Source organism: Pinus tabuliformis, chromosome 4_2, assembly GCF_031772625.1.
Source record: "Pinus tabuliformis cultivar Carrire ecotype Pingquan chromosome 4_2, CPIR1, whole genome shotgun sequence".
Lineage (NCBI taxonomy): Eukaryota > Viridiplantae > Streptophyta > Pinopsida > Pinales > Pinaceae > Pinus > Pinus tabuliformis.
In genome coordinates this window covers 253,783,907-253,928,085 of record NC_142304.1, presented here as the reverse complement: position 1 = coordinate 253,928,085, position 144,179 = coordinate 253,783,907, and positions in this window count along the sequence as shown.

Here is a 144,179-nt window from a genome sequence, read left to right as displayed (position 1 = left end):
AGCCTGAGCTGTTCAGAGAGTTTAAGGTCCTCCCAAGCCTATGCTATCCATATTGTTTTGACTTTACTAGAGCGAAGAAATGGGGAGTTTGGGAAAAGGGCCAAGAAATCAACTTTCCTAGACAGAGGAGCGAAAGTAATGGCAGAGAAATTTCAATTTCTTTTATAAAAATAAAATCTCAGCATTCACAGACTCGAACGCCATCCTTATCCTTATTGACTGGACTAAATGGGCTGAAGAAGTTGGAATTTTGTGGAAACATAATGTTTGAATAAAGTTAATTTAATGTCCTCGAGTTCCACACAAGAGTTATTTGTATATGCGCAGTTGTACATAGCCAATAGCACACAACCCCTGGCCATTGGAGGATTTTGCAGTGGGAGAGGTGAAAATGGATCTTCCTGTGGTATTATTGCTTCTGTGCATGGCTGCCTCTAGGCCTGCAGCAACGTATTCCCATTCTCATCATCGCCAAGATCATCATTCCTATCTGTATTCCCATACTCGTCATCATCATGAGGGATCATATGGCTTTACTTCGCTTCCTGAACGCATGGTGGAGGAAGGTGAATTGGTAGTGTCATCAATGGACACCCACAATAAAAAGGACCTGAATGCACTCTTGTGATTCAAAAATTCCATAACCGCAGATCTGTATGGCATCCTCTCCAACTGGATGATGGAGATCTTGGAGAACATATGCTCCTCATGGTATGGTATCAGCTGCAGACTTCATACCAAAAGAGTAGTGGCTATACACTTGGTTGAAAAAGATTTGAAAGGTACTTTTTCCACGTCCATTGGCAACCTTTCATTGCTGCACTCTTTGAATGTTTTTGCGAACCTTTCATTGTTGCACTCTTTGAATGTTTTTGCTAATTCTTTTGCAGGAAGAATTCCACCCAACTTTGGCGAGATGAAAGTGTTGCGAAAACTTAATCTGAGCAAAAATTCGCTCTCGGGTCCTATTCCAGCAGAGTTGGGCCTGCTTAAGGCGTTGCGAATGCTTGATCTAGGTGAAAATATTCTCTCCAATTCTATTCCAGCAGAACTGTGCCAGCTGCAGAATCTACAGTCCCTTGTTCTTGACCATAATGATTTCTCTGGAAAGATACCACGAGAGTTGGGTAATTTGACACAACTTACTCACCTATCCATATCTCGTGATAATATGTTGGGTTATATTCCTTGTGAGATATTCTCTCTTCCCCTCCGAATTCTTTCTCTTTCATGGTTTTATGGAAATAACCTTTCTATCAACATACTTAAAGTCATTGCCAATTTGACCACATTGACTTACTTAGACCTTTCTCGAAATTGTCTTAGGGATGACATATTAGAACCATTTCCAAGTTGACCACATTGACTTACTTAGAACTTTCCTTTAACATGCTCACTAATAATATATATGTAGCTATTTCCAATTTGACTCAATTGACCACTCTTGATCTTTATGGAATTTCAATTTCATGGTAGTATCCCTGTAACCCTTTCCAATTTGACTCCATTGACCTTCTTAAGTCTTTGATTCAACAATATCACTGGTAGCATCCCTGTAGCCCTGGCAATTTGACTCACTTGACCTCCCTAGACCTTTCTGATAACAAGCTCATTAGTAACATCCCTATATCCCTTGCGAAATTGACTCACTTGACCTCCCTATATCTTTCTGGAAACAAGCTCACTGGTAACATCCCTGTAGCCCTTGGCAATTTGACTCAGTTGACCTCTCTATATCTTTTTGGAAACAAACTCACTGGTAACATCCCTATAGCCCTTCGAAATTTGACTCAATTGACCAACCTAGATCTTTCTGAAAACAAGCTGAGTGGTACCATTCCTATATCCCTTGCCAAATTGACTCAATTGACCCACCTATATCTTTCTGAAAACAAGCTCACTGGTAGCATCCCTGAAGCTATTACCAATTTAAGGAACCTTTATGACCTTGATATTTCAAACAACAATCTTACAGGGGCAATTCCGAGAGCCATAGGAAAGCTTCATTCATTACAATACTTATATTTGGATTCAAACAAGTTAAATGGGTTCATCCCATATACCATAGGTCACTTAAATGCTCTCAAGTACCTTTCTTTATATAACAACAGTTTTTCAGGGAGTATTCCAAATAGTATTAATGATTTGAATTCACTTGCATTATTAGATCTATCAGAGAAAACAACTTGAGGGGTCAATTCCTAACGGCTTTGGAAATTGCACTAATATGCAAGTCTTCTCTGCTCATTCTAACAACTTATTTGGGGTACTTCCTGTTATCACTGTAAAACTTCCTTAAAAAATTTGGACAACTTACATGGTTTCTCAATTCTTGTATCAGTCAAGGTCAAGTCATGGTGAAGTCATTTTTATGTTTTAGAGTCTAAGTCATAGGGTTAGAGTCTCATGTCCATCTTCAAATAAAGTTTGATAGCCTCATTCCATGTCCTAGAAGCCTCACCATGTGTTTAGAAGACATATCTCACATAATTTCGGAGAAAATTTTGAAACTAGCTATGAATCCACGTTTTCGTAGCGCAGACAGTGTAAAAATCATGTTTTGCGCTACGAAATCAGTGTTTTCATAGCGCTACAAAACCCCTGTAGCAGCCTGTTTCAGTAGAAAAAATTGTTTTACTAGTTAACTTCCAGAAGCTTTTCTGAGCAGTTGAAAACTCATCTCTAAAAATTGAAAGAGGTTTTTATTTCTAGGATACTAAAGTACAAAAACCTCTTCCACTTTCTTCAAATCCATTATGATATGGGAGAAATGAAGGACCAAAGTTGCGCTACGAAACTGCTGTAGGTGCCGTTTTTCATCTCCTGTTTTACACCTATTTTTCAAAGACTCATTCTGGGCGGTAGAAACAATGTTTCAAAAAAACGAGAGGTTTTTGTTAAGTACAGATTTATTCACAAAAACCTCCTTCCGTTTTTCCAAATAAATTTTTTACGAGAAGTTATGACCTCTGTCCCAAGACCTATTTTTCAGCCAGAACAGAGCAAGGGACAGTTTCCTGTTTGACACGTGTTTTCAAGGACAGTTTCTGGACAGCTGGAGAAATGTTTTAAAAACCCGGGAGAGGTTTTTTCTTTGGAAAACATGGGCTACAAAAACCTCCTTCAGTTTCATAAAATGTGTGTCATGTATGAAGAGATAAAGACTCTGCAAATTTCAAGGATCTAAACCTAAAAACAGGGAAACATGTTCCCTAATTTCTAGGGTTTGTCATCAGCAGTTGGGTGACCACGTGGGAGGCTTCATCAAATTCGACTCCTTGAGGTTGCAAGTTGTCAAATAATGCTTTAAATGCTTAGATAAGGTTGTTGAATCATGATAAGGAGTTACACTCCTAGTTGTATTAGGTCTCTAGGACTACTAGTTAGGTGTCAAATGCATTTAAAGTCTTGTTTTATGGTTAGAATAGGTGTCACTGATGGTAAATTCGAATTCCCCTCATGATGGAGGAAGGAATCCAAGCATGTAAAGAGCTCTATATATAGAAGAACATCTGATGTACAAAGGGTTGGAAATTTTTATGGAAAAACTTGTATTTGGCATATGTATGACTCATTTTCAATAATACATGCTTGAATTTGCTTCTCAGGATTCATGAAGGGTTTTTCATGTTCAGAATATGTGATGTTGTCCTTTTTCTTAATTCTTACAGTGTTATGGATGTATAATCACTCAGAATTCACTGAATGTGCTCTGACTTCCTGTATACATGCATAAACTGTGTGTCCCATATGAGTTTATGTTCTGAATATTTAAACGTTGAATGCCCTGACTTCCATGTAAGGTTGAGTTCATTGTTATATTGAGGTGTTGTTGAATCCATAAGCCCAATGGATTTTACTGATCATGTTCAACCATTCATATTTTTCATACTTGTTTCATAGAGTTAGCCATCTAATCTTTATCAAAATCATTAATCTTTGAGAGAGCCCTCTCAGGTTGAGGAGGCTAAGCCTCAGCCAAAAGTTGGTTTGAAATAGTTACATTGAGATAGTCTGATCAGCAGCCTATCAGGGTCCTATTTTGGTGATAACACTTCCCACATCTTTGGCCAATTGTACCCAGCTTCAATTGCTGGATTTAAGCAAAAATGGATTGATAGGGGAACTCCCTCTATACTTGACAAATCTTCATGACTTGAGAGTTTTGAGCCTTGGCTATAATAGTCTACATGGTTGTATTCCTCAGCACATCACAAATCTCACATATTTGCAAGTGTTGGATTTGTCCAACAACAAATTCAATGGAAGAATACCAGTTCATCTTGAGAGACTCTCCAAATTTACAAATGTGTCAATTGAGGATGATTTCGATGAAGAAATAGAAATTGATATGAAATGGTTTCAGTATGTTTTCATATCTCTCGCCTACAAATACTATATTTGATTTGTCTTGCAATAATCTTACAGGAGAAATCCCTGCAAGCATTGGTAGTATGAACCACTTGCGGTTGTTGAATTTATCTTGGAATCATTTGGAAGGGAAAATACCTGCAACTCTTAGTCAAATATCTACTTTGGAGCAATTGGATTTGGCACATAATAATTTGGGTGGACCAATCCCTCAAGATCTCTCTGAGTTACATGAGTTGGCTGTTCTAGATGTTTCTTCAAACAAGCTTTGTGGGAAAATCCCAACAGGGACACAATTTTCTACTTTCAATGTAACTTCCTTTCAAAATAATATGTGCTTATGGGGTTGTCCTTTAGATTCATGTAATGAAGATGAAAGACATGAAAGAAAGGGTGATAATGCTATTAACAATAGTAGTGTAACAGTGGGATGGCTAAGTCAACTCAATGAAAATATATCATTGATAGCATTGGTTATAGGAATGGGGATTGGATTTGGGGGAGTGGTTAGTATCTTTGTGTTATGTAAAAGAGCTAATCATTGGGTTATGTCCCCAAACATACCACGCCCCTTTTTTGGGGTATATCGATTCCCTACTTAGAATGGGCTTACTAGCCCAAAGATTTCACTTTATTGTACAAGAAAATAAAGTATATATTGAAGTTCATTATGTATAAATATATATATCATGGTTTAAAATCTATAGTGCAATACGTAGAATATTTTATATCAACATAAATGTAGCATAACTCTCCATTTGCTATTTTTTCATTGTTAAAATGATCAATGTAGTTACTTGTTTTCTTTTAGTTAATGGTATGCATTAATACAATATTATCATTTGAGTCGACAAGAGCATTATACAACCTAGTTAACATGACCCGAACCTATATGTTAACTAATTTATTCTAATATGAACTTCATAATTTTTTTAAAGTGGAGGATGAAGTAATATTGATATATATTTAAATATATATTGAAAAACAAAAAAATATAATGTAGATGATGTGGTTTATAAATAAAATATTGCAATACTCATGTTAATTAGAATATTTCAATGTCAATTATGTATATAATAGTACAACTATATAAATTAAATGACAGGAAAATACCGATAGACATCAATTCATTATGCCAAGAAGGGCCCAATATGAGGGTGATGTGTGATTTTGTCTATATTCAATGAGGAGTTGACACGTATTCTTCTTAAAATAAACAACATAGAATCTAAATAGAAAAGCAATGAATATGCATGTTTAGCAATCATCAAACATCAATAATCTCAACCCTCTATGTCCAATCATGTCGTAAAAATATTTCATGCACTCTTAGTCCTAAATAAAATGTTTGGATGTCCACATGCCATAATATAATTTTGTATCAACTTCAAAAAGAGATAAAGTAATTACAAGTAAAAAACATTGGCGTGTAAGATATTTAAACCTTATATTTTTCAAAAATATTTCAACACATAATTTAAATAAACTATTTGGAAATATATATATATATATATATATATATATATATATATATATATATAAAACAAAAAAACTATTTTAATGTGGAAAATCTAGTCCATAGATAAAATGTTTCAATGAGCATGTTATGCAAAATATTTTAATAACAAATTTATATATACTATATATTGCTTTAAAAATTTGTGTATATATCATATAAATCAATTGCAAAAAATATGTTTTTATGGATAAAACATTCAAAATCATATTAGTATTTTACCTTTTTTCCCATGTATATATATATATATATATATATATATATATATATATATATATATATATATATATATATATATATATATATATATATATATATATATATATATATATATGTGTATATATATTAATTTTCCCTAAAATCCAACACAAAATTTTGCTGCACTCCTTGAATGTTTTTTCGAACCTTTCATTGTTGCACTCTTTGAATGTTTTTGCTAATTCTTTCGCAGGAAGAATTCCACCCAACTTTGGCGAGATGAAAGTGTTGCGAACACTTAATCTGAGCAAAAATTGGCTCTCGGGTCCTATTCCAGCAGAGTTGGGCCTGCTTAAGGCGTTGCGAACGCTTGACCTAAGTGGAAATATGCTCTCCAATTCTATTCCAGCAGAACTGGGCCAGCTGCAGAATCTACAGTCCCTTGTTCTTGACCACAATGATTTCTCTGGAAAGATACCACGAGAGTTGGGTAATTTGACACAACTTACTCACCTATCCATATCTCGTGATAATATGTTGGGTTCTATTCCTTGTGAGATATTCTCTCTTCCCCTCCGAAGTCTTTCTCTTTCATGGTTTTATGGAAATAACCTTTCTATCAACATACTTAAAGTCATTGCCAATTAGACCACATTGACTTACTTAGACCTTTCTCGAAATGGTCTTAGTGATGACATATTTAGAACCATTTCCAAGTTGACCACATTGACTTAGAACTTTCCTTTAACATGCTCACTAATAATATATATGTAGCTATTTCCAATTTGACTCAATTGACCACTCTTGATCTTTATGGAAACAATTTCATTGGTAGTATCCTTGTAACCCTTTCCAATTTGACTCGATTGACCTTCTTAAGTCTTCACTTCAACAATATCATTGGTAGCATCCCTGTAGCCCTTGGCAATTTAACTCACTTGACCTCCCTAGACCTTTCTGATAACAAGCTCATTAGTAACATCCCTATATCCCTTGCTAAATTGACTCACTTGACCCCCCTATATCTTTCTGGAAACAAGCTCACTGGTAACATCCTTGTAGCCCTTGGCAATTTGACTCAGTTGACCTCCCTATATCTTTCTGGAAACAAACTCACTCGTAACATCCCTATAGCCCTTCGCAATTTGACTCAATTGACCAGCTTAGGTCTTTCTGAAAACAAGCTCACTAGTAACATCCCTGTAGCCGTTGGCAATTTGACTCAATTGATCGACCTAGATCTTTCTGAAAACAAGCTCACTGGTAGCATCCCTGAAGCTATTACCAATTTAAGGAACCTTTATGACCTTGATCTTTCAAACAAAAATCTTACAGGGGAAATTCCGAGAGCCATAGGAAAGCTTCATTCATTACAATACTTATATTTGGATTCAAACAAGTTAAATGGGTTCATCCCATATATCATAGGTCACTCAAAGGCTCTGAAGTACCTTTCTTTATATAACAACAAATTTTCGGGGAGTATTACAAATAGTATCAATGATTTGAATTCACTTGCATTATTAGATCTATTAGAAAACAACTTGAAGGGGTCAATTCCTAATGGCTTTGGAAATTGCACTAATATGCAAGTCTTCTCTGCTCATTCTAACAAATTATTTGGGGTACTTCCCACATCTTTGGCTAATTGTACCCATCTTCAACAACTAGATTTAAGGAGAAATGGATTAACAGGGGAACTCCCTCTGTACTTGACATTTTTTCATGACTTGAAAGTTTTAAGCCTTGGTTATAATAATCTGCATGGTTGTATTCCTCAACTCATCACAAATCTCAACAAATTGCATGTGTTGGATTTGTCCAACAACAGATTCAGTGGAAGCATACCAGATCATCTTGACAGACTCTCCAAATTTTCAAATGTGTCAATTGAGGATGGTTCAAATGAAGAAATAGAAATTGATATGAAAGGGATTGAGTATGAGTGGTCATATCTCTTGCCTACAAATACTATATTTGATTTGTCTTGTAATAATCTTACAGGAGAAATCCCTGCAAGCATTGGTAGTATGAACCACTTGCGGTTGTTGAATTTATCTTGGAATCATTTGGAAGGCAGCATGCCCGCAACTCTTAGTAAGATATCTACTTTGGAGCAATTGGATTTGGCACATAATAATTTGGGTGGACCAATCCCTCAAGATCTCTCTGAGTTACATGAGTTGGCTGTTCTAGATGTTTCATCAAACAATCTTTGTGGGAAAATCCCAACAGGGACACAATTTTCTACATTCAGTGTAACATCATTTCAAAATAATAAGTGTTTATGGGGTTGTCCTTTAGATTCATGTAGTGAAGATGGAAGACATGAAAGAAAGTTGATAATGCTATTAACAATAGTAGTGTAACAGTGGGATGGCTAAGTCAACTCAGTGAAAATATATCATTGATAGCATTGGTTATAGGAATAGGGATTGGATTTGGGGAGTGGTTAGTATCTTTGTGTTATGTAAAAAAGCTAATCAGTGGGTTATGTCCCCAAACATACCACACCCGTTTTTTGGGTATATCGATCCCCTACTTAGATGCGCTTACTAGCCCAAAGATTTCACTTTATTGTACAAGAAAATAAAGATTTCACTTTAGGATAGTTGTGTTATGAAGCATTATGTAAACCATTATATTCAAGTTTCAAATCCCCATGTGAGTCAAATTACATGATAATTATATTTATAAATATATTTAACATATCTATAAACATGTTTAACATCTATATATCATGGTTTTAATCTATGATGCAATACATAATTTTATATAAACATAAAAGTAAAACATAAATGTAACACAACTCTACATTATTGGTATGCACTAATATATTATTATCATTTAGGTCTAAAGGCATTCTACCACCCAACATGACTCAATGCATAATATTTTTCTTGCTCAACTTAGAATTGACATGTGTCGTCTTAAAAATGAAAATAAATTAATCACTAAATAAAAATAAAATATTGTGGGATAGAATCAAAACTTATAATAAAACATCAATAATTTTCCACTCACTCTTTACAATAAATAAAATATTTTTATATCCATGTGTAAAGTAACATAATTTTATGTAAATGTTAAATAACTAAAATAATTAAAAATAGTTTAAAAAAATATTATATTTTAGTTTTCAGTGTAAGGAAAATGTATAATTTTTATACTTTAATTAGTTTATTTTATATCAACTTCATAAAATTTTCAATATGGAGGACAAAGTAATATTGACATATATTTTGAGATATATTGTAAAAAAAAACATTTTAATGTGGATGATGTGGTTTATATATAAGATATTTCAGTGTTGATGTTAAGTAAAATATTTCAATCCCAATTACATGGTTTGAAAAATTATATATATTATATAAAGAAATTGAAAAAATAATTATCGTGAAAATATATGAAGTAGTCTCACTCTATTACATTTTGGCTTTTGTTTATGTATATTTTTCGTCAATTCTTTATGGAATACAATAAAGATTTATTGGAATTACAAATTTAAGTTGTGTAATCTAAACAATAAATGAAGATTTTCAATCCATTAAATTCCTTTATGCATTTAAAAATTTAATTTAAACAATGAAAAATTACACATGGAGCATCTATTGGTTCTCTCTCTCTCTCTCTCTCTCTCTCTCTCTCTCTCTCTCTCTCTATATATATATATATATATATATATATATATATATATATATATAAAGATAGAGACATGTATTTATATTTCAATGAATCTAAGAGATTTGATGTCTAAAGCTTATATATAGATGGTTAGATGGATCTATATTGGTTTTAATACTATATTGCAATGTGATTTCTTTTATATACTTTTTTCATTGTGTCAAAAGCTTGCTAATAGACAGTTAAGATGGATCTATATTGGTTTTAATACTATATTGCAATGTGAATTCTTTTTACAATACTTATTTCATTGTGTCAATGAAATCGTACTCACATTCTGATGAAGTAGTAATTATGCCCATAAACATGTTTATTTTGGAATGCGACATCCAGAATTTTAATTTAATTATGTATAATTATTAGGTGGATGGTAGAGATTAAAATCCATAGAATATTCTAGGATATTTTTTATAGTCTTCACAAATCAAAAGATGATAATTATTTAAGTAGTTATGTCATTTTAATTAAAGTCATTAATTAGAAAGAATTTCATATGAACAAGTGCCATATAAAATTAGTTATGGTATTTTGAGTGTGTGGTATTGATAAGTCATGATATTGTAACAAATCCTCACATATTAAGAATATTGTTACATGCTTTTTTAAAATATATATATATTTTCAATTTATATACTGACTATTATTATTATTATTATTATTTTAAATAAACTTATAATTTGGTTATTTCTTAGGAATTATGATTGAATGATAAATAAACAAAGAAAGTGTTATATATATATATATATATATATATATATATAATATATATATATATATATATATCTACATATAATATCTACATACATACATATTTATTTTTATATATATATATATATATTATATATACTACATACATATATATATATATAATATATATATATATATATATATATATATATATATATATATTAGTTTTGCACTATTTGATCCCTCTGAATGCTTGATAGATTCAAGGTTAAGATGGATCTACCTTGCTGTGTGATTCATTTTATGTTAAATTAACATCCAAAATTTAAAATAAAAATATACTAATAAAACATGTTTTAGTGCAGGCCATAGATAAAATATTTCAATGTCCATATTAAATAACATGATATGATATAGAGAAAATAAGGTGATTTAAATTGAAATTTTTCTTAAAAAATGTGTAATTTATCTTAGTTGTAACATAATGTTGATATATAACATTAAAAAATATTAATAACAAAAAAAAATAATGTGAATTATAAATCAAATATTTGAATATGCATGTTTGGAATTGTTTTTTAACATCATATACAAGAGTGAGATATCTTATTCAATTAATAAGTTCTTTTTCATTCAACCTTTGATGGAGAATTGTAATTCCTTCAATGTGCAAAAATTGAAGATATATTTGCACCTTTATACATTTGATCACTCTATAGATCAAGGGTTAACATGGATTTATGCTACTTAGTTACATATATGTCATGTGTGTAACTTCATTCTAGCCATGAAAAAAGATACACATAGCCTTACCTCAATGATCACACTATCAAAATGTTTTAACTACAAATTTTCTTTTCATTTGATTTAAATAATGTAGACATATACTCTCTCTATAAATAAATAGACAATTACATGATTTTTTTGTTATTAATGTTCTTTTTAAATGTTGCATATCAATCTATTTAAAAAGACGTATGAATAAAAGGAATTAAAATTTCATTCATCTTGAACAACACCCTATAACCATCATTTATTTTCTAGGATTTGGAATGCATTCCTTGTTGATGGGTGCTTTTGATATTCTTTCTCCTACTGCTCATATTAATGCCATTTCATCCTCTAGGATCACTCCTCGAAAAGGTTCATTTAGAACTCATTATTTTTCTGATCCTTGGCCCCTGCCCCCCTCTACTACCACACTAGTAGAGGGGAAAGTAGGTGGAATGGCATATCCTATATCTGCAATAGAATTCATGTACCAATCTATTATGAATTCTGCATATTATGACCCTGTTGTACCTGTTTCCTGTAGGCAGTCCTTGGTTGCAAAAACTACGCCAGGAAACCAACTCAACCAACCTTTAGGTTCAAGTTGGCCCTTGAACCAGAGGGGGATCCCTCAATGGTTACGAGGCTTTGTTTAACATTGTTCACTTGTCACTAAACAATAGCCTTTGAAGCACAATGGCCATATTTATGGTTTTAATTGGGGGTGGTTGGCAATCAATGACAATCCCTATCCATGATTAAAGGCCTCTCTCACAGGGTCCCTTCAGAATGTGTCAGCTTCTAACCTAACAGAATAACTTAGCCTTTCAAGGATTATGATAGAAGAATATAAGGAGATTCCTAATAATTGAGGAGTCAGATAGACTACTTAACAACTAGGGAAATTTGGATGTGTGTAGAAGATTTCTACAGCCCAACAAAACATATTCAGGGAAGATAGAAGTACAAACAATAAAATTAGTTCAAAGAGGGGCTAACTTAGACAGATAGTCCAATATACTAATCTCTTTAAACGATTATTAATTTGAAGGGGATTTCAGGAAGATTGAAACTCAATCTATCCTTACCCAGATCTTCTATAATGCTTGGAACATGTGCAGAAATAAGATATGAAACACTAGAAAGACATACTAGAAAACACAAAATTCTATCATAAACTGGAGCCGGAAGGCTTTCATTAGAAATCCTATAATAGAAGCTATTACAAAGTGAAGAGCCTTGGCATCAAAAGCCCACACATATTACTTCAATTGATGAAGTATTTATACAATTTCCTCACAAAATATCTTGATAAAAATATCAAGAGCTATTACAAATATTTGAAAACTGTATTACAAAAATAGAACACAAATAAAGGTAACTAAAACTATTTGAAGAGTTCTAGTACTATCCTTGAGGATTTTTGTTGATAAAGAAGAGAAATTCGAATTTTATTGCAACTCATATTTGATGAGGTGGCCTCCAAGTCACTAACTATCTTTGAGCTTTTTCCTCCCGAAATTCTGAAAATAGGGTCCTGTAATACATTGTGTGTCTCCCAAACCGTACTATATGTTAGAAAAATGAGTGGGGTTTTTGTAAATGATTATGTTAGCAACAAAAACCTCTTTCATTTTTTGAAAATTTGTTTCCCCTTGCTCGAAAACCGCATTTGAAAACAATGGCTAAAAACAAGAAAATTTGGGAAAACATCCCTGAAAAGATTCATATAAATATCCAATACCATAACCTCTGTTACAAAACTAAGAGAGGTTTTCGTAGATTAGGATCTGAGGAACAAAGAAATCCTCTAGTTTCCTAATATTTATCGTTTTCTGGCCACAATATTCTCTGCAAAAAGGTGACTAAAACATGAAATTTCTAGAAAACATGCCTTCAAAGATGTAATTGCATCTCCAAAACCATAACAACTATTAGAAAAATGAGAGTGGTTTTTGTACATGAGGATGTTGGAAACAAAAACATCTTTTTGTTTTTGAAAATTCGTTCTGATATGTTTGTAAACCACGTTCAAATTTAAAATATTACTTCATTTAATCATGTTTAAATGCATGATTAATTAAATCAATGAGCTAATGAAACTTAAATTTACATTTTGAGGGCGCATTTACTCTTGCAGACCTATTTATTATTTCTAAACTACTTAAACATATTATATCAGAAAATTTAAATTATCAAAACTAATCATGTTACAACAGACCCCATTCCTCCCCCATTAGAGGATTTGGATGGTGATGTGGCTCTGGTTTGGAATGTTGACTCTACTTCGGCTATGGATTGCCTTGACATTGTCTTACCATCTGAGGAGGAAATCTTAGAAGAAATGACTGGTGCAGAAATACCGTGGGATGATTTTCATCATCGTTCATATTTTCTCCCTAATTTTCATGAAGTTGAATCAAATATTTCTGGTCCTTCTTCAACTGGAAGTGTTCATAAAATTCTAAATACGTTGGCCCATCACATACTTTTGCCAAAGGTAATATGTCTAATATTTCAGAAACCATTCTAGTGAAAATTTCGAGGAATCCCAATATCATCGAGAATATCTTCATCAGAGATGCATGTTACCCTAAAGAAATTAAGATTTATACTGACCTCTTTAAGGAATTTCAATATGTGTTTGCTTGGTCTTATGAATGAATGTCTAGAATTGATCCATCGATGGTTGAACATGAGATCAAGACATACGAAAAGGCTAAGCCTGTAAGGAAAAAGCTTCGACTAGTAAATCTTAGTAAAGAAACAACCGTTAAAGCTGAGGTTGAAAATATGCTTAAGGCAGGTTTCATATACCCTGTTCCTCTAACTAAATGGGTCTCGAATCCAGTCCCTATTGATAAAAAGAAAGGAACGATCCAGGTATGCATCAACTTTAGGGATTTGAATAAGGCTTGTCCTAAAGATAATTTCCCCACTCCATTTATTGATTAGATCATTGATGAGTATGCTGGAAATGAGGTGTTTTCCTTCATGGACAATTTTTCAGGATATAATCAAAATAGATCCATCTTAACTCCGGATATATCAAGCGCTGAGAGGGATCAAATATCTCAAGGTGTAAACCTCTTTTTTGAATGGTTGGTGTCAGTAATGTGCGGCCAAAGAAAATCTAACGAACATATGATTGATTTTATCAATAATATGTAAAATCATTTAATATTAAATATAATCATTTTAAATATGCTAAATATGTCTCAGATTAATCTGGTCATTTTAATTTTAAATTTTCTTAGTTACCTCAGTTTGTTGAGATGATAAATATTGTGAATAACTTTAATGATGAAAAATGATGAAATTAAAATTTTGAATGTAAAGTGACAATGTAATAGTGTTGAATGATAGAAAATGTGAATAATAAGAATATAGTAAATTACAAATAGGTGATTAATCTCAAACTATTTTCTTCTACTATTTTTATTGTCACCCTTGTTACTTTTGTCGTCTTTTCATATCGATTATATGAAAAGGATAGGTTAAATCATAAACCATTTAAATATTTAGCTCGAGATATTATAGTAAACATCATAACTTGTCCCTCTTTCTCTCGAATATTAATAGGTTGAATTACTATAACACAAAAATCAATGTACATTGTCAATAATATTTTATTCTTACACTGAAATTAATGCACAATATTAATCCAATCAGTTTAAAGTTAATGTACCATCATACATCCAATTACATCAAATCAGAAATCAACATCTACACTGACATCAATGCATCTAATGCAATAAATCAAATAAGACTAGAAAACAACATTTACATTGAAATCAATGCATCTAACGCAAGCAGTCAAATATGATTAGAAATAAACATTTACACTCAAATCAATGTATCTACTGAAAGTAAGCAAATAGGTTTATAAACCGACATCTAACTAAAATCAATGCATCTAGTTCAAGTAAGCAGATAGGATTATAAACCAACATCTACACTGCAATCAATGCATCTAGTGCAATCAATCAAATAAGATTAGAAATCACCATCTACACTGAAATCAATGCATTTAGTGCAAACAATAAAATAGGATTAGAAATCATCTATATTGAAATCAATGCATCTAGTGTAAGCAACCAAATATTATTAGAAACCAACACCTACATTGAAATCAATGCATCTAGTGCAAGCAGTCAAATAGGATTAGAAACCACCATCTACACTGAAATCAGTGCATCTAGTGCAATAAATATTCTTCCCTCTCTCCCCCTCCATATATATATATATATATATATATATATATATATATATATATATATATATATATATATATATATATATATATATATTATATATATATATCTCCCTCCATCTCTCCATCTTTGTCTCTCTATCTCAACCCCCCAAACATACATGTTCTCTCACTCCATATATATCAATCTCTCTGTCCCTCACTCTCTCTCTCCATCTCTCTCTTCTTCCCTCTCTTCACTTTCCATCTATATATCTATCTCCCTTTGTCTCTCTATATCACCCCCAAAGCATACACTCTCTTTCTCCAATCTATCTATATATCTCTCCCTACTCCTCTCCCTCCCTATCGCTCTCTTCCCCTTCTCTCCCTCTCCCCCGCTTCTATCTCTCTTCTCTCTTGTTATCCTCGCTCCCTCTCTCTCCATATCTCTTATCAATCCCTCTCTCTCTCTCTCAGCCTTTCTCTCTGTATTTATTTATTCTTACCACCCTCGCTCCCCCCTACAACTTCATCTCTCTTTCCCTCCCTCTCTCCACTCTCTCACATCCTCTCTCTCTCTCTCTCTTCACCCTCCAATTATGTTACTATATCCTTCCCTCTCTCCTCTCTCCTTCTCTCCCCCATTCTCTCCATCTCTCCTTCTTTGTCTCTTTATCTCACCCCCAAACATACACACTCTCTCTCCACTTCTCACTCTCTATCATTTCTTCTTCCCTCCCTCTCTTCCTCTCTCTCAAGTCAACTCTCTCGTACTTCCTCTCTCTCTCTCTTTCTCTCCTACCTCCCTCTATCTCCCCCCATCTCTCTCTCTCTCTCTCTCTCTCTCTCTCTCTCTCTCTCTCTCTCTCTCTCTCTCTCTCTCTCTCTCTCTCTCTATATATATATATATATATATATATATATATATATATATATATATATATATATATATCTCCAATTATGTTACTATATCCTTCCCTCTCTCCCTCTCTACCCCGTTCTCTCTATCTCTCTTTCTTTGTCTCTTTCTCTCACCCTTAAACATATTGTCTCTCTCTCCATTTCTCCCTTGTCACCCACTCTCTCTCCACTTCTCACTCTCTATGTCTTTCTTCTTCCCTCCCTCTCTCCCCCTCTCTTGAAATTCCTCTCTCTCATCATTCCTCTCCTACCTTCTCTCTCTTCCACCATCTCTCTCTCTCTCTCTCTCTCTCTTTGCCCTCCAATCCTCTCACCATCTCCCTCCCTCTCTCCTTCTCTCTCTCCCCCTCCATCTTTGTGTCTCCCTCTCACTCTCTTACCCTTCTCACATCTCTCACTCATATCCCTCTCTCTATTTTCGTTCCTCCTCTCCCCTATCATTAAGTTTATCTCGACCTTTCCCTTGTCAGTCCCCCTATCTCTCCACCTCTATCACTCTATGTATTTGTTCTTCCCTCTCATATATATCTAGAGTTAATACATATCATGGTATATTAATATATATTATAATATAACAAATTTAATATTGTATTAATGGAAAGTTATTAAATTTAATAATATTAATATTATAATATATTAATATGAATATTATATTTTTAATAATAATAATAATAACCTTTGAATATTAATTCTAGGGCTAATAATACTTTTTTTGTATAGTATTAATAATAATTTGGCCCATGGTATTGAGAATTATTTGTCCCATGGTATTTGGCCCATAGGCTTCACCTAAATAAAACATATTTTTTGAGTTTCATAAATATAAAGAGGTTTATGGAATAAATATAAAAGGAGGTTTTATTTATTTATCGTACCTCTAGTTTATTTATATTTTTATTTATTTACCATACCTTTGGAGTAAATATAAAAAAAGTTTTATTTATTTACCATACCTCTAGTTTATTTATATTTTTATTTATTTACCATACATTTATTTTGAGTGTTCGTAAACCTCTTTATATTTTAAATTTATATTGTGTTTATACATACTAATAATTAGATTGATTTTTAAATAGGTCGACATTAGATTAAAAATGTTAAATGTTAAACATTACGTTTACATTTACATTTACATTTATGTTTACGTTTACATTTACTTTTACATTTAAATTTACGTTTTTATGTGAGATATACCCCCATACTGGGTTGTAGAGTGCCAGGCGCAATAACTATCTGTCCTGAAGATCAACATAAGACAACATTTATTTTCCTCGGGGTATGTTTGCGTACAAAAAGATGCCTTTTGGCCTAAAAAATGTTGGAGCTACTTTTCAGTGGGCCATGTCTTATGCTTTCCATGACATCAAGCACATAATAGAAGCATATTTGGATGACCTAGCTGCTCATTCTCGAAAGAGAATTGATCATCCAAAACACCTTTGTTTGGTTTTTGAAAGATGTTGTCACTATAAGATCAGGTTGAACCCTAATAAATGTGTTTTCACTGTCACATCCGATCGGTTATTGGGATTCATTATGTCCAATGAAGGGATTCATGTTGATCCCTTTAAGGTTGATGCAATAATTTAGTTGCCTCCCATATCGACGGTTCGTTAACTTCAACGTCTCCAAGGAAAAACCCATTTCTTTAGGTGATTTATTGTAAATTATGTCGAGATTAAGAAAGGATTTATGTGATTACTAAATAAAGGAGTTCCATTTGTTTGGGATGATTTCGCTTAGCTCTCCTTTGATGCTTTGAAAAAGGCATTAACCTTTGCTCCTCTTTTGAGTCCACCCGATTGTAGTAGGGGTTTTCTCTTGCTGTGACAGAATCAACCATTGGTATGGTTCTGGTTCAGAAAGATGATGCTCTTAGGGAGCATGTAATTTATTATCTGAGTTGAGGCTTAGTCGGTCTTGAGCTTAGGTATTCTCATATAAAGAAATTGGCTTTCGTAGTAGTTCATGCTGTCCAACATCTCCGTCAATATATCTTGCTTAGAATTACTTTTTTTTTTTCTGCTCACGTCAACCCATTTCAGTTTGTCCTCACTAGGCAAGTGATTAGAGGAAATTAGATTAAATGGATTTTCATATTACAGGAATTCGATCTCGAATTTATGTCAGCCAAGTTTAAAAAATATTTAGTATTCGCGGAATTGATTTTAGAGTTGCCTTGTGAAGAAGGTATTGTTTATGAAGAGTCATTTCCTGATGAACATATATTCCTAATATCTTCATATGATCCTTGATATGGGGACATCATAGTATATCTCTAGACTTCGAATTTCCCTCAGAAATTTTCGAAAGATGAATGTAGAAAGTTGCATCACCTAGTTAAATATTATTATTATCGGTGACACTTTGTATCGTCGCGGGATTGACTCAATCATTAGGAATTGTTTAACCTAAGAGGAAGTTGAGTCTATTCTTATGACAGCCACAATGGAGCTTGTGGAGGTCATCTATATAGGCTTGCTACAATCCAAAAGATATTTCATCCAGGCTATTGTTGGCCATCGATTTTTAAAGATTGCATGGAAGCAGTCAAGAAGTTCCATCCTTGTCAGATATATACTCGAAAAATACACACTCATCTGGCTCTTATTTTCCTCGTCATCACTATTGGTCCTTTCACAAAGTGGGGTATTTATTTTACGACTTGTAACCCAAATTCAGCTAAGGGTCACAAGTACATTATCGTAGCATTAGACTACTTTACGTAGTGTTTCGAAGCTATGCCTACTTTCAATAATGATGGTGATACAACAACTCTTTTCATATTCAACCTAATCATTTCACGTTTCAATATTCTAAGGGAGATTGTCACTGATCATGGAATCCATTTTCAGAATAAGATGATGTTTGAGTCAGCCTTAAAACTGGGAGTTCGACAGGAGAATTCATCTCTGTACTATCCTAAAGCTAATGGGCAAGTTGAAGCCACGAAAAATTCCTTCAAAACTATCCTACAAAGGAGAATCAATAAATTTAAATCCAACTGGAACATCGTGCTAGATCTTGCACTTTGCCATAGGTTTTACTCCTTTTCAACCAGTTTATGGTTTGGAATCGATATTCCTTGTAGAATGTGAGATCCCATCTCTTAAATTAGTGGTTGAACTTCTTCCATACACATATAATCTTGAAGAACACCTTATTCATTTGGAACATCTCGATGAGAAACATCGAGATGCAGCTACAATGAATGAAGCTCATAAAAAGAGGGTAAAGGCCCAATATGACAAGACTATGCATCCTAGGGTTTTCTTTCAAGATGACCTTGTCCTGGTCTATGACCAAGATAAGCACACCTTGGGGGTAGGCAAATTCAAACACATGTGGTACGGTCCTTTTATCATCAAAAAGTTCTTGAAGTAAGGTGCATATAAGTTGGTTGAATTTGATGGAAACATGTTGTCAGAGCCCAAAAATGGGCTCTATGTTAAGAAGTATTATGCCTAGGCTGTTGCTTATAATTTTCTTTGTTTTGTAAATATTTTACATATTTGTTTTTTTCTACCTATGGGTCTCATGGTGATGTTGGTATTTATTTATTTTATTTTGTAGGTTTTGATGGGTGATCTGGTGTATCTAGGATTCACCGATGGTGCTAGTAGACATACTTGGAACTTAGCTTCCACTGATTGGGTAATATATTATCCAACTGGTCAGTTGTTGGTCTCAAGAGGCATATGTATGGGTCCTGCATCCATCAATATGGCTGAATACAATGTTGTCAGTAATTTACTATCTCAAGCAATACCTATTGGTATTAAATCATCAGTGGTTTATTTGGATTCACAGGTAGTGGTGTCTCAATTAAATAACATATATCATGTGAAATATCCTTTATTACATTGCCAATTTCAGAGAGTGAGATTATTACAGAGATAATTTAATTTTATTACTTTTATTCATATTCCATGATCTGAAAATTCATTTGTTGATTCTATAGCTAATCAAGCATTATATTGTCACATTAATCATTCATATCATTAAAATAAAAAAATATCATAAAAGCATCTATATATATGATCAAATCATCGTGAAAACATCCCTATATAGATAAGAATAATATGTCCAAAATATTACAAAACATGGAAAAATGTCCTACAATATTAGGGCTTAAGCCCGATCTTGTCCATAAAAGGATCACTAATTTAATATAAGTTTGTGAGCGTTGCCCTAGATGAACATCATGGAAGAAGAAGATGGAATTTGCCACCCGTCAGGAGAGCTACACCCACTCTTAGGGTACTCCTTCCAATCGCCTCTGAATGGCCTCAAGTAGATCCTTTATGGCTACCATTGGAACCTGGCTAGTCAAACTCTCCAAGTTCCTCTGAACTGTATGGACTCTCTCGGTCTCTGATGTTGCTCTCTCATGTCTCTGCTGATGTACCTCTCATGTCTCTCTGCAACACCTACACTACATCAACAATCTCATTTCTTTCAACATAATAATAATATAATCATCTTATAATTGTTTCAGAGAAAAAATAATTCTAACTTCTTAAGATCATATTTAAAATCCAAAAAAAATCAAATAACATAAAAATTTTAATTTTTTTTACCCATGTTGGCCCATGTAGCGCCCTCAAGAAGTTCCAGATCTAGGTCTTCTTAATATCTATGCTAGCATAGGGGTAGTCATCTACTACTATGACTTGTTCCTCCTACTAGAGGAACAAATTGTCATTAATGCTGCTCGAGTGACTTTGCCTCTGCCAAGTCGCTTGATCAAGTCTACCCATCTAGCCATCCTCGGATCCTTGGGACTACTAATGGTTGTAGACACTCTGGGTCAAAGTGTTGGTACTCTCTCAAAGAAAAAGGAACAAAGTATGCTTCCATAGCCAAAATTCTTTGTTTTCCCTCGTCTCACTGAAGAAAATTTCTTCTTCATGTAAGCCAAGATCCCTGTTCACCAATCAAAGAATTTCGGATGAAGGAACAATACTTCCAAGAACATGGCAGGTCGAGAGGCCTGATGTAATGATGTCGAACCTGCTACCCTAACAATGGTAAAGAGGATAATTTTATTTGGCAGAGTCATTATATTTTTTATCAGAATCTATGATCGAACCTTGTTTGTCCCTAGTGTGCAGTAGAGATCTATGTAATTTGAGAAATTCAGGCTTCCCCAGGCCCTCTCTTTTAGATCAACTGGTTCCCCTCTTCGGGAAAGTTCTGTGATGAAGCAAATATCTTCCACATTAATTTGTAAGGGAAGTTGATCAGTCATAAAGACCTCTTTCTCTAGATCCCAGTAATTAACAAGCGTTTCTAACAATCGATTTTGGGTTTCATATTTGGCACCATGAAAACTTGAGAAATACACATCCTCTCAATGTATTTAATGCCATTGGATCATTTAAAACCTCATTGTCAACATCATTGTGCTCCCTCTCTTTCTAAACAATTGACATCCTACAAATTTAAGATAATTAATCCATTATAAATTAGAATTTTCAAACTTCTTTGTGCATATGCGACTTTATTAAATGATAGTCGTGTATGCATGCAACTTTTCCTTTGGAAACCCATGTATAGGGCTTTCTATATGCGGTTTCCAAAGAGATGACTTGCGTACACGTAGAGGAAAATTTTAAAAACAAAATGCCTATGGTAAAAATCAGTTGAATTCATTCAAAATGCAATAAAATGGATGACGTTATGGATTTGGAATTACCTGGAAGCCTTTAGTTGACAAATCGGCTGAGGAAATTGTGAGATGAGGTTGTCCAAGTTTTCTCCCAAGCTCTCAAGCTCTTAACACTTGCAAGTTAAAATTAATTTTTGGTGAGTTGAAATGTATTTTTATATTAAAACTTTAAAACTCACTTTTATAAAGTTCGTAATTTTTAACTTTATTATTTCATCAACTTTTAAATTTTTTTCTTGAAGTGTTAGTGGAGGTTGTTTTCCATGGTAAATAAAGACTTTGGGAAATTTTTCAACACTTCGACTCCACGATCACAGACCTATCGTGGCAGGTATAATTTTCATCACTGGAGTATAGGTTAGGACATATCACTTTTTCGGCTACATTATGCATCTTAAACTCATACTGCGATATTTTTCCACAGGGTCGACCCATGATGTTGCAAGTTTCGAACCACTATCACTCGTTGTCTTATAAAATCATGACATAGTGGTAGATCCATTCCTTACATGGGCTTCCTAGTTAGATCGTCGCTTGCATATGATTCCCATGATGCACGAATTGTTTAGGTTTATGAGTCCTGTTTACTCCCGCCATGACTTTGCGATGAAGCCTCATTCCTCTTCTTCTTCGCTATCATTCTTGGTTTATACCCTAGAGGCTCCCATGTGTTAGTTTGTACTTCTAAATTGCATATTGACTACTTGTACCCTTTTGGCATTCAACCGGCTTCATTTGGACTCATGTATAAGCCACTTTTGACCATCACCTTTCTTCAAGTTCAAACCATGCATTCATTAGCCTATGTGACTTGACACCTTTCATCCGTGGAAAAAAAATTATATATTCAAAAAGAGCAGGAATGGTACACTTACTCCAATATTTAATGGCAACAAGAGTCAGTTATGTCTCCCTTGAACAAAGCACTCAAAATAAATCTTTCCTCCATTGGGATGGGACTTAGTTTGAATTTAGGAGAGACATAACCTTGTTCTTGAGTTAGTCCTCCTCTGGTTGGTTATCTCTTCCAATCATATGGAGAGTTTGTTAATACCTCCTTCGTTTTAAACTTATATAAATTTATTTTATGTTGCCATAGAGTCACATATGAGTCACGCTTTTGTTCAAGGGAAGTCAACTTGTGTCGGCTATTCTATGATGTCTCTTCACTCATTTTCAATTGGCCATACCTTGTCTGTCCTGTTATCTTTAGTATCACATCAATTATTTGGTCCTTTGCTCGTGTTGGTTAAGAATGTCACCATTTAGTTCTTGCTGGTGGATCTGCTCTTATCGACTCCCATAAATTTCTCTGAGAGTAGGCCTAGACCTACACCCTTTCCCTATTTACATAATTTATTGGTGACCTTGTGCTCATCATCGATAAATATCATGGGTCTTTAACTAAGTGGTTTCCCTTGTGTTTTAAGTCATATTACATTATCACACATTGGGATTCGTGTGAAATACCTTAGTTTCCATTTGACCCCATTGGTGGATTCCTCACCTCTATGTCAGATCTCATTATTGGTTGGCTTAGAGGGTTTCCGTCGTGCACTAGCTACATCTTGTGTACATCTTAAATGTACTTCAAAATCGTTACTTCATATTTTTCAGTTTGAGTTCTTCCAACTCATTGGTCTACTAGTTACACTCGTGCTCGTTGATGTGGGATGCCTTAATGCCTTCCTTCAAACACATGAGTACTTTTCTTCATTACCTTAGGGTTTGGAGTCATTAGTGGTAAACTCCTTCACTATCAACAGTGAGAATACATCAATGTCTCTTAATTGATATATTATCTCAAGTGTTTGACTCCAACACATTTATTCAAACTTGTTATATTATACTGAGGTACCTTGACTCTCATCATCATTATCGGTGAGTTGTCTTGCATTTGTTAATGATATACATCAATGATCAGTAATAAAATGATTTCTCATATGGTGAACTTAAACTTATTTATTCCCATAATGTAGAAATGTACTATCTTCGGTCAGTGAAGACCTTCGGTTGTGTCATCTTCTTGGTTCACTTGTCAACTCCTTCAGTTTTCTGCCAGTGTTACTAGCCATCCTTATATGTTATAGTTCATCACAACAAAATTTTGTATGTTGATACCCGAGTTTATGCAGTACGACTATTCCACCTAAGTGCCTTGGTACTATTATGAGGATCAGTCAGTGATATTGAGACATAGCTCCATTATGTTCCATTGTGGCTATGATAAGATGATCCACTATGTATTCGTTAGTCTTCTTGGTAACTATGTATACATGATGGATCTGCTTTGTACTTGCTTAATGCACATGCTTTACTATCTCTAAGCATGGGTATGCCCACATCAAACATGAGTCTTCTTTCTGATTCCTTTTACATATATTCAGTGGATTGGATTCTGGTGATCTCCTCTCAGGTCATCAAATGATCTCTCTTTATACTTAATACATTTCAACCATCATGTACCCCTTCTAACCTCATATATTAGGGGGCATTTGTTATAGCATCATTCAACACTCATGTAGTTTTGATGCTCTGATATGGCCTTGGGTAGCCCTTTCCTATTCAAACTTGATCATTTATTAAAATATAATATTTTCAATTCCATACACGACTCCACCCTTTAAAAAGCATGTACACACGTGAGAACCATAATAGAGAACCCGAGTATATGATTTAAAATATGAAAAAATAAAAATATATCACATTTTTTGGATAGAGACCGAAAGCGCACCTATAGAGCCCATGGCTTAACTGAATCATCTAATTTATGGTGGTATTTATACACCTCATGGCAAGGCCTAATCATAGAAGGAGATAGGATATCGACATTATAGTCCTTTTTGTCCCCAAATAAAGTATGATGTTTTGTGTGCCTCCTTCACTCCCTGACATAGGAAACCCTTGTTTCTTTGTATAGATGCCCATCCTTCATTATATGGCATCCCTTTTCACATGCTTGAGAGGTGATATTTGAGGCTTGGGCTGGACGGATCTAGAGGAAGGTTTCATTTGTGTCGTGGTCATATCATGTTGTATATATCCACTACTATCAATAAAGAATCTTTGTCTTGTTCCTAATATGTTATGATCTCATGTTTTTTATGATTTATGTGTAATATATCATGATTTATATGTTTATGCTTGATGATTTAACATGTTTATTATGCACGCACTTTGAACTACTTGATATGTATATGCTTCTCTGAATTGTGTTGCAAGTCTGATCACTTTGGAGGAAGCAGGGGGTTTGGACCCTATGGGATCGACATCAAACGTATAACCGACGGGTGCTCCTATCAATCCCAACTTTGGTATTTTATATAGGTTTCTTTCTTTAATGTATGCTTCTTTTTCATAGTCTTTCTTTGATCTTTTGAGGTTGTCAATCCTTACCTTAGGGAAGTTTTTCTTGCCAAAACTAACTTTGCATAACTTTTGTACAATTGTAGCCATTCAAAGGTTTCATGGCCACAAGAGTTGAGAACAATAGTTAGTGATACAAATGGGGGTCGACTGAGGCAATATGAAATATGATGAGTGTTTCACTTCTTTTATTTAATGTTCAAGTGGAATTAGTGCAGATATGTAGTCCATTTCTAATGCCAATCGTTCTACAACTTCCCTTGTGTCTAGCTAAACTAAAGAGGTCAGTGATCTGTGTGGATGACTGTCTCCTTCTCCAGAATGTAATTTTTCCACTGTTAGCATGTCTGCATGATGGAATACATCCCTTTATCATGGGGGGGTATTTTTGAATTGTATCATAAAGTGTCTCACTATGAAAGTGTCTCAATCCTTAAAATTTTCACTATGGTCCAACACGAACCTTCGATAAAAATTAGTAAGGCCCAAAAAATTAAGAAGATCTATTAGAGATGTCAATGTTGGGCAATCTTGAATGAATTGGATCTTAGCTAAATCCACGTGCACACTTTTCTCATAAATGATGTAGCCTAGATATTGGACCTAACCCATGCCAAATGTGAATTTCTCCAAGTTGGCACATTGTTTGTGTTGTCACAGAGTTTGAAGGACCTGCCAAATGTATTGTAGGTTCTCTTCCACACTCTTGATGAAGATGAGGATGTGATCTAGATATATAACCAAAAATGAGTTGATGAAGGGTCACAAGATGTCATCCAACAAACTCATAAAAGTTGCAGGGGAATTTGTCAACCCGAAAGGCATGACCAACCACTTGAAAAGGATGTCCTTGGATTTGAAGGTGGTTTTCCATAAAAATGTGGATTCTATTGGCACATGGTGATAGTTGGAATTCAATTGATCTTGCTGAAATACTTGGGCCCCTTGAGATGGTAAAGAAACTCATCAATTTATGGGATTGGATACCTATTCCTTGCAATGATTTTGTTTAGTGCCTGATAATCAATGTAGAGTCTCCAGGTTCCATCTTTCTTCTGTACAAGTATAATCGGGCTCCCATAGGGTGAGGAACCTCATCATATGTTCCATTTTTGCATTAAATCCAAGATTTATTGCTTTATTTCTTCATTTTCTAGAATGGGACAATGATATATCGACACATTGGGTAGAGGTGCTCTGTGGGGGAACCCTTCATGGGGGCCATGGATGTGGCCACTATATTCCACTTGCTTTGAGAGAAAATTATAAAAAGACAAATTTCCTGGTCTAGCAGATGATCTTGCTACATTTCTTAGCAGAGATCAAAGATGATGTGTGGTATGTGGGCTAACTATGGTATCTAGTATAAATTATTTCCCAAAGTAATAATAACAGTACGAGGCATGGAATCAGACATAGCATGATGCTTCCAAAAGTATGGTTGGCCTAATAACACATCACAAACTTCAAGAGGAGAAACATCACATAGTACCTCATATGTGAAGGGCTTCATGCTATAAGGAAGGCAACACTGCTGAATGACACAAAGATCTCATCCTTGCAGAAGCCACCCAATGGTGTACGACTACAGGTGTGGTGTGGTTGGTAAGCCTAGCTGCTTCACACCCTCTGCTGAAATGGGATGCTTTTAACTCCAGCTATCGATAATGAACTGTAGCGGAGAACCCTTCACCTACATCTGTGGGTGGAAGAGATGCTCCCCCTCCTCTAGATATTTGGGCTCAATATTCTGGACCTTGGTGGTGGAAACGATGGATCTAGGTTCTACTTCAATAAGATGCTTCCCCTTTTCATACTCCTTGTCTGGTTCTAGTTTAGAATCAAAATATGCATCATACTCTAAATATTTCATCTCGACGACCAATGACTACTTGGTGCGATAGTCATTTTTGTTGTGAAAGGGGATCTTGTGGAACTAAAACCACTTTCTGATGTCCTTATTTGTCTTCATGGCGCCAATATTTTCTTGCGTATTTGAAGGGTTTTCCTGGGTAACTCCACCTTGGCTCTATCCTTTGTTCTATGGTTTGGGGGCGCTCTTGCGCTAGTTCTGGTCCACAGATCCAAAGTCACACTTCTTTTGTTTAAAATTTTGTTTAATCTTGGCAGCATATCTGTATTCTGCACCAATTGCAGAGATGTATAGGAATTCCATTTCTTCCTAAATGTATTTATGCAGAGAACCACTGTACCTTAGCACTAGATGTCACTCAAAGTATTTGATACCCAACTTTGTGCCTAGAGTATGAAAAATATTTGTGAACTCATGCACATCTTGGTCTCTTTGTTTCTGTAATGTGGTCCATTGTATGTACTTGACCTCACAACTCCCCATAGTGTAATAATGTTTCTTGACAACGTCTTAGAAAGAGTTCCAAGAGGGAGTAGTTGTAAATAGAGAGGGTTCCTCAACCCTTTTCTCGCAGTAGGTTTCCCACTAGTCTTTGACATGGGGGGCAACGTTAAGTAATGAAAAATTAATATTCCCCCTATTGCAGAAAATATGGACTGAAGAATAACCTTCTAACATATTCAATCGTTTATCTACAACATCTGCATCTATTTGACCTTCGAATATAGGGATATATAGGTTCACTTGTACCTTGAAGGGGGTCGTGCCTCCAAAGTGACTGCTGGATGAAGATACATCGTCGGAAGGAATCCACCAAAGGATATGGGAAATGATGTCCATCATCTTGTTCCTTTATTGCTCAAGGGTTTCTTTGAGCAATGGTCTTGAAAAGGCTCAACCACTTGAAGTCCCAAATCCTTATACCTCTACCTCATTGGGGACATGCGCAAAACAACAAAGAAATGAAATACAAATATAAATAGGAAAATAGAGATACATCAAAAATAGGACATCAAGACATTAATAAAAAAGTACTGAAAATTGTTTACATGCAGAATGGAAATAAGCTAGCATAGGATGATGGTATCTTATATTTGAGAAGAGACATGGTGGCTACATGCCTTGTGAACTATATTACAATGACTATTGAGGGTATATTTATTATTGAGAAATAATGGAAAACCCTAAACATCCAAAAATCTAACCCTAGGAGATGAAGCACCAAAAGTCCATGGGCTTCCTTGGGGTAAATTGGTACATCAACTTCCTAGCGTCATAACTTTGGCATGTGATATTTGTTTGATGTAGACAATACCTCACTAGAAATATCTATATGATGAATATAAAATTAGACTACAAACCCATTCCACTAATATTGAGTTTTCCCGTTTTCCAAAAAACCACCGTTTAGGGCCTCAAAACTGGTCTAGAAGTTCTAGACTCGAAAAATTTCCAAAAATGGTAAATTGTGCTACAATTAGGGAAAATTAGAGAGACAATGGTGGGAGTCCAAGTGGAATAGGATTGTGGCCACCAATATACACCTATATCAATCCTCCCCCTTAAGGAACCAATGGTCCCCATTGCATGAGTGCCCCCAAGAGATGGGGAAACTTCTACTGAACTTGGTTCTTGATGAGCCACATGCCTTGGTGAAGGGGTTCGACAATTTTGACAACCCGATATAATTGGATCTTCTACTAGTGAGTGTTCTTGATCTACATGTCCATGATATAATGAGTCTTGACTTGTTCCATGTAAACAGGGTTTAGCTCTGTTGGTGTTAGCTATTCTGCAATGTTTGATATGTCCACCAAAGGTGGAAAGTATAGTATAAGGTGGTCCACATTGAACACTGGGTGTAGGCCCGAGAATGGGGTAATGTTGAGCTCAAAAGCATTGTCTCCCACAACCTTGGTGATGGTGTAAGGCCCATATAATAATGGTCTAAGTTTTCGATCGGCTCCAGTAAAGCGTTCCTTTTGGAAATGAAACGAAACATTTTCAACCACCCAGAGATTGTGTTGCACTGGATGATGATCATGCCACTGCTTGTTCTTGGCATTGGACTTATCCAAGATGTCATGCACCTGCTGGTGGATGTGTTGGATGCATTCAATAAACCGGGTTGCTTTATCAACCTTAGACTATAAATGTGTGGTTTTTGTCTGTGTAGTTGTATGAGGCATGGAAACATCAATCAAACACAATGGTTGAAAGCCCAAATCCACTTGGAAAGGACTATGGCTAATCGAGTTATGGAGAGATCTATCATAACTGTGTTGCACATAGGGATGGCTCTCATCCTAGGATCATGGACGCCTGTAGTTGTACATGCATATGTATGTGCATTATTATCCTATTGATGACCTCTATCTCTCCATCAGTCTAGAGATGGAATGCAGTTGACTTGGTGAGCTTAGTGTCCAACATTGTCGAGAGGGTCGAACAAAATGTGCTTAGGAACCTGCTATGCTGATATGATATATTAGTCTCCCGGATAACAACATGTACCCATACTCATCCAAATATGAGTTTGGCAGTGTCTTCGTTACACAGTGTTTTGTCATTCTTCATGTACTCCCCATCCACGATCCTGGAGGACATCTACAGTGAACCCTACATGCTTTCCCATCATGAAGCAACTCCCAGTATGTCCCTCTTCATGAGCAGAATAATTCCCCTTCGCATAATTTCCCAAGAATATTCCTTTTACCCTAGTTTACAAGACCGGCACTATTGACCAATTTCCTCCTCGCACTGATTTGTAGAGCTTAAAAATAGCGCTTGCATTCTACGAAGTGACTGAGCATTTTTCCAGTCACGTCGATCCTCTTTTGGAAAGTTTTTTAAATATGGAGTCAAAGCTTCTAGCTCTAGAAGCTTTGTAACGGAAGTATGGTAGATGGTTGGGTTGGATGGAGCCAAAGAAGTCAGTTTGGGCTCCTTTCCCCTATTAGGATGGAACAAAATCAAGAGATAATACCTTCTCCAATGATGAAAGGAACCATCTCCCATCCATCCAAGCTATATAAACTTCTCTTTTCCTAAGCTAAACTAGTTTTGGAGTGATTTTGAATGATCAACAAGTCATCTATAGCTTGTAGCTTTCTAGTGTATGTTTGAGGGAGAATAGTGTGTTTTGGTTTGGTTTGAGACTGGAGGGAAAGAGGCCTTAAAAATTCCATTGTTGGGGCTATCCATGAAGTGCTAGTAGAAGTGTGGGAACCCGAATACATCCGAGGAGACCAACAACGTCAAGGCACCAGTTGTAATGTCTTTCTGATTTATATAAATGCAAGTATTCATTTATTTCCTACATGAAGTGTCATTTTACATCTTTATGGCTTAATGTTCCTTGACCTATTAAGTAGGTTGAATACAATATTGTATGATATCACATTTGTTGTTGTTTTTGTTTTCTTGTTTTAGGTATTCGAATGAAGGAAATGAAAGATAGCTGGAGTGAGGAATCAGGATCCTCACCAAGCAGAATAGCATTACAAGAAGTAGGCCCTCTTAATTGATTCTAGCATAAGGATATTTTCCATAGATTTGTTTATTTGTGGCTAGACCCACTCTCTCGAGCTAGAGGAATTGTTTTTGTCCGCACTAAGAATTTACCTCCACCACAAATTGGCGACTCCTTTGGGGAGTCAATCCTTCTATTTGATTGAATGTCATTTTATGGTTTTTTGTGAACTTTTCTAGTATCATCATTTCCCTTTAGTGTTGTCTTCTTTTCCTGGTTTACTGCTATGAGCCTAAAATTTACAGTGGCAAGTCTAGTTTTAGCCTTTGAAAATTTTTATTTTATTTTTGAAATCCTCGATCAATGCTCTTTTTGGCTAAACAGTCATGTTGATCAGGCCTATCAGCGTTAGTTGTAGTCTGTCTAGTCACGCTGGTCATGGCAATCAGTGCTTGCTGTCAATTAGGTAGTCGCTCTGATTCCTATAAGTGAAGATCAAGGTTTCTCCTGGATCATAACCAGTGTGTCTTTCCCTCTTAATTTCTGCCTCTTAGCTTATTTTTCCTGTGTTCTCCCCGACTGGAAAGCTTCATTAGCATTGTGTGTGTGCTTGTTGGTTGCCTTCTCTTTACTTTATTTTTGAGTCCTTGGATGGTTTGTGGTCCTAGGGCATCTAGGTCATCATCCACTCAACTGTTTGTGTTCTCAGCAAGTCAAGTTTTTGGTTAGCTGCTCCTTGCATTTCGTTTTTTAGTCCTTTTATTGCTTCAATTTCAATTAAACAAGTTTGAAAAGTTTTGTTTGTTCTTCGCTTGATTAAGTGTCTCTTTTCGTGCATAGATTACATTGCTTGTCTTGTTCTTGATTGAATCGTTGCATCATTGGTTTGGAAGGAATTATCTTTTTGTGCTTTCCATTTGATTGATGTTGATTGTTTTGAAAATTTTTCATTGAAGTGTTTGTGAAAGATTCATTTTATCATTCCATTGAAAATACATAATTCTAGTTTGTTGAATCAATATGTTACATTAGCTAGCATCATTGAAGACTAGAGTTGCATCATCATTTTTATTCAAAAATAAATGAATTCTCTTTACTGTTGAAAGGACTAGTTGAAGTGCATTCGATAGGAAGGATTTAGTGCATTTAGGATATTTATTAGTGAAAGATTTCATTCTTCGATTTTTGCATTAATTTTATGTTCTCTATCTCTCAATTAGTGATAACTACCATCAAAGACAAAGACCTCTTTCCTCATACAACTACGTAGGAGTTTTTCCAGATGACAACAGTAGGGCCTTGTAACTGTAACCTAATTCAGGATTAACTGTTAATATCTATTCAATTTACCTAAGGAAGCATTGAAACTTAAAACTTACATTTAGAAGTCTAGGCTAGAGACGTGTTCCGACGTCTTTAAACCTAGCAATTGTTGTTTGCTTCAGCACTAGACAGTGCTAGTACGGACTTGTGCTCCCCATACCATCGCGTATATAAAGGGAGACCCCATTAGATTTGCAATCCTTTATCCATAGGGAGCTGAGTCTGCCGTCTTGTAAATGTGATACACCGAACACCACATTCGAGGAGATTTCCTACCCATACTTCTTGATTCGCCAGGAGGTATTTTGCAGTTCACGGTTACCTAGTAATCCTTTTGCCTAGATTATCCTGAGAAGTCATTTTGGTATTTTTTACTCTTTAAATGGAAAATATCATCGAGCACTTGTCCTTTCGAGCTCGTTAACTCCGAAAGCAACTAGAGTCATCTTTCATCCTTTTCTTGACTCTTAAAACATGAAAATGCAAAGTTTTGTTTCAGTGTCCATTCCAATGGCAACATTTCCAGAGTCCACTAGTCAAAGATCCTCCTCGAATGGCAATCCTGGTCCTTTTCCTTCTTTTGGAAACGTTGGTGCCCCTTATATGGTGACTTTGTCTCTTCTTGGGTTAACCATTGGTTTACATTTCTAGTAGTTTTTGACCTCGGTGGTCCCCAATGTCCTGACTCCTGTCCAAATCTCTCCCTCATTCGAATCACGTCACGATGATTCTAAGGTTGACCCCTCACCTTCTTGCCCGATTTCTTCACCCTCCTCTTCTACTTCGCCTAGTGAAAGTTTCAAATCTAGTAACCAGGAGGCTAAGAAGAAGAAGAAGACAAAGAAGAAGAAGTCAGATAAGCAAGAGGCCAATTGTGTATCTATTGATCTAAATGCACTTCCTATTGACAAACCTTCTGATCCTCCATTAAAGGTAAAATTCCCTTGCAGGCTATGTAACGGTGACCATCTCCTTCAAGATGGTCATAGTATTCCCAGAGTCTTAGAGGTATGGTCTCAAAATATGGATCGACCATCGCCATCGACCTCTGGAGATCATGTGGATGCTATGCCCTCAGCTAGTGATGGTAAGAATAAAGAGAAGGTTAGATTTCCCTGTAAGTTATGTGAAGGAGATCATCTTCTTCACCTTTGTCCTCTTATGGATAAATCTTCCAACAACCTTGCAGCTCCTCACGACAATCTCCCTATTGGTTATAAGTGAATTTATTCCGACCCTCTCCTTGTTGGTAAAGATATTGACTTGGATTCATCTCTTGCACATCCTTCTCTTCCTAAGCATGACTCTCTTGTGTCTGTTCCCGACCAACCATTGGTCGAAAGGAGTGTCAACTTGGCTCCGCCTTCAGTTGTTCACTCTGCTCCCAAATAGAGTAGTGATCATACTGATCATGTTCTTCTCGCCTCCTCAGATTCTCATGAATCGAAGAGTGACCCTCCCATCCCGTTGGTTCAAGAGCATCCATATCATTTTCTTGCAGAGCATGGGGGAAATCATATGATACCCCCACCAAGTAGTTCTGTTGTTTCTTTTGATTAGAGTCAATTGAATTCTTTCTGCCTCCCATCTTATGTGCCTTTCCATATCACAGTACAAGCCTATAATATGGTAGTACTTAGCACTATATTAGATTAAGGCGTGTCTGTTAGCATCATGTCTTCTACTACTTGGCAAGCTTTGGGTTACCCACAGTTTGTGCCTATCACCCAGAATGTGTTAGCCTTCAATGGAGGAACCAGTCAACCCTTAGGGATCCTTCCTAAGTTCCCTATCACTTTGGTAGGAAAGACCTTCTATATAGATGTGATGGTAGTCCAAGGTCCCTTAGATTTCAATATTCTCCTTGGACACGACTATGTCTATGTCATGGGAGCTCTTGTTTCTTCTCTTTTCTGTGTGGTTTGTTTTCCACACAAAAGGAGAATAGTGACCATTGATCAATTGTCATTCATTTCTCACCAGGTGTCTCCTATGCAACCATCGTCCCCTATTGGTTCTTGTTTGCAAGAAGTACCCTCTCCACCACAGGTCAATTATGTGGCTTCTACTAATGGTCACATAGATGGTATAGTACATTATGTAATGGGGGCATTGGAACTATCATTTGTACTAGTTGACATGTATTATTCCCAGAGCGTAGTTCTCTCGTCTAGTGAGGACCTCTTCAGAGCCATGTTCTTGTATGGTCCTGTTGTGGTCAACAACAACCCCCCTCTCTATTTAGTATTAGCAATAATATCAAGCAAAGGGGGACCCTTAACAAAAATCGTAAAAATATTTTTATCCAAATTTTTGTATTTTAACTCCCTAAAAGCTATATCGCATCGCAGAGAGAGAGTGAAGAGTTTTCCTATGTGCATAAATAAGCTGCAAAGAAGCGATGCGAAATTCATCGCATCGCATATTTTGAAAGCACCCTTAAAAGAAAATGAGAAGGAATCGCCGACGGCCGATATGCGACGTCGCATATCGCAAACGTCGCAAAAGCAGCACACAACGAGCAAATGAAAATTGCGATTTGCGATCTGCGATCCTACAAACTGCGATTTTGCGATTTGTGATCTGCGAAGAATGAAACTATTAATTGCTGCAATACGAATCACAGAAACCACTCATCGCAAAGTTTCTTCGGCATGATCTGTAAACCCAAAATCGAGCGCTCACCTTAAGGGAAATTAATGATGGCACGCCTGAGTATCCAAAGATGATCATGTTGCGTTTTTCGAAGAGTCAATTCCTTATGAGTGTCATGATTATGCATTCATTGGAGTTTAAAGCTTTCATGTCAATCTTTTCATATCCCTTTTCCTTTGCGTAAGGTGTAAGGTAGCAACTAATATAAATCTATATGCAGGAAACATCTAAGGAAAAGGGTAAAGCGCCAATACTTGAAGAACAGAGAGGAGATGCTTTCACAAATGAATGCCGCATGCAGCAGAGCTGCGGATTCTAGAGTATCACTCCACAGACACTGATGAAAATAGACTATCCAAGACTCAAAGTCAAAGGCACACAAAAGCAGCATGTTTGCAAAACATCCTGAAGCTGAGATTGGGTAAAGCAAAAAGAAAAACGCTGAAAAGGGATGATGCTTCAGAAAAGCCTGGAACAAAGAATGGAAGCAATTTTCGATACGTAAGATTGTTCAGGCAACGAAATCCCTAACTCATTGAGTCATTCACACAACCGGAAACCGAAATAGCAACAGCACAATCAGTTTGAAAGAAATTTGGGTTATACTAAGTATACACACAGCAAAAAACACCCAGTCAGAGGGAGTGTCACACGGAATCTGTCAAGGGTGCGGACACGACTGACCTTCCTAGAAGTCTAAGACATTCTAATGACAAACAAGACAAAATGGAGTGATCTTTCTCTAAATACACCTTTTACAACATGAAAACTACAAGTGTTTAGGCTTACCTTATTCCAAAACGCTGTTGTTGAAGTCCGTTCTTGACGATCCGGATGAGCTCCTCCTTCAAGTCAATTCCTGCAACCACAAACAATCAAACAATTACCAAGCACTTGCATTTCATATAATAAAACATATATTCAACATGCAGACCAAGGAACACATGAAATAACTCATTAACACAAGCTATTGAGAAAAATAAACCAGTTTGTATTAATAACGAAACAAAGAAACTCTTACAACCTGGCCTTGGTGTTGTGCAAGTTCCTCCCAGGGTCCATCAAGGGTTTTCCTCTACTTTGACAAAGCTCACCCTCTCCCAAGTAGAATCAAGTGAAGACAATCTCTCCTCACAAAGGTTCTAATGGAAGACCTAAATCCTGCAGCATTTACCCAAAGAAAATGTATAGCTCCAACCTCTCCTCCTTCTGGCTCAATGCCTTTATTTATAGTGCTGTAAAGAGGTTATTCAGGTCCACTATCAATGGGATCATCCCCCTCTATGGGTGGGATAGCTCCCTTATTGATGGGATAGGTTCCCCCTTAATAGAGATACATGAACCAACTGGAGGCGCATCCATTTCATCAAACCGACCTCTAGAATGTTCTAGAAGTAACCACAAGTAACTTTTTCAAGATAAAACTCGCGCATTTTGCCTTTTACAGAGGGACGCACCTGTCCCTTAACATACAGAGCGTCCATGGACGCATATTTTGTGAACATGATCAGCGTCCCCGCAGGTAAGGCTAGAGAGAACCTGCGACCCCAGAGATAAACATGATTTTTACAAGACTTTCTCTCTTCTTTGAGTTTGAGATGGATAACAGAGGCATGAGACTTGCCTAAGAGGGTAGCATGACTTGTTGATTGGAGCCATACTAACTGTAAGTAGTCAAGGTGACATTTTTTAGTGTAACAGATTGCCCCCTAAAGTGCGAAGCCTGGAATAGAATAGGGTTTTGTAATTCTAGGAAGGGTGAAGCGCTTTATCATTTCAAGGATTGCCTTGTGGATGGCCTGGTTGGAACCTGCAATTTTCAACACAAAATACATGGATAAGATTATATCATCACTGAGGTAGGCATTCCCATACTCAGATTCAAAACTTTAACTAATGGACTAACTATTCTGATATAGGAATGATCTTGCAGTACATCATTTTTATAGACTTTTGTAGACACAGTATGGACGCAGCCATCTGTTTATGATTAGTCTACATAGATAATGAATACAAAACTCCTCTCAGCCTGGATGGTAGAAACTAGATCCAGGGTCTTCACTTCTACTTCCCGAATTGGTACGATTCTAGCCATGTGATTAAATGATTCGATGTCGAACATGGTAGAAACCACTTGATTACCAGTCAATGATGTAAACTGTTAGCAAGCGTGAGAGAAACCACCAGTAATGTCAATGGTCCTCAAAGTACCAAGCACAACCCGTGAAATGTGAATAGATGTTTTGATGTCGAACACTTCACGGAATCCTTTGATCGAAAGTCAATGATGTAAACTGACGTCAAAGGCGAGAAACCTGCCATTGATGCATGCAGACTTCAAGGTACTGTCGATTCCTAAGTCATCTTTCTAGATAATGTGTCGATGTCGATAGAAAGCGACCCGTTGCAGGCAAGCCTGCAACACGAAATCATTGTTCAAGTTGAAGAAATGTTGCTGTAAGGACTGACTCAGGGATGGTCAATGGATGACAAGTATTTTGCAGATGAAAGTTTTGCTTGCAGACCTCTTGAACACATAACGACACAACAGATGGTTTGGTGACGAATAACTCAAAGTTGATCCCTGAACCCGGTTAAAGATTTTCAAAGTGATTTAGTCAACTGTGAGGTAAAAGATTTCCCAACCCAGGTGAATGAAAAGTGTCGTGTTCAAGAGCGGTAATAAAGTTTCTTCTGAGGCAAAAGGTGACAAATAGGTTCATTCTTCTCTTTTTTCCCCCACCATTTCTGGCAAGTACCTCTTTATTTTTAACAAGCTTGAGGAGGATAACATATGCTTGATTATAAGCTCATCCTTCGGACGAGTCCAACCTAGTTTAAATGCGAACCCTAGGAAGGAGTGGTTCGTTCCTGTTTGTAATTGAACAGGTCCTTTACTGTAAAAGTTTAACGAGCCCAGTATAGGAGAAACTCGGCGTTTTTCATTTTTAGAGAGTCTGAAAAACTTAAGGAAACTCCACGTTGAACTTTTTCGTATATTTGTGTCCCTCAAGCCCGAAAAAGTATAAAATAATACCTGGGGGAACCGCTTGATCTTGCGACCAAGGAGTACTTTCATAATAGAATCGTTGATCTGAAAAGTAAAAAGCGATCAAAGACACGTCGTTTTATTTCCTTATCGAGTTTGAAACGACAAAAACCCGGCAATCTTTTCCTGATTTTACGGTCAGAAAAGAGCTAAAAGGGGACCGTCTTTTAATTCCGTTTTAACGAGTGAAAAAGAAACACTCGGCGATCTTTTCATGTTTTAGGAGTCAGAAAAGGGCTTAAAAGATGACTCTGAAATTTTGTTTGTGAAAAATTACAATTTCCCTTGAAATCCCTTCGTCCTGCACAAAAGCGACACATTACTCATACCTGTTTAAAATAGGCAAAAATACATTTGAAAACATCTTTTCATGGTAAAAAATGAACTAATTCATCCAAAAAACCTATAAAAAGACCTTTTACCATGTCATTTTTACCGTTTCACTGTTGAGGTTGAAAAAGGAGCTTTTGACAAGAAACTTCCCGTGGTTGCTGCGGAAAATCTGACCGTCGGAATCGAACGCCGCTTCACCGAGGTATTTTACACATCCCACTCTTCATTTTTATCCGTTTAGTTTTTTGTTTTTGGTCTCTGTTTCATTTTTTGGGGGGTTTTTGGGTTCAAAATGCGCCCCTCGGCGGACGCAGGTGCCCTTCGGGTGGGCCGCGTCCCCCGACTTTTTCTCACACGGGAAAAAGGTCTGGGGACGCAGTCCGCCTTCAGGCGAGCTGCGTCCGGACGCCCTGTGCTAAAAAGCCGGGGTGCGTCTTCCGCAAAGGGCGCATTTCAAAACCCTAACTCTCTCAAAAAACCACCAAATTTTCTCAAATTAATTTCTAATTGACTCTTTTGATGTGCAGGGGCCAAAACATGTTAGACTGGAGAGAGAGAGAGCACGTAGAAGACGATGAAGCTGCGATTAACCACCAACCCTCTCTGGATGCCTTAAGAACATGTGGATTGTACAAATATTGGACCATACCGGGCATGAGGGGCCAGGTAAGATTTTTGGAATGGCTAGTTGAGCGATGGAACGTTCAAGATCAATGTTTTTACATTGGAGGGCACCAGCTCGAGATAGAGCCCTCGGATGTATACTTTCTCACTGGCTTGCCAAACAGAGGTGAGCAACTCAACCTTGCGGGGACCAGGCCGGGTGGCCAATCCCTTGATGATCTCCGCGAGGAGTGGTGCAGACCAGGGACTCGCCATAAAAAGGGCGTGGAGATAAAGCACATCGCTCTGGCGGAACTTAGAGTTATTGCATTTACGGTCACTAGGATTTGTGGCGCGGCCGCCTTGCACATTGCTTCCGGATCCCAAATGCGGATGGCAGTTGACTGTTACCAAGGCACCATCTTCAACTGGTGCGAAGCTGTGTCGGCTCATATGAAGAGCCAACTAACCAAGGCAAAGAACGGACGACTAAAGACTTTTGGATATGGGCCTCTAGTCGTGAGCTTTGCCTTGGAGAGAGTTCCTATGCTGATCCCTCAGCAACTCACTGTTGATGACTTGGGTCCTCGGGAGCCAAAGCTTGTTCGATGGGTTGCGGTGATGGCCCGGCATCCTGACGAGGGTGCTGCAGTGGTTCGATTCTCTGACAGTTACTTCGACTGGCTAGAGGGCCAGCTTTTTGTGATACAAGACTTTCCATATGCCGGAATGGATTTCAGAGGTGATCCGGACATGGTTCTTCCACAGGGAGAACAATGGGATGACAGAGGTACTTTCATTTTCACAAGTTTTCTAATTATGTATTTTTTTATTTTTCATATATATCGTCTCAAAGTAACAGTAAAATTTTAAAAATGCAGATGTTGGACCACAGCGTCCAGCCAATCTCCGGCCTTACGACAGACGACATCCAGCTGCACCGGCACCGGCCTTACAGGATGCGACAGCAGAAGTACTAGCCGATTTGGAGCATGATCTAGAGCGTCTCACGGCAGATATACCTGAGACTACTATGGATGACATTCCAATGAGGCTTCAGCGCTTCGTGGTTGCAGTCCCTGGACCGTTTAGGAGATTTCTGCGCAAGATAGCCCGCGCAGTGGTGTCGTACAGAGAGCACCACCAGTGATTGACTAGTCACTTTTGTAGTCACATGTGACATTTTTGACTTTTTGCACTATCATTTTGCCGATCATAAGGTGTGTTAAACCTATGATCGAAGACGATGTATATATTTTTGGACACACTTCTATCTATATCTATATATCACTATTATCGGCTTATCTTGTTTAACATGTATGATGAAATGTCTTTAAATTTACTTGCATGATTATTATAAATGTCTGTCCAACATTGAGAAGCAATTGCATCTGCTAATGTATTCAAAGACCTTGGAATATGTTGATATTCAATGTAATCAAATTCACGTTCCAAGAGACGCACTCTCAAAAACAACCTTAATAACACAGGATTTCTAATGGCATAAACTCTATTAAGCTGTAATACAACAAGTTCAGAATCTAACCTCACTATCAAACGTCGAATTCCAAATGAAATAGATTCGGATAATAATTCAACCACTGCACTGTATTCTGCAATGTTATTCGTTGTTTGACCGAGGCTTACCCCATGCATAGAAACTAACTCGTCAGAGGGCGAATAGATAACCCAAGCTGCGGAAGAGATATTCCGTGTACTACGACAAGCACCATCAGCAAATCCAATGTATGTTTGGAGAGGCGTCGACATCTACAATATCAAGAGTAAAACCAAGATGAGCCAAAATAATGACGAAAAACACACTTGCTAAGCTAAGCACACTGACTAAACTAACACACTTGCTAGCTAGAAAGGAAATCTAACCTATCTAAAAATTTCTCCATCCACCATTTTAAGCATAATACCTCTTTAGGTAAAGTCCATTTCTGGGTTTGCCCAAAGAGTCCCCATCAAAATCAACTAACTCATAAGCCCCTTTTGCTAGCTTTCGCTTTACAATGTAGGGCCCATGCCACATGGGAACGAATTTTCCAGCACCTAGCTTATCGTTTGCTTGATCATATAATAGTACTAGGTCTCCTTCCGAAAAACTTCGAGGGGTTACATTTTTATCGTACTGAGCTTTCATTCGTTTCGCGTGAGTCTCGATAGCTAAAGTAGCGTCACGTCGAGTCTCATCTAATTTAGCTAAGTATAACAACCGTTTCTCCTCTTCGGAAGTAGCTGGAAGTAATTCGACAGCCATTTGAAGTGATGGGATTTCGCACTCAATAGGTAACACAGCTTCTAAGCCATAAACTAGCTGAAAAGGGGTGAAACCTGTTGAATTTTTCACTGAAGTTCGATATGCCCATAGTGCCGAAAATAACATGTTATGCCAATTCGTTCGATGGATACCAATGATCCGTCGAATCATGACGACTAGAACTTTGTTGATTGACTCAACCAAACCGTTGGCTTGCGGATAATAAGGTGTAGAGCTATCGTGGCGCAAACCAAGCTGGCTTGTAAGTTCAGTCATCATGACATTTCGAAAATGGCTTCCATGGTCCGTAATGATTGCTTGTGGGACACCAAACCTAGTTATGATATGATTGAATACGAAAAGTGCAGCTGTCTTGCCGCTTGCGTCGAATGTAGGCATCGCCTCGGCCCACTTAGTAAAATAATCAACCGCAAGGATGATATACGCATGCCCCCCGGCCGAGTGAGGGTTACAAGTAATAAAGTCAATGCCCCATTTGGCGAATGGACCAGCGGCAATTATAGGGTGGAGAGGAGCAGGTGGAGCGCGCATCTTGCGATCAAACACTTGACAGTTGTGGCATTTTCTGACGGCAAGGATACAATCTTTAAACATAGACGGCCAGAAATAGCCAGCGCGCAACACCTTCTGAGCTGTGGCATACCCAGACATATGACCGCCACATGCTCCAGAGTGACAATCATTCAAAACTCTCTCAGCCTCATCGTGAGTTAAACAACGTCGAAAAACTAAGTCTGCCCCCAGGCGATAAAGTGTATCTCCAATAATTCTGTATTGCTGGGATTGAAACCGAATTTTTCGACGGTTTTCCTTGGAAGTTTCAGGCCGAAAGGTTTGGGTTTGGAGATAGATGATTATATCCCCATACCACGGATCTACAGTGCTAATAAGAAACAAAGATTCGTCCGCAATGGACTCCTCTGCCACAGTCTCTGTGTCAGCACTCGGGAAATCACACATCAATTCCGCGAAGACTAGAGATTTCTTAGACTTGGACTTCTCGAACTCCAAGTCGAACTCTTGCAGGATGACGATCCATTTAGAGTACTTGCCCCCTAGCAGTTGTTTTGTCAAGATATAAATCATAGGGTTGCAATCCGAAATAACAGTAGTTTTGCGGAGAAGAATGTAGTGACGAAAACGCTGGACAGCTTGAACGGCTGCCAGGGCCAATTTCTCCACATGTGAATATTTTAACTCAGTTGGATTTAAGGTTCTGCTAAGGTAATATATCACATGCTCTGCCTTGAATTCATCTTCTTGAACTAACACCATTCCAATGGTGGAATGCGAAGCTGCGAGGTATAAGAAGTAGTCCTGGTTGTAGTTGGGAGGATGCAATAACGGTGCATGGGTCAACGCGTGTTTCAGTGCATCAAAAGATTGTTGAGCAATCTCGTCCCAAAAGAATTGTACATTCTGTTTCAACAACCGTGTAAAACCTTTAGTGACCTCGGCGTAGTTAGGGATGAATCGGCGTAAAAAGTTTGCTTTCCCTTGCAAGCTTTGGAGTTGGCGCAAACTCGAAGGAGGAGGCAATTGGATGATAGCCTCGACTTTCGAGGGATCGACGCGAATGCCGGTTTTGGAAACAACAAATCCCAGCAATCGACCTGTTTCTATACAGAAAACACACTTGTGGGGATTCAACCGAATTCGATAATGCCTACACCTCATAAAGATTGCTCGTAGGTGGACAAGGTGATCAGCTCGGTGTAAAGAATGAGCAGGCAAATCATCGAGATAGGGTTGCACAATGTGCTTGATGTCATGAAATGCATAAGACATGGCCCGTTGAAAAGTAGCACCGGCATTCTTAAGGCCAAAAGGTAATTTGCAATAAGCAAATGTCCCCCATGGACAAATGAATGCCGTTTTTGGTTGATCGGCAGGTAGAATATTGATTTGATTATAACCCGAGAAACCATCCATGAAGGAAAACATCTCACTTCCGGCACAATCATCAATAATTTGATCGATATAAGGCGTAGGATAGTTGTCTTTTGGACAAGCTCGATTGATATCCCTATAATCGATACAGATTCTTATTGTTCCTTGTTTTTTATTGACGGGAACAATATTCGATACCCAATCCGTTAACGGGATCGGATAAATGAAACCTGCTTTCAACAGCTTTTCGACTTCGGCTTTGATTGCAGCTGCTTTTCGAGGGTGAATCTGACGCAACCGTTGCCGAATGGGTTTAGCATCCGGGTAGGTTTTGATTTCATGAACAACAATGGCAGGATCGATTCCTGGCATTTCTTCGTAGGACCAGGCAAACACGTCGCGGAATTCTTGGAATAGGGCCTTGTAAGTTTCAATTTCTTCGTCAGTACATGCGGCACCTATATGAATGTTCTCCTTGATTCCGGGCTTCACTGAAATGTCAATGGGAATAGTACGAGAAATATTCCCTAAATTCAGCTCTGAATCAGAATGTTTCGTTGGATCCTGAGCGTCTTTGACATATTCAGCGGTAAAGATAGATGAAAAATCATTTTCAAAGACATCATCCTTAGGTAAAAACGAAGATCTGTGATGGAGATCGTCCCATGGTAGATCATCTACACTTAGGATTTCGCGAAGTTGTTCGTCAGATGACACTTCTTCGGGAAACGTTATCCGTTCTAAGGGTGAGGTGAAAAGTGACTCTTCACTGACCACATTCATTTGGTCGGTTGAATGAAAGTCGGTAAAAGACATAAGAGCTTCATAAGCAATCTCATACGGACTCAACGGCATAACATTACCGAGTGAGTCTAGCTCAGAGTCAGAGGGAACATACCAAGGATCATCATAAATAATGTTTTCTGACGTGATCATATGAATTGTTGCGAACGAAGGGTCTGCATTGAGTGGAGGGAGAGGAAAAGTTCCCAGTAAACCGGAATCCTTAACTAAACCTACACCAATGTCCCTATAAGGGATCGTCGTTTTACCAACATGCTGGATAGTTTCTGAAGAGGTTGGGTCGGATGAAAAGTATGTCAGCTGATCAATAGTCACGATCTTACCGTTATGTGGAAACTTAATGACTCTGAAGACCGATGAAACGACCGCTGTCATAGCATATGACCAACTTCGACCCAAAAGAAGGTTGTAGTCTAGAGGGGCATCAACCACTTCCACATCCAGACTAACGGTTTTACCTTCGACCCCTATAGGCAATTCTTGTAGAATACCAAACGGACGGAACCCACGGCCATCAAAGGCCTTAAGGATGGTGGGGGATTGGTTCAACGAAGGAGAACCAAGCGATCTCCAACATTGAATCGACATAATACACGTAGAAGCTCCCTCATCAATCACAGTCCGATGAATAGGCCTGTTTTTGACTATCACTGGAATTTGGAAAGCCATTTGATGGGGGAGACGCGGTGTACTACTTTCTAGATCAAAGATCATTAGGTTCGGGTCCTGAACATCGACAGCTCCAATAGCCGACAAAAGCAATTTTCGTTGCGCTGGACATGATTGCAGCACTTCGAGTGCCGACATTGCTGAAGGTGAAACAGCTAAATCTTCAACAATGTTGTAATTCTGGGCTGCTCTCGCATGTGGATTGAAAGCAGACCTTCGAAGTACACCCTTGGCGGGCGGCTTAATCACTAAGTCTGGGTTAGGTTTTTCGATCTGTAGTGGATCGGAACCGGAGCTGAGGTTGATGGGTTAGAGTTAGAAGATTCTGCTTCTTTACCATCAACAGGAGCCTTACTACCATAATCTTGCGATCGAGTCGCAATCCTGACATGAGACATCATCAAAATGGGTTCTTCACTGGCATTCGAAGAAGAACCTATCATCTTATTTTCCTGCTCGGGGAATGGATTCTTTAACACAGCAGGAGTCGGAGAACCTTTAACTATTTTCACTACCTCGGCCCGATGAGGGCAGTCTCTCGTAAAATGATCTTCTTCACAAATGAGACAAGGATAACGAGGTTTGCGCTTTTCGTCATTAGTTTCCGACTTTTCCGTTTTCTCCTTTGGAGCCTTGTCTGCTTTAGCCTTCTTCTTTCCTTTCTTCTTTCCACCGTTTTTGGATTTGGCCGTAGATGACTCTACAGCGTGAATGTCGGCGGTAAGTTCAGGAGGAGAAGACTCTCCTGTCGGAGAATCAGGCAAAGTGATAATTGGAGTATTGGAGGTCTTGGAAGACTTCTTCTTACTCTTCGTAGTCACGATACCGATCATACCATCAGCGGCATGAGATCCCGAAGGAGCAGCAGCGATTTGGTTTGACTTGGAAGATCCGGAATTTTCTCGTGTAAAGTACCCGACTGAGTGTAAACTAAGTCAAGGTATTGTGCCTGAGCAATGACTTGCTCCTCAGTAACTACGCCGGCCTTAGCTACATCTTCAGTAATTCTTGGTAATAATGATTTTACAAACCATTCAGCTAAAATTTGGTCCGGGATAAAAACTTTCACTAATCTCCTTCGACGTCTCCACTCATGGATGTGATCAGAAATGTACGTGGATGTCGATTGTTTTAGCGAAGTTAATAATTCTGTACCATTATCGTATCTGACTGGTAACTGAAAATGAGTTAAGAATGAAGTAGCTAACTGGCTAAAGTTGTAAAAAGAAGCCCGTGGCAACTCAATGTACCACTTGGCTGCGAGACCAATGAGTGTACGCTGGAAAAGACGTAAGCGGATAGAATCATCTGAGATGGAATTTGATGCACACCAGAGGTGGTAAGTCATCACGTGATTAGACGGATCCTCTCCAGACTTACCTTCGAACTTGGGTATATCGCTGGGCAACTTATTTGGCATTGGCGGCCAGAACGGAAGATATTGAATTGGATCGTTCGTTAGGCGCGTCAAGTCGGGTAAATCTAAAGTCGCAATAAATGGTAACTGCCGGTTAGGATCTCGGAAACTCTGAGTCACAATACCAGCCCCAGGAGGAGGATATCCAGGATAACTAGGAACAGGATTCGCATTGGGGATATTATATCCTCCTGGAAAACCAGGATTAACCGGACCGTACTGGGGTTGTTGAGGTGGTTGATAATTGTACCCAGGATACGGTTGATACTGGTAAACCGGTTGTTGGGCAGCTTGACCAGGTTGATACTGTCCCTGGTACGGAGGTTGAACAAATTGAGGTTGAGTAGTAACAACCGTACTTGTACCAGGTTGACCTGCAGGCATCTGGACTGTGGTTTGAATCGTGGGTCCAGACAACGGTACAGATGTCTGAGGAACGGTTACAGGGACAGTAGAAACCGGAGCTGCCGATACTCCAGAAGTAAACATGGTAGATGAAGCGGTAGTTGCTGCAGCCGTGTGAGGTGGAGTACTCGGTGCAATTGGCGGCTGAGTAACTACAGAAGTTACAGGGGTCTGAACACTTGACTGGACAGGTTGCGGTTGCTGGGGTGGACCAGGAACTGCAGGTTGTCCTGCTTGAGGTACCGACTGTATACTTGGTTGCGACATCTGTTGACCCTGTGACGGATCCCATGTTAACATTCCAGGGTATTGACTCATAACAGGTTGAGGATACTGAGATCCATAGCCGTATTGAGGATAGGGTTGATAACTGTAAGGTGTAGTCCCATATGATTGCCCTTGAGGTGGTTGATAACCTTGACCAGGGTATTGACCCGTAGGTTGATAACCTTGAGGTAAATACGAATACTGGGGTTGACCTTGACCTTGAGGTTGGTATCCTTGAGGTTGATACCCTTGGGGTTGCCATCCTTGAGGTTGCCATCCAGGCATTAACGAAGGTTGCCCCCCAGGCGGTAATTGGCCACCTTGAGGTTGGTTAATGGGAGTTGAACCTGACATCATATAAACTTCACCTATACTCAATGGTACATTACCACTGTTTCCAACTAATAACCCATGATCAACAGGTTGAGGAGATGCTCCCGCAAAGGTACCAGAAAGTGACTGATACCCAGTAGGAACAGAAGGACCGCCATGTAAAAATGATTCAGGACTTTGCGAAAACACAGACGACTGACCAGACATATTTACAGGAGAATGAATTCCTCTGGGTGGAACCGGAGTACGAGGTGTAGAAAAACCTACTGAGTTGTCTAAAAAATTGGTTAATGCAAGGTACCAAGACTCACTTCTAGGAGGACTGTAAAATATGGATTCACGCTCCCTTAGATCAAGGGTAATTAGATCTTCAGAATCAGAAACGCCTATTTCTTCCTCTGGAACAAGTTCTTCTATAGCAATTAACCCAACAGGAAGATTTTCGGTGATAATTCTTTCTATTCTTGGTGAATCAGGAACACTAGGAGTTGGAGTAACAGGTTCTGAAATTTCAGGTTCTTCGCCTGTTTCACTGGCAGATGAAAAACTACCAGCAAGCTCGGAAACTGTAACAGCTTCGGGATTGTAACCTGTTTCTAATCTTTCGTAATCTGGATGGACTACCAAGAAGATTCTCCTTCTTCAGGTGGACCTACTTTACTGCCACTAGGAGTTACAAGGACCTTTAAACCCTCTAAATAACTGGGGTCGTCTCGAGGAGGTGAACCCCTAAGTTCACGGGATCTTCTCAACAATTCGGCCACAGATACAACTTCAGGAGACTGGCCCGCAATACGACGGGACCTTCTCGGTAATTCCGCCACAATTAAAGATTTTAACTACAACACACGAAAACAAAGTAAAAAATTTCAAATCAAACCACCTAAAGTCTTCTAAAGAACCAATCAAATTTGAAGCACACGCCTAAATAATCTAGAGCGTCAAACCACACACAAACAGTAGTCTTCCGGACCAAAAGCGCTAGTTGGTGATTAGGCCCAACCTCGCAGGATTCAGTACAGAAATAGTGGGTGGAACAGTTACCCCGGCAACCTGCTTAATGAATAGACTGGACCAAGTTCCTCCACTTTAACCGTCTCGAAGTGAAGCGAACCCCCCAGAAAATCCAAGTGAGTATAACCGACGTCTGCTCCAGGTACAGTGGGACCTTCCCTCCACCGTCACCTTGGGTAGAATCCTAGATATTATGGCCACTAAGGTTACCAATCACAACAATTACACCTGGGGGAACAGTCTAAACTCCGACAGCACGCAAGGGCAGAGTAGCAAGCTCCAATCCCCTTACCGGCTCCTTGACAACAATCCAAGGTTTACCGATAAGTGACCCCTGGCTCCTCGACAATGGTTAATCCGAGGTTTACCGTTTGTAATACGTACTGCCTGGCGTCGTTCCCAACGAGGGAGGAATGATCCCCTCACTGGTTCGGACACGAGCTCGTGTTTCTCCTTTAAGAGGAGCTTTCCCAGAATGTAACTGAAACAATTGGATTTGTTCTACTCAAGATAGACTATCTGTTTGGTTTTGTAGTCTTGGAGAGTTAAGTACTCACCTACTCCAAGACCCTAGCCTAAGCTATGTTGGTGCTTCAGAGCCCTAGAAAAATAAAGATTACTAGATTGATTTTAATTTAAGCGTTACTTTTAAGGTTGTTTCTTAAGTCAAAAGGTGATGGAAGTGAAACTAGTGGTGTGTTGACTCGACTCGAAACCACTACAAAATGCACCTAAAATGATTTATCCACTACTTTACTTTTTCGATGAATTGCTTAACTAAAAAGTTGAGAGAATGCAATCCTTATAAAAGCAACTTCTTAATTGAAGACAATCAAAGAAACAATTCGTTTTTCTTTTCCAAGCATAAAAACATAACTTCTCTTTACATGCACGAAAAAACTCTTTCCTTCTTTTGAAAACAAAAGCTACTTGAAACAAGACTTTTAAGAAGATGTTTTTGTATTTTTCTTTTAATAAAGCAAATAAATCTAATATAACCAAAAATCAATCTTAACAACTCTTAAAATCTATGAAAATGCACTCATAAGCAAACTAAAGGCAAATTTACTCTAAGCAATCTTAACGAGGCCAAAACTAACAATGATTATTTCTAAGGTGTTTTACTTGATCACAATCAAATCAAGGACTAGCTTATTGCAGAACCAAAAACTAGTCAAAACAAAATTCTAATCTTTTTGTCCTTTTTGAAAATGGAAATCAATACTTTAAAAACAAGCAATTCGAAATTTGACCCAAAACAACTCAAATGACAAGTTGCTCAAACAAGGAGACTTTACGGCAGGCTCAACTTCTAAGAAGGTTGACTAACCAGAGATATCTAAGGCTGGAACAACTTTCTAAGCTCAAAGTTACTACAAAGCCTTTCCAAAAATCAAACCCTAGGTCTAAACTTCGTTGAAAACCACTAAAACACTCAAAGCTCACAAAACCAGTTCAGGTAAGAATTCTTGACAGGGTACTAAAGGATCTGGGCAGAAAACACTAAGAAAAACAAAATCTAAAAGTAATTTAAGGCAAAAATGGAATTTTCTTAACTTTTACAGGAAGACGCAGGCCAGCAGTTGTCACAGGTGCGACCCCGCACTGTGCAGTCGACAACAGCGCGTCCAAGGACGCACTGTGCAGCACACAGAGACTGCGTCTTTCTGGAAAAAGGAAGAAAAACTAAAGCCAACTAAAGCTACAGCTAAGCCACCCAAATACTAATTCTCACAGTCAAAAACCAGAAAATAAAAATGATTTTCTCAAAGCAAAGTTCATATAAAGGAAAAGACTCTCTCATTAATGGATTCCCCAGCGGAGTCGCCAATTTGTCACACGGAATCTGTCAAGGGTGCGGACACGACTGACCTTCCTAGAAGTCTAAGACATTCTAATGACAAACAAGACAAAATGGAGTGATCTTTCTCTAAATACACCTTTTACAACATGAAAACTACAAGTGTTTAGGCTTACCTTATTCCAAAACGCTGTTGTTGAAGTCCGTTCTTGACGATCCGGATGAGCTCCTCCTTCAAGTCAATTCCTGCAACCACAAACAATCAAACAATTACCAAGCACTTGCATTTCATATAATAAAACATATATTCAACATGCAGACCAAGGAACACATGAAATAACTCATTAACACAAGCTATTGAGAAAAATAAACCAGTTTGTATTAATAACGAAACAAAGAAACTCTTACAACCTGGCCTTGGTGTTGTGCAAGTTCCTCCCAGGGTCCATCAAGGGTTTTCCTCTACTTTGACAAAGCTCACCCTCTCCCAAGTAGAATCAAGTGAAGACAATCTCTCCTCACAAAGGTCTAATGGAAGACCTAAATCCTGCAGCATTTACCCAAAGAAAATGTATAGCTCCAACCTCTCCTCCTTCTGGCTCAATGCCTTTATTTATAGTGCTGTAAAGAGGTTATTCAGGTCCACTATCAATGGGATCATCCCCCTCTATGGGTGGGATAGCTCCCTTATTGATGGGATAGGTTCCCCCTTAATAGAGATACATGAACCAACTGGAGGCGCATCCATTTCATCAAACCGACCTCTAGAATGTTCTAGAAGTAACCACAAGTAACTTTTTCAAGATAAAACTCGCGCATTTTGCCTTTTACAGAGGGACGCACCTGTCCCTTAACATACAGAGCGTCCATGGACGCATATTTTGTGAACATGATCAGCGTCCCCGCAGGTAAGGCTAGAGAGAACCTGCGACCCCAGAGATAAACATGATTTTTACAAGACTTTCTCTCTTCTTTGAGTTTGAGATGGATAACAGAGGCATGAGACTTGCCTAAGAGGGTAGCATGACTTGTTGATTGGAGCCATACTAACTGTAAGTAGTCAAGGTGACATTTTTTAGTGTAACAGGGAGATTTTCAAAATATCTTCTGAGTTGTCAGAAAGAGGTGCCAGCTTTTGTTATTTCTACTTTCATCGCCCGAGCAAAAGGAAAAGACAACCAGCCGACTCTTTCGAGGCGAACCTCACATTGCCTACAGCACTAAGGAGCAGATACAGAAACGGTTAGAAATTAGATTCAATTTTTAGAAATAAATTTGCTTTAGTAAAAGGGCGGTCATTTGAAGCCGTTCCCTAAATTTTTGTAATTAAGATTAGTTAGTTAGTAGTATTTAACCCTTCTCATGGCATTTGGAGAAGGGTCCGGAAATTTGTCAAAAAACTTGTCCTCAGAACATGCACTTTTGCACCCTCGGAGGGGGTTTTTGATGAATGGATGGATCGAGATTTATTTATGTTTGCATTTTAATGTCTGCTACTGATGTTGCACTTCTGTACTCTTAGTAGATGTTAGAAGTAAGTAGAGATAAATCGTTATTGCTTGAAGTTTGTGAGTGAAATCAGTCATAAATGGTACTTTTATCTCTTGATTAATTTCTGCTCATATTCTTAGAGTGATATATAGCTGATTTGTTTATATGTTAATGTATGAATTTCTAGATTACCATATGGCACTTTTGTACGGTGGAATCATTTGTTTGTGCTTGACATATGAATAACTGATTATGCGATATGTTGTTCACAACTGTTTTGCCTAACTTCTTATGCAGAATGGTTCATTTTAATTGATTTATATTCTTATGATAGCTGAATGATCTTTATTACCAGTTGTTGTATGAAATCTTTTTAGATCGCATAATGAAAGAATTTTACCCCGGGTTAGTATAGATTAGATGTGCTGTTTCTGTTAGATTACAGTAGCATAGAGTTAGTTTAGAGTCTAGAATTAAATTAGTTAAAAATCACCTTTAGATAAGTGTCTTCAAAATCTACACACATACACACACACATCTTTTAGATTGGGAAGCTGGTCCCATCATCCCCAGTCGGACCCGTTACACCAAACAGGCAAGGAGCCACCAACCAGGTTCCCGACCGGGTGGGTATCCCCCTTTTTGTTGACCCAATTTCGGGGCCCTCAACATATTTGGCGCTAGAAGGAGGGCCCGAACTATGAATGGCAACTAAGTCAAAATCTAAATGCCATTCTGAGAGTAAATCACCCTCATCAACTCCCCCGACTTCTCCACTACGGTTAAACCCGGAGTTACAAGTCGCTCGAGTATCCACTGCTGCTACCTACTCTAATATATCAGACCAACTCATTATTGAAACCCCTGAAATTCAAACTTTGATTCGTAAACTCCAGGGATTCTCTATTTTTTCTCATAGGTCTGATAAATCTAACAGCAGCGTGACTTCGCAGTACAATCCTACTCACCCTCTGACCAGATTGAAGAGTGAAAAATTTTGTATTCAACCAAGTGAACTCCCTCTCCCTACTAGGAAAAGAGCAAGGAAAGCACTACCAGAGTCTGACCGTGAGACTCTTTCATCCACTTTGTCCATTTCAACACCCTCATCGCGAAGTCAACCACCCACATCCTCATCCCAAATCATTCATCGATCTTCCACACTTCCTCTTCAATCATCAACCATCATAATACCTTCACCTTCTCAGCATCAGGGACCATCTTCTGTACTCTCATTAACTAGTGGCTCAACGATGGCCCAGTCTCCATGGAACAATCCTGGGGCGGTTTTAATGCCTCCACCCCTAAGCCCAATACCGGCCCATCCTAAGAAGTGGCTACCTAAATTCAATCCAGAAACATGCATTCTAGCTGAAGAGCATATCAATAATTTCATGCTTTCTGTTAATCTCAACAGAGTTACCAACGAAGATGCTGTCGTCCGACTTTTTCCTTACACAATGCAAGGAACAGCCGGGTCATGGTACTTTTCATTACCTTCCGGGTGCATCACAAGTTGGGACATTTTTCAAAGTCAATTCCTCACCAAGTTTGGCGATGACAGATCAACAGCGACATTGATCAATGACCTATCTAATCTTAAAGCTGAGGCTAGAGAACCCATTAAAGATTTCAACTTACGGTTCAATAAGATCCTCAACAAGATTCCCGCTGCTTCTCAACCTAGCGAGGAAGTAAGATGTGAATGGTACATCACGGCCTTACCATCTAACTTGGCTATCTTCGTAGATAGGGCAAGCAAGACGACCTTAGTTGAAAACTTAACTGAGGTGTTAGCAGTAGAAAAATGCGTAGTTTCCCTAGAAAAGAGATCTGCAATAGAAGAACGCAAATCTAAGAAGATCTCTTTCAAAGAAGACACCAAGAAGAAGCAAATGAAAGATCCTTTCGATATGGAAGGATTACAAAAGGTGTTAAAGGCCATGTCCAACGAGATGATTGACATAAGAAAGCAAGTAGCAGAAACTTCTTCAAAAAATCCCTACAGATCTTTTAAAAGAAACCTTCCCATGGAGGTGAAACCACCCAATGCTGTCTCAAACGTCGAATTTGAAGAAGAAGAAGAAGAAGAGAATACCACTGAAGGGCAGACCGATGATGAAGAAGTTGTGGAACTATAAGGAATGTGGGATTTCATCCTCCCACAAGAAGAGGATCAAGAAGCATTTCCGGTTAGCACACGAAGCAAAAATCAACTTGATCCTCCCCAAACTACCCCTAAACAGAAGGGCGCAAGCCCTGCAACAAAGGATAAGGTCGCAACAAAGAAAACAACTGCTAGAGTGACCCAACTTAGCCCAGTCCAATCAGATCAAGCACCTCCATCAAGAACACTGATAGTGTCGGATGAAATGGAGTATAACATTATCGATGACATGAAAAAGACTAGGGCTAATATCACTCTTTACGAATTGAGAAAATTGAAACATCAACAGAAAATAATGATGAAGGAATTACATGCCGTGCCTACTACATCTTTACCTACAGCTATAGCTTCCCACAACATGGGAAGACCTCCAACCAACATGATCAATAAGATTGATCCGAATGACATTGCCTTGATTGGAGGAAGGTCAAGATCCCATACTCCTCCTTTCCTCCTCACTTATGAAATCTTCAATAAAAATGTGCACAATTGCCTGATTGATTTTGGTGCTTCAACGAATATTCTACCCAGATCAATATGTGCCAAATTGAATGTTCAACCTCAGAAATTTGCAGTGCGCATAGTTCAACTTGATCGATCTCAATTCGAAGTGATTGGTGAACTTAACCAGGTGACCATAAGATTGTCGTCTAACCCGAAAGTATGTCAGGTTATCGACATTCTAGTAGCTGATATCCCTGAATTCTATGGTTTAATTCTTAGCAGGGATTGGTCCGAGAAACTCCATGGATATTTCTCAACCGATTGGTCGCACATGTGGTTACCCTACAATGGCTAACCCAATCAAATAAAGGTTGAACAAGAATTGCATCAAAAGTACATAGTGACAAAATTGGAAGGAGAGAACGAAGCAATAGCATACAACAGCAGTATCATAGGAAATTACTCGGTAGATTCTTTCCTCGGCAATTTCAATTCTCACACTTCACCTTACTTAGAAGATTCAGTTGTGTCCCAAATTGAAAATTTTTCCCAAACTGATGATTCAAGGTGTTTTAATTTTTTAGATAGTTCTGTAAATACATCTTTATTTTGGAAATTATATTTTGATGGCTCTAAATCTAACGAGGGAGCAGGAGCAAGATGAGTTCTGGTTAACCCATATGGGAACAAGACCATGCTTACATGCAGACTTGAGTTCGATTGCACAAACAATACAGTGGAATACGAAGCCTTGGTGCAAGGCCTATACAAAGCAATCGGCTTGAGTGTTAAGTATCTTCAAGTCTTTAGAGATTCCAAAATTGTCGTCAAACAGGTACATAACACCATACATTGCCTGTCAAGTCATTTAAAGCACTATCAATCTTTAGTACAAGATCTGACTTCACATTTCATAGCATTCAATATTTCGTCAATCGCAAGACTCCAAAATGCGAGCGCAGACCTGTTAGCTAACGTAGCCTCTAGACTGATTCCCTCCGAAGATTTTAGTCCCGATAGGTTTTCAATAGAATTAATCTTTAAACCATCCATCCCTGACAACATCACCAGCTGGAGAGTATTCAATGACGATCCAGACATCGTAAATTTCCTCACTTCTGAAGGATCCTACTCAAATCAAGTAATTGACGAAGACCATCATGATCACCAAATTCAGCTAAATAGCACTGATAACGCTATACCTAAATCAGTGGTTAAGTTAGAAGATTTATATGATTTGAAAAGTCAGTTTAAAAGGTCTGCCAATTCTAAACTCTACAGTTTAACTCTGAACTATGAATTAGTGAACCTAGGAACCAATCAGAAGCCGCAAAACGTTAATCTAGGCCACGGCCTGGCCCCTGAAGAAAAATCAACATATATCCGTCTTCTGAGACAATTCAAAAACGTATTTGCGTGGAATTACGATGAGCTGAAAACATACAACACTTCTATCATTCAACACACTATCCCTATGATTGACAATGAAAAACCTGTCCAGCAGAAGCTCAGAAAAATCCACCCCAACTTAGAAAATCAGATAAAGACTGAGCTAAATAAATTGTTGAGAGCCAGAATAATTTTCCCCGTCAGACACTCCAAATGGGTATCCAATATGGTGCCTGTTAGGAAGAAAAACGGAAACATTAGAATCTGTATTGATTTCCGGAATCTCAACAAAGCTTGTCAAAAAGACAATTCTCCCCTCCCACCTATGGAGCAAATACTACAGGCAGTAGCGGGCTCAGAATTAATGTCTTTCCTGGATGGATTTCAGGATACAATCAAGTGCTGGTGCATCCCGATGATCAGTTGAAAACCACATTCCGAACTAAGTGGGGCACATACGCATATCGGAAGATGCCATTTGGTCTGATCAATGTCGGCGCTACCTTTCAGAGAGCCATGGACATCGCATTTAAAGGTTTGGTCAATAAATCAGTAGTGATTTACCTGGATGATATAACAGTGTACTCCAAGAAGCGAAGTGACCATCTCAAAGATTTGAAATAGATCTTTCAAAGATGCTTAAGGTATGGAATTTCACTTAACCTAAAGAAATCTTTTTTCACATTAAGTGAAGGGAAATTGCTCGGATTCATAGTGTCGAAATCTGGTATTCACATTGAACCTGACAGAATCAAAGAAATTTCCGAAATATCCATACCCCATAACAAGAAGGCCATGCAATCTTTCCTTGGACAAATCAATTTTGTAAAAAGGTTTGTCCCAGATTTTTCACGTACTATTTCTCCTTTACAAAATATGATAAAAAGGAATTCAAATTTTAAATGGGGCATATATGAGCACAAAGCATTCAACTTGATCAAACAAGCTATCATCAACGCTCCATCTTTAGCTACCCCAAATTTTTCAGAATCCTTCATCTTATACACTTTTGCCTCAGAGAAATCTTATGCCGCGATTTTGACTCAAGTAAATCAAGAGAAGGCGAAAGCTCCAATGGCATTCTTTAGCTCGAACTTACAAGGTGCTGAACTCAATTACTCAGACGTGGAGAAACAGGCTTATGCTGTTTTCAAAGCGATCAAATATTTCAGACCTTTCTTACTTAAATCCCATACCAAAGTCGTAGTACCGTTTCCAGTGGTAAGGAACCTTTTGGTACAGAAGGATGTGGGCAAAAAGAGAGCAAATTGGATTACCACTCTACAAGAATACGATCTTGAGATCAAACCAACAAACATCGTAAGAGGTCAAGGCTTCTGCAACATGTTAGCTGGAGCATCGCAAATTCCGGAGAACTCATCTGAAGAGGTACAAACGTATGAGGTAAGCCTAAACGACGCAGAATCATTATATGCGGACACCATTTATTATCTTAAGGACGAGTATGCTCCATCACACCTGGAGCACACCAAGAAAAGAGCTCTGAGGTTGAAAGATAAACAATACCAGCTCATAAATGATGTTCTGTTTAAAAGGAATTATGATTCTGTACTTCTTAGGTGTCTTGAGAAAACTGAAGCCGAAAAGGTTTTACAGGAACTCCACGATGGACCAGCAGGTGGACACTATGCTGGAGAGACTACTGCGCATAAGATCTCACGTGCAGGATATTATTGGCCCACGCTGTTCAAAGACTCATACAATTTCATAAGGAAATGCCAAATCTGCCAGACTGCTGCGGGGAAACAAAGGAAATCGTCCATGCCACTATAGCCGGTCAACATCGAGCAACCATTCAACCAATGGGGCTTGGACATAATAGGTGAGATCGTTCCTCACTCTTCTAAGCAGCATAGGTATATCCTCACGGCAACAAATTATTTTACTAAATGGGTAGAAGCAGTTCCTCTCAAGACAGTTAATTCTGAAAACATTATTGAATTCATAGATCAATTTATCATCACTAGGTTTGGATTGCCAACGACCTTAATGTTTGATAATGCATCATACTTTTCTGCAAATGCAATGACTGAGTTTGCATTGAAAAGAGGGTTCAAATTTAAATATTCTGCTAATTACTATCCACAAGGTAATGGGTTGGCTGAATCAACAAACAAAAACCTAATCAGGATTATCAAAAGAACAGTCGACCAAAACCAAAAGAATTGGCACAAAGCGCTGGTAAATGCTTTATGGGCAGATAGAATCACGAAGAAAGCTTCAATCGGCACTTCTCCCTTTAATTTAGTTTATGGGAAAGAAGTGGTTCTTCCAACTCACTTAGTCATTCCCTCTTTGTCTTTAGTACAACACATCAATGAATTATCTACTTCCTCTTCTCAATTAAGACAAATGGAAATAATCAAACTAGAAGAACGCCGAGAACAAGTTAAGAAAACCCATGCTCACCACCAAGCGCTAATAAAATCCTCTTTTGACTCAGCCATCATAACCAGAAAGAACTTTCAGATGGGAGATTTAGTTTTGAAATGGGATAAGGCTCATGAAGAAAAGGGCAAACATACGAAAATTCAGAAGCTGTGGCTTGGTCCTTTTCAGATTGTAGAAGTCATAGGCCCATCGACATTTGTGTTGCAGGATTTGGCAGGTAGAAGAGATTCTTTGCCTGTGAATGGACAGATTCTTAAAATGTATTTTCCATAGAAGGTCACTCTTCTATTTTTTGGTAGGATAGTTTTAGTTTCTTTTATTTTGTTTTCTCTTTCTTATAAATAAAACCGGTTGTAAATGATCATTGAATAAGATTCATGAAAGAGCACGCTAACTCTCTATCAGATTTTGATTTCAATTGTACAAATAGCAAAACTTTTCGAAAAATCTGATTTTTATTATTGACAAATAGAGTTAACTTTAGCCCGATTAATGATATTAGTTTCAACCTTTCGAAAGACATTATTGAAATCAACCTTTGGTTAAAAATTGTTTTATCCCAGCACAATGAAAGGTATCATCAATAATAAAATAAATATTCTCTGCAAAGCTGTGATTTTCAAAAGCTCTATTATTGTCGTCCAGAGTTTTCTTAAGGAAAAACAATGACTTCCTCCCTGCCAAAGGAAACCGCAGCATTCAGAGAAACAATATGAGAAAGCACTATAACTCAAAGAATAAGAGGTCTCATCACGAGCCGGCTTATCGTGATCACAGATATTATAACTTGCTGACTTTGCCAATATTGTCTATCAAAACAGGGCAACGACTCAAGATTGTTGCAATCAAAAGACAAGGGGTCTCATCACGAGCCAGCTTGTTCAGCAAAAGTGTAAATCAAGTGAATGACTGTGTCATAATCTGGCCACCAAACCAAGACATTGTTCTTTAGAGAGTAAAAAAGCAAAAAGTGCCAAAAAGGATTTTTCTCTGAAATGTTGTAAATAACCTCAAGCAGGAAAAACGATCATTGCTGGATAACATGGTAACCCTGTCGAGGCTATGGACGCTTGCGGGCAGCAGAGGCTCTACCTACGACAAATGAGCATATTTTAAAACCAGCACGCAGAGAAGACCTTATTTTATCTTTTAAAAAGGACCGAGCAATGTCTGGTATGAATGCAAGAACTAAGCCTAGGGAAGCAGACAATTGGAATAAAAGAAAGGTTGAAACAAAGTATCATTGATAGGATGAGGGGTAATCTACTCTATCTATCCATAACAAAATTTAGACATACGAAAACTTTTCTGTTTCGGAAGTGGAAATGTCAATAGAAAAGCAGAGATAACTGGTTCTTCACAGTGAATCGCCATTGTTGTGGTCAACAACAACCCCCCTCTTTGTTTAGTATTAGCAATAATATCAAGCAAAGGGGGACCCTTAACAAAAATCCCAAAAATATTTTTATCCAATTTTTTGTATTTTAACTCCCTAAAAGCTATATCGCATCGCAGAGAGAGAGTGAAGAGTTTTCCTATGCGCATAAATAAGCTGCAAAGAAGCGATGCAAAATTCATCGCATCGCATATTTTGAAAGCGCCCTTAAAAGAAAATGAGAAGGAATCACCGACGGCCGATATGCGACGTCGCATATCACAAACGTCGCAAAAGCAGCACACAACGAGCAAATGAAAATTGCGATATTGCGATTTGCGATCTGTGATCCTACAAACTGCGATTTTGCGATTTGCGATCTGCGATCCTACAAACTGCGATTTTGTGATTTGCGATCTGCGATCCTACAAACTGCGATTTTGCGATTTGCGATCTGCGACGAATGAAACTATTAATTGCTACAATACGAATCACAGAAACCACTCATCGCAAAGTTTCTTCGGCATGATCTGTAAACCCAAAATCGAGCGCTCACCTTAAGGGAAATTAATGATGGCACGCCTGAGTATCCAAAGATGATCATGTTGCGTTTTTCGAAGATTCAAGTCCTTATGAGTGTCATGATTATGCATTCATTGGAGTTTAAAGCTTTCATGTCAATATTTTCATATCCCTTTTCCTTTGCGTAAGCTGTAAGGCAGCAACTAATATAAATCTATATGCAAGAAACATCTAAGGAAAAGGGTAAAGCGCCAATACTTGAAGAACAGAGAGGAGATGCCTTCGCAAATGAATGTCTCATGCAGCAGAGCCGCGGATTCTAGAGTATCACTCCACAGACACTGATGAAAATAGACTATCCAAGACTCAAAGTCAAAGGCGCACAAAAGCAGCATGTTTGCAAAAGATCTTGAAGCTCAGATTGGGTAAAGCAAAAAGGAAAACACTAAAAAGGATGATGCTTCAGAAAAGCCTGGAACAAAGAATGGAAGCAATTTTCGATACGTAAGATTGTTCATCCAACGAAATCCCTAACTCATTGAGTCATCCACACGGCCGGAAACCGAAATAGCAACAACACAATCAGTTTGAAAGAAATCTGGGTTATACTAAGTATACACACAGCAAAAAGCACCCAGTCAGAGGGAGATTTTCAAAATATCTTCTGAGTTGTCAGAAAGAGGTGCCAGCTTTTGTTATTTCTACTTTCATCGCCTGAGCAAAAGGAAAAGACAACCAGCTGACTCTTTCCAGGCGAACCTCACATTGCCTACAGCACCAAGGAGCAGATACAGAAACGGTTAGAAATTAGATTCAATTTTTAGAAATAAATTTGCTTTAGTAAAAGGGCGGTCATTTGAAGCCGTTCCCTAAATTTGTGTAATTAATATTAGTTAGTTAGTAGTATTTAACCCTTCTCATGGAATTTGGATAAGGGTCCGGAAATTTGTCAAAAAACTTGTCCTCAGAACATGCACTTTTGCACCTTCGGAGGGGGTTTTTGATGAATGGATGGATCGAGATTTATTTATGTTTGCATTTTAATGTCTGCTACTGATGTTGCACTTCTGTACTCTTAGTAGATGTTAGAAGTAAGTAGAGATAAATCGTTATTGCTTGAAGTTTGTGAGTGAAATCAGTCATAAATGGTACTTTTATCTCTTGATTAATTTCTGCTCATATTCTTAGAGTGATATACAGCTGATTTGTTTATATTTTAATGTATGAATGTCTAGATTACCATTTGGCACTTTTGTACGGTGGAATCATTTGTTTGTGCTTGACATATGAATAACTGATTATGCAATATGTTGTTCACAACTGTTTTTCCTAACTTCTTATGCAGAATGGTTCATCTTAATTGATTTATATTCTTATGATAGCTGAATGATATTTATTACCAGTTGTTGTATGAAATCTTTTTAGATCGCATAATGAAAGAATTTTACCCCGGGTTAGTATAGATTAGATGTGTTGTTTCTGTTAGATTACAGTAGCATAGAGTCAGTTTAGAGTCTAGAATTAAATTAGTTAAAAATCACCTTTAGATTAGTGTCTTCAAAATCTACACACACACACACACATCTTTTAGATTGGGAAGCTGGTCCCATCATCCCCAGTCGGACCCGCTACACCAAACGGGCAAGGAGCCGCCAACCAGGTTCCTGACCGGGTGGGTATCCCCCTTGTTGTTGACCCGATTTTGGGGCCCTCAACAGGTCCATGATCAGTTATCCCGACGATAGTTTGTTCCTGTGTCAACCTCGTTAAAAAATGAATCGAGGAGTGTGAGCATAGTTCCTTGTCTTGTGTCAAGCTTGTTGAAAAGTGAAACAAGGGTCTTGAGGATAGTTCATGGTCTTGTGTCAACCTTGTTAAAAATAAAACAAAGGGTGTGAGCATGGTTCCTTGTCTTGTGACAACCTCATTAGAAAATCAATCAAGGAGTGTGAGCATAGTTCCTTGTCTTGTGTCAAGCTCGTTAAAAAATGAAACAAGGGTCCGAGGATAGTTTCTTCAAATTTCTACCTCGTTAAAAAATGCAACACCTCCTTTTTCCAAATCGAGTCTTTGATTAATATCTCGTAAAATCCCAGTCAAATCTTTCCTAGATCTCGAAAGTGAACCTTCATTCCATTCACCTAGTTGACTGAAATGAAGCTTTGGGGCATGTACCTCGATTGACTCATTTGCTAGGGGCATGCAAACTTATATTAAGCATAGATTTTCATTTCAAGCTTGTATAAACATGAAAACGAATCCAAGCAAAGTTCTCCATGGTTAAAGCTTGTGTAAAGATGAACCCATGCCCAATTTACATCTCATGATTTTCATTTTCTACTAGATGAACCTTGGTTGTTTTATTCCATCGCCGCCATCTATTTGGCCGATAATATGTTTTCACTTGGTTGTTTTTTCCTTTCCTGAGGAACCACAACAATGAGTGGTTTTATTAGCCAACCTCTTAATCATTACATGTTTTGAGCAGTTCCTCCATTGCTGGAACTAGTTGCTACCCTTTATACCACTCATTCCTCCAGGATGAGTCACCTTTAAGCTCTTTTCTGACTCGTAAAAAATGAAAAGATCACCGAGTATTTTTCTTTTTTTTGAGTCGTTAAAGAGAATAAAAATGGGGGGCCTACTTTCAGCTCTTTTCCGACTCTTAAAACACGAAAATGTTGTCGAGCTCTTGTCATTTTTGAACTTGTTAAAGGCTGCAAAACGTCGTTTACCCAGTATATGTTTACCCCTTTTTTCAGGTTGGGATGAACTATTTACGAAAAGGGTACTCCTTGACTGAAATGGTCAAGCGGTTCTCTGAAGTATCATTTCTACCTTTTCAGGCTCGAGAGACAGAAATGTATGAAAAGGGACTATGTAGAGTTTTATTTTCCATGTCTTTTTCAAACTCTCTAAACATGAAAATATACTGAGTTACACCTTTTCCGGACTCGTTAAAACATTAAACGACATTGGATTCGTCGCCATGATGGACATGAGCTTCTCCTTCCTAAGGATCACTAAACTTAGTAGGTCGGATTCATCTGAAGGATGAACTTACAGTGCAAGCACATGCTATCCACTTCAAGCTTATGATAAAATATAATTGGGGTACCTGCCAAAAATGTTGGGGGAAAATTGGAAATTCTATCAATCGTGTTGGCAGCTCACTCTTGAACGTGACACTTTTTGCTTCGTGTTAGGTCGGGATATCCTCCTTTTCATCATTGACCTTCCTGGGTTGGGCCATTAACTTTTACCTTCCATTTGATCTCTTCCATGTCATCATGACCACCGATCCCATGGATCCAAAAGCTGCCAAAATCTGGAATCGTGTCGTCGATATATTCAAGAGTTAGTCCTTCTATAGTTACATTTACTCCTAATTCTCTATATCATCTTAGATCATTTGCATCTCTTTGTCTCGTGTCGATGATGTGGGATACATCATGGCCCTCCTTCGACACGGTCGCTTCCTATCGAATTTATGTCATCACCCCGAAAGCTGGCCGAGAGACTCCCTTCCAGTACCTTAGAGCGTGCATGCCCTAATGGCAAGTTCTTTGCACTTGATGACAAGTTCACATCATTAGCTTTCGATTGGGTGATTTCATGGGTGTTCGACTCCAGTTCCTTTATTCACATTCCGTGAACGGTGCTATTGGTACCTTGAGAGCCATTGTCATTATTGGTTGTTTCTCTCATGCTTGTTAATGGTTCACCTCATTGGCCGGTAATCAAGTGACTTTCTAGCATGTTCAACTTCAGCACATTCATTCACATGTTAGGATTTATACTTTGATCAGGTCATTTGGAGCGCAAGACCCTGGGCTCAGATTACACAAGTCTAGGTTGTGAGGTGATGTGACATGATCATGTTGATATACATGTCTCTTTTAGATGGATCGTTGTGACCATACGATGAGTTCTTATATGTGATCCTTCTCATTATTGGATGGATGTGACCATACCATGGTTTCGTTATGATCCTTTCTATTGGATGGCTACGCCCATTCCTTTTATCCATTTATATGATAATTCTCTAGATGGCTACATCCATACCATGATTCATGTATCATTTGTCAGAGTTTTCAGTGACATATATGTAGCTATGCTTTCTTGTAGGTTTTCCGATAAGGGACTTTGGTTCCCCGCATCCACTTGTAAAGTATTTCACCCCTCACTCTAGTTCAGCCTTTTGTGAGTGTCCTTTTACTCCCTGTCCACATTCCTAGAGGACCTCTACAGTGAACCCTACATGCTTTCCCATCATGAAGTGACTCCCAGTATGCCCCTCTTCATGAGCAAAATAATTCCCCTTTGTATCATTTCCCAAGAATCTTCCTTTTACCCCAATTTACAAGAGTAGCACTACTGACCAACTTCCTCCTCGCACCGATTTGCAGAGCTTAAAACTAGTGCTGGTGCCGTACAGAGCTACTGAGAATTTTTCTAGTCACGCCAATCCTCTCTCGGTAAGTTTTTCAAATATGGAGTTGAAGCTTCGAGCTTTAAAAGCTTCATAACAAAAGTCTGGTAGATGGTTGGGCTGGATGGAGCCGAAGAAGTCAGTTTGGGATCCTTTCCTCTATTAGGATGGAACAAAATCAAGAGATAAGACCTTCTCCCATGATGAAAGGAACCATCTCCCATCCATCCAAGCTATATAAACCTCTCTTTTCCCAAGCTAAACTAGTTTTGGAGTGAGTTTGAATGATCAACAAGTCATATATATCTTGTAGCTTTCTAGTGTATGTTTCAGGGCGATAGTGTGTTTTTGGTTTGGTTTGAGACTAGAGGGAAAGAGGCCTTAAAACTTCCATTGTTGGGGCTATCCATGAAGTGCTAGTAGAAGTGTGGGAACCCGAATACATCAGAGGAGACCAACAATGTCAAGGCACCGGTTGTAATCTCTTTCTGATTTATATAAATGCAATTATCGATTGATTTCGTACATGAAATGTCATTTTACATATTTATGGCTTAATTTTCCTTGACCTATTTTTGGCTTAATGGGCCCTAACCCAGGTTCAGCGTTAAGAAGCCAAGAAAATCCCTACACTAATGGCCCTTTCAGCATCAATTTGCGGAGCCCAAACTGAACTCTCACCCGAAGGAGTATGGGGGGGTGAAAGAACCAAGTTTTTGCACCCTAAGATGGTTGTGATGTTGGTTATATGCCCTAACCTTCCTTCGTGTAGACTGATAAGCTCTTTAGGGTTTATCAAAGTACTTCTCTTATTTGTTCTTGAAGCCTCCACGAAAGTCTCTGATTGTCCTTCGTGGAAAATAATTAGATAAAGTAGGCGCTTACATGCCTCTATAATTACTCTTAGTTCTATACTTACTCGATTCAATTAAGTATTGGTTAAATTTAACATGCATTATGGTTATCTTCATGAAAACATATATCCTTACTTGTGTTCATATGAAAAACTAAAATACATGGATTTGCACATCAATATAGCATTAATTCATAACCCCAGTGTTCAACATAACATAATCGCACATTTATAGCATAATTAAAATAACACATACATAGATAATTCCAAAATACTTCTGTTTATTGACAATCCAGATTCCCAATACAAACTCTAACTACCCTACGCACAAAGCTGTAGGTGTCCACGCAATCAGTTGTGGACTTCTACCCTAGGCCTCTGCGCACTCAACCGCAGAGCCTCTTCCTACCCTAAGTCTCTTCACTCTTAGCTCTAATAGACCCATGCATAAAAATATAACAAGACTCCATGAAATGAACTACCTTAGACTCTTCTAAGACTCCCTTTTTATACAATCCCATGGTCTGCAGACCAAGGGTGGATCTCATGAAGCCGACATAACTATCTAAACTAAGGGTGGAAAATTTTTTTGACTACTTACATCTTCGTGCTTCGCAGCCACAAAATGCAGAGACTTTACATTATTTAATACAAAATTTGGGCCTTTAGCCCAAAACTTTGGATTTTAACCCCAAAATTGACCCCAGGGGACTCATTTCCAACAGGCCCCCAACACAAATTTGGTGACTCGCCCTCGAGTCACTCTACTAGTGCAGAGATCCTGTCATGAAGACCTCCCAACTCCACTTGTACCATTGTGACTTCGGCGATGCACTGTGTTGCCGCCTACTTCATTTGCTCGACCAGCTGCTTCGTCACTGGCCCCGTGCCATCTACCTGTACATTCTGCTACGTTTCCTATAGACTAGCCAATTTTCCTTCAATGGTGGTCGTGAGCACATATGCTTCGTTTACCCAAGGCTTCAATCGAGCCTTCAATAATGCTTCCCTGTGTTGTGCTACGTCCACTTACTCTTTCAGCGCCTTTTCTTTCTCCATCTTTGCTAGCCTTTGGGTAATGGCAATGGTGTGTGTCATCGCTTTAACCTTGTCATATCGCTACTACAGCTCTCATGCCTTTGTTTCAAGCCTCTGCACATTGGGATCCTCCTGTAAGCTGGTGACAACTTCGAGTGACTGCTCAAAGAGTGCAATGCAATCCTTTACTGCGCTATCTATGGCTGCAATAGCGTCCTTAACAACTACCTCACACTTCTCTCTAACTTCTGGTGGAGTCAAAGGCTAGGCCTTCAACTCAGGTTCTGCAATCTTAAGGTTCAATTCAAATTAAACCTCTCCTAACTCTATTCTCTCGTCACGGACTTTAGTGGCAAGCTTTTGAATTCACACATCCACTGGCTCATCTTCGGGAATTTCTAGTTCTGGGACAGACCTGGATGCTTCAACCACTACCTTGGCTGTGCACTCATTCTTGTCCATGATGGTCTTAAAGAGATCAATAGTGGAGTTCTTCTGTGCAGCCATCTGAGCATTGTTCACCCTCTGCCTACTAATAACGTGTAGAGTGTGTTGTTCGCGGGCTTGAAGTTCATGATCGCAGAATCTTGCAAAGTGTGAAGGGCTTCACTTGGAAGCATGGTGAGATTAAGTCCAACCCCATTGAGGACACTGATAGTGGCCTTTTCAGATTCTTATTCTGTAGTCAGTGCTCCTTCTGGCAGCGCTATTGCCCGGGGATCCAGTGTGCGCACCATCCCTGCTGCTTCCAAGGTACCAAATGCCAAAGTAGTTGATGTCACACTACTTTGTTCCACACCGGTTTGTAACTGCGATGCCTAGATCTGCAGCTCGTGCAGGCCCATCTTAATGGCACCCAAGGCCTGTTTCTACTGCTCCTTGTACTGTCGTAGTAGTTCCACTATCGTATCCCTCACCACATCACCAATGTAATTCAAATCACCTTCATTCAAGGTGATTGGGTCAAGGGAAGTCTTGCTGGCCTTGGAATTCTTCTACGGCCCTACTTTCTCCTATTACCTGATGCGCTTAATCTGGAACAGAGTAGTCTCTGGGTCTTCTCCTCTGTGCTCTGACTACTATTCTTCCTCCTCTGTCTCTAGGGAAGGCGACTTCTAACTCCTGTCAGAGCTGCACTCCTCCTCTTCTTCTTGTCCTCCTATTTGATTCATGGAAATGTGCTCTGCCTTGGTTTTATTCTCAGCCTCCTTCTTCCTTTTCTTGGCCAATTGTTCCATCTTTAGACTAGCCTCTTCCTTTTTTCGCTTCGCTGCAGACTTGCTAGACCCATCTATCAAGTCCGAAGTGGTGCACCAATATGTCAGCCAACGATCAAGGACCACTACAATCACATCATCTATGGCCAGGTATGGAAGGTCCTACCACTTTTGTCTAGGATCCTTCGGTGCGCGCATGGAGACCTGGTGGAAGTCCGCCTTGAACTCCACATATTTTGTCAGCTAATCATAAAATCTTGGTGATAACCACGGCTTGTGGTTGATGGCCATGTGGATATTCATCTCCATCAAGATCGAAAAGACCTTGTTGTCCTTGACCCTTTGGGGTTCCTTCATAGCCTAGACTGAAGCGAACTTCACCGCTTCTGGTAGATCCTGCATGAGCCGAGGAAACTAGCTATCCTCTGGTAACTCCCACGGAACCAACACTATGGACAGCTACAGCCATGCATAGTGAAACATTTTACTTTGATCTTGTACCTCTCTGCAGTTCATGAGGGACTCGCTATAGAGGTAGCACACCCAGTTGAACTGTACGCCCTCCGCACACTAGGCCGCTAATCACACTACTGGTGCCGACACTTCATCAACGTGACACTTCCTCATAATCTTTCCTGCCAGGATCTGAGCAGCTACCTTGACCACGGGATTGGTTATGCTAGTGATAGAGTAGCCACGCGACTTCTTAGCGAGCTTAAATTTATCCTTCATTGCTTCATCAAGGTCACGCTCACCTATCTTTCCACCAAATGCCGTGGTCAGATTTTCTCCTATGTGCGGTAGCTGAGTGATCCTATGGATCATCATGTTAGTGATCGGTACCGGCTCCTCTAGCCATAAGCACCCATCGTGCACCAAGCATAGCAGCTTCTTGATCACTATCATGGTTATGGTGTGTGGTTGTATGCGGTACCCATAGCATGTTTAATAGACTAGCCATATCCACCTCTTTGACCCACTTTCTTGGCTCCAGAGTGGTCACACCAGAGTCTTTATAGAAGACGTGATGCACGAGTTGATTTTTCACTAAGTGGGGAAAGTGCTCCATATCAGCCAAATCCCAATCCTCCAATTTTAAATGGGGGATGCACCCTAGGCACGGTCCTTCAAAGACGGTTTTGTTCGACAGCAACGGTGTATGCAGCGTGACCTTGCTTTCACCAATGTCCTTCGAAACCTTTGTCTTGCCTGTGTGCGGAGTAATGTACTCAGGCAACTTAGAGATAGGGTCAGACTCTTTAACGTCAACATCCTCCACCGCCATGTCAATGTCTTCCTCATCCATATGGATTTCTTCAACATTCTCTTCAGGCTCTAGGTCAATTAGCTTGCCCTTCTCCTACACAGTGGGCTTTTCCTTCTGTGGGTGCTTTTTGGGTGATGTGCACATCGGCTGTGGTGCTTTCTGCTTATCTTTCATTGTTTTTGGACCCTATTTGTTCGGCGTATGTCTTGGCCTAGGTGACCTCGGTGATTTAGGGACCTCTACCGGTACATCAATGCTCGTAACCTTTGGAGAAACCCCCTTAGTTGCCATTGCTACTTATGGGGCATTTCCCTCAGCTTCCATTACTTCTCCAATGATTGTGGTTTCTACGAGCACCGACATGATATTAGACAAAAAATCTTGTGTTTCCTTTGGCATCTTCTCAAATGCTAAACTTGCTATCAAAGCTTCAAAGTACTCACGGTTCATATGCACTTGAGAGCTCAACATCTCAATTTTCAAAATGCCAAGTGTTTTTTGTTGGGTAGCCACCTATAATTTATAGGCATTTTTGAATTCAAATCCGAACGTTCCTCGGAAAAAATTTCATAAATGCAGGATTGGAGGCAGATTTTCACAGATTTTTCCCTTAAATTCTGACTTAAATACTGCCCCCGCTCCATTGAGTCATTTTCCTACTGTCAAGTCATGAATAGTGACCATAACTGTCACTTTCCAGCTGCCCTGTGTGATCCCTTCTTGGATATCACAACTCCCTACGCTTTTATGCTGACACTGTGACATTCCTCCATTCCACGTAGTTCCCCATTCGTGCAGCTCCCCAACCCGACAGTGTAGTTTATAGTCTCGCACCTTGTTTCAATTGCCTGGAGCGCTAAGACTGTGCTTCCATCATGTAGTCATCTAGCCGGATCATCGGTGTATGGCTTCAATCGACTACCATTCACTTTCCCTGGCAATGGTTCTCCATTCAACTTTACCAACTGAACTGCTCCACCATTGGTAATCTCCTTGATGACATATGGCCCTAGCTAATGAATCCAAAATTCTCATGGGAGTTTATCAAGCTTGTTGTCATATAATAAAACTAAATCATTTACCTTGAAGGTGTGGAGTTTGATGTGCCGATTGTGCCATGCCTTTTCGCACTCCTTTTGAACATGTTGATGGAATCCAGCAAGAAATCTATCTTCCTCAAGCTCTATTAGCTCCATGAGCCTCTCCTCCAGGGCTCCACGATCCTCCATTCCTGTGAATGCCACTATACACAAACTAGGTACAATGTACTCCATCAGGATCACAGCTTGCATGCCATAAATTAGTATGAATGGCGTTTGTCCAGTCAACTTCTTGCAAGTTGTTCTATAAGCCCATAGCTTCGTGGGCACGCGAACATTCCAGTCGTTTCTTTGAGCATTACAAACCTTTATTACTGTGCTCTCAATTATTTTATTAAACGCTTCCACCATCCCATTACCCTGTGAATGAGATGGCATGCTCTTCTAACGGTAAACCTGAAACTCTTCTATCATCGCACTCATCGTTTCATTAAGAAAGTGTGTGCCGCGATCGCTTATTAAAAGTTTTGGATAACTAAACCTTGTCACCATGTACACAAAGATAAATTTTTCTACTATCGTGCTTGTACAGTCTTTCACAGGCTGCTCCTCCAACCATTTGGTTAAGTACTCAGTCGCGGTGATGATGTACCGCACACTTGTCTTCTTTCCTAGAGGCTAAATCGGTGCCACAAAGTTAATCACCCACTTCTTGAAGTGCTGTAATGATATCTATGGATTTGGTGGTAGCTCATCCCTGCGCGAGGTTCTCCCAGTCCTTTAACATGCGTTTCATGCCCTACAATATGCTTTTGAAGCCATATGCAAGGTTGGTCATCACAACCCAGCGCGTAGAATCTTCTGAGCTATTGTTTCTCCTACATAATGACCTCCCGTGGCTCCACCATGGGCCTTAGCAAGGATATTGTTTCATTCAAACTCTGGCAGATAACATCACAATATTTCATCTTCTCCCATTTTGTACAAGTGTCCTGCAATGATAGAAAATTTTACCACGCACACCACTAGTTCCTTCTTCTGTTGGCTTGTATATCCTTCGTATGTTGTACCTGTTGTCAGGAAGTGTATAATATCTTCAAAGTGGTTGTCCGTGACACGCACTGCAAAGAGCTATGCGTCAGGCAATCCTTCCTCCAAATTAGTAGGCTCTTCACCAGTTTCAATGCACGACAGGTGGTTAGGTACTGCATTCAATCGTCTTGGTTTCATAATGACTTCAAAATCATATTCTTGGAACAAAAACAGACACCTGCATATCCTCCCCCCCGACATAGGCTTATTGACCAGGTATTTCAATGCAAAATGGTTTGTATGCATCTTCAAATGTCCACCCAACAGATAATGCCTAAATTTTTGGAGCGCGTACACCATGGCTAATCCTTTGCGCTCTGTCGTGGAATAATTTTTCTCCGCTTCGGGCAACTTCCTACTTGTGAACACTATAGGATGATCCAAGTCCCCCTCACTGACCTCTGTCAGTACTAGTCCTAGTGCAATACATGACGCGTCGACATGCACATGAATATCCTTCTTCCAATCCAGGAAGACTAGGATCGACACGGTGACCATTTTCTCCTTTAGCACATCCAAGCTCTTCTGGCATTCTTCATTCCAATAGAATGTAACATCCTTCTTTAGTAGTTTTTCCATCAGTGTTGTGATCTGGGCATAGCACTTGATGAATTTCCTATAGTATCCCATATGCCCCAGTGTTGCGCATAGTTGTTTCACACTCCTTGGCACCTCCAAATTGATTAGTACTATGACCTTCATTGGGTCTACCGTCAAGCCCTGTATGCATACTGCATGGCCCAGCAAGGTCCCAAAATGAACACAAAGCAAACATTTCTTCATATTGAGTGCAATATGGTACCTTCAACAATTATCTAGCATTAAGCGAAGACTTTCCACATGGTGCTTTACTAGTCCAAACACTGTCCAATTGTCAAAGTATACTTCCAGAAATTTATGAATGAAATCCTTGAACGCCACGATGACTACAAGCGAAAATATTGCCAGCATGTTCTTCAGCCCAAAAGGCATCATCATATACTAGAAGCATCCCCATTCAGTGGCGAAGGTCATCTTACTTCTATCCCTCGGTGCGATCTTGATCCAATGGTACCCAAAGAACCCGTCAGTGAACGAATATGCTTCTTGGCCTCCAACATTATCCAAGACCTCATCAGTGAATGGAGTTGGGAAGGGATCATGCACATTGACATCATTCAACTTCTTGAGATGCATATCCTTATTTCTTCCTTCTTTTCTTAAACCACTATTGGGCTCACCCAATCAGATTCTTCCACCGATTCAATAATACCTGCTGTGAGCATCTTTTCTAACTCCAAGTAGATCCTTTTTTGTAGTTCAGAATGAGGTGGTAAGGTATTTGCTTCACAGGTTTCACATCTAGTTTTAGGGTGATCTTCATGACACCCAAGTCTCCTATTATCCCTTTCAGATTTGAAAAATTCATGGGGAACATATCCTGATATTCGCAGAGTAGTTCAGCGACCTTATCTACTATCGCATTGTCCCAATAATCCCTAATATTTGAAAACTTTGGCTCTGCCTCCATGCCAATGTTCACCTGTCTGGTTTTGAGTGGCTCGGTTATGTCTGGGTTCTCTAGTTTCGGTCCTTCAACTTCGCGATGACCTTTAGTCTCTCGAATATTAACCTTCCTCGGGTATTTGTCTTCTTCTTCTGCTGTTACATTATAACACTCCAACATGTGGCTTAGTTGGGTATTCCAATCAAGTTGAATCAAATCTAGAGGATCCTAAAGTATCCTGAATATTGTTGTCTTAACCTCCTGCAATGATTCATCGATAGATTCAAATCCATCCTCAAAACTAAATGTCAAATCCTTGGTGCAAAATATCCCATTCTTCGGTTCCATGGCAGAGCTCCATCTCCAAGTACCAATTCATTGGTATAACATCTAAGGTATGAAAAAACAAATGGACCCACTTCGATTGAGGCTTCACTCCATATACTTTAGTACATCTGGCCAAGTGGTCGTGTAGATCATTTCTCTCATCATACTTTTCTTTTAATCACACCTTCGGATGACCAAAGCGTGCCCTCATCATCCTTCTATATTCACGGCAATCATCAAAACTATCCTTGTGTGTACCCCACCATCTTGCGGGTGTAGCATGTAGCACCCAATCCAATGCTTGGAAGCGATACTTCTCTAGTACTTCCATTTCAAATGCATCCACAAAGTGATCAACATCAGTTGGGCCATCATAGTAAGGCAGATTCCTTACCTCCAATGATGCACAGTGCAATGACTTGGTCATCATATTACAGCATAGTGTAGATACTTCATCTAGTCAATTCCACCAGTGCTCTAGTTCTTTGTCTGAATGTTATGTGCAGGATCTCACGCCATTATTTTGTAAATCTAGTCCAAATCGTCATCACTTACATACTCATGGACTGGTTCAATATAGCGCAGTCCTTCTGCAGGGTCCAATCGCACCATGACGCGGAGCAATTTATTTTCAAATATCATCTTTCACTTCTTCATATTGATTACCCCATTCATGTTAGTGGCATAATCAATCTCAAGGAGTGCAGGGAAGGAATTGTTGTCATCCAAAATCTCTATCACTTCAAAATTAGCTAGTGCACTCGCACCTTCGATATCAACTGTAACCCCCTGCAACCTCCCCATTGGGATGATTTTCTGCTGATTCGCCATCCTTAACTGAATTGGAGACCACTGTAGCAAAAGTCTCTCCATTCTCTCCCATGTCTATTTTGGCAAAACGTTTGCATTGGACCCCAGGTCCAAGATAACTTGGTCCATTTTGTATTCTCCTATCTGTGCAGTGAGTCTCATCTCACATCCAGACCTTGCCTTATGCTTACCAAACTTTCTAACTACGCACGGTCCGTCAGTAGCATTTTCCTTGCCAGCGTAGCTATTGATCAACTCCTACAGTCCCTTCATAGCCTTGTTATCGTGGAGTAGTTTCATGCAGGTCTACAAGAATGTGGTAATCATGGATGGGTCCATTTATTCAGCTGGATTCTCTTGACTCCCTGAGGTAGAGGCCTCAGTGAAACTTTTCTTTGCTTCCATAAACATTTCTTTTTCACATTTTAGATCAAACCCAGTTTCCGTTTTTGGTGCTTTTCGGACCCACTCGCCTTCTTCAGGCCGCTTCCCCTTATCCTCACCAGTCGTTGCTCCACTTCATAGCACAATATTTACCTTAGGGTCTTCCTCACGAGGCTCAGCCCTCATCATATGCAAGTTCTGATTCGGTTGCTGAGGTTGCGCCCCCTTCTCGCATATCTTAGCTAACAATATAGGGAAATCCTCTGTTGCATGGTCAAATTGATTACAATAGCGGCATCATAGCAGCGTCGGGTTCTGGTAGTCTCACGCGTAGTGTCATGGTCCTCCAAAATTCTAACAAATAACCTGCCCTCGACCTCTACCAGGTCCTCCTCCACCTCGATCTCCTCCGTGCCCCTTGTTATAGACATATTTTGGCACTGCAACCCCAATCTTATATGTCGATAAACCAAGGGCTCTTTAACCCCTAAAAGTGTTGTTTCATAACCTAAAGGATCCTGGTCAACTAATTACATCATTCCCCAAAAGTTCCACCTGAAAAACCACTCAGAACTAGCCAAAACTAGACCATACCAACTGCTCCACTGTCAAGGTGCGATGCATACTAACTGTCGCACTAGGCAAGTGCGATGCATTTTGAAGAGGCCTTCTGTAGGGTGCAATGAGCGAGGATGGAAAAATGTCCGAGACAGTTTGCTAAGTGGATGCTCATGGAATCTTCTAGAAACTTCTACTATGACACTTGCCTCTCCGAATGCGCCTAGGGATGAGTAAGAGATCCAAGAAATCTCCAAGTGGAACCAAGAACAACAAGTGGAATGACATTAATAAAAAACCCAGAGATGATTCACACCCTTGCAGACATCTATAAATGGATCCCTCATCTGAGAGATCCGAGGGCTGGAATTTTGTAATTTGTAAGGAAGTGCTGATAGTTTATCTTTGAGAAAGAGCATTGTATTATTGGGTGATCTTGCTTTTCATGAGGTGAAGAGGGCTTTGATGATGGGAGGATGATGCTGGATCAAATAGCTAGGTTGTAATTCTCCCTTCATATTTAATAATGTTCTTTGAGTTTTCCTCCATACAATCATGTATTTGTGAATCTTGTTATTTGTGAATGCCATTGTATGTTCAATGTATTTCTGATTTTGCATTCCTTATGATATAATAGTTCAAGATGCTTTGATGTTGTTTTGTTAATTTGTTTCTCTAGGTATTCTCTAAGTGGGATAAGTAAGAGAGGAGTTGAAAGCTCTATCAAGGGGGAGATAAATCAAGAAAGGAGTTAAGCGGAAGATCTAGGTTGGTTCCCTTGCTTCTCTCTTATCTATCATACATAAAGGAAATCACAAATTGCTTTGATTGTTTGTTTCTAGGATAGCTGTCTATCCTAGAGTGCTAGCAGATCGAAAAGACACTAGTTTACCCGGAAAAAAATGACAACTCCACTAGGGAATGAATAGATTGTCTGTTTATTATTGTTGTTTGTTTATAAACTATAGACAGAGCCTGAAGTTAGCCAGATAGCCTTTGAACTGCTCTTTCTCTGCAATTGCAATGTAGATGAATGCTGCTTCAATCAATCTCCGGTTTGGTTTATGAATTGAACATCTGACTTACAAGCATCCTAGATGCCCTTTTGGTAGCTCATAACCTCCCAATATCATACCTCTGTAATTTGCTCTTTAATGTCCATCATAGCTCAGCTTAACTGACTGAAACCAGCTGCAAATTTGAGCCAAAACCCATCTCAGTTGCGCTCCCTGGCCCATCGCACTGTCTATCATTGTTAACCAGTATGAATTGCACTTCCCGAGTGTAGAAGGTGCAATTCATACTTGTTTCTGTGAAGCATAGGTGCGATGAATGAGTGATCCTATTTCCCTTCTTGAAATTTGGTTTTTTTGTCCTTGTTTTCAGCTTTGTTTAGTTGTTTTGCTGCTTATGAACAGTACCTCATTACTGAAGCCTACTTGCTTTACATAGTTCAACCTCCATTGATTAAGATTAGTAAATGTTTTTATGTATTTTTCCATCATTTACAAATCCTTTGTCGAAAAGTTACTTAAATCGATTTGTCATTTTGGTGCAAAAAGTGTCGTAACTGTCGTTTATGTCAAAAAGAGAAGTGTCGTTGAGTCTTCTTTCTCTAGATAGTCGATTGAACTTTTTGTCATGTCCTATATTTGATTTGTTGATATTTAAAGTGTCAAAAACATTTTCTCTTCGAAATTGAAAAGTGTCGTTTAGTCTTCCTTTCCGTTTTGAAAAAGAAATTGTCGAAATGTCGCTTTGAGTAAAAATATTTTAGATTTGTGCACTACTTAGTTTTCCTTTTTGGCATTTCTCACATTAAGGGAAAAAAAAAAAAACATGCATTTGCATTTGCATTTAGATTGTGTGTGAAAAATGACTTAGGAAAAGTGCATTTAGTGTTTTCTCTTTGCTCTTTGTTTGAAAGAATCGTAATCTTCTTTCCTTAGTAGCTAGGATTTTCATTGCTAAAAATAAACAATGATTATTTATCATTATAGATTGCATTTTTAGGAATTTTACATCTACATCACGCGATAAACCATTGAAAGGAAAAATTCTAAGAAAGATAAACTCTAAAATAAATTTCAATGAACTTAACAACGCTTTGGAACCTAACGCAACACATCTAGAGGTCTAGGCTAGAGACGTGTTCCGGTGTCGTAAAATCTAGTAACTATCGTTTTCATTGAAGGTTGGGTGATTCCTCCTCTTTGATAGGACAGGTGCTAGCATGGACTTGTTCTCCCTATACCGTCGAGTATATATTGGGAGACCACAATAGGCTTATATCCTTTATCCATAGGAAGCCATGTCTGCCGCCCTATCGATCACAATGCACTGAACACAACATTCGGGAAGATTGACTGCCATACATAAGTCCTTGGTAATTTCTCTTTAATTTATCACCAAGGTGTATAATGCAGTTTTGTGATTGGTTTGGTAATCCCCCTGTCTAGATTTCCAGAGTAGTCACTTTTGTTCCTTTTCGACTCCTTAAAAGAAAAGGTCCATCTGAGCACTTGTCGCTTCAGGCTCATTAAAAATTGAAGGCGACTAGAGTCATCTTTAGCTTTTCCTTGACTCTTAAAAATTGAAAAAGAAAAGTTGTGTCAAAGCGTAATTAAAATTTATTAATTCGGAATAACATCATTTTCCCCTTAATTTTGAGTTGATCAAGTAATCCGCAATCATGGAAGAAATTCAATCAAAACCCTGTCATTCGTGGAGACTAGTGAGTCAACTGTCTTTGACCCCAGAAACAAAGCCATTCCAGGCAAAACGGTCTCGTTTAACTGAGTCCAATTCACCCGATTTATTTGAAACTTCTATTTCAACATCGTCAGAGACTACATTTACTCCAATCATTTTTGGTACAAATTCCTTTACAGAAGGAGTTCCACAGTTACAAGAGGACATTAGAATTGATCCTAGTGTAATGGTAGACACTTCTATACCTGAAACAAGTCCAGCTAGAGCTGATCCAAAGACTGAAGTTCACTTACCTAAACATCTAGGATTTGAGTTCCAGAATTTAGAAGGTGTCACACCTCCAACATCTGTCACTGCAGAAGTTATACCTTCTTCGGCTCCAGAAATATTTTACGGACCTGACGGTATACCTCTTCCACCTAGACTGATTGCTATAGAGGAGATAGTAGAGGATCTTCCATCCAGTACCCCATTACATTTTGGAACTAGGATCCACTTATATCCTTCTACTCTTGAAGTTAGTTCTTTTAATAAACCCTCATCGCAAGTTCCTGTCGAATCGCTAGGAAATCTTTTGGATAGACTAAATATGTCTAAGAAACCATCAACATCTAGGGCTGTGTCATCTGATACAGCTATGGCAGATCTTCCTGCTACCATTCCTACAATGTTTGTTGGTATACCATCTGCCCAACTAGTTATCAATCACTAGTTGGAGTCCACTCGGGGGCTGTTTCGATGACATGGTTTGTTCCTATTTGTTCATCTGGAGTCTCATCTAGTATCTCTTATGTTGAAACTCAGAAAATTGATCCTATATGCCAATACCAATTTGGGCAGACTAGTCTTCAAGGACCAATATATCCTTTGAGCACTAGATTGCCACCATATGGAGGGTAGTATGTTTTTTCATTGTTCCTCCCCTGGAGAACAACCATATGAGAGTTTACAACAAAATTCAGGTCAAACTGGAATTACATCCAGCGGTTGGGTACCAATACTGCCTTAACAACCAAGGGTTGTATACTCAATGCAACTGGTCCAACTTGTGTCTAATATTCCCACTACACCTGCTATTGTGACTGTATCACAAGTACAAGCATTGTCTGTTGTATGTCAACCTCAAGTCTCTCTGGTAGCAATACAATAGCCTCTTGTCTCTACGGCTCAATCACAACCTCAAGTTAGTGCTTCCTTACCTGGAATGACTCAGGCTCAAACAAGTACTATCACTCCACATCTTGGTCAATCTTCCAGTATTGGGCAACAGCAAATGGTCCAACAACCATGGTTGGTACAATATCAACAACCACAATTCCAGCAAACTTACCGAGGACCTGAGCAACAAGGCTTTGTAGGTAATGGACAACCGCATTTTCAAAATGGTTATCAACAACCATACTATAATGGTTATGTCCAACAACCTTATCAAAGTTACCAGCATCAGATACATTATGCTGGTATGCAAAGACCTACTGCTCAAGCGATTCCATCTTATCCTGGGTATGCTTCACCTAACCTGAATCAACAGTTGCCTTTTGTAGCGACTCTAGAATTACCAGATTTGAACTGGTTGACGAATGATCCAGTTGCATACGCCCCTTGGTGGCCAGTGATTACTCATAAAATTCCCTTTTATATTCCTAAATTCAATGGAAATCTAGGTGAAGATCCATCGAATCATGTAATGACCTTTCATTTGTGGTGCTTGTCTAACACCTTGAATGATGATTCGATTAGGCTTCACCTTTTTTAACGAACGCTAACTGGTTCGGTAGCGAAATGGTATATTGAATTTCCTAGAGCTTCGTTCAATAACCTTAGCACCCTTGCCACTACTTTTCTAACCCACTTTCAGTTACCCATAAGGTACAAAATGGGAACAAAATTCCTTACCAACTTTAAACAGACCACGGCCACTCACATATCTAATCATATTCATGAATAGCGACACCATCGTCGAATGGTAAAGACGTATGTTCCTGGTGAGCTTCTATTTGAGTGGTTTATTAAGTCCTTATTGCCTTCTATTAGTAAATATGTGGCGAAGGGAGGAGTTGTCACTGAAGAGCAAGTCATTGCTCGTGCTAAATATTTAGATTTAATCTATACTGAGTCTGGCACGCTTTACGAAAAAATTCCTGACGCTCCTAGACCGGAATTTTCCATTCCTCCCCCTCCTAAATAAAATAAAGACTCTCACGCCAATGACAGTGTGATCGGTACCTCAATTACACAAATCGTAAAGGCTCCATCTGGTAAAGCCCTTGCAGTTTCTAGTCAAAAAGCAAATGACAAACCTCTTGCCTCAGAGATTAATGCCGTGTCATCTGACAAGGGCAAGAATCCAAAGAAACTAGGGGACAAGAAGAAATGGAAAGACAAAAAGAAGAAACAAGAGGATTCGACTCCTAAAAAGTCTTTCGAAAACCCTACTGGGTGAAATTCACTCGACAAGAGATTGTCCACATCAAACTGAGGTTACGAAATTGTTAAGAACTTCAAGTACCTCGGCGGTGTTGACTGATCTGTTTCCAAACCCAGAAACCAACCTGGTTGCTATCGATCCTACTTCCACATCACAAGTACTTATGCTATCCATCTCGAAACAGTAAAATGATGCTTTTATTTCGACAAGGAATAAAGATTATGGGAATCCATAGTCGTCAAACAACAAGGCTATAGATCAACCCAATAATTCGACAATAACTTCGCCAGAAGTTGTTTCGCCCATCATTCCTGAATTAAATATAAAGCCACCAAAGGGAGTAGTACATAAATCGACATATAGATCTCGTGCTCGAGCTACACAGAATTATAATATAGTGGAGGATCTGGCTCAATCGCCATCCGCTATGTCGATGCTTGAAGTATTGCAGAATTGCCCCTCCCAAAAGCAGGCTTTGTTATCAGCAATAGGTGGGATTGATCCAGCAGATTCCAATCTTGTGGCCTTTGACCATAAAGGATATGCACCTCAGTTACCGGCCCAACTCGCTTTCCTTATATAGATAAAAGCCCTTAATAAAATTGTTCATAAAACAATCATTGATGAGGGGGCATCTACCTGTATTATGTCAATGAGTTTCTGGAAAACCTTAGGTTAACCACCCTTGTCATGATCATCAATGACATTAAAACATTCGATGGAAGAACATACATGATGTATGGGATTTTAAGTAACTCGCAAGTTGAACTTGGGGGCAAGATAGTAGAAATTGAAGTCAAGGTCATTGATGGAAACCTTGACTACAGTATCTTACTGGGAAGGCTCTAGATTTATGCTATGGCCCCAATTGTGTCAACATATTTTAGAAGGATTGCATTTCCCTTCCAAGGTGGAATTACAATCGTTGACCAACTAACCTTTTTCCCCAACAGTTCACAAGCTACTAGAAGCATTCCACTAATCCATGGAAGTTCTCAATCGCTTCAAAATGTCGGAGTAGGTCTCCTAAAACACCCTTCTTTAATGGGTACTTTTTCCCTTCCGCCTCTAACTAGACTGGCAGAAGTGGCCACAGTGGAAACCTGTCATATGATATCTACTACATCATCAAAGATTAAGAATAACTCTGACCATTTTGAAAGTGTGGATCATCGCAAGGTGTTACCCCCAAGCCCCATAGAATCTTTGTACCAATCAATTTTCTGGGCCTGGGCGGCAAACCTAAAACAACACTCAACGAGTGTTTGGATAGATAGGTCTCTAGAGTATGGTACCTCTTCCGATCCTTGGTCTCGTATACATTCTACTGACGAAGGAATCATTCAGTCGATGATGATAGGAGAGACGTCGTGGGAATATTAGCACCATCGTTCCCACCTTCAAGATAACAATGAATATTATTCAATGCCACCTTAATCATCCTTCATTTTTTGATTTTTTATCAAATACTATAAATACTGTGGATTCTGAGCGAAATCTGTCCAATATTGAAGAAACTATCGCCATTAATATCTCAACCAAACCCAATGTTGTAGAGAATATTCATGTCAGCAAATCATGTTCTTCATCAGAACTGGAAATTTACTGTGCTCTCTTTCGTGAATTCAGAGATGTCTTTGCATGGTCATATGAAGAAATTCCAGACATTGACTTGAGAATCATTGAACATGAAATCAAGATGTATCCAGATGTCAAACCAGTATGATAACAGCTTCGACCGGTTCAACCGAAGAAATCCGCTGCCATTAAGGCATAAGTTGAAAAACTTTTGCATGCTGGTTTCATTTACCTTGTTCCTCTAACTGATTGGGTATCGAATGTTGTTCCTGTGATGGAAAAGCAAGGAACAATTAGAGTGTGCATCGATTATAGGGATGTAAATCAAGCATGTCTAAAGGACAACTACCCTACACCCTTCATCGACCAGATAATTGATGAATGTGCTGGATGCAAAATATTTTCGTTTATGGATGGATTTTCTGGATACAATCAAATCAATATTTCCCACAGGACCAGTCAAAGACTGCATTTATATATCCTTGGGGCACATTCGCATATCGTAAATTACCTTTCAGTTTAAAGAACACAGGGGAAACTTTTCAGATGGCAATGAACTATGCCTTCCATGACATCAAACACATCATTCAACCATATCTCGACGATCTACCGACTCATTCGTGAAAGCGGACTGATCATCCACAGCATTTGAGAGCCATATTTCTACGTTGCCGACACTATAAAATACGACTCAATCCACACAAGTGTGTATTTTGTTCTGGTTCTGATCGATTAATTGGCTTCGTAGTTTCTAAGGACGGAATTCGACTCGACCCTTTTAAGGTTCAAGCAATCCTTGACATGCCTCCACCTTCAAATGTGCTTCAGATTCAGAAACTCCAAGGGAAAGCCAACTTTCTAAGGAGGTTCATTCCACATTATGCTGAAATCGCTAAAGGTTATACACATCTTTTGAAAAAAGAAGTACCGTTTCATTGGGATCAGGTTGCGCAAGCTTCCTTTGATGCTTTAAAAGATTCCCCGGTTAAAGCATCATTAATGTACACTCTTGACTATCAAAAATACTTTAACCTGTATCTCGCCGCCGTAGATACAACCATCACCATGGTTTTAGTACAAGAATATAATGGAATAGAACATCCTCTATATTATTTAAGTCACAACTTAAGTGATACGGAAAGCAAGTACTTTTATGTTAAAAAGCTGGCTTTAGCAGCTATTCAAGCAGTAGAGAGATTTCGACACTATGTTCTCTTTCGCAAAACTACCATTGTGTCAGATTGCAACCCTATGACCTACATTCTGTCGTGTCAATTACTAGGGGGAAAATATTCCAAATGGATAGCCATTTTGCAAGAGTTTGATCTGGAATTCACCAAATCCAAATCAAAGAAATCTCTCATTTTCACAGAGTTACTTTGTTACCTCCCATCGTTGTCCAACGATTTAACATCTAAAGCATCAATCGTGGATTTGACTTTGTTTCTGATATCATCAAGCGATTCGTGGTACAGAGATATACTGGTCTATCTCCAAACCCAAACTTTTAGGCCAAACACCTCTCGCTCAGAACAACGGCGTATTCAATACCAAGCCAAAGACTACATGATTGTTGGTGATACACTTTACCGACGTGATGTCGATATAGTTCTGCGAAGGTGCCTCATGCATGAGGAGGCTGAAAAAGTCCTGAATGATTTTCATTCAGGTGTGTGCTAGGGGCATCTATCTAGTTACACGATTGCACAAAAGATGTTATGAGTTGGTTACTTCTGGCCCACTATATTCAAAGATTGCATAATTGCAGTCAGAAGTTGCCATGCATGTCAGATTTTTGATCGCAAAACTAGATTACCACCTACACCATTGCATCCAGTAGTTGTTGTTGGGCCATTCGCTAAATAGGGAATTGATTTCATGACATGTAACCCCACCTCAGTCGGGGGGCATGGATATATTATAGTGGTTGTCAACTATTTTACAAAATGGGCCAAGGCGATGCCTACATTAAACAACAGTGGCGAAATAGCTGCTCTTTTCTTTTTTAATCATGTAGTCTCTAGATTTGATGTTCCATAGACTATAGTCACAGATCATGGATCACATTTTTGCAATCACATGATGGTTGAAATGACTACCAAATTAGGACTGTCCCACAATAGTTCTACTCCATATTATCCGCAAGCTAATGGACAGGTTGATGAAATCAAAAAAGTCCTTAAGCGCATGCTATTAGGAATTTGGTGAGAAATGCAACTGGATTTACGCCATTTCAGTTGGTGTATGGTCTGGAAGCTGTCTTACCAATCCACTGTGAAATTTCGTCCCTCAAGCTCGTGATTGATCTGCTTCCCGAAACTTCAGAAGAAGAGGCTCGTTTCTTGGAACTAATACACTTGGATGAAATTCATCGTGATGCCGCGCTGGCTAACGAAGCACATAAGAAACTTGTCAAAGCGCAATTTGACAAAAATGTCAAGCCTCGTGTCTTCTTGGAAGGTAACCTGGTCTTTCTCTATGATCAGTACATTGATAAATTGGGAGTAGGTAAGTTCGAACCATTATGGATGGGCCCCTACGTTGCTAAGCAGGTATTGACAAAAGGAGCCTACGAGCTGGTCGATTATGACGGAATTCCACTATCGCAGCCCCAAAACGGGTTGTATCTTAAACGTTACTATGCTTGATTAAGTGTAGTATGCTCTTTGTATATATGCTTTTGCTACATTTTTGTTTTCTTTTAGAGTTGTCATTTTGGTTAGGTAATCTGCTTTGGATTTGCTGCAGATGTTAAACATTTTGGAACCATTTGTTGGGTATTCCGACGGAGCTAGTCGTAGTACGTGGAACCTAGCTTCTGTGGTCTGGGCCATTTTTTGCTCCAAGTGACGAGTTAGTAAGCTTCAGGGGGATATGTATTGGTCGATTGACGAACAACATCACTGAGTATAGTGCATTGATTGAGCTTCTCTCTGATGCCATTTCACATGGTGTACATCGACTCATTATCAGGCTAGATTCACAACTCATCATTCTTCATCTTATTGACATTTACTCCGTTCGGAACCCAACTATTTATCGTATGTTCCTAAGAGTGGGGATTTTGGAAAGACAATTTGATTCCATTCAATATGAACACATTTCCAGAAAATTAAACACATTAACTGATTCATTAGCAAACCATGTGTTAGATAGACATTTGCAGAATTTGTAAAGAAAGCATTTTACATTAACATTTGCATCAAGATTGCATAACTTAATGAAGATAAAACTCCGAAAAAATAAAAAATATATAATTGTTTATAGTTTTTACAGAATGTTTTGTGTCGAAGACAAAATCAGTCACACGACCAAGAAACTCAAAAATGAATACAGAAAAGCATCCTAGACTAATGATTTCGGTGATAACATGTCACCACATGTGCAATCATGCGCAAGAGCCGGGTCCATCGACTCAGCACACCAATAGTGTGGCGCTGTAACCTCAAGGGTAACTCATTAGTCCTAACATCCTGAATATAGAGAGTGAGGCCCTCAATATGATCCTACAGCACTGCCAGGGTCTCCAATATGTACAGATCTCAAAGGACGACCCTCCCTATAGCCTCTCCTACTAGAGCATCAGCTGCTGCCCGTGGGCATGCCACTAGTTGCATTGGCCCAATATATGCACACACATATGAGTTCGATTAGTCTTGATAACATTTAAAAAACACAAAAACATTATAAAACTGATAAACAAAGATGTGGTCGAATCATTTTACCTATATCACTCCACTGTTCGCCAGCTGGTAACGCCAAATCCGGGTCACCTCAAAAATCCATCTCGACGTACGGATACTCCACAAAGACCATCTCCTGACAGTCAAACCACACAAAAAAGGCACCAAAGAAGGAAATTTGTGACTGACCAGCATGTTTTGCCATAGGATCAACCCATCTCTGCATTTGTGGTTCCCTCGACACTGGAAATCCTAGTGAAATGTACTGAGGCTGCATCAGGGGAATCCTCTCCAAGGCAAAAGTAGTCAAGATGGAATCGTAGCCCTTGAATCTTCCATTCTTTACCTTGGAAAGCTATTCTTTTATAACAGGAAGTATGGAATCACATCAGTTGAACACCTTTGGTTCCAGGAATTCTGGGGCATACTGCATGTAAGATCTGTTTACCAAATGAAGAGCTGCGTTGCCTGCCAATCTAGCAAATGTAAATAAAATGGTCCTCAAGGGCCGATCAGTGACATCCTAGATATTGATCTTACCATCTTTGTTGGGCTAAGATCCATCTCTACAGAACTGGCGAATATAATATCTCACAGATTCACCCCCACAGGCGGATCCTGATAGTGAAAGAGGGGCACCATGCCTCGATAACCCCGTCAGAAAATAGATATCCTCAACTATCAATGGAATAGATTTTCCTCTGATCTGGAATACCTAGTTGATCGGATCCCGAGCATCAAGAAAATACTACAACAAACTGATTTGTTGCCTCATGTTGGATATACGGAAGAACTTCAGCAAGCCACAGTTTCATAATGTAGTAATTGTGCCCTGGTTGTGTAAGGAAATCATTTCCTCCTCTTCATGTTCACTTTCATGCCATGTGACGACCATCTTGATCCAAAAAATATCTGAAACACAGACAAAATATAATTTAAGATCCAAATTTGAGCAAAAACAAGAAAAAATTTCATCAAAAACCACTGTTTAAAGTTTCCCTTCTGCGCCCATCGCACCCTGCCTTTGAGCAAGGTGAGATGCATACCGACTGGCTAGTGTATAGCTTAGTATGAATTGCACCTTTCGATATAGGCTAGGTGCGATGGTAGGAAAATGAGTTCTTCAAACACCAAGGGCCCATAAAAATGGAAAAACTTGCTCAGAATCAAGAAAGGATGGAATGAAAATGAAGATCTCAAGGTTAACTCCTACCTGGTCATGATGGCACGGAGAATAGTCCACCAGATCTCCCAAAATCATCTGAGGAAATTTGAGGGGGAAAACCACTCTAGAGCTCCAAAATCGCAAATTTGAAATGAAATGATGAAAATGAAAGGTAAAACTACTTTTTATGTTACTATTCACGTACTTCAAGTAAAATGTTATTTTTAATTCATTTTATCGTGCATATATATGTATTTCTAATCAATTTGATGGAGTGATTGAGCAGGTTGAATGACCGATGAAAGAATCTAATGTGCTAAACGGTGAATTGAACATTTCTGACCACTATAATGAGCAATGTTTCCACAAGGTTCAAGCTCATTAAAAAATAAACCCACCACCGAGCATATGTTACTGCAAGGTTCAAGCTCGTTAAAAAATAAATCTGCCTTCAGTAAATAAGCTTTGTGATTGTTATGCTATCAGCCTTTTGAGCCTTGGTTGTGTTCTGCCATCACCTTCATCCTTTTGGCTGATCTTACGCTTCCACTTGATTGTTTACCATTTTGAGGAACAGCCGCAATGAGTGGTCCTATTAGCCACCCTCTTCACATCACCATGTTTTGAGAAGTTCCAAGCTTACCCGGAACTAGTTGCTAACCTAAATGCCACTTGTTCCAAAAAAACGAGTCTCCTTTAAACTCTTTTCAGACTCATTAAATATGAAAATATTGTCGAGCTATTGGCCTTTCCAACTCATTAAAGTAAGGGGAAGTGCCATCCCTCTTGTACGTTTTAAATCTTTTTCAGACCTGAGGGATTATCTCATGAAAAATTTCAAGCGCTTGTCTTTTTTGGCTTGCTAAAGTGATCGAAAATTCATCCCTTTGGTATTATTTTATCCTTTTGTGGACTTAAGGGATTATGCTACGAAAAATAATTGCTGGAGTTTCCTTTTTGTCCCTTTTCAAACTCTCTAAACATGAAAAGAACCGAGTTGTCTTTGTCGTTAAACTCGTTAAAACAGTAGCGACGAACTTGTCCACCCAGACAAGAACGAGTTTCACTGTCGCTAGGCTCTCTAAAACATAGCGACAGGTTTGCTCGAAGGGAAAATTATAGAACAAGCATATGTTATCCTCCTCAAGCTTGAAAAAAATAAAGAGGTACTAGTCAACAATGACTAGGGAAAAAGGGAAGAAAACTTAAAGAATTTTATTGGTAGCAGGTCATTATTGAACATGACACTTTCAGACCATCGTCATGATTGAGACGGGTTGGGTTATTATGTTCACCGGTCATATCACCAATGGTCCTCCATACCATCCATTTTTGGGGTTAATGCTACCAATCCATCTCAGTGTCATTGATATGTTCAAGAGAAGTCATTCAGAGAATTCAACATCCAGTTAACGCCTCATCCACTGCAAAATACCTTCACCTTCATTTTTCATGACCGCCATTCCTGAACCTTGTGTCATCAGATCGTTTTTCACCTCCAGAAAATCATTTGCTTTGTTTTGTATCGTAGATGTGGGATACATTAAGGCCCTCCTACGATGGGTCACTTCTTGTTGACATTAGTTCATTATCCAAGAAGTTAACTTAGAAACAACCCTTTTAGTACTTTGAAGCTTGCATGCCTCAATGGCAAGTTTCTCACTTCCAGCGACAGGTTGACATCAATGGCCTTTGACCAAAAGATTTTGCATGGTGTTTGACATCAGATCATATATTCACACCATGTGAATTGTACTGTAGTACCTTGAGGGTCATTATTATTATCGGTGATTCCTCTTGCATCTGTTAATAGCTTACATTATTGGTTGGTAATCAGGCGATGTCTTTCCATGTTCAACTTCAGGACATCTTTTCACATGGATCGACTTGTACATCAGGCGAAGATTGAACGAGTTTGAAGACCCCGGATCTAGTTTCATCCATCCAGGCTGCGATATATTAATGAATATAAAGACATCGAATGTACATAGAAGCTACACAGATGATCATCCAAGCTAGGGATGATGACTCTACATATAAAGAATCACCAATCTGCAACCGCAGATGATTATCTGTTCTATGTACATGAAAATGATTTTATAAAGCTGAGCATGGGAATGCCTGCCTCAGCTAGATCATGAAAATAATATGATGATGATGTATTGTATTGTATCTTATATGGGTCACCTTCCAGTTTGAATACCTCGGATCCTCATGATAAAGCATTTCACCCAACATCAAAAGATTTATGACTTCATGCTTTAGGAGGCAACTGTTATAGACATATTTGGCCACTGCAACCCCAATCTTATATGTTGATAAACCAAGGGTCTTTAACCCCTAAAAGTTTTGTTTCATACCCTAAAGGATCATGGTCAACTAATTACATCATTCCCCAAAAGTTCCACCTGAAAAACCACTCAGAACTGGCCAAAACTAGACCATACTAACTGCTCGACTATCAAGGTGCGATGCATACTGACTGCTACACTAGCTAGGTGCAATGAATACTGAAGAGGCCTTTTGTAGGGTGCGTTGAGTGAGGATGGACAAATGTCCTAAGTGGATGCTCATGGAATCTTCTAGAAACTTATCCTATGACACTTGCCTCTCTGAATTCGCCCAGGGATGAGTAAGAGATCCAAGAAATCTCCAAGTGGAACCAAGAACAACAAGTGGAATGACACTAATCAAAAACCCAGAGATGACTCACACCCTTGTAGATGTCTATAAATGGATCCCTCATCTGACAGATCTGAGGGCTGGAATTTTGTAATTTGTAAGGAAGTGCTGATAGTTTGTCCTTGAGAAAGAGCATTGTATTGTTGGGTGATCTTGCTTTTCATGAGGTGAAGACGGCTTTGATGTTGGGAGGATGATGCTGGATCAGACAGCTAGGTTGTAATTCTCCCTTCATATTTAAAAAAGTTCTTTGAGTTTTCCTCCATCCAATCGTGTATTTGTGAATCTTGTTATTTTTTAATGCCATTGTATGTTCAATGTATTTCTGATTCTGCATTGCTTATGATATAATAAATCAAGATGCTTTGATGGTGTTTTGTTACTTTGTTTATACAGGTATTCTCTAAGCAGGATAAGTAAGAGAGGAGTTGCAAGCTCTATCAAGGGGGAGAGAAATCAAGAAAGGAGTCAAGCGGAAGATCCAAGTTGGTTCCTTTGCTTCTCTCTTATCTATCATACATAAAGGAAATCACAAATTGCTTTGATTGTTTGTTTCTAGGATAGTTGTTAATCCTAGAGAGCTAGAAAATTGAAAAGACACTAGCTTACCTGGAAACACCGTTGATACTCACCTCGCACTCCTACAACACCATGGTCCGGAGGCCACGTTACTGCCTGCACCCTGTATGCAGGTGTCTTGTCCATCATTAATTTGTAACTCTGGCAATTGTGCTCATCATGACCCACAGATTGACAGAAGTTGTAGAAGAGCTGTTGTGGTGTCTATACGAATTTCTGCAGCAAATGGCAATTGTGTGTTGCATGTTTCCCAGCTACCTGACAGATAGCACAGCATAGTGCGGGCCCTACACTTGGCCCTATTGTAGCCTCCAGCCTTAGAGGCATTGGTCCCCCTGCTGCAACATAATTCACGAAAACTGGATAGTGATCCTTTTCATGCCCCTAGCTTTTGCAGTTTATGCACCATACTTCTTCGCGCGCCTCTGGCCGAGTTGTTCTGTCCTTTTTCAGACTTTGCATTTCAAGGTAAAGGTTCTACAACTACGCATGAATATGTTGAACCCCCAAATTAAAATCTTACATTAGCATCTCATGTAATCTCATTGTGATTTCCAGAGTTTCTGCCTGGGTCCCGATATTCTATTGTGATCGTGCAACCCTTAGATAAGGCAGGAGCGAGGCCACAAACCATTCACGGTGCTGCCCATCAGTCAGGTTCATGTTGTCTTCATAGATCATACACTTCAATCTCTTATTCAAATCCCAGGGTGTCTCACTAGGCTTCATCATGATCTCTTTGAATCCCACAATTGATTACACCTCAGACTTAGGTCTACTAAATTCCTTATTCAGCGCAGTCTGTATATCTGCCAATGTGGACGCCAAATTATTAGTGAAGTACTTAATGTACCAAGTTAGTGCGCGGTCCTACAAAGCCTAACCAACATCGCTTTCTTCATTTGATCGTCCATGATACCATGAGCTTCCCATACAGCCTTTGTGATGAGCTAAAATTGGTCAGGATATTTATTTCCTACACCCTTGAACACATGTAGCTTTATGGAGTTTTCCATGTTGAATAGTGGTGGGGGTGGCGACAGTGTGGGTGAGGGGGTAAGTGGTGGAGGTGAGGATGCAGGTGGTGTGGGTGGATGAGGTGAGGATGGAGGTAGTATAGGTATTCGCGAGAATCCCTGTCTTATCAACTGAATAGCGCTTAGCGAAGAAGCCTCTGCTGCTCCTTTGTCATCACTCAGAGGACGCTAAATCAGCAGGCTATATTCAGGGCCTTTTCTTCCTCTGTCCTTGAAATTACTTCCATATCGCGTAGCCCCAAACATCAAGGTAATTACATAACCCTCTTTTCACACAAGAGCATCTTCATCTAAGTGTTTAACGATTTCAAATACTTACCTCACGGCCCTTTGAAGAAGCGCCGCTCTACTTCACTTTAATTGACCGAAGTATCGACCACGAACTCTGTCAAAAACCCTCCTATTATATGGTCGAGCCAATGATCAATAACGCGCACGATCTTATCTTTAGAGGCTTCCAATTTCCATACTAACTCCGGGGTCTAGACAATTGGATCATCAAGCCTCCACCTCCCATGGTCATTTGCCAAATTCACGATCATCTCATATAATTCAACTCGGAAGGAACAAAAGAAGATTTTGTGTATCTCTGTGTACAAATATCTGTCCAAGAACTGTTCTTTCGTCAATCACGGATTCTCGTTTTCTTGTGCAGTGAATTTGTGGATATTTATATCCAACCAGTCTTCAATCTCCTTCTTAGTTGGATTCTAATGATGTGACATCACACATCTCGTTATGCAGATCTCGGTCCCAGCAACAAAACCATTTGTTGGCTTAATTGGCCCCAACCTAGGTTCAATGTTAAGCAGCTAAGCAAATCCCTACACCACTGGCCCTTTCGGCATCAATCCGCAGAGTGCAGATTGAAGTCTAAATTGAACAAGTATGGGGGGGATGCAGGAACCAAGTTTCCACACCCTGATATGGTTGCGATGTCAGTGATATGCCCTAACCTTCCTTCATGCAGACCAATAAGCCCTTTAGGGCTTATCAAAGTACTTCTCTTATTTGCTCTTGAAGCCTCCGCGGAAGCCTCTGATCGTCCTTCACAGACCCTAAATAGATAGATTAGGCACTTATGTGCCTCTATAATTACTCTTACTTCTATACTTACTCAGATTTGCTTAAGTATTGGTTAACTTTAACATGCATTATGACTATCTTAGCATAAACAGATATTCTTACTTGCATTCATATGAAAAAGTAAAATACATGGATTCACACATCAATATAGCAATAATTCAAAACCCTAGTATTCAACATAGCATAATCGTACATTCATAACATAAGTAAAATAATGCATACACAGATAATTCCAAAATACTTCTCTTTATTGATAATCCAGATTCCTAGTATATACTGTGACTACCCTGTGCACTCAGCTATGGACTTCTACCCTAGGCCTCTGCACACTAAGCTACAGAGCCTCTTCCTATGATAAGACTCTTTGCTCTTAGCTCTCATAGACCCATGCATAAAAACATAATAAGACTCCCTGAACTGAGCTACCTTAGATTCTTCTAAGAGCCCCTTTTTATACAATCCCATGGTTAGCGGACCTAGGGCGGATCTCATCAAGCCGAGACAACTATCTAAACTAAGGGTGGAAAACCCTTTTTGACTACTTACATTTTCATGTTCCACGGCCACAAAATGTGGAGACTTTACATTATTTACTACAAAATTTGGGCCTTTAGCCCCAAAAATTGGGCTTTTAACCCCAAAATTGACCCCAAGAGACTTGTTCCCAACACCTATTAAGTAGGTTGAATACAATATTGTATGCTATCATGTTTTTTGTTGTTGTTGTTTGCTTGTTTCAGGTTTTCGAAGGAAGGAAACATAAGACGGTTGGAGTGAGGAAGCAGGATCATCACCAAGCAGAATAGCATTCTAAGAGGTAGGCCCTCTTAGTTGATTCTAGCTTAAGGAGATTTTCCATAGTTTGTTTGTTTGTGGCTAGAACTACTCTCTCGGGCTAGAGGAATTGTTTGTGTCTGCACTGAGAATTTACCTGCACCATAGTCTTATGCTATGATACTCTTCTTGCAACCACCAATATAAAAATCTGAGAAAATATGTCCATTACCACAAATACACAGTCATTACCATGCTTGGAAGAAGGTAGGCCTGAGAGATAGTCCATGGAGATGGATCCCTAAGGCTCGTTAGGAGTAGGAAAATGAGTGTACATGCCTTTCTTCTTGATGGTTGGATTGGTGATGGCACATGCAGTGTAGGATCTGATATATTTTCCAACATCCTATCAGAGTTTTGGCCAATGAATATACTTATGGAGTACGGCCATAGTTTTCTCCGCAGAAAAGCTTCTTGTGACCTGACTGAAGAGTGCCTCCTACCCAGCTTGGCACACTAGCTTGAAGGAACATAAAGGTGTCCTAGGTAGCATAATAATGCATCCTTGAGGTGGAAATATGGAACTTTCTAGCCATCCACTAGCATTTGGTATGTGGTGGAAAATTCTGGATCTTTTTTGTACAATTGCAACCATCCAGATATCTCATGGCCACAAGAGTTGAGAAGAGTATTCAGTGTTGCAACTAGAGGGAAACTAAGGAAATCTACAACATGATTGGTGCTTCCCTTCTTGTGTTTAATTTTCAAGTGGAATTATTGCAGAAATGTAGACCACTTATGACGCTGATCATTCTCCAACTTCCCTTTTGTTTTGATAAACTTAAGAGGTTGATGATCTGTGTGGATGACTGTATCCTTACCTAGAACATAATTCTTCCATTATTAGCATGCCTGCACGATGGAATACATATATTTATCATAGGTGGGGTATCTCTTAATTGTATCTGAAAGTGTCTCACTGTGATAGGCCAACAAATTCCCTTGTTGTGTGAGAACTACACCAATAGCATAGTTGGAGGTATCTATCTAAATTTCAAATGGTTATTGCTGGTATGGAAATGTGAGTATAGGGGTAGATTAGAGGTGCTCATTCAACTCAACAAATTCCTTATGTTGGGACTCATTTTTTTTTTTTTGCTTTTACTTTGGTAATTTGACTTAGAGCTCAAGTGATATGTGAAAATCCCAAGATGAATCACTGATAAAAATTGGCAAGGACCAAAATGATTGGAAGCTCTGTTAGAGTGTTCAGGGATGGGCAATCCCAAATGACTTGGATCTTAGCTAGATCCATATGCATGCCTTTCTCATCAATGATGTAGCCTAGATATTGGACCTGACCCATGCAAAATGTGTCGTTCTCTAGGTTGGCACATACTTTGTGATGACACAGGGTATAAAGGACCTGATGAATGTGTTGTAGGTGTTCTTACCAACTCTTGCTGAAGATGAGGATGTCATCCAAATATAAAACCATGAATGAGTTGGTGAAGTGCTGCAATATGTACAACATGACGCTTCCACAAGTATGGTTGTCCTAATAAAACATCACAAGCTTTAAGAGGAGAAACATTAGACAATACATAATCTATGAAGTGATTGATGCTGTAGGGAAGACGACACTACTGGTTGATGTAGAGATCTCATCTTTGGTGAAGCCACCCAATGGTGTACAAATGTAGGTGTGGTGTGGTCAGCGGGCCCAACCACTTCATGACCTCAATTGAAATTAGGTTCTTTTGGCTTCTTCTTTCAAAAATGAACTACAATGGAGAACCCTTCACCCACATATGTGAGTGGATGAGACACTCCCCCTCCTTTGGACCTTCGAGCTCAATCTTTTGGAACTTAGTGGTGGAAATAATGATGTTGGTTTTTGTATCAATAATATGCTTGCCTTTGTCATTATCCTTGTTTGGTTCTAGCTCAAAATCATAACATGCATAAGAATATGAAGCTTTCAGCTAGGCCATCGATGACTACTTGGCACGCCACTCATTTTTGTTGTGAGCAGGGCTCTTTTGGAACTCACACTATGTTCCTGTGACCTTCTTCATCTTTATGGTGCCATTTTTTTCTTTCAGCTTCGATGGGTTATCCTAGGTCACTCCACCTTGGCTCTATCATTTTTTCTATAGTTTGGGGGCACTCTTTCCTTGCTTCTAATTTTCAAATCCAAGGATGTGCTTCTCTTGTTTAAATTTTTGTCAAATCTTGGTAGCATATTAGTATGCTGCACCAAGCGAGGTGATGTATAGGAACTCCATTTCTTCCTAAATGTATTTGTTCATAAATCCATAGTACTTAAGCACCAGATTTCACTCAGAGTCTTTGATGCCCAACTTTGTGCGTAGAGTATGAAACATATTTATGAACTCATGCACATCTTGGTCCCTTTGTTCCCATAGTGTGTTCCACTGTATGTACTTATCCTCATAGCTTCCCATGGGGTAATATTGTTCCTTAATAATGTCTCAGAAAGAGTTCCCAAAGGGGGCAACTACAAACAAAGAGGTTTCCTTGGCCATTTTCTAACAATAATTTTCCCGTTGGTCCTTGAAATGGAAGGTAGCCTTAAGCAGTGAAAAATTAATCTTCTCCCTATTAGAGAAAATATGGACTAAAAAATAACCTTCCAGCAGATTCAACCATTTATCTACAACATCTGGATCTATTTGACCTTCAAATATAGGGATATAAAAGTTCACTTGTATGTTAAAGGGGCAGTGCCTCCGAAGTGATTGTTGGATTAAGATGCATCATTGATGGGCATCTGCCGAAGGATCTTGGAAAAATTGTCAATCATCTCGTTCCTTTGTTGCTCGAGGGATTATTCATGAAACAATTTGATAACATTTGTTGCTCCTTTGTCTTTCTTTTCTTCTACCATGGGTGACAATCGATGTCAGTTGGGATGCTCTTGCAAAGGCTCAATTAGTTCAAATCCCAACTCCTTATACCCCGACCTCATTAGGGACATGTACAAAAAAATAGAGAAAGATAAGATCGATCTGATACCACTGATCCATATTTTATGAAGGAACAAATGAAATACAAATATAAATAGGAATACAAATATAAAATGAAAACAAAACTTCAATTCATAATAACAAAGTATTGAAAACTATTTACATGCAGAATGGAAATAAACTAGCTCAGGCGATGCTAGCTTATCTATCAAAAGATATGTGGATGCTATATTCCTTCTAAACTATGTTAGAATGAGGCTCAAATACCTTTTTATTATTGATAAATAATCAAAAACACTAAAAATCCAAAACCCTAACCTTGGAAGATGAAGCGCCAAAAGTTTGTGGGTCTCATTGGGGTAAATTGGTAGATCAACTTCCCAGGGTCATAACTTTGGCATATGATCTTCGTTTGATGTGTAGTATACCTCGTTAGAAAGATATATCCAAGGAATACAAATTTCAACTACAAACACGTCACAAATTGAGAGTTTTCCTGTTTAAAAAAAAAATGTTGTCCAAAGTCATGAGCACGCTTGGTAGAACATATGTGAGTCCTAGTACATATAATCATGAAATAATTGACGAAAGAACTCATATTAACATATGAAAATGAAAACAAATTCAGGGACTTCCACGTACCACCTAACTATATATTGGGATGAATAAAACCTTTCTTTCACCGAATCACCCCTATTCTACATTCCAAGCATGAATGTAGGACTCAAAAAAACCAACCAGGGCTTCTCAGACATTACTGTGTATCCTTCGATTACTAGTCAAGGGATTCCTAGGCCCGAAACCCTCAAATATACTACCAAGATTTATCGTGTATCCTACCATTACCGATCAAGGGATTCCTAGGCCCAAACAAATAAACACACACTGCAACACTTACCACAATCCCACCATATGTCGATTGAGGGATCACTATGCTGTAAATAAGCATGGATGCCTCTATATCTCTCCATATAAATGGTGAGTAATTTTCCCATATCCACCCTAAGGCTTTACCATGTATGACACCATTATCAGTCAAGGGATTTCTAGGTCTTTGGGAATTTTCCTAAGACCATCCCACTTAGTTATGAAACCATTTGGTAATCCAGATCAACTAAATGAAAGAAGCCCATCACACCATGGCTATCCAAAACAGGCACGATAAGACTAAAACCACTTTCGCACCTCACAAAATTGATGCCAATGAAAACAAGAGAACCAAATACACACATGCATGCCAAAATGAGCAAAGAAATCATACATGCAACTTGATACCTGAAAGTAATATCGTTGTAACCGCTTTATCCAACACTTCCTTGCTTGATATTTGCATCCCTTTGCTTCCTTTTCCTTCCTTTGCATTCCTTTATCTAATGCTAGAGTGTTCCAAGAATGCTCTAAGAGTGCAAGAGTATGAGAGAATAGAGATAATAGAGAAAGAGCTCAAAATATGAACCGACAAAAGTTGTGAACTAATCTTCATAAGCATTTTTATTAATGAGGCCTCTATTTTCTTCAATTTTCCATTATTTCCTTCATTTTCCTCCTCACATGAGACATATGACATTTCACCTTCCTTTTCTCCTAATTTCCTTTATTTTAATAAATAAAATGCTAATTAATTCCACTTTCCTTTTCAAAACCTTTTCCATTTCCTTTGCAAATTTCCTCTTAGCCATGATAAACCAAATCAATATCCACTGGGATGTTTTTCTTAGCATTCAACCTGGAATACGTGACCCATAATATTGGTATTATTTTTCCTTTATTAACTTTCTTACATGAAATTTTAACCAAAGGATATTACAAACCCCTTCCCCTTAGGGGAACATCGTATTTGGTGTTCTATGACACCTACAATTAGCAAGACTACTGAAAAGAAAAACATACTACTCACGGAGTGTTGGCTTTCTAGGGCCTGACCCAGGTTCAACATTATTTAGCCAAACAAATCCCTACACTACTGGCCCTTTCAGCATCAGCCCGCGAAGCGTTGACTAAAGTCTCACCTGAAGCAATATGGGGGGATGCTAGAACCAAGTTTTTGCACCTTGAGATGGTTGTGATGTCAGTTTATTCCTTCTATCCCAGCCTTCGCTGAGGTCACTTGGCTCTAGAGCTGGCTAGACTAGCCCTCTATTCCACCCTTCAGTAGCTCCACGAAAGGGTACGATTAACCTTTGCGTAGACCTAACCTACGGCTCAGGTACTTCCACGCTACTATAACAACGTAGCGTTCAGATTCCCAAACTAGTTTAAGTGTCTTACTTATCATATCAAACAATCATAGTTAGCGCCACGTAAACATATGTTCTTACTTGTGTTCACTTAACCAACGTAATTACATACATTCGCTCATCATATAAGAATTATAATTGAAATTCATACATATCATGTCAAGATACATTAACATGAACAAAGACACAAAATTTGTAGAATATTTATCTTTATTGAGATCTCCCAAGTGATTACAGACTCTATCCACCTTGCGCACATAGCTGCAGGTGTCCATGCACTCAGTTGGAGACTTCCACCCTAGTCCTCTGCACACTCAACTACAAAGCCTCTACCTACGTTACAACCTGAAACTTAGACTTCTTACTTCTGGGCTATGGCTCTCTAAGACTTGTCCTTTCTTCTCTAGAGCTTACTTACTTAGCTCTTTTTATACAATCCCATGGTCCATGGACCATGGGTAGATCTTTTATAGCTAACTTTACTTTACAAAACTAAGGGCAGACAACCCTTTATGACTCATGACACCTTTGCGCTCCGTGACCACAAAATGTGGAATCTTTACAAGTTTATCACAAAATTTGATGAAAACATGGGCTTTTACCCCCAAAACTGTCCTTGGGGGATCCCGTTCCCAATAGGCCCCCAACAGAAACATCGTGACTCACCCTCGAGTTACTTAGTAGGCGTGGAGATCTTTGCATGAAGTCCTTCCAACTCAACTCGTATGACTACAACCTTAGTCGTGCACTGTGTGGCTGCTTGCTTCACATCTTTCAATGTCTTCTCGGTCATTGCTCCTGAGTTGTTGGACTGAAGCTTTTGCTGTGTCACTTACAGAGTCGCAAGCTTACCTTCAATAAATCCTATCACTATGTAAGCCTCATCCAACCAAGGCTTCAGTCTTGTCTTTAGCACTGCTTCCTTATGCAGCGTTGCATCCACTTGTTCCTTTAGTTGCTTGGCCCCCTATATCTTTTCTAGTATTTGAGTCAGTGCGACAGTTCATGTTGTGCCCTTAACCTCATCATAGCGTTGTTGTAGCTTGCGCACTTCCATATCTAGCCGATGTACATTGGGGTCCTCCTGCAAGCTGGTCAGGACCTCAAATGACTGCTTGAAAAGTTATGTGCAGTCACCTATTACACTATCGACCACTGCCATTACTTCTGTGACAGTAGTCACCGACTGTTCCTTCACTTCTGGTGGTGTTGAAGGCTGTTCCCTCAACTGTAACTCTATAATTTGTAGGTTCAATTCCAACTGAACCCGTGCCATCTCAGTACAAGTGTCATGCACCCCTGTGGCCAGCTTGTGGATGCGTACCTCGACTGGCTCCTTCTTCGAAATGGCCAACTCTGGGACCATTCGGCATGCCTCCTAGATGACCTTAATAATGTGCTTGCTCTGATTATTCACCTCAGTCTCAGCGGTGATGGAAAAATTTCTTTGTACTACCATCTGCTCGTTGTTGATCCGTTGTTCACTGATCACCTGGAGGGCGCGGTGCTCATCGTCCCTCAGCTTTGCAATCACTCCATCCTACAAGAGGTGGAGTGCTTCATGTAGGTTCACTACCAAATTTAAACCTATTCCCTTTAGGGCACTAATAGTGGGCATGTTAGCTTCGTTCTCTATGGTCAGTGCTCCATCAGGAAACAATATCACACTGGAGGCCTTCACGCATAGCATCTCGGCAGCCTCTGAAGTGCCGATATTCAAGCTGGTAGACACCATGCCATCCTACGACGCGTGGGTCTGCAGCTCCTGCAACCCTGTTTGGATAGCCCCCAAGATGATCTATTGCTACTATTCAAATTTTTGCAGGGCCTCTGTGGTGACATCCCTCACTGTGTCACCGATATCATGCAAGTCACCTTTTGTTAGAGTAATGGGGTCGAGTGATGTCTTGGTAGCCTTGGAATTCTTTCTGGACCCTCCTTTCTCCTACTCCCTTGGGCGCCTGATATGGTCGGATGTCTCCTGAGGGTCCAAATTGTGCTATCTTGTCTCCTCCTCTATCTTAGGTAAAGGTGACCTCACGCCTTTGTCAGAGCCACACTCTGTCCCACCTGTCTACTTCAGTGTCTATTGTGTGGTCTCACGCTCTACCTGGGCCTTATCAGCGGCCTCCTCTTTTCTCCTTTTGGCCAGCTGGGTCATCTTTAGCTTGGCCTCCTCCTTCTTCTTCTGCGCGGTGGACTTGCTCCCTCCCACTACCAATTTTGTTGTAGTGTGCTACTCTGTCGGCCATTGATCAAGTACCGCATCAATGGCATCATCTGTTTCCATATAAGGCAAGTCATACTATTTCTGCACAGGGTCCTTCCGCACCTTGATCAATACCCAATGGAAGTCTACTTTAAATTTGGTGTAGCCCTACAGGTTGGCGTACGCCGTAGGTGAAAATTGTGGTTTACAATTGATGGCCATGCAAATGTTCATCTCCATCAAGATCCAAAAGATCTTGATGTCCCTGACCCACTGCGCATCCTTGGTTGCCCTCATCGAAGCATACTTTGTTGCTTCTAGGAGGTTTGGCATGACCGAAGGGAACTGGCTATCCTCTGGTAGCTCCCATGCTACCAACACAATTGATAGCAAGAGCCACGTGTAGTGGAATGTCTTGCTGAGCTCCTATGCTTCGTGGTAGTTCGCTAGGAACTCTCTGCGAAGGTAGTCTGACTAGTTGAACTTGATTTGTTATCACCTAGATTTACCTCAAGCTGAAGGGAGGCAGCTTCCAAGGTAACCAAAAACCAAGCTTAGCCTTATAGCTAGCCCTACAAAGCCAGGAGAGGGCTCTGTCCACTTGTTCACAAAATTCATAGCATCCATGATATCTAAAACATGAAATAGCCAACTGAGAAGCCTACAATTCCCTAAGGTTTGATGGCTCTTCTCTTGTAATTCTACCTCCCTTATGAGGTTTTTCGTTCTGCCTAGCTCTATCTTCTGAGATGTCAATAGTTGTGCTTTCCTCCTCGTAATCATAGTCTTCTCTATCCATGTTTTCAAGGTTTTTGGTGGCACACTCCTAGGAAGGGATAAAGGGAATGAATGGGAATCTTCTAGGAGTGAAGGGATGTATTAGGGTAGATTAGACAATGAAGGGTAGATTATGAGAGTGAGGGAAGCGGGTTTTAGGATGAGGGATATAATGAAGGAATATAGATGAGGGGACAAGTAGTGATGTAAAGAGGGGTTTTCTAGCTCTAATGATAGGTGATGGGAAAAACAAAGGGGTTTAGGGTTTTGTAAAATAGAGCAAACTAGGGTTTAATTTTAATCATGAAGAATGATGCTTGTGACTTTCATGTGCAAGAGAAAATTAAGGAGAGGGTAAATTACTTGGAAAGAGGAAAATAGTAGAAAATTTGATGATTTTTTGAAGTTATGGAGGATTTGGAGGCTTGCTGTTAAAATTGGAAACTAGGGCCAAACTCCATGTGGGTCATCTTATTCATGGTTGATAATATTTTTATTGGATTCCTCTCATTGAGAGGTGTAGGATTGATCAAAAGATCATCCGACTCTGATAAGTATTTATGGAGATATGAATTTATTTTGATTATGGAATAATTATCAAGCTGACCAGCAACTCATGTAGGCTCAGACGCCCAACAGTCGCATCTATTCAATCATCAACATTTGTATATAAATACAGGAGGCCTTTTCCTCATTTGGACACACTAATCTCATCACATCTCTCTCTCTCTCTCTCCTATGCAGAAAAGAGGCTCTTCTCCTATTGCATAGAAAGGGACTCTTCTCTCACACGAGTGGAAGGAAGGACGCAGAATTTAGGGCTGTAATTGCAGATCGGAAGTTTGACCAGCGTTGACCATCTTTCTCTCTCTCAGAACCGTGTTGTAGGTGCAACTGACTCTCCTCATAAGGCTGCATTTTTTGGTGAAAGAATCAAGCTGATCCGATGATCAATTTGTAAGATATTGTCTACCCTAGTTTTGGGCTGATCTTGGGTTTGCTGCTGCTGATGTAAATCAGATTTATGTACTATTTTTCTTTGTTGAATTATTGAAGATAAAAGAAGATTTGATCAAAGGGTTTCCCCATATTGGGGTTTGTCCCTGGCTAGCTACCACATCTTGTGTCTCTTGTCTTGGTTTGTTTTCTTTCGATCATTTAATGTTCTATCTGCACTTTACTTAATATACATGTGATTGCTAATATGTGGATAATAATAATAAAAAGAAGTAAACTGCTCTAAGCATAGACATACCATAACTTAACATGGTATCAGCGCTAAGGTGAAGACAAAGCCCGAGCAAGAGCAAGAGCAATCATTGAAGAGAAGATTGGCAAAGCTATCCTAAAAGAACTATGGGGTCCTAAACACTCTTCCCTGCTGAAGATAAGCTCCATGAGAAGTCTGACTATCATGGATGGAAGATGTCTCTCGATCTAACCTTAGAATATCAAGGCGTGTTGGACCATGTGAGAGGCAATATTGTTGAGCCTCCATCAAATGTACCCACTGCTGCCTAGAACAAATGGAAAATCAGTGAAGTCAAAACAAAGAAGATCATCCGGGGCTCTATCGACAAGTACTTGGTGGCCTACATCTCTGACCTAAACACCTCCAGGGAAACCTATGATATACTGGTGAGGTTATTTAAAGTTAATGATGCAAATCAAGTTTTTTTATTAGAAATAAGCTGAAGGAAATTAAGAAGGGCAAAGATGAGAGCATGCAAGCATATTTCTTGAGAATCACCGAGATCAAGAACGATCTCCTATCTATTGGAGAAATTATTACTGATAGGGAAATGGCACTCTCAACCCTTGGAGGATTACCATCTGAATGGTATGTGTTTAGGACTACTCTTCTCAACAATAATGTAATTCCTGGTTTTGAGGAATTAATGGCAAGATGCATTCAAGAAGAAACAAGGATAGAAGAGCAATAAATGCCCATGCCTAAAGGTCCTCCTACTGCCTTTTCTTCTCATGCTAAGAAAAGAAAAAATTCCAGGACTAAATCAAAAAGAAAGGTTGGACCTAAGGGTAGAAGAAAAGGATGATGTTACATTTGTGATAAAGCAGGTCACTATGCAGGGGAGTGCCCTGATAGAAGGGACTCACACCAGGATGATGATCAAAATCCCTCTCATGGAAATCAAAGGAATGGAAAATCTAATAGTAGAGGTAAAAGGAGTGCTGAAAATCAAGGAAGAGGAGAACCATTCAAGAAGGCTAGAAATTCTAGGTATGAATCTAACGCTGTTGACAATAATCAGGATGAATATCATCTACCAGCTACTCTATCTACCTCTACTCCTTCAGACTCGCTAGGAATTTGGCTTATTGATAGTGGTGCCTCAAAGCACTTCACTGGTTACAAAGAAGTTCTCCATAATCTAATAGAGAAAGAAAATAACCTAGAAATTGTCTTTGGAGATAATATGATATATCCCATAAAAGGTGTAGGCAATGTGTCTCTTAAATTGAATCAATGTAATATGATCCACTTATAGGATGTATTATATGTACCTAATCTCAAAAAGAACTTGGTGTCCATTTCGGCAATGGAAGACAAAGGCTACAAGGTGGCTTTCATTGATGGCAAGGTATGTGCATGGAAAAACAATATTAAAGATGCCTTCACTCTTGGGTTTCGAGTTGATTCATTATATTAGGTTGGAGGAAGTCCGCTAGGTGTCGTGTCTTATGACCCATCTTAAGCCTTGATCAAGAATCAAACTAAAAAGAAGATCAAGATCTTAAGGACTGATAATGGGACTGAATATGAATCTAATGAGTTTCATGACTTTTGTAAAGAGGCTAGCATTAACAGGGAGACTACTACACCATATACTCTTGAACAGAATGGTGTGGCGGAAAGGAAGAACCGTACGATTGTGGAAGCTGTCTGTGCCATGCTCCATGATCAAAGACTTCCAAAGTTTCTGTGGGCCAAAGCTGCAAACACCATCATATATGTACAAAACTGATACCCTTATCAAGCATTGGGTTCCAAGGCTCCTGAAGAAATGTTCACTGGTAAGAAACCTGATGTATCTCATTTTAGAATTTTTGGAAGCCCTGTATATTTTCATGTGCCGAAAGAGAAAAGGAATAAATTGGGTGCATTTGGAAAGAAAGGAATCTTTGTGGGCTATGGTGAAAATACTAAGGGCTATAGAATCTATGTAGCCGTTCAAAGGGAAGTCGTGATTAGTCATGATGTCACCTTTGACGAAGATATGGCTCTCAGCAAGGTGAACAATCTTCCTACTTTAAGGAGATCTCAAGATGCTAACACTAGGGAACCAAAAGAAGAAGATGATCTAACAATGCCCGATGTGGATGAACCCATGGATCCTATTGATCCACCTGAGCCTTCCTCTTCTAGAAAGAGGCGCTCTTGGCTTAGGGGGCTACTCGATGATGCTGAAGGACATGCTGCACCTCAAGGAACCTTCCGTGAAGGTAAGAAACCTAACAGGTATCAGGGAAACTTGACCATCATGTGTACAATCATAAAAAATGAGCCTTCATCATTCTCAAATTCCATCAAGCATCAAGTATGGAAGGATGTTATGATCGAAGAATATGAGTCTATTCTGAAGAATGATGTCTAGGAAGTAGTTCCCAAACCCCAAGACAAGATAGTTGTCACTTCTAAATGGATTTACAAGATAAAGCATGCAGCAGATGGAAGTACGGAAAAGTATAAGACTTGTTTTGTAGCTCGTGGCTTCTACTAGGAAGGTATAGACTATGATGAGATATTTTCACCTATTGCCAGATATACCACCATCTACTCGATCATAGCCCTTATGGCTTCACAAGGATGGAACCTACATCAGATGGATGTCAAGACCACGTTCTTATATGGATCGATCAAAGAAGAGGTCTACATGGAGAAACCCAAAGGATTTGAGATTTATGATCTAAAATCTCATGTATGCAGGTTGAAGAAGGCTCTCTATGGGCTAAAGCAAGCACCCCGAGCATGGTATGAGAGGATTGATAGCTACTTGATGAAGTTGGGATTTACTAGGAGTGAAGACGATCCTAACCTTTACTTTAAGGTTGAGGATGAAAAACCTCTCATACTGGTGCTGTATGTGGATGACCTCTTTCTAACAGGTGTAGACCCTCTCATTCACAAATGAAGAGGGAGTTGGCTTCTGAATTTGAAATGAAAGACCTAGGACTAGAAGTCTAGTAGAAGCCAAGGGAAATTTTCCTATCAAAAGGAAAATATGTGGTGAAGATATTGGAAATATTCGATATGGTGAACTGCAAGCATGTAACTACCCCGATGGAGCTTGAATTTAAGAAGTTAACTGGTAGCACTGCTGGACCTACCGGAGATGTGATACTACTTAGATACAATGATGCTGATTGGGCAGGCAGTGTGGTGAATTGTAAGAGAACTTCTGGGTGTTGTTTCTCCTTGGGATCTACTTCGATATCCTGGATGAGTAGGAAGCATAAGTCGGTGGCTTTGAGCACTGCCGAGGTAGAGTATATTGCTACTATCATGGCCTCCTATGAGGCAGTCTGGTTACGAAAGCTCTTCAGTGAGCTGTTTGGATTTACGTTGGATACCACCGTGATCCTTTGTGATAACCAGAGTGAGATTCGTTTATCAGAGAATCTCGTATTTCATGATCTCTCTAAGCATATCAATATCAGGTACCACTATATTTGAGATATTGTGTAGCGGAGAGCTATAAGGCTCCAACATATCAATACAGATGAACAGGTCGCCGACATTCTGGCAAAGCCCCTAGGAAAGGTCAAATTTTTGACTTTCCAAGAACGACTTGGTGTCATTTAGAAACCCTCTAATGAGAGTCCTCTATGATGTATTGATCTCTGGGAGATCTGGGGGGTGCGAGGTACTTCTTGGAGCAACATATGACCACAGGGTGACTCACCATCCCCTAGTGATGTATGTGTATAGGGTAAAAGAATCAAAACTTTCCCTGTGACACCCCGTGGCGACTATGTAGCAGGATGATTAGTTCTCCTGTGAGGTCTGGATGATGTATTCGCCATGATGATTATGTAGCAAGATGATTAGTTCTCTTGTGAGGTCTGGATGATGTATTCTCAATGAAAATTATGAAGCAAGATGATTAGTTCTCCTGTGAGGTCTGGATGATCTATTCTCCATGATGATTGTGTAGTAGGATGATTAGTTCTCCTGTGAGGCCTAGATGATGTGTTCTCTATGGTAATTATGGACAAGATGATGCGCTCTCTTGTGGGATAGCATGATTCGCTCTCCTGTGGATAGGATGATTCGCTCTCCTATGGAAAAGATGATTCGCTCTCTTGTGGAACAGGATGATTCACTCTCCTATGGATAGGATTGATTAGTGATCCTTTCGAGGCATCCTACCCATGTATTTTGGGACTCATGGTAAGTACCCCTCATATGATCAATGAGCAGGGAAATGAGGATAGGGACCATAGTAGAACCGATGGACGCATCACTGTATCTACCGTACTCCCTATGTTAGGATGAACTTCATTGATCTGGGATCAATGATACTGGTCTAGGACAAGTGGTAGGAGTTGTACCCACTATGACACTGACTTCGGGTCGGTTGAGAACTGGTCTGGGACTAGTGGTACACACGTTGAGGCTGAATTTGAGTCAGTGGCAGGAGTTGTACCCACTATGACACTGACTTCGGGTCAGTTGAGCATTGGTCTGGGACTAGTGGTACACACTCTGAGACTGACTTTGAGTCAATATGATACATCCTCAATCATTTCTTCTTCTTCATAATTCGGACAAAGCAGAGAAGAGTAGAACATAGCAAAGAAAAGAAGATCAGAACAGGGCAGAACAGAATAGAGCAAAGAAGGCAGGATAGAGCAGAGTAGAGTAGGGGTCAAGCTGTACAGGGTAGTGCATTTGATGGATGAATAGTAGCGAGTGACAAACGAATTGCAGATGGAGTTCTCCCTAGTTGAGAGGGAGTGTTGAAATTGGAAACTAGGGCCAAACTCCATGTTGGTCATCTTATTCATGGATGATAATATTTTTATTAGATTCCTCTCATCGAGAGGTGTAGGATTGATCTAAATATTATCCGATTCCGATAAGTATTTATGGAGATATGAATTTATTTTGATTATGGAATAATTGTCAAGCCGACCAGCAACTCATGTAGGCTCAGAAGCCCAATATTCGCATTTATTAAATCATCAACATTTGTATATAAATACAGGAGGTCTTTTCCTCATTTGGACACACTCATCTCATCACATCTCTCTCTCTCTCTCTCCTACGTAGAAAAGAGGCTCTTCTCCTACTTCGCAGAAAGGGACTCTTCTCTCACATGTGTGGAAGGAAGGATGGAGAATTTAGGGCTGCAACTGCAGATCAGAATTTTGACCAGCTTTGACCATCTTTCTCTCTCTCAGAACTGCATTGTAGGTGGAACTGACTCTCCTTAGAAGGCTGCATTTTTGGTGAAGGAATCAAGCCGATCCGACGGTCGGTTTGCAATATATTGTCTGCCCTAGTTTAGGGTTGATCTAGGGTTTGCTGCCGCTGATGTAAATCAGATTTATGTATTGTTTCTCTTTGCTAAATTATTGAAGATAAAAGAATATTTGATCAAAGGGTTTCCCCATATTAGGGTCTGTCCCTACCTAGCCACCACATCTTGTGTCTCTTGTCTTGGCTTGTTTTCTGTCGATCGTTTAATGTTCTATCTGCACTTTACTTAATGCACATGTGATTGCTAATCTATGGATAATAATAATAAAAATAAGTAAACTACTCTAACCATAGAACATACCATAACTTAACACTTGCTGCTCAATGCGGAGCACCTTTGCCCAGATGCACAGTGCCTAGCTCTACGCGCAGCGCTCATGTTAATTTGAACTGTAGAACTTTTCCAGACGTGCAATGCCTAGCTCTACACATAGCGCCTTGTCTCCTATGCGCAGTGCTAACCTGTTATGCCTAGAAGCACAACGCCTCTCAGCCAACGTGTTGCGCCAACCTTCCTTTCACCCAAACTCACTCAAATTTGCCTCTTCTTCTTACTTTTGGACTCTTTTCTTGTTAGATGACATAATGATTTTTTGAAAATGAAATATGAGAGTTTAAATAGGAGTACATTTGATTTTTCACTTTGAAAAACCCACTTTCTAATGTTTCTTGTCTTTCTTCAAAACTCTGTTTTTTAATGCCTTTTCTCATTGTGTCTTTGCAGGTGGATAAATGCTCAAACTGACTTGATTTCTTTTGTAGTGTCTTTGTCATGCAACAAGGAAAAGTTATTAGGTGTAGTTGGGATCCATTATTACATATAGAAACTTAAAATTACATAAGAAATACAATAAATTCAAAATACTCTGTTTTCACCTCAAAAACATGTTTTTGAGGTGAAAATTACATTAGGTTACAAAAATAATATTTTCAGTAGGTTATGACTTCCAAGCCATCATGCTTGATTTATTGATCATCCTCATACCTTTGCTAACCTTTATTTAATTTTGAAAACTAGTTTCTTGACCTTGGTAATGAAACCCTAGACCTAATGAAATCAAACCCTAAGACCTAATGAAATGGGTTGCAGATTGTTTATGAACTATGACTGAAAAAAATATGAAGGAGGATCAACAAGTACAGTCTATGAGGGAGGAGCTAAAGACAAAACAACCATCAGTGGATACATATATCATGACCAAATGGAGTGATGAAAAATTTACAGTATGGGACTCCTACTATGAAAATGGAAAAGAGCAGATTTTGATCCCTGATGGAAGTATGAAAAGACTGACACTAACATTGGCTCCAATGGGGATGGTAGCTCCTTGGAGGTGCCAAGAACACCATAGACCTAGTAGCCTTATCCATTGGGAAATACGGTCAACAACTTCGAAGACTAAAAACTGAATCAATGCAAATTGAGACTGACTCATGACTCCAAACTTTAACTATAAACCAAATCAAAACAACCAAACTCTACACATACCATTCAAGCTTTATAGCCTTCACTTCGGGCCCCAAGCTTCAATGACTGTGTACTTGAAATCTTGCAAGGAAAATGAAAATGGTATATACAATGAAAGTGACATAATTTCAGAGAACCACCTCAAAAGTAGTAGTGCTTCAGGAGCCTACCATTCACTGGCCCTCTTGGACAATCCTGACCATCCATCTCCTTGAGTAGAAAATAATTTTGTCCTCTGTATGCTGAAATCTTATATGGCCCTTTCCATAGATTATCGAACTTACCATGCTTTCCTTTGTCCTCATTTCGTGCATCCCACCGCAGCACTACATCCTCTAGCTGAAATTTTTCTGCTTTGGTTTTGCGGTCATAGATCTTCTTTATCTTTTCTTGCAACTGGAAAGTGTTTTGAGAAACTTCTTCCCTTGTTTGTTGAAGGTGGATCATTTGATTAATCCTTCACTGAATATCATCCCCTTCACTGCCAGCTTCTTGTAGTAACCTCATGACCGAGACTGCAAGTGACATAGGAAATACTATATCAGTTCCATAAACCAATTCAAATGGTGACATACCTATGGATTTCTTGCTATTCATTCTATCAGTCCACAAAGCATTAACAAGCTTCCGATGCGAATTCTTCTTAATTGCCTCCAACATTTTCTTGATTATATTCACCAAGGACTTATTTGATGACTCGGCCAATTTGTTTCCCTACGGGTAGTATGCTATGGAATGACCAAATGTAATATTGTACTTATTGTAGAACTCCACCATTTTCCTAGACTTAAATGTCGCTGCATTATCTATTATGATATTTTGAGGGCAACCAAAACAAGACAAGATATTAGATTCTAAAAATTGAATAATTATCGTATCTGTGGCTTGCCTTTTCAGAATGGCCTAAATCCACTTAGTGAAGTAATCGGTAGCTGTCAAGATCCATTAATGTTGTGCTGAAGATTTAGGATGGATTTACCCTATGAAATCAATTCCCCACTTGTTATAGACATTTTTGTGCCTAACAGCATGGAGCATGAAATGTCAATAATCTGAGGGATCCCAAGTCCCTAAACATGTTGTTCTTACCCTTAGAGGAACAAGGTCAGTAAACCACAGCACTGAAAATCAGTTCTCCACCTGAAAACACTCAAAAATAGGCTATTTTTGGATCATGTCAGCTGCTCCACTGAGCATCTGCGCTGAATTTCAACTACTCCACTCTGTACCTGCGCTGAATGTCAAAACTAATGAAGGCTACCTGCGCTGGGCGAGATTGGCCAAGTGGCACAGTCATTCTGCAAGGTGTCAACTGCCCAGGAAGCTTCCAAACTGACACTTGGGTCAAGGAATTCGCCTTGTGATGAGTAAGAGGGTCTTGATCTCCAAGTGGAAGCAAGAATCTCCAAGTGGACTCAAGAACTGAAGATTAACTGAAGTGGGAGAGGACACTAGCCAGCTTCATGCCAGTCTCAAGATGACTCATCCTTTCTCCAAAACCCTATATATAGAGCTCTCTCATGAGGTCTAGGGAGGCTGGAATTTTGTGCAAGTAAGGAAGTGCTGTTGGTTTGTGTATAGAACTATTGGGTGATTGCTTTGAAGGAGGTGAAGAGGAGATTTCTTTCTGCTGGGAGGTGTTGCTGGATTGGGCCTGTTATGGTTGTAATTCTCTCAAAACTTTGCTTCTTATATTAAATAAAGCATTTGAGGTTCTTCTATATGCATGTGTCTTTATGGTGAATTGATGCTTGTATATTTGATTTATGCTAATCCCTGAATCGATTATGGATGTATGCTTCTTGTAGTTTCCTTTTCTTGTTGCTTTTACAGGATCTTTGTGTAGCTGGGCCGGTGAAAGAACAAGGAGCTATGAGCAAGCAGCAAGGAGTGAAGATTGGATCGACTATTAGCGCAAGATAACGGTTAGTAGATCATCCTTCTCTTCTCTCTCTCATCTCATAAAGAAGTAATCTTGAATAGCTTTGCATTCAGTTGTTGCTGAGGTACTATCACCCTTAGAGTGGGATAGGGTCATTCCGTATTGGATACTTTTCCCAACAACAAATTGGCGACTCCGCTGGGGATCGTATCTTGTTGGTTGATTGTGTTTTTTGCTATTCATTTCATAAACAAAGGGAGTACCGAATCGAACTGTGTTTGAATCCTTCAAATACAAAGTAGAGGGCAGCTACTCTAGCTCAGTTTCTGGGCAAGTTTATGATTTGAAGAGCTGATCCACAAGGACTCTAATAAGCTCTTAGTGATAGCTTTTCATCCTCCTTGTCATCCCTTAGTGTGTCCTTGACTGATAGCTTCTGAGTTGAGCAAAAACTGTGAATTTTTGAGCAATCTGTGACCCGGAAACCACCAGAAACGAAAGTTTCGTTCTTCAGTGCAGGTTGTACAAAGGCTGTTTGCATTTCAGCGCAGTTCCCGAAGGGGCTACCTGCGCTGAAGGTCAAACAGGCAGTGTTCCACCTGCGCTGGACCAGTTCTGCCTTGTGCTGCTGGGGTTTCCTGTTGTGTCTTGCCCTGTTTTCACTCTTGTTTTTGTTGTTTGTTACCAGTCAGTAGGCCTATCTGAAACCAACTTTACTTGTCATTATTCTGCCTCAGTTGTATAAAGAAACTGTGTTTGTTCTTTGTGTATTTCTTATACATTTACAGTTTCCCATAACGAAAGTGAACTAGTCTTGTTGTGACCTCTTAGATCTAGACCTGTGATAAAGTGTCGTTTTGGTCTTAAGAGTTAGTTTGTTTGCTGTTCATAGCTGATTGAGCTTTTGCTTTCGTCATTTGGTTTGAGTTTGTATATTTCTAGTGTCGAAACAAGTAAATCTTAAGGTGTCTTTTGATTTTGGACAAGCTTGTTTGCTTTCACTTGAAATTGAATTCAAAATTATACAACAGCTTTCTTTTTGCGTTTCACCAACATTAAGAAAGAGAAAAGAAATACCTGCATCTTTGCATTTTGCATATAAGTTTGTATGTTGATTTAGGGAAAAAGTGCATTAGTGAGTGCTCTTTGATCTGTGTGAAAAGATTTTTGTCTCTCTTTTCCCTCAGTAGTTAAGATTTTCATAAGTCAAAAAGATTGAAAAAGCTTGCTTCTCATCTTAGACTGCATTTAGGAATTTGTATCAATACATCTCGTGGTGAACCTTGAAAGGCAAACTTTAAAAAGATCAACTTAAAATATATTGAATGAACCTAACAACGCTTTGAAACATAACGCAAACATCTAGAGGTCTAAGCTAGAGACGTGTTCCGGCGTCGTTAAACGTAGTGACTGTCGATCTCGACGAAGGTGGGTGATTCGTCCTGAGAGTCGGTGGCACTAATACGGACTTGTGCTCCCACGTACCGTCGCGTATATATTGGGAGACCCCTGTAGGAATAAAGCCTTTATCCAATAGGAAACCGTGTCGGCCGCCCTACTGATCGCAATGCAGTGAACACAGCATTCATGAAGATCGACCACTCGTACCGTAAAACGTATTCTGTGGTTTTGCGAAAGGTTTGGCACACCCTCTGCCTAGATCTCCAGAGCAGTTTCTTTTGGCCTTTTTCAAACTCTATAACTGAAAAAGTCCAACCGAGAATTTTTCACTTCGGGCTCGTTAATACATCGAAGGAGACTAGAGTCATCTTTAGCTTTTTCTTGACTCTTAAAAAGTGAAAAAGCAAGTTGTGTCTAAAAGCGTCTAATAAAATTCATTCAATTCGGAAACACAAATTTCCCCTTTTAATATTTTAGTTGATCGAGTAATCCGCAATCGTGGAAGAAAGTCAATTGAAACCCCGTCGTTCGCGGAGGCTTACGAGTCAACCGTCTTTGTCCCCGGAATCGAAAACAATACGGGCAAAGCGAACTCGTCTAACCGGTTCAAAATCTCCTTTGAAAGTTAGAACAAGTGTTCCTACTACATCCGAGGTTCCGGTTACTCCTTACATTTCTGGAAACCCTGCCTCTATAGAAGAAGTTCAACAGCCACAGAGGGACAGTAATATTGATCCTAGTCTGGGGGAAAATACTTGTGTAACTGAACCAGTTCCATCTGTAACCGGTCCAGAAAGTTTTGTTCCCCAAACAACTGTCGCTGTCGAAACAACCACTTCTTCGGCACCAGAAATATTTTACGGACCTGACGGTCTTCCTCTTCCACCGGGTTTGATTGCGATAGAGGAAATTGCAGAGGATCTGCAAGCAAGTACTCCAACTCGTTTTGGAGTAGGGGTCACTTTATTTCCTTCATCAGAGGTTAATCCACCACAAGTGGAAGTCCCTGTAGAATCGCTAGGCAATCTATTGGATAGACTTAAAATGTCTGAACAACCGTCATTTTCTAGGACTGTGTCGAATGACACAGCGACAGCAGAAGCCCCTGCCGTCACTCCAACGATGTTTGCCGGCATACCAGCTGTCCCAACTAGCTCTCAACAGCTAGAAGGAGTCCACCAAGGGACTATTTCGACAGTATGGTCTGTTCCAGTTTGTTCATCCAGAGTAATACCCGGTAATTCTTATGTTGAAACTCGACAGATTGATCCTCATGGAGGTCAATTTGGGCCATCTAGTCCTCAAGGACTAACAATCCCTCTGAGTTCCGGATTGCTACCATATGGGGGGCAGTATGCCCTTTCATTACCTCCTCCGGGAGGATATCCATATGGCAGTTCTCAGCAGTATTCAGGTTATACTGGAATTGCATCAAGTAGTTGGGTACCTATGCTACCCCAACAACCAAGGATTGTATACTCTATGCAACAATGTGTACCTGTGACGAATATCCCAACCACACCGGCTATTGTAACCGTGTCGCAAGTTCAAGTGATACCTGTTACATGTCAACCTCAGATTTCTCAGGTTGTAATGCAACAGTCGCTTGACCATGGGTCACAACCACAATCGCCAACTGGTGGGACGACACAAGTACAAACGGGTACAATTACCCCACACCTTGGTCCGATGGTTAGCATGGCGCAACAGAACATGGTGTCACAACCATGGCTTGTACAATACCAACAACCGCAGTTCCAGCAAGTGTACCAAGGTTCTGAGCAGCAGATCTTTGCGAATAGTGGACAGCCGTATATCCAAAACGGTCAAAACCAACCACTTTACAGTGGTCAAGTCCACCAACCGTATCAATCATACCAACATCAATTACATTATGCTGGTATGCAAAGACTCACTGCTCAAGCGATTCCATCGTACCCTGGTTACGCTTCGCCTAACCTGAATCAACAGTTACCATTCGTGGCAACTTTAGAGTTACCAGATTTACACCGTTTAACCAACGATCTGATTGCTTATGCCCCTGGTGGCTAGCGATTCCTCATAAACTTCCATCTGACATTCCTAAATTCAATGGAAATCCAGGTGAAGACCCGTCGAATCACGTGATGACTTTTCATCTGTGGTGTTCGTCGAACACCCTTAACGATGATTCGATAAGACTTCGCCTTTTTCAGAGGACATTAACAGGTCCAGCGGCTAAATGGTATATTGAATTACCAAGAGCCTCTTTCGACAATTTTAGTTCCCTAGCCACGACTTTCTTAACCCACTTTCAATTACCGATAAGGTATGAAACGGGAACAGAAATATTAACCAACTTCAAACAGACAACTGCTACCCATATATCTGATCATATACATGAGTGGCGTCATCATCGTAGGATGGCGAAAACATATGTTCCCGATCAGCTATTAGCTGAATGGTTTATAAAGTCGTTACTTCCAGCTATTACAGAAGATGTGGCCAAGGGGGGAGTCGTAACAGAGGAGCAAGTGATTGCTCGTGCACAATATTTGGACTTAGTTTATACTCAGTCCGGCACGCTCTATGACAAAATACCTAACGCCCCTAGACCGGAATTTTCAATTCCTCCCCCTCCTAAATCAAATAGTGACTCTCATGCCGGTGATGGCGTGATTGGCACAGCAAACGTGAAATCGATAAAGGCTTCGTCAAAGAAAGCCCGTAAGAATTCGGATCAAAATGCAAAAGAAGAAATTCTTGCTTCAGAAGTAAATGCCGTATCGGAAGATAAAGGCAAAGAAACCAATCAACCAGGAAGCAAGAAGAAACAAAACAAAGGGAAGAAGAAGAAACATGGTGAATCATCCCCTGGAAAAAATTCTTCAAACCCTCCTGGAAAAGGGAAACAAAATTATCCACGTTTAATATGTGATGATAAGGATCATAACACAAAGAATTGCCCATTCAAAGCTGAGTTAAAGAGGTTCTTTAAAATTTCCCAAACCTCAGCTGTGTTAACTGATCCATTTCCCAACCCAGGTCAAAATCTGGTTGATAGTGGAAATGCTTCCCCGTCGCAAGTCCTTATGTTGTCGGTTTCGAAACAGCAGAATGATGCTTTGATTTTGACAAGGAACAAAGATTATGGGAATCCTCAGGTGTCGAACGAAAAAGGTAAAGATCAACCAAGTAGTTTGACAACAACTTCGACAGAAGTTGTAACACCCACCATCCCTGAATTAACAATAAAACCGCCAAAGGGTGTAGTACACAAGTCGACATTTAATCCTCGCGCCAGAGCGGCGCAGCATTATAACATAGTGGAAGATTTGGCCCAATCGCCATCCGCTATGTCGACCCTTGAGGTGCTACAAAATTGTCCAACCCAAAGGCAGGCATTGTTATCGGCAATTGGTGGGGTTGATCCTAAGGATTCCAATCTTGTATCCTTTGATCACAAGGGATATGATCCTCAGTTACCAGCTCAGCTAGCTTTCCTTATTCAAGTGAAAGCACTCAACAAAACTGTTCACAGAACAATAATTGATGAGGGAGCCTCGACATGTATTATGTCAATGAGTTGCTGGAAAACTTTAGGATCTCCAACCTTGTCACGATCTTCGACGACACTAAAAGCTTTCGACGGAAGGACTTATACCCCTTACGGTATCCTTAATAACTTGAAAGTTGAACTAGGAGGAAAAACAGTAGAAATTGATGTAGAAGTCATTGATGGAAATCTTGACTATAACATCCTACTGGGTAGACCATGGATTTATGCCATGGCAGCTGTCATGTCGACTTATTTTAGGAAGATCGCATTCCCGTTTGAAGGAGGGATTACGATCGTCGACCAACATAATTTCCTCCCTAATGGTTCACAAGTTACAGGAAGCATTCCCATGATCCATGAGAGCAACCATTCAATTCAAGATATCGGAGTAGGATTATTGAAAGACCCCACATTGATGGGAACTTTCGCGCTACCACCTCCTATTTATATAGGAAATGTACCGTTTGTAGCAACCTGCAACATGATATCTTCCACGAAGGTCAACATGGATCATTCAATGGTGTTGCCCCCAAGCCCTTTAGAAATATTGTAGCAATCAATGTTTCAAGCATGGGAGGCGAGCCCAAATCAACGCTCGTCAAGCGTTTGGGTAGATAGGTCTAGAGAATATGGAACCCCATTAGATCCTTGGTCGAAAGTACATGGGACTGACGAAGGAATCTTACAATCAATGATGATTGAGGGGGCACCATGGAATGATCACCACCATCATTCCCTTCTTCCGGAATATGAAGAAGATACTCAAAGTGACCTTTATCACCCTTCAGTATTTGAGTTCCTAACGAATACTGTAAATACGGTGGATCCCGAGCGAAACCTATCCAATATTGAAGAGACTATAGCCATAAATATCTCGACTAAAACAGATGTTGTAGAGAATATTTATGTCGGCAAAGGTTGTTCCCCTTCAGAACTGGAAATATATAACGCTCTTTTTCGCGAATTTAGAGATGTCTTTGCGTTGTCATATGATGAAATGCCAGGCATTGACTCGAGTATCGTTGAACATGAAATTAAAATGTATCCTGATGTCAAACCAGTAAGGCAACGGCTTCAGCAAGTGCACCCGAAGAAAGCCGCTGCCATTAAGGCAGAAGTTGAAAAACTCCTCCATGCTGGATTCATCTACCCGGTTCCTCTAACCGATTGGGTATCGAATATTGTCCCTGTTATGAAAAAACAAGGGACAATTAGAGTGTGTGTTGATTATAGGGATGTAAACCAAGCTTGTCCGAAGGACAACTACCCTACACCCTTCATCAACCAGATAATTGATGAATGCGCCGGATGTGAAATCTTTTCATTTATGGATGGATTTTCCGGGTATAATAAAATAAATATCCGCCCACAGGACCAGTCTAAGACTGCATTTATTTGTCCGTGGGGCACATTCGCTTATCGAAAATTACCCTTTGGTTTAAAGAACGCAGGGGCGACGTTTCAGAGGGCAATGAATTATGCCTTCCATGACATCGAGAACATTGTTCAACCTTATCTCGACGATCTTCCAGCTCATTCGCGAAAGTGGACTGATCATCCGCAGCATTTAAGAGCGATATTTCTACGTTGCCGACACTACAAGATAAGACTCAATCCGCACAAATGTGTGTTTTGCGTCGGTTCTGGTCGTTTACTTGGCTTTGTAGTCTCTAAAGATGGGATTCGTCTCGACCCCTGTAAGGTTCAGGCAATCATTAATTTGCCTCCACCTTCAAATTGGCTTCAGATTCAGAAACTCCAAGGGAAAGCAAACTTTTTGAGGAGGTTCATTCCTAATTACGCAGAACTTGCTAAGGTTTATACTCGTCTTTTGAAAAAGGATGTACCTTTTGTCTGGGACCAGGTGGCGCAAGCTTCCTTTGATGCTCTGAAAAATTATCTAGTAAAAGCATCATTAATGTACGCCCCGGACTATCAAAGAGATTTTAACCTGTATCTAGCTGCAGCAGATACGACCATTGCGATGGTTTTAGTTCAAGAAGTCGATGGAATTGAACATCCTATCTATTATTTAAGTAAAAACTTAAACGATACAGAAAGTAAATATTCTTATGTTGAAAAACTAGCGCTTGCAGCTGTCCAAGCGATTCAAAGGTTTCGACATTATGTCCTCTTTCGGAAAACTACCATCTTTTCAGATTGCAACCCCATGACATATATACTGTCGCAACAGTTGCTGGGGGGAAAATATTCAAAATGGATAGCGATCTTTCAAGAGTTTGATCTGGAATTTGTAAAATCCAAATCAAAGAAGGCCCTAGTTTTGTTGGGCCCTTCGCCAAGTGGGGCATCGATTTCATGCAATGTAACCCCACCTCGACCGGGGGGCATGGGTATATTATAGTCGCTGTTGACTATTTTACCAAATGGGCCGAGGCGATGCCTACATTGGATAACACTGGTGAAACAGCTGCCCTTTTCTTTTTCAATCATGTAGTCGCCAGGTTCGGCGTACCACAGGCTATAGTTACAGATCATGGGTCGCATTTTCGCAATCACATGACGGTCGAATTAGCTGCCAAGCTAGGGCTATCTCACGACAGCTCTACCCCATACTATCCGCAATCCAACGGACAAGTTGAGGCAATCAACAAGGTCCTGAAGCGTATGTTGCAAAGGATGATCGGGGTTCATAAAAGAAGGTGGCACCTAATCCTGTACTCAGCTTTGTGGGCTTACCGGACCTCGGTAAAGAACGCAACCGGGTTCACACCTTTTCAACTGGTGTGTGGCTTGGAAGCAGTCTTGCCAATCCAGTGCCAAATTTCGTCGCTTAAACTCGCAATCGACCTCCTCCCCGGAACTTCAGAAGAAGAGGCTCGTTTCTTGGAATTAATCCAGTTGGATGAAACCCGTCATGACGCCGCTTTGGCTAACGAAGCTCATAAGAAACGAGTCAAGGCTCAGTTTGACAAAAATGTCAAACCCCGTGTCTTCTCAGAAGGTGATTTGGTCTTGCTTTATGACCAAGAATCCGATAAATTGGGAGCAGGTAAATTCAAGTCCTTATGGATGGGTCCCTATATTGTTAAAAGGGTGTTAGCAAAAGGAGCCTACGAGTTAATGGATTACGATGGAATTCCACTGGCGCAGCCCCGCAACGGGTTGTACCTCAAGCGTTACTATGCTTAAATAGTAACCTGCATGCTTTTGTTGTATTTTGTTTTCGCTAAAGTGTTTGTTCTGGTCGAGTGATCCACCTTTTTCCGTTTCAGATGTCAAACCTTCTGGAGACATGTGTTGGGTATGCCGACGGAGCGAGTCGTAGTTCGCGGAACCTGTCCTCCGCAGCCTAAGCCATTTTTGATCCAAGCGGCGAGTTAGTAAGTTTCAGAGGAGTATGTATTGGGCAATCAACGAATAACATCGCTGAGTATAGCGCGTTGATAGAACTACTCTCTGATGCCATCACACGTGGCATACGCCGACTAATTGTCAGGCTAGACTCACAGCTCGTAATACTACAACTCAATGGTATATATTCTGTTCGCAATCCAGCTATTTATCGCATGTTCCTAAGGGTTAGGATCTTGGAAAGACGATTTGATTCAATTCAATATCAACATATTTCAAGAAACTTAAACACATTAACTGACTCATTAGCAAACTATGTGTTGGATAGACATTTGCAACATTTATAAAAAGGACACATCATCAAAAATTGTACATATGGATCACGTAAATCAACCAGAATAAAACCCGAAAATCAAAATATATAAGATGTTTATATAAGTTCATACATAATGTTCTGTAACCAAGACAAAATTTTTCATATGACCTAAAAACTCAAAAAGATGCTAGGGGGCACCCTAGCCTAGTGGTGCTCATGATAGTACGTCACGGCCTGTGCAATCATGCACAAGAGACGAGTCCATCGTCTAGGCACACCAATAGTATGCCGCTGCATCTGTAAAGGTAACTCGTCAATCTGTACATCCGGTAGGCCACGAGTAAGGCTCTCGACCTGCTCCTGCACAGCTGTAAGGGTCTCAGTATCGTCAAGATCGCGAATAACAACTCTCCTAGCAGGCTCCCCTGCCGGGGCAGCAGCTGGCGATCTCGGACGAACTGCTGGACGAACAGGACCAATATCTGCATGCACCCAAGAGTACCATTAAAAGTCTTGATAGAACAAAGCACAGCAACATTATGAATAAGAACAATAAATAGTAATATGGTCAAAGAATTTACCAATGGCACCCCACTGTTCGCCGTCCGGTAGCACCAAATCTGGATCACCTCGGAAATCCATACCCACATATGGATACTCAGAAAACGCCATCTCCTGGCACTCTAACCACCTAAAGAAGGCCTCAGTAAAAGTAATTTGAGGTTGACCTGCATGCCTAGACATGTGGTCAACCCACCTCTGCATGCGTGGCTCGGTCGGAGAAGGCAAGTCAAGTATGATGTACTCAGGCTGCATCAGTGGGATTTTCTCCAAGGTGAAGGCAGTCAGAATAGAACCAAATCCAAAGTTCTTCAGCTTCCCGTCCTTTACCTTGGTCAATTGACTTTTCATCTGAACAAGTACTGCATCACACCAGTTGAATACTTTCGGTTGGAGACACTCCAAGGCGTGCTGCATATAAGACCTGTTGGCAACATGTAGAGCTACGCTGCCGGCCATCCTACCAATAGTGAATAGAATGGACCTGAGAGCCCGATCAGTAATCTCACGGATAACAATCTTGCCGTCTCTGCTCGGCTGAGAACCTTCCCTACAATACTGGCGGACATAATCTCTAGTGGAATCAGTCCCCCGGGCCGTACCTGATAAGGAAATGGGGGCACCTCGTCTTGACAGTCCAGTCAAGAAGTACATGTCCTCTATGGTCAAGGGGATGGTCTTCCCCCTAATCTGGAACACTTGGTTAACAGGATCCCAAGCGTCAAGCATATACTGCAGTAAAGAAATCTGTGCTCTCATGCTAGAGATACGGAAGAACTTCAGCAGGCCACAGTTCCGCAGCGCGTTCACCGTGACCGGGTCATGGAGGGCAATCATGTCCTCCTCTTCATGTTCTCGTTCTCGCCATGTAAGGGACATTTTGCTCAAAGTTCCCTGCAAAACAAACAAGAGAAAGAGTGAATTCCTGATTTGATGAAAAACTGGCGAAAAATTCATCAAAAATACCCTTAAAGCTCAGTCTTTTTGAGCCCAGCGCAGGCAGGAAGTCTCCCACTTGTGCTGAGGGTCAGGCTGCCTTAAGGCAGCTTGACCTTCAGCGCAGGTTTCGAAAGGGAAACCTGCACTGATCCTAGGGCGCCCTGGCAAAACCCCAGGGGCTCAGAAAGACCAGAAAATAGGCAAAAAACAGGAAAAGGAAACCATGAAAAGAAAGAGCTAGGATTTAGCTCCTACCTGGTCCAGACGGCGTCGAAAATCGTCCGCAGAATCTCTCGGAATCAGCTGGTGAAAATCAAGGAGGAAGAGGCACCTCCAGAGCTCCAACAAACCAAATGCAAATGAAATGGTAAATGAGAGGTAAAAACACCTTTTTATGGCTTTTTACACAGTTTAAAGTAAAATATTAGGGTTATAATCTCATTTTCATGCAAATATTATTCATTTCTAACAAAGTTTGTTGCAGCAATTGAAAAAGCAGTACTATATTTGAAAAGAGAAAAGCTAGTAATGGTAAAAAATCAAAAGTTGACCATATAATCGAGCAGTTTTACCGTGGAATTTATGCTCGTTAAAAAATAGAAAAGCGAGATCCGAGCAGTTTTAGCGTCATAGTTCATGCTCGTTAAAAAATAAACATAAGCTTTTTGAGCACTGTTTTGGCGCATTCAAGCTCTTTAAAAAATGAACCCAGTACCGGTAAATAACCATTGTGATCGTAAATTTATTAGCCATAAAAACCTTGGTCGTGTTTGCACCCGCCACCTCCATCTCATTTGGCCAATCGTTCACCTCCATATGATTGTTTACCCATTTTGAGGAACAGCTGCGAAGAGTGATTTCGCTTAGCCATCCTTGTGACACTACCGTGATTGGAAAATTCCAACCTGTACCTGGAATCTGCTGCTATCCCTGTTTATCACTCGTTCCTCAAAAAACGAGTCTTCTTTGAGCTCTTTTCTCCTGACTCGTAAAATATGAAAAGTTTGCCGAGTTTTGGCCTTCCAGCTCGTTAAAGTGACCGGAAGAGCTATCCCTCCTCTAGATTTTAATCTTTTTGGACTTGAGGGATTATTGCACAAAAAGGTCGAGCGCTTGTTTTATTCGGCTCGTTAAAATTATCAAAAACTCATCCCTTCTGTATTGTTTTATACTTTTTCGGACTTAAGAGATTATATGGCGAAAAAGGAATTTTGGAGTTAACTTTATGTACCTTTTCAGACTCTCTAAAAATGAAAAGGACCGAGTTGTCTTTGCCGCTAGACTTGTTAAAATGCATTAAATAGCGACAAACTTGTCTTTAGACGAGAACGAGTTTCCCTATCGCTAGGCTCGTTAAAACATAGCGATGGACTTGCCCGAAGGGTATGTTATAGAACAAGCATATGTTATCCTCCTCAAGCTTGACAAAAATAAAGAGGTACTGGTCAGAAATGACTGGGGAAAAATTGGGAGAACCTCAAAGCTTTAATGGTAGCAAGTCGCTCTTGAACATGACACTTTTCCTCTGTACCACATCGGGTTGGGTTGTTTCATTCACCGGTCTCATCACCATGGTCTCGCCAAAACATCCACATTTGGGGTAATGCTACCGATCCATCGCATCAGTGTCGTTATACGTTCAAGAGATGTTGTTCAGAAAGAGTCAACCGTGTCCCATCCACTACCATACATCATCTTTCATCCTTTCATGACCGCCACCCTGAATCATATTTCACAGATCGTTTTCACCTCCATTAAAATCATTAGCTCTGTTCCGTGTCATTGATGTGGGATTCATTAAGGCCCTCCTTTGACGGATCGCTCCTTGTCGACATCAGCTCATTATCCAAGGAGTTGATCTAGGAACACCCCCTTCAGTACTTTGAAGCTTGCATGCCTCAATGGCAAGTTTCTCACTTCCGGCGACAGGTATACATCAATGACCTTCGACCAGAAGATTTTGCGTGGTGTTTGACGCCAAGTCCTTTATTCACACCACGTGAATTGTACTGCAGTACCTTGAGGGTCATTGTCATTATTGGTGATTCCTCTCGCGCTTGTTAACGGTTTATATTATTGACCGGTAATCAAGCGATGTCTTTCCATGTTCGACTTCAGCGCAATTCTCACATGGATCGACTTGTACTTAGAGTGAAGATCGAACGAGTTTGAAGACCCCGGATCTAGTTTCATCCATCCGGGCTGTGATATATATATTCAGGATATAAAGACATTTGTTATGTACATCATTGCAACAGATGATCATCCTACTCAAAGGATGATAATTTCAGCAGAGAATTATCAGTCTACCATCAGACGATCGTCTGTTCTATGTACCAAAATGAATTTATAAAGCTGAGCATGGGAATGCCCGCCTCAGCTAGATCATGAAAGCAGAATGAAAAATAATGTATTGTATTGTATTTTATTACAGGGCACCTCTCAGCGATTGAATGAACTTCGGATCCTCCTGATAAAGCATTTCACCCGATAAACGACCTCATACTTTAAGGGGCAACTGTTATAGACATTTTTGTGCCTAACAACATGGAGCATGAAATGTCAATAATCTGAGGGATCCAAAGTCCCTAAACATGTTGTTCTTACCCTTAGAGGAACAAGGTCAGCAAACCACAGCACTGAAAATCAGTTCTCCACCTGAAAACACTCAAAAACAGGCTATTTCTGGATCATGTCAGCTGCTCCACTGAGCATCTGCGCTGAATGTCAACTGCTCCACTCTGTACCTGCGCTGAATGTCAAAACTAATGAAGGCTACCTGCGCTGGGCGAGATTGGCCAAGTGGCACAGTCATTCTGCAAGGTGTCAACTGCCCAGGAAGCTTCCAAACTGACACTTGGGTCAAGGAATTCGCCTTGTGATGAGTAAGAGGGTCTTGATCTCCAAGTGGAAGCAAGAATCTCCAAGTGGACTCAAGAACTGAAGATTAACTGAAGTGGGAGAGGACACTAGTCAGCTTCATGCCAGTCTCAAGATGACTCATCCTTTCTCCAAAACCCTATATATAGAGCTCTCTCATGAGGTCTAGGGAGGCTGGAATTTTGTGCAAGTAAGGAAGTGCTGTTGGTTTGTGTATAGAACTATTGGGTGATTGCTTTGAAGGAGGTGAAGAGGAGATTTCTTTCTGCTGGGAGGTGTTGCTGGATTGGGCCTGTTATGGTTGTAATTCTCTCAGAACTTTGCTTCTTATATTAAATAAAGCATTTGAGGTTCTTCTATATGCATGTGTCTTTATGGTGAATTGATGCTTGTATATTTGATTTATGCTAATCCCTGAATCGATTATGGATGTATGCTTCTTGTAGTTTCCTTTTCTTGTTGCTTTTACAGGATCTTTGTGTAGCTGGGCCGGTGAAAGAACAAGGAGCTAGGAGCAAGCAGCAAGGAGTGAGGATTGGATCGACTATTAGCGCAAGATAATGGTTAGTAGATCATCCTTCTCTTCTCTCTCTCATCTCATAAAGAAGTAATCTTGAATAGCTTTGCATTCAGTTGTTGCTGAGGTACTATCACCCTTAGAGTGGGATAGGGTCATTCCGTATTGGATACTTTTCCCAACAACACCACTGCTGAAAGGGTGCATTTACTTCAATTGGTTTCAAAGGAAGAGGAAGCAACTTCCTTTTTCCTTGAAAAACTTGGCATTCATGGTAGCTCATCACTGTTTTATACAAATCTGAAAATAGAGTCGGCCAATAGTATCCTGCTCTCAACACTTTGTTAGCTGTTGTTTTCCAAAACAAATGACCACCACAATCACCTTTATGAAAATCATGCATCACCTACTGAGCTTTGTCTTCAACCAAACAGTTAAGTAGAACACCTCCCAGATCTTTCCAATAAAGAGCATTATTTAGAATGCAGAATTTTGCAAATTTGAGTTTTAGTGATCTACCTTTGCTTCTAGACATTCCTGGAGGTGGTGAAAGATGTTGAAGAACATAAACTATGTCTGAATACCATGGTGATTGAAGAAACATTTCTGAAACTGGAATGAGCGAGCCATCATCCTAATCTTTCGACAATGCTACAATAATATTTATGTCCATAGAATGCAGATTTGATTCTACCATTAGTTTTTCTAAGCCTTGTCCCTTGATTAGTTTTGTGGGTTTAATCTCCAAATCGTATTCCAACATTGCTGCTATACACTTACCTCTTCTTCCATCCAGATCATTTTGCATCATAACATCCTTTACTGTTGCATTAGGAACATATGCTATGGTATGTGAATGTAAAATGTACACTCTGAAATCCTTCAATGCTTTTATAAGAGACAATGCTTGTTTTTAAATGATATTATACCACAAAGCAGCATCTCGAAAAGTCCTATTGAAAAAAGCAATGGGTTGCTCACTCTAATCTCTCTTTTGCATCAATACCACAACCATGATATGCTCGAATGCAAATGAAAATATAATGAAATCTTGAGTGTAATCAAGACTAATTAAGACTGGAGCTGTGGTCAAAGCAAACTTTACCAAATTGAATGACTTCATGGCATCCTCAGTCCATTTTACAGTGCTGTCCTTTTTCAACATATTAGTCATTTCTCGTAAATGTTCTGCCAAATCGGGTATAAATCTGCGTAAGAAATTCATCTTACCATTGAAAGCCTAGATCTCATTTTTGTTGCACAGAAAATCTATATGTTGAATTTCCTCCACTCTCGAAGGATCAATGCGAATACTGTCTTTAGAAATGATATGACGAAGGAGTTTTCCCTCATCCATGGAAAAAAGACTCTTCTTCAGGTTGAGAGAAATCTTGAACTTTCTACATCTCTGAAAGACAATCGTCAAGTGGTGCAAGTGTTCATCATCAGAACAATAAAATACCATCAAATCATCTAAATAAACAACTAAGAAAACATCCTTCTCATTAGCAAAAGTGATGTCCATTGCTCACTAAAAGGTGGCTCCAAGATTCTTCAATATGAATGGCATTTTAGCGTACTAAAAAGTTCCCCAAGGTGTTGTGAAATTAGTTTTGTCTTGGTCATTTTCATGCACCACGATCTGATTGTAGCCTAAGTAACCATCAAGTAGTGACATCCGTGATGCTCCAACTACTCTTTGTAGAATATGATCCATCTTTGGAAGTGGATAGTTATCCTTTAAGGATAGTTTGTTGAGGTTCCAAAAATCTATGCAGAACCTTATTTCTCCAGTCTTCTTACATATCGGGACTAAATTCGAAATTCAATCAGAAAATCTGATCGAAACAATGATGCCAGCTTTGAAAAATCTGTTTACCTATTTTTCGATGGATGGAAGCAGCTTTGGATTGATCCTTCTCAATGTCTGTCTGAAATCCTTCAGATCTGGCTTGATAGGAATAGTATGTTGAATTATATCTTTGTCATACACCTTCAAATCTGAATAATCCCACACAAACACATCAGAAAATTCATAAAGTAATTTAACATATTGAGCCTTTACCTCGGGAGACAATGCTTTTGATAACTTCACAAGCTTGGGCTTGTCAGCTGTTCCAAGATTGACATCCTCAACTCCTTTATTGATAGGCACCAAGCTTGGCTTTCTTGCAACATCATCTTGATCAAAAAACTCCTCTAAAGGTATGAGACCTCTAGGAATAATATTATCTTTCAACTGCAATATATCCATCTAATTCACTTCAATCTATTGTTCATCGGTATCATAATCATCATCTATGGAAGCATCCTTGAATTTTCCTTCATTCTGCAAAAAGGTATTGATTTCGCTATCATCCCAAAACACTTGCCAATACCTTAAATTATCTAGAACAACAGGTCAGTGTTTGACATGAATTTCAAACTTGTTGTTGGAGTTCATTGGGAACTTGAAATTTCTTGCAGTAGTGGCGAGTGAATTTGCAATAATGTTTTTAGTTCAGGGTACTGCTGTCAAGTTATATTCAGGAAACATTCTCAAAATATCTAAGACTACATTTCTGCAGGCTCTCATCCACGGATGCTTTGCTTGATACTCTCCCTTCACCTGTTTGATAACGAGCTCTGAATCACCATAGACAGAAATCCTTTTTGCATTCAATTTCTTCAAAATTTTAAGACCTATAATCAAAGCTTCATACTCTGCTTCATTGTTAGAGCAATCAAAAGCAAACTTGTAAGAACATACTTTAACATTGCTTGGGACTTTGGTGGGCTAGAAAGAAGGGTTGTGAATCCAAATTCCTATATCGACACCGTCCTTACCCACGACACCATCAAAATCCATGCTCCAAAGGCCGACTTCATCGTCTAGATGCTAAAATTCTGTTTCCTTCACTACCTTACCTTGACTGATCACTTCATTTTTCTGCTCTTCACTGAACTTTTGTTGTTGGTATGTGGACTGCCCAAAAGAAATTGCTATTCTTTCACTTTCTTGATTAAAGACTTCCCTAAAATTCTCTGAAATTTCTGGCACACTATCTACTTCTACAATCTGAATATTTACATCATTTAATCCGCTGTCAGAGTAACAAAAAAATTATTATAAATCAGTATGTACAACAATTATGGGATGATTGAGTGGCTTCTCTTTGCTAGTGAGCATGTACTTCATTTTCTTCTCCTTGCATAACTTTCTCAATTGGCCAAAAACGAGAATGGTAGCATAAGAGAAGTCAAGTTGTAAAGTGGCCTTAAGCTTAGCACCCCACGATCTGGACAAAATCATACTGAATCGTGGTGGAATATCAGCAACAACCACATCCATCAAAACATTTTTGGCTGGGATCTGATCTAAAGACACTACCAAATCTTTAATAAGACCAATGCAACAAACTTTATCAGAGTCAAAGGAGTACAAATCATGGTATTTGTGGGTAATATCAAGGCCTAGCTTCTCCATAATGGCTTTAGGCATCAAATTATGAGAAGCTCCGGAATCAAACATGGCCTTATGGAGAATGTACTCATGTAATATAAGACTCAGATAAAAGGGAGGGAGTTCCCTATCTTTAGACTGACCTTCTATGGCAGGACCAAAAATGAGTTCAGGATGATCATCTTAAACATTTACCATATCTGAAAAAGGGTCTATTTGCAAAATCCTGGACACTTGGTGTTTATAATTGCTATTCTTTACCAGCTCAGTCAAGGGAATGGACACTTTTAATTTAGCAATTTCATTTTCTAAATTAAAGGATGAAACTTTTTCTACCTCTTTGATGGGGAGGTCCTTCTTCTCTACTTGCTCTTTCGCTACACTTTGCTGATTATTCTTCTCATTTGCAATGTTATTTGTTGATGGTACTTTGTTGGAAGTCAGATCAGCAGGCTCTTTCCCTTTCTTCTGAATGTTTGAGGAGTCATTCTTTGATTGTAGCTCTTTTATTTTCTGAATGGGATTGATTGGCACATCTCTTCTCCTCAAAGAATACTGCTTCTACTGTGTTGTCAAAGCATTCATATAACCTCGCTGATAATCATCGGACTCAGCCTCCAAAACTGCATCATTTGCTAATATGTAATCTTCATCCCTTTGGGTGTCTGGAACCTCTGCATATTCTTCATCTTCCGTTAGAAAAATGGGCATACCATCAACAGTGAAGAAATGGTTTGCTTCAACTACTGGATCATCGTCATCTTCTTCTTCTATTCCCTGAATGTAATTCTGCTGCAAAAGATTTCTAATTTGCTGCTGTTGTGCTTGTTGGTTCGGGGCCTTTTATTCCCTCTGCTTGATCCGGAATTGGTGTTGTTGCTGTCCTCTAAAATTTGGGTTCCTGATTTGTGGTTTAGATCTATCTGTAATGGTCAGCCGATCAACCATCTTCTCCACTGCTCAGATCAAATTATCCATCTTAGCATCTGAAGATGATGCTTTCTCTTTTATGCTCACTCTCTTTTCAGATCTCATCCTTGCTCTTTTGGCCAGTAGATTTGCTTCTACACTTACAACGTTCTTCTGCATATCTTCAAGTGTGGTAGGATCTCTTTCTCATAACTAATATGCCATATCAGCATCGAAACCATCTGGAAACTTGAGCAAGGCTAACCCCTCTGGTGGTTTAATGTTAGCTAGAATAGCATTATATACTGCATTAAACCTCACACAGTAATATTGCACACTTTCACCAGCATTCCTTTTAATATTTTCACACTCAGACAAAATTTGGAGTGGGTTCTTCTTTACCTCCCATTGGTCTAGGAATTGTCTATGTAGAACCGGAAAAGTGTTGATAACGGCTGCTAGTAAAGCTCTGAACCATTTTCGAACTTCACCTCCAAATCTTTGGACAAACAATCTCATAGTCACATTTTCTACCTCTACCTCATGAAGGTCAAAGAAGTCATTTATTCTATCAACATGTTGCTACGTTGTAATGATTTGAGTGGCATCAAAAAAATGTATTTTACTTTGATAATTAGCGAGCATATCATCAAGATTCTGAGGTAAGAAAAGGGGTGCATACCAGGCAGCCATGACTCGAGGTGGGCGAGGTGGATTTAAAGAAAGATTTCTGGTACTTGATGTATTCAATGGAGCAGTAACAATAGGAGGATTAACAATCTGCAAAGATGAAAGAAATGGGTAGGGGATTGTTTGAGTTGTAGTAGATGTAAAAGAGGTACTTCGAAAATCAAAGGATGGCCTGTGTTTCACCCAAGTGTCTACGCTTGAAACAAGATTTTGTAACTGATCAAGAGCATGGATAATCTGTGATCCTGATTTACTTTGGGTAAACAAATCTTCAGCAGGGTTTTCAAGAGATATTGAAGAGTCAAAAACTATATGATCAAGCCAACTCAAAGACTTACTTCGAAACAAACTTTGCTCAAAATTTATATCAAATTCAAGATCCTGCAGAGTATCTAACCTGTCCGGGAGTGAGTAGAAACGAGGAATATAAACTTCACTTGATTGTTCAGTCAATTTTTCTTCAGCAGCACTGAATTTCTCTGTAGGTTTCCAATGTTTCTTCCCAATCTTGTGAGGATCATCGATAATGACTGGTGGATTCGGATCTGGATTGGATCTGGTGTACCTTCTCGAAGCCAGTATGCTCAACTTTTGAAGTTTTTCTATATTTCTTTACAACTTTCCTATTTCAGCCTAGAAATTCTAAAACTCATCATCCAAAGTTCAAGAATTTAAATGAAATATACTACTGGGGTGATTTGTCTCTCATTCCCCAGTATGGTCGCCACTATGTTATCACCTAGATTTACCTCAGGCTGAAGGGAGGCAACTTCCAGGGTAACCACAAACCAAGCTTAGCCTTATAGCTAGCCCTACAAGGTCGGGAGAGGGCTCTCTCCACTTCTTCACAACATTCATAGCATCCATGATATCTAAAACATGAAACAACCAACTGAGAAGCCTGCAATTCCATAAGGTTTGATGGCTCTCTTCTTGTAATTCTACCTCCCTTATGAGGTTTTTTGTGTTGCCTAGCTCTGTCTGCTGAGCTGTCACTAGCTGTTTTTTCCACCTTGTAATCATGGTCTTCTCTATCCATGTTTGCAAGGTTTTTGGTGGCACACTCCTAGGATGGGATAAAGGGAATGAATGGGAATCTTCTAGGATTGAAGGGATGTACTAAGGTAGATTAGACAATGAAGGGTAGATTATGAGAGTGAGGGAAAGGGGTTTTAGGATGAGGGATAATGAAGGAATATAGATGAGGGGACAAGTAGTGATGTAAAGAGGGGTTTTCTAGTTCTAATGATAGGTGATGGGAAAAACAAAGGGGTTTAGGGTTTTGTAAAATAGAGCAAACTAGGGTTCAATTTTAATCATGAAGAATGGAGCTTGTGAATTTCATGTGCAAGAAAAAATGAAGGAGAGAAGGGTAACTTACCTGGAAAGAGGAAAATAGTAGACAATTTGATGATTTTTTGAAGTTATGGAGGGTTTGGAGGCTTGCTTCTCAACGCGCAGTGCCTTTGCACAGACACGCAGCGCCTAGCTCTATGCACAATTCCCATGTTAATTTGAACTGCAGAACTTTTCCAGACGTGCAACGCCTAGCTCTACGTGCAACGCCTTGTCTCCTATGCACAGCACCGACCTGTTTTTCCCAGAAGCGCAGCGCCTCTCAGCCAACGCGCAGTGCCAACCTTCCTTTCACCTAAACTCACTCAAATTCGCCTCTTCTTCTTGATTTTGGACTCTTTGCTTGTTAGATGACATAATGATTTTTTTGAAAATGGAATATGAGAGTTTAAATAGGAGTACATTTGATTTTTCACTTTGAAACACCCACTTTATAATGTTTCTTGTCTTTCTTCAAAACTCTGTTTTTTTAATGCATTTTCTCATTGTATCTTTGCAGGTGGATAAATGATCAAACTGACTTGATTTCTTTTGCAATGTCTTTGTCATACAATAAGGAGAAGTGCTTAGGTGTAGCTGAGATCCATTATTACATATAGAAACTTAAAATTACATAAGAAATACAATAAATTCAAAATACTCTATTTTCACCTCAAAAACATGCTTTTGAGGTGAAAATTACAGTAGGTTACAAAAATAATATTTTCAGTAGGTTATGACTTCCAAGCCATCATGCTTGATTTATTGATCATCCTCATACCTTTGCTGACCTTTATTTACATTTGAAAACCAGTTTCTTGACCTTGGTAATGAAACCCTAGACCTAATGAAATCAAACCCTAGGACCTAATGAAATGGGCTGCAGATTGTTTATGAAATATGACTGAAAACAATATGAAGGAGGATCAGCAAGTACAGTCTATGAGGGAGGAGCTAAAGAGAAAACAACCATTAGTGGATACATATATCATGACCTAACGGATTGATGAAAAATTTATAGTATGGGACTCCTACTATGAAGATGCAAAAGAGAAGATTTTGATCCCTGATGGAAGTATGAAAAGACTGACACTAACAGGACTCCTTCAGCGCATTAGGCTGCTACCGCAATGACAGGCACTGGCACCTTATCAATGCGACACTTCCTCATCACTTTTCCTGCTAGGATCTGCGTTGCCACCTTCACAGTAGGGTGGCAGATGCTGGATATATCATACCTGCGTGGCTTCTTCACCAGTTTAAACTTTTCCTTCATAGAATCTATGAGAGCCTGCTCGCCACCTTTTCCTCCAAATATCATAGCCTGATTCTCTCCTGTATATGGAAATCATGTTATCTGATGAATCAATCTATCTATGATGGGTATTGGCTCCTCTAGCCACAAACACCCATCATGTAGTAAGAACAATAACTTCTTGATGACCAATATTGTCACCAGTGTGCAGTTGTAGTGCGGCACTCAAAGCAGGTTGAGCAACCCTGCCTTGTCTACTCCTCTAAGCCACCTCCACAGTTCCGATGCGGTCATTCCAGTGTTTGTGTCAATGATGTGACGCATCAGCTACTCGGCTATTAGGTGTGGGAACTTCTCGTGGTCGACCAAGTCCTAATCTTTAAGTTTCAGCAGTGGCACTCGTGCCAAGCATGGTCAGTCGAAAACAATTTCATTGGGCAACAGAGGGGTTTTCAAGGGGGTCTTGCTCTCATCGATGTCCTTTGGTACCTTGGTATTGGTTTTTCACAGAGGGACATACTCCGACAACCAAGTAATAGGGTTTGCACCCTGGGCTTCAACCTTCTCCACTTCAACTCCCACATCCTCATCATCCATCGGGATGTCTTCAATGTCTTCCTCCTCTGGCTCCAAATTTATGGCCTTTCTTTTCTCCTATGCGATGGGTTTTGGTGGCTTTCTCCTTGGCAATGTGCACACTGGTATGGCAGGATGCTTGCCCTTTTTATCCTTCGCGGTCTCTTTGGTTGGGGTCGGTTTTGGTCTCAACATTCTTGGTGATTTAGGGACTTCAGCTAGCACTTGGGCAACCTCTAGAGCAACTACTTTTGCCTCCATCTCAACTTCTAGCACTGATTCTTTTACTTCGGTATCTCTAGCTTTTGTGGGTGCCGACATGATTTTCTGTAAGAACACCTGTGTCTCCTTCGGCAATGTCTCAAATACTATACACACTATCAAAAGCTCGTAGTGCTCGCGATTCATGTGTGCTTGAGAGCTCAACAACTCAATTCTCAAAATGCTAATTATTTTTCGCTAGATAGCCACTTGTAATTTATAGGGAATTTTTAATTTGAATCCTACCATACCCCCCAAATTTGGTTCATTAATGACATATTGGTGGTAGATTTTCAAGGATATGAGCCATAAATTTCATCTTAAATTCTGGTCACCCGCTCCATTTGGCTGCATTTCTACCGTCAAATCATGAACATTGACTTTAATGGCCACTTTCCAGGTGACCTGCGTGATTTTCCCCTGGGTAGCGTAGCTCCCTTCGCGTTGTCGTGAACCCTGTGACACTTCCTTGCTTCGCCCAATCCTCCAATGGCGTAGCTCCCCAACCCAGGTAGTGTAGTTTATAGTCCCGTGCCTCCTTTCAGCTACCTGGAGCGCTAAGACTATGCTACCTTCATCTAGTCAGATGGTTGGACCATCGGTATATGGCTTCAAGTGACTGCCATTCAACTTTCCTAGGAAGGGCTCCCCATTCAATTTGACCAGTTGTACTGCTCCTCCATTGGTAATTTCCTTAATGACATAGGGCCATAACTAGTGCATTCTAAATTTCCCTGGAAATTTATCATACTTACTATCATATAACAAGACCAGGTCATTTACTTTAAAGGTACGTAGCTGAATGTGTCGATCAAGCCATGCTTTTTTGCGCTGCTTTTGGACCTGTTGGTGAAATCTAGCTAGAAATATTTCTTCCTCAAGCTCATCCAGCTGTGTGAGCCTTTCCTCTAGGACTCCATGATCCGTCATACCCATGAGCACTGCTATGGGTAGACTAGGTACAATATATTCCATAGGCATTACCGCTTCAACACCATAGACAAGCCTAAAAGGGGTTTGTCCAGTCAACTTCTTGCATGCCATTCGATAAGCCCATAGTACTGTAGGTATGCATAGGTCCCAATCACTTCGGTGAGCATTGCAAACCTTGGTTAGCACGTTCTCTAGCACTTTATTGAATGCTTCCACTGTCTCGTTAGCCTACGGGTGATAAGGTGTGCTCTTCTGGTGATATACATGAAATTTCGCCGTCAGTGCGGTGATCGTCTCATTCAGAAAGTGTGTACCGTGATCACTCATCAAGATATTTGGACAGCCAAATCACATCAGTACATACTCAAAGAGGAACTTTGCAGTAGTCGCACTTGTGCAATCCTTCATAGGCTGTGCCTCCACCCAACGAGTCAAATACTTCGTTGTGGTGATAACTCGCTCCCGTTTTTCCTTGGGGCAGAATGGGTCCCACAAAATCTATCGCCTATTTTTCAAAGGGTTGTAATGTCATCTATGGATTTAGAGGCATCTCATCCCTCTACGATGGCCTGCTAGTCCTTTAACATATATCACATGCCTTGCAATACGCTTTTGAGTCCTCATGGAGGGTTGGCCACAACAACCCTGCACATAGAATCTTCTGTGCGGTCACTCTTCCTGCATAATTTCCTCCTGAAACACCCCCCTGATCATCTGCGAGGATGATGCTTCTTTCAAACTCGAGTACATATCATTGCAAGATCTCATCAGACCCCATTTTGTACAGATTCCCAGCAATGACAGAGAAATCTGCCGCGTGCACCACTAATTCCTTCTTCTGTTGGACAATGTACCCTTCCAGGGCAGTTCCTGTCATGAGGAAGTGTATTATATCCTCAAAATGACCATCTACGATGTGCACTACAAATAGCTGTGCGTCAAGCAATCCTTTTTCAAAATTAGTGGGTTCTTCCCCTTTTTAAATGCGGCGACAGATGGTCTTATCCCACGTTCAATCATCCAGGCTTCACAGTAACTGCAAAATCATACTCCTGGAATAGTAACATCCATCTATAGATTCGCCCCCCCAACACAGGCTTATTGACCAGGTATTTCAACGCAAAGTGATCTGTATACATCTTAAAATGGCCTAACAGCAAGTAGTGCCTAAACTTTTGGAGCACATACACCATGGCTAACCCTTCGCGCTCGATGGTGGAATAGTTCTTCTCCACCTTAGATAACCTTTTGCTTGCAAATGCGAGAGGATGGTCCAAGTCTCCTCTGCCAACCTGTGTCAGTACTACTCCCAGCACTATACACAACGCGTCAACATGTACATGAAATTCCTTCTTCCAATCTGGGAAGACTAAAATCGGCATGGTGACCATCTTTTCTTTCAATACATCCAAGCTCTTTTTACAATCCTCGTTCCAATAGAAAGTGACATCCTTTTTAACAACTTTTCCATAGGCACGGTGACCTGGGCGTAGCCTTTGATAAATTTTCTGTAATATCTCGTATGTCCTAAGGTAGCGTGCAGTTGTTTCACACTCAGCTTTTCCAAGTTTAGCATCACCGCTATCTTTATGGGATCTACCATTAGTCCCTGTCTGCAAACCACATGACCCAGTAGGGTCCCAAAAGGGACACAAAGAAAACACTTCCTTAGATTGAGTGTGATCTGGTATCTTCGACAAGTATCTAGCATCAGGCGTAAACTGGCGACATGGCATTTCACCAGCCCAAACATAGTCCAGTCATCAAAGTATACTTCCAGGAACTTATGAATAAATTCCTTGAACGTAGCAATGAATACGCATGAGAAAATTGTAGGCACATTCTTCAATCCAAATGGCAATATGGTTTACTGGAAACAACCCCACTCAGTCGCGAAGGTTGTCTTGCTCCTAACCTCTAGAACACTTTTGATCTCGTGGTACCCCGAGAACCCATCAGTGAAGGACTTCTTGGCCACCTACATTATCCAACAATTCATTAGTGAACGGAGTCGGGAAAGATCATGTACACAAGCGTCATTCAATTTTCTGAGATCCATGCATATCCTTATTTCATCCTTCTGCTTCTTCTCCCGTACTACCATTGGGCTTACCCAATCAGATTATTCCAAAGGTTCAATGATGTTGGCCACGAGCATCTTGTCTAGCTTTAGGTGGACCTTCTCCTTATACTTTGGATTGAGATGGTAAGGTCTTTTCTTAACCGGCTTCGCATTAGGCTTCAATGTGAACTTCATAACACCCAGGTCCCTGATTATCCCCTTCAGATTTGTAAACTTGGTAGGGAATAAATCTTGGTATTTGTGGAGCAATTCAGTGACCTTATCCACCATCGCATCGTCCCAGTAATCTCCAATCTTCGCGAATTTGGGTTCTGCCTCCGTACCAATGTTTACCTGTTTTATTTTCAACGACATGGTTATATCATGATTCTCAATATGCGGTCCTTCAACCTCATGGTGACCTTCTATTTCCGAAATGTTAATGTTTCGCAAATCCTCATCTTCTTCTTCAGCGGTCACATTATAGCATTCAAGCGCATGACTTAGTTGAGTAGCCTACTCAGGCTGAATCAAGTCCAAAGGATCCTGCAGTATTCTAAAGATTGCCTCTTTCACCTCTTGTAGCGCCTCATCAATATAGTCAAACCCATCTTCAAAACTAAATGTCATTATGTATCCTTCATGCAGAATATCCCATTCACCTGTACCATGGTGAAGTTCTGTTTCTACATATCAATTCATAGAGACAACATCCAGGGTGTGATAGAACAAGTGCACCCATTCAGGTTGGGGCCTCTCTCCATAAGCTTGGGCCCATTTTGCCAAGTGCGCGTGTGGATCATCCTGCCCATCATACTTGTCTGTCATTCGCACATTCAGCTTCCCAAAGTGTGTTCTTATCATCCTCCTACATTCATGCCAATCATCAAAGCTTCCCTTATGTGTACCCCACCATCTTGTGGGCATAGCGCGCAGTGCCCATTCCAATGCTTGGAAGTGTTGCTTTTCTGGTACCTCCCTCTCAAAGGCATACAAAAATATATCTACGTCATTCAGTCCAACATAAGTAGGCATATTTCTTACCTCTGACGACACACAGTACAGTGACTGGGTCATCATGTTGCAGCTCAGTGTAGTCACCTCATGTAACCAATTCTGCCAGTTCTCTAACTCTTCATCTGAGTCCGAGGTGCAGGAACTCTCAAGATCCCATGTAATTTGTCCATCCATTGTTGGATTCACCCAATATTGGTCTTGCACTATTATCTTATAGATATAGTCGAGATCGTCATCGCTCTCATAATCGTAGACTGGTTCAGTATAGTGCAATCCTTCAATAGGATCTAGGGGTACTATTACGCGTAGCAATTTATTCTCAAATATCATCTTTCGCTTCTTTAGATTGATTACCCCGTTCATATCAGCAGCCCAATCAATTCCCAGCAATGCAAGATAGGGGTTGTTGTCATCCACATTTCTATTACTTCAAAGTCAGCCAGCACTTTTGCACCTTCAATATCTACAATCACCCCCTGCAGCTGGCCCATGGGGATGATCTTTTGCTGGTTCACCATCCTGAGCTGAATTGGACACCATTGTAGCATGGGTCTCCCCATCCATTCCAAAGTCTGCTTTAGTAGGACGTTTGCATCTGACCCCAAGTCCAAGATAACCTGATCCATTTCATACTTTCCTACCTGTGCAGTCAGCCTCATCTCCCATGGCGTCCTTGTTTTATGCTTACCAAGCTTTCATACTATGCATAGCTCACTCGAAGCGTTTCCAACGCATCTATTTATGAGCTCATGTAACCCCTTCATAGCCTTACTATCGTGCAGTAACTTCATACAGGTCTCTAGGAAAGTTGTAAGCATAGAAGGGTCCATCTCCTGATCAGGCTTATCCTTGCTTCCCAAGGTGGAGGCCTTAGCAAAGCTCTTCTTAGCTTCCATGAATGTTTCATGTGTGCACTCCAAATCAAACTCAGCCTCCTTCGTTGGAGCTTTTCGAACCCATTGTTGGGAACGGGATTCCCCAAGGGCAGTTTTGGGGCTAAAATCCTAGGTTTAAGTAAATTTTTGTAATATTATTGTAAAGACTCTGCAATTTGTGGTCGTGGAGCACGAAGGTGTTATGTGTCATAAAGGGTAGTCCACCCTTATTTTTTTAAAAGTAAAGTTGCCTGTGAGAGAACTACCCATGGTCCACGGACCATGGGATTATATAAAAAGAGCTAAGCCCTAAGTAGTTTAGAAGAGACAGACAATAATGGATGATGTAATAGAATCATAGCTTTAGAGCAAGATGTCTAAGTCTTGGGTTGTAGAGTAGGTAAAGGCTCTGCAACTGAGTGTGCAGAGGCCTAGGGTGGAAGTTCGCAGCTGAGTGCACAGACCCCTGCAGCTGTGTGCACAGGGCAAATAGAGTTTGTAACCACTTGGAACATATTAATAACGAAAGATATTCTACAATTTCTGTGTCTTTGTTCTGTTGATGCACCTTGATATGTTATATATGAATTTTCTTTATTATGCTTATATGGTGTGCGAATGAATGCAATTACATTGAATAACTGAACGCATATATGAATATATGTTTACGCAGGGATAACTCTAATTGTTTGATAAGATAAGCAAGGAACTTATATTAATTGGGGAATTTGTACAGCACGCTGCCATAGTAATGTGAAAGTACCTGAGAAGCAGGCTTGGGTTGCGCAAAGGATGATCGTATCCTTTCGCGGAGGTATTGAAGAACTGAACACAGGGTTTGCCTTGCAAGCCCTAGAGCAAAACAACCTATGTGAAGGCAAGGATAGAGGGAATTAAAAGATGTCACGACCATCTCAGGGTGCAGAAATTTGGTTCCAGTATCCCCCCATACTGCTTCGGGTGAGACTTCAGTCTGCGCTCTGTGGGTTGATGCCGAAAGGGCCAATAGTGTAGGGATTTGTTTGGCTAATTAAAGTTGAACCTAGGTCAGACCCCCTCAAGCCAACAAATGGTTCCATTGTGGGGACTAGAATCTACATAAGAGATGTGTGATGTCATATAATTGGAACCAAACTAAGTAGGAGATTGGAGACTGGTTGGATAGAAAGATCCACAAATTGCGGCGCAAGAGAATAGAAATCCATGACTGACAAAGGAATAGTGGTTGGACAGATACTTGTATACAGAGATCCATGAGATCTTTTTCCAATCCTTCCCTATTGAGCTATACAAGTGGATCACAAAGCTAGTAGATAGCGAAGGAAGGTGGAAACTTGATGGTCTTATTGTGTGGACCCTGAAGCTAGTTCGAAGGTTGGAAGCATCGGAGGATAAGATCTCCCACGTTGTTGATCATTGGTTTGATCGCATCATAGGAGGATTTGTGATTGAATTCGCGGTCGACACCCTAGTCAGCTACAACAAGGCAGAGTGACGCTTTTTCAAAGGACCACATGGTAAGTATGGGAAATCCCTGAATACTTGGATTAAAATGCTATTGTGCAAAAAACGGGTCATGCAACTACCTTGATGTTTGGAACTACGCGAAGCGAAAAAACTTATAGTAATGAAGGACAAAAGGGTCCAGAGTATAGTCCATTGATTTCACCTCCGTGAGGTGATGAGGAAGGGATAGTGAAGGTTTCTCTATGAAGTGCTATTCAGTTAATAAGACAAGGATTCCCGTGACTACAACCTCTGCCCACACCACCTCCAACTTCATCACCATCACCTCCGACTTCACCCATACCACCTCCATGTCCACCATAATTCAGTATGGTAAACGCAGTAAAGTTGCCTTTGTTCAAAGGCTTGGGAAATGAGGATCCAAACCAATTATGGTTCATTGTGAAAGTTGTATGGGAAGCATAAGGTGTTATAAATGATCATATAAAGAAGGTGACATTGGTTATTGCCTTGCAAGATCACGCGCTAACCTCGTATATCAAGAACTCAAATGATAACCCAAATGTTGGAGTGGCAGACATCCAAACAACACTAAATAGGGAATTTAGTAGGCATAAATCAGAGGAACAGTCGATTTTGGGATTCAATGAGATCACGATGCAACCAGGCGAGATTCCTTGGGAACTAGATCAGAGGCTGAAATGTACAATCTGTGAAGCCAACAAGAATTTTACAGATGGACAACATCGCAAGTGGTTTGTGGCCTCGCTACTGTCATGAGGAATAAGTCGATCTTGCGGACAAGATAGACCTTCCTAGAATATAAAGAAGACCTAATGACAAGCAAACCAACCAGACACTATCTTTCTATAAATATGCTTTAATAAACAATGGCAAGAAAGTGTTTTTAGGACCTACCTTAGGTCCAATGCAAGTTTGTGGATTCCCTCGGTCCTTCGATCCAAATGAGCTCCTTTGTCACGAATCTGCAAACACAAACAAAGCAAACAAATTAAATAGCACCTGGAAAGCCAATATCATAAAACATATTCAACATGAAAGTCAAGGAGTCCATGAAACAAATAACATAAGATACTTGTTAAGAAAAATGAGTTTGATTGTATTAATTCAAAAGAAGAAGAACTTTACAACCTTTGCCTTGACATTGTACAAGCTCCTCCCAGGGTCTAGCAAGAAGTCTCCTCTACTTTGACAAGTTTCACTCACTCCCTAATGAAGCCAAAAAGGTATGTGATCTCTCCTCTTAAGCTCAACTAGGAAGTCTTGATTTCACCAGCATTTACCCTAAAAAATGTTTAGCTTCTAACCTCTTCAGCAACCAGCCCAACACCTGTATTTATAGTGCAATGGAGGGAGGTTACTAGGTCCTCCTTCAAAGGGATAAAGCCCTCCTTCAAAGGGATAGCTCCTCTCATCAAGGGATTAGCTCCTTCTCTTTTGGGATGCATGAACCACCTCAGAGCGAACAATCCACGTCAAAATTCCTTCTAGAATCCTCTAGAATTAACCCAAAGTGAGTTTTTTAAGATAAAACTTGTGCCTTTTTACTTTCACAGGGTTCCGCACCTACACTGTTAGGGACAGAGCGGGCAGGTCCGCAGTTTTTGTACACAGAAGGTGCGGGACCGCAGGTGACAATGAGAGAAAGTGTGGAACCATAGTTACATTGATTTTTAATGTCTGTCTCCCATTTCCAAAGCTTGAATTGAAGAGCTGAGGTCTGAGACTTTCTTAGGAGGATAGTACAAGTGATGATGGACCCATACTGACTGCAAATAATCATGCTGACGATATTTTTGTGTAGCAGATTGCCCCCTAAAGTGGGAAGTCTATAGTAGATGAGGATTTCATTGATCATTTAGGAAGAGTGAAGTACTTTATCATTTCGAGGATCATCTTGTGGAGAGCCCAGTTGGAACCTGTAAAAACATTCAGTGCAAGATATATATATGAGATCATATCATCGCTGAGGTAGGCTTTCCCATACTCAGATAAAAAATGACTAGAAAAACTAACTACTGCTCTGATATAGGAATGATCTTGTAAAACATCACAAGTATAGACTCAGGTGGACACAGTATGGACGCAGCCATCTGTTTATCAATAGTCCATTATATAATGAATACAAAATTCCTCGCAGCCTGGATTGTGGAAACTAGATCCAGGGTCTTCATTTCTACTTCCCGAAACAGTACGATTCTATCCATGCGAATGAATGTGTTGATGTCGAACATGGTAGAAACCACTTTATTACCAGTCAATGATGTAAACTATTAACAAGTGTGAGAGAAACCACCAGTGATGTCAATGGCTCTCAAAGTACCCAGTACAATCCATGAGATGCGAATAAATGTGTTGATGTTGAACATGTCACGAAATCCTTTGATTGAATGTCAATGATGAAAACTGTCGTCAAAGGCGAGAAAACTGCCATTGAGGCATGCAGATCTCAAGGTATTGACGATTTCTAGATCATCTTTCTAGATAATGAGTTGATGTCGATAGAAAGCGATCCGTCGTAGTCAAGCCCACAACACAAAATCATAGATCAAGTTGAAGAAATTTAGTTGCAAGAACTGACTCAGGGATGGTCAAGATGGATGACAGATATTTTGCAGATGAATGGCTTATTGGTAGTGACCTCTTGAACACATAACGACACGACAGATGGTTTGGTGATGATTGACCCAAAGTTAATACCCAGAAATTGGCTGAAGACTTTCAATGTGGTTTGATCAACTGTTAGGCAAAGGATTTCCCAACCCAGGTGAATAAAAGTGTCGTGTTCAAGAGTGGTTACAAAGTATGACAAACAGACTCATTTATCTCTCTTTTCCCCCACCATTTCTGGCAAGTACCTCTTTATTTTTGACAAGCTTGAGGAGGATAACTTTTTCTTGATTATAAGCTCATCCTTCGGATGAGTCTAACTTAGTTTAAATTCAAACCCTAAGAAGGAGTGGTTCGTTCCTGTTTGTAATTGAACAGGTCCTTTACTGTGAAATTTTAATGAGTCCAATATAGGAGAAACTCGGCGTTTTTCAATTTTAGAGAGTCTGAAAAAACTTAAGAAGACTCTAGGGTTGACCTTTTTCGTAAATTTGTGTCTCCCAAGCCCGAAAAAGTATAAAATAATACTTGAGAGAACTGCTTGATCTTTTACGACCGAGGAGTACTTTTCTTCATTAGTGCCTTTGACCCGAAAAAGTAAAAAAGCGATCAATGACACATCGTTTTATAACCAATATCGAATTTGAAACAACAAAAATCTGGCGATCTTTTCATGTTTTTACGGTCGGAAAAGAGCTGTAAGTGGACCATCTTTTAATTCCATTTTAACGATTTTGAAAGAAACACTCAGCGATCTTTTCATGTTTTAGGAGTCAGAAAAGAGCTTAAAGGTGACTCTAAATGTTTTTTCGTCGAAAATGATAGATTTCGCCTGAATAATCCGTTATCCTGCACAAAAACACAAACATTACTCATACCTGTTTGAAATGGAAAAAAATGTCGCAAAAATACCTTTTCAAAGTGAAACATAAACAAATTTGCAATTTATTTACTCAAAAAACTTATAAAAAGGGCCTTTGTCAATTCATTTTTACCGTTTGAGTTTGGGTGATAAAATAGTGCTTTTGCTCAGAAAACTTCCCGTGAAGATTGCGGAAAATCCAACCGTCGAAATCGAACGCCATCTTCTCCAAGTAATCCACATCATCCTACTCTTCATTTTCAACCGTTTCATTTTTTGTTTTAGTCATTTATTTTCATTTTTGGGAGGGTTTTTAGGCATAAAACCCGTGCGCGGGGGCCCGCAGGTTTACCACTGCTGGCCTGCGGACCCCGACTTTTTATCCATTAGGAAAAAGCTCGAGGTCCGCACCTTCCATGTAGACAAAGTGCGGTCCCACACACTGTGTCTAACCCGGAGGGTGCGGTCCCCATCGCAAGGGTTTTTAACCCAAAAATTCTCAAAAATGCACCAATCAAAATAATTTCTAGCAATTTAATTTATCCTTATGCTTGATGTAGAGAGTACATCATGCTAGATTGGCGTGAACGAGAGCATGAGGACATGGATTCCGCCGCATGGAATCATCAGCCTTCACTTGATGCTTTGAGGGCATGCGGCTTGTACAAATTCTGGGCCATTCCTGGCATGAGGGCTCAGGTGGATTTCTTATAGTGGATGGTTGACAGATGGAGCGTACAGGACCAGTGCTTCTTCATTAGCAGCCACCAGCTTGAAATTGAGTTGGCGGACATATATTTCTTGACTGGTTTGCCTAAGAGAGGCAAAGACTTGACTCTGTTTGGGGCTAGGGCAGGTGGCCAGTCTGTCGATAGCCTCAGGCTAGAGTACTGCAACAGCCAGGCTAGAGAAAAAGGGATAGACATAAAGACCATATCCCGTCCTAAGCTCATGGTGATTACGTTCATTGTCACTAGACTTTACGGGGCTACCGCATTACATATTGCCACCGGATCCCAGATGCGTATGGCAGTTGATTGCTTTCGAGGCACCATCTTCAACTGGTGCGATGCTGTGTTGGCCAATGTGAAAGGCCAACTGACCAGGGCCAAGAACGGACGACTAAATACCTTTGGTTATGGGACTTTGGTTGTGATTTTTGGCCTGGAGAGGGTTCCTATGCTGATCCCACAGAACCTTACTGTTGGAGTTGGGCTTCCTCGAGAGCCCAAACTAATGTGATGCGTCGCAGTTATGGCCCGTCACCCGGACGAGAGGACAGAGGTTGCTCGATTCAAACTTGAGTATTTCCAATGGCTGGAAAACCAGGTCTTTTCTATTCAAGACTTCCCTTACGCTGGGATAGATTTTCGTGGTGACCCAGACATGGTTCTTCCACCAGGAGAGCAGTGGGATGAGTCAAGTAAAATCCTTTTCAACATTTTTCCTATTTTAATTTTTTTTGTTATTTGTCCATCGTCTCAAAACTGATAGCAAAAGTTTCAAATGCAGATGTGGGTCCACAGTGACCAGCTGCTCTCCAGCCTTACGAGAGGAAGCAACCAGTTGTACCTGCACCAGCCCCACAGGATGAATCAGCAGAGGTTTTGGTCGAGTTGGAGGGTCATCTCGAGCGTTTGACAGGAGATATTCCAGAGACCACTATAGATGACATTCCTCGTCGACTTCAGTGCTATGTGATTGGGGTCCCAGGACCTTTTAGGAGGTTCCTTTGCAAGGTGGCCCGTGCAGTGGTTTCTTATAGAGATCATCACCAGTGATAGGATGATCGCCTATTGTGGGCACATGTGACATTTTTGTTTTTTGTACTTATCATTTTTGCCGATCATAAGGTGTTTTTTAACCTATGATCAAGGACGATGTATTTTTGACACACTCCTATATATATATATCATTATTACCGGCTTATCTTGTAAATCAGGTTATGGAATGGTTTTAAATTTACATGTATGATTATTGCAAATGTCTATTTAACATTCGAGAAGCAATTGCATCTGCTAATGTATTTAAAGATCTTGGAATATGCTGATATTCAATATAATCAAATTCACGTTCCAAGAGACGCACTCTCAAAAATAATCTTAATAACACTGGATTTCTAATGGCATACACTCTATTAAGCTGTAATACAACGAGTTCAGAATCTAACCTTACTATCAAACTCCAAATCCCAAATGAAATAGATTCAGATAATAACTCAATCACTGCACTATACTCGACAATGTTGTTCGTTGTTTGACCGAAGCTTACCCCATGCATAGATACTAACTCGTCAGAGGGCGAATAGATAACCCAAGCTACGGAAGAGATGTTCCGTGTATTACGACAAGCACCATCAGCGAAACCAATGTATGTTTGGAGAGGCATCGACATCTGCAATATCAAGAGTAAAACCAAGATAAGCAGGAATAGTGACGAAAAAGACACTCTCTAAGCTAAGCACACTGTTTAAACTAAAACACACCAGCTAGAAAGAAAAACTATCCTAACTAAAAATCTCCATACCCATCCTTTAAGCATAATACCTCTTCAGGTAAAGACCATTTCTGGGTTTACCCAAAGAGTCCCCGTCAAAGTCTACCAATTCATAGGCCCCTTTGGCTAGCTTTCGCTTGACAACATAGGGACCATGCCGCATAGGAACGAATTTTCCAGCGCCTAATTTATCATTAGCTTGATCGTAAACTAAGACTAGATCTCCTTCC